The sequence below is a fragment of the Dama dama genome, chromosome 20 (assembly GCF_033118175.1).
Source record: "Dama dama isolate Ldn47 chromosome 20, ASM3311817v1, whole genome shotgun sequence".
Lineage (NCBI taxonomy): Eukaryota > Metazoa > Chordata > Mammalia > Artiodactyla > Cervidae > Dama > Dama dama.
The window spans coordinates 12531972-12676150 of NC_083700.1; the positions used below are offsets into that span (position 1 = coordinate 12531972).

The following is a 144179-nucleotide window of genomic DNA, read 5'->3' on the forward strand; positions in this document are numbered from 1 at the left end:
AGCTAGTTGAGCTATTCAAATCCTGAAAGATGATGCTCTGAAAATGCTGCACTCAATATGCCAGTAAATTTGGAAAACTCAGCAGTGGCCACAGGACTGGAAAAGGTCAGTTTTCATTCCAATCCCAAAGAAGGGCAATGCCAAAGAATGCTCAAACTATCGCAAAATTAAACTCATCTCATACGCTAGTAAAGCAATGCTCAAAATTCTCCAAGCCAGGCTTCAGCAATACATGAACCATGAACTTCCAGATGCTCAAGCTGGTTTTAGAAAAGGCAGAGGAACCAGAGATCAAATGGCCAACATCTGTTGGATCATCAAAAAACCAAGAGAGTTCCAGAAAAACATCTATTTCTGCTTTATTGACTATGCCAAAGCCTTTGACTGTGTGGATCACAATAAACTGTGGAAAATTCTGAAAGAGATGGGAATACCAGACCATCTGACCTGTCTCTTGAGAAACGTGTATGCAGGTCAGGAAGCAACAGTTAGAACTGGACATGGAACAACAGACTGGTTCCAAATAGGGAAAAGAGTATGTCAAGGCTGTATATTGTCACCCTGCTTTATTTAACTTATATGCAGAGTACATCATGAGAAATGCTGGCCTGGATGAAGCACAAGCTGGAATTAAGATTGCTGGGAGAAATATCAATAACCTCAAATATGCAATGACACCACCCATATGGCAGAAAGTGAAGAGGAACTAAAAAGCCTCTTAATGAAAGTGAAGGAGGAGAGTGAAAAAGTTGGCTTAAAGCTCAAGATTCAGAAAACTAAGATCATGGCATCTGGTCCCACCACTTCATGGGAAATAGATGGGGAAACAGTGGAAACAGTGTTAGACTTTATTTCTTGGGGCTCCAAAATCACTGCAGGTAGTGATTACAGCTATGAAATTAAAAGACGCTTATTCCTTGGGAGGAATGTTATGACCAGCCTAGATAGCATACTTAAAACCAGAGACATTACTTTGCCAACAAAGTTCCATCTAGTCAAGGCTATAGTTTTTCCAGTAGTCATGTATGGATGTGAGAGTTGGACTGTGAAGAAAGCTGAACACCAAAGAATTGATGCTTTTGAACTATGGTGTTGGAGAAGACTCTTGAGAGTCTCTTGGACTGCAAGGAGATCCCACCAGTCCATCCTAAAGGAAATCAGTCCTGGGTGTTCATTGGAAGGGCAGATGTTGAAGCTGAAACTCCAATACTTTGGCCACCTCATATGAATAGTTGACTCACTGGAAAAGACCCTAATGCTGAGAAGGATTGGGGGAAGGCAGAGAAGAGGACTACAGAACATGAGATCTTTGGATGACATCACCAACTCGATGGACATGGGTTTGGGTAGACGGACAGGGAGGCCTGGCGTGCTGCGATCATGGGGTCACAAAGAGTCAGACATGACTGAGCGATTGAACTGAACTGAACTGAATGGTCTAGTGGCTTCCCCACTATCTTTAAGTCTAAATTTGGCAATAAGGAGTTCATATATCTGAGTCAGGTCCAGGTATTGTTTTTGCTGACTGTATAGAGCTTCTCCATCTTTGGCTGTAAAGAATGTAATCAATCTGATCAATACAATCAATCTGGTGATGTCCATGTGTAGAGTCTTCTCTTGTGCTTTTGGAAAAGGGTGTTTGCTATGACCAGTGTGTTCTCTTGACAAAACTCTATTAGCCTTTGCCCTGCTTCATTCTGTTTTCCAAGGCCAAACTTGCCTCTTACTCTAGGTGTTTATTGACTTCCTACTTTTTCCATTCCAGTTCCTTATAATGAAAAGGACATCTTTTTTGAGTGTTAGTTCTAAAAGGTCTTGTAGGTCTTCATAGAACCGTTCAGCTTCAGCTTCTTCAGCATTACTGGTTGGGGCATAGACTTGGATTACTGTGACACTGAATGGTTTGCCTTGGAAACAAACAGAGATCATTCTGTCATTTTTGAGATTGCATCTGAGTACTGCATTTTGGACTCTTTTGTTGACTATGATGGCTACTCCATTTCTTCTAAGGGATTCTTGTCCACAGTAGTAGATATAATGGTCATCTGAGTTAAATTCACCCATTCCAGTCCTTCTTAGTTCACTGATTCCTAGCATGTCAATGTTCAGTCTTGCCATCTATTGTTTGACCACTTCCAATTTGTCCTGATTCATGGGCCTAACATTCCAGGTTCCTTTGCAATATTGCTCTTTGAAGCATTAGACCTTGCTTCTATCACCAGTCACATCCACAACTGGGTATTGTTTTTGCTTTGGCTCCATCTCTTCATTCTTTCTGGAGTTATCTCTCCACTGAGCTCCAGTAGCATATTAGGTGCCTTAGTTCATCTTTCAGTGTCCTATCTTTTTGCCTTTTTATACTGTTCATGGGGTTCTCAAGGTTTGCCATTCCCTTCTCCAGTGGACTATATTTTATCAGACCTCTCCACCATGACTCATCTGTTTTGGGCAGCCCCACATGGCATGTCTTAGTTTCACTGAGTTAGACAGGCTGTGGTCTATGGGATCAGATTGGCTAGTTTTCTGTGATTGTGGTTTCAGTCTGTCTGCCCTTTAATGTCCTGTCTCAGCACTTACTGTCTTACTTGGGTTTCTCTTACCTTGGACGTGTGGTATCTCCTCATGGCCATCGCTCCTGACCTTGGACGTGGGGTAGCTCCTGCGCCGCACAGCTGCCGTTCCTGTCTTCTTATACCAAAATATATTTACAAAATTTCATATTAGGTGATCTTTTAAGAAGATTACATGATAAAATCAACTACATTTGGAAAAAAATAACTTTGAGTTTTCAGCAGAGCAGTAGATTAAGTACATAATAATCTCATGAAGAGGATGAGATATTGATTGTCTATAGAGAGGTCGACAGGACTAAAGAGAATTGTTTAAGGTAGGAGAGATTCACATACATTTGTAGCATAGGGAAAAAAATAACATTGTTCCTTCATTTCAATATTGGTATAAAATCCTAATTGCCTGATTATTATAAAATCACCTTATTTTCTATTATATATATCTTTCAACATGTTTTTACTGGTGTCAGTATATTCATTCAAGACTTTCTTTATCTCTTTGTTCATGTAAGACAGGACCATGACAAAATTGTTCTTTACAAGGTGCCCTGAGGCACAGCTAAGGGCAATGATCATAGGGCTGGAGAAAGTAGCTTCCAACGGTCAGGATGATGAATGCAATCAGGAAATAAATATTTATTGACAACTTTTACCTGTAAATCTAATGAGAGTAAAGTACAGTGGGGAGCTTTCTGATAATTAACTCCATGAGGGAAAGTGATGCTCTCTACTGCAGTGCAGGGGAGAAGTCCCCTATGGAGCCCATTTCCCTTTCTGTTATGCCCTGAGGTACCTGTAAATATAATTGCAAGTCTGCCTTTTGAGGGATTTAAAGGATATCAGGATGAAGAGATCCAGAAGAACAGAAGAGTTTCTGTGGTCTTTGGTAGAGGTAAGTACAGAAGTCTCAGGCTTGGAAAGAAGGTATCACTCACTCTGCATGAGAAGAATAATCTTATTACATGAAGATTGCATTATTATATTATTATATAATATAGATTATTATAGATTGCATTATTATTATATTGCATATAAAAAATTAGAGGCTTTGAATTTTGGTGATAGGCAATGATAAGTTTGGAAGAAACTCTGCCTGCTGAGGTACTAGGCAGAGGTATACATGAAACAGAAGACTACATTTATAGTGCCATCTTTTGAAAGATTATTTTGTCTAGACTTGATTATGACTCTTATCAAAATTGAGTTTTCATACTTTTTTTTTCCAAACAGTCCTTAGTTTTCTTTGCTAGGTTATTCATGACTGTCTTGTGGGTTTAATCATAACTGCACCTGGTGGCCTTGCTCCAAGTTGATCTATTTGACACCAGCTCATATTTTGCTTGTCAGCCCTTTTCAGGAGAAACTCATTCTTGAGAAGGTAAAACAACTAAGTTGTAATACAATAAATGATCCTTATGTAATGCAATAAATATATGTAACACAATAAATATAATGCAGACACTCTAGTGTAATGGTGCCCAGTATTTTGGAATGTTTAGTACATTTCTAACATACTTTAAGTATTTAAATATATTTACTTTGTCTATGCCTAGGTTTTCTCATTTGTAATGTGGGGTTAATAATCCTATCTTTTTAGAGCATTTTGAGCATTAAATGAAAAATATATACTTGTGCTTGTTGCAGTTAGTGACTCAGTACTATGTAATATACATAGTATACTGGCTAAGGCAATGACAACCCACTCCAGTACTCTTGCCTAGACGAGTAAGTCCCATGGAATCCCATGGAAAATCCCATGGACTGAGGAGTCTGGTAGGCTGCAGTCCCTGGGGTCTCGAAGAGTCGGACACGACTGAGCGACTTCACTTTCACTTTTCACTTTCATGCATTGGAGGAGGAAATGGCAACCCACTCCAGTGTTCTTGCCTGGAGAATCCCAGGGAGCCTGGTGGGCTGCCGTCTATGGGGTCGCACAGAGTCGGGCACGACTGAAGTGACTTAGCAGCAGCAGCAGCATGCATACAATATTCATAATGCTATGTAACACAGTACTGCCTTCCCAGGTGGCACTAGTAGTAAAGAATCGGCCTGCCAATGCAGGAGACTCCAGAGACGCGAGTTTGATCCCAGAGTTGGGAAGAACCCCTGGAGGAGGAAATGGCAAACCCTCCAGTATTCTTGCCTAGGAAATCCCATGTAGTCTGGGGGGCTACAGTCCACGGGTTCACAAGGAGTTGGACATGTCTGAGCGATTGAACAATCAATGCAATACTATAGAATTCACAATAATATGAATCATATTATGCTATACTATTATTTTTATTATGTTTAACCATTCTCGGAAAACTTACGAGCTAGTTTCTATTAGTAATTAGCAGACAGGGTGTTACTTAACATAGTCAGATGAGCTTCATGGATTAGTAGGAGAGGAAGCACAAAGCAGAATGTTAAAGGAAAATGAGGGGTGTGGTGAATTGGACTTTATTACCCTTTCACTAAGCTGCCTGTTAAGCACTGTTTTAAGTCTTTTGTAGACATTAACTTAATCCTACACTATACCTATGAGTGGATACTATTATTAATCTCATTTTACAGATGAGTATTTGAGACAGACAGATTAAGTAATTTACCAAAAGACACATAGATAATAACAAACTTAACTGAGATTTCAATGTAGACTCCAGGCCTACATTCTAATGCCCTAGAACAGAGATCTCCAAAGAGGAATGTGCAAGATGGCCCAAGGGTGGAAAAAGAAAAGAACAGTACTTCTGTTATGTTTATTTTCACTCACGCTTCTTACTTTTAAAATGTATTGTTAGATAATGTGCGCATGTGTGTGTGTTAGTTGCTCAGTCATGTATGAATCTTTGACACCCAGTGGGCTCGCCAGGCTTCTCTGTCTGTGAGATTCCCCAGGCAAGAATGCTGGAGTTGGTTGCCATGCCCTGTCCATCATAGTATAGTACATGCACATAGCTTTTGTTTTATTTTTTAAAGTCCTTATTGAATTCATTACAGCATTGTTTCTGTTTTATGTTTTGGCTGTGAAGCATGTGGGATCCTACTGCCTCGACCAGGGATCAAACCCACGGCCCCTGCATTGGAAGGTGAAGTCTTTTCCACCTGACCAACAGGGAAGTCCCCGTGCATAACTTTCAAATACAAATACTTATATTAGAAATTAAGCTAAAAATACTCCTAATTTTTTTTTTTTTTTTTTTTACCACTAAAAGCATTTGGGAAAAATCTATTTCTGCAGTGGTGACTCCGGAGGAGTAAGTGAGAAAAAATATATATAATGTTGATCACTTTTTATAAAATATGAAATTAGGGAAAAAACTTTCAAGTTATTTCTTCTTATTCATTCAAGTTTTTTAGCAACACACTAAATATTCTTCCTTGTGAGATGGCATGTTGTTCACTGTTCAGTCACTAAGTTGTGTCCAAGTCTTTGCGATCCCATGGACTACAGCACACCAGGCTTCCTGTTCTTCACCATCTCCCAGAGTTTGTTCAAACTCATGTCCATTGAGTTGGTGATGCCAACTAACCATCTTATCCTCTGTAGTCAGTCCCCTTCTCCTCTGACCTTCAGTCTTTCCAACATCAGGGTCTTTTCCAGTGAGTCAACTCTTTGCATCAGGTGGCCAAAGTATTGGAGCTTCAGCTTCAGCATCAGTCCTTCAGGGTTGGTTTCCTTTAGGACTGATTGTTTTGATCTCCTTGAGCTGGTGTGTACCCTTTCTTTTATTCACAGGTAGTTCTGGGGATATGGAGATATACAAACCTATCAGCAGTGACTGAATTTGTCATCACTTACTTTCCTCAGATCCAGGAAGGTAGTCTTCTGTACTTCTTTCCTTTACTTTTCATCTATGTTTTTATTGTCATGGGAAATCTATTGATCTTTTTGAAGTAAGGCTGGATACCCAGCTCCACAATCCCATGTATAATTTCATCAGCATCTTTTCCTTTCTGGAATCTGGTATACCACAGCCATCATTCCCGAGGCGCTCTCCAATCTCATTAGTGAAATAAAAGACGATCTCTATTACTGGCTGCCTCTTGCAGATGCATTTCTTCCATTCACTTGGAAATTCAGAGGGAATCTTGCTAATCACCATGGCCATTGACAGATATGTTGCAATCTGCAACCCTCTTCACTACCAAATGATCCGTCTTTGTGCTCAGCTTTCTGCAGGCTCCTGCATCTTTGGCTTCCTCATCCTGCTTCCTGAGAGTGTAATGATTTCAACATAGCCTTTCTGTGGTCTCAGTCAAATCCATCAAATCTTCTGTGACTTGGCCCCAGTTCTGAGCCTGGCCTTAACAGACACATCCATGATTCTGATTAAGGATGTGATCCTTGCTGTGGCCATCATCATTACTGTCTTAATCATTGCCCTGTCCTATATAAGAATTGTTACCATTATCCTGAAGATTACTTCTGCTGAAGGTCAATAAAAGGTTTTTTTGTATCTATGCAGGTCATCTCACAGTTTTCCTGATATTTTTTAGCAGTGTGTCCCTCATGTACTTGCATTTCAGTGGCACTTATTCACCCGTTTTGGACACAGCCATTGCACTGATATTTACTCTTCTTCCCCCAATCTTTAATCCTATCATCTATAGTCTGAGAAAAAGGACATGAAGAATGCAATTAGAAAACTCTTCTGTATTCAAAGAGTGTTGAACACATCTGGAGGTTAATTCTGAGCCACAGATTGCCTTTCACTCTTTTAATATTTCTCTAACAGATTAAAATATGAAATTATTCTCTCTCTAATTTTTTTGTCAAATTGAGCCATCTGTCTGCTATCCTGATTATTTTATTTTATTGGGAAAACACATTTATGTTCTGCCATTGCTAGGAAACTTGATGGGTATTTCATCAAGAATTTTATTATGGAGCTGAAAGATTTTCTTCTTTCTTCTGAAAAGTTACAATTAAAGGAAAAATTTCTCACCATTATAGAGGGTTAGAATTACATTTCAGAAGCTGGCCAAGTGCTTCAAGACATATGTCTTCATGCAGGAAATAGATCTTGGGAATATTTTCTATATAATTATGAATTATGGATTACCTGATTCAGTTGAGTTCAGTTCAGTCACTCAGTTGTGTCTGACTCTTTGTGACCTCATAGACTGTGGCACTCTAGCTATCTTAGTCCATCACCAACTCCCAGAGCCTACTCAAACTCAAGTCCATCACATCAGTGATGCCATCCAACCATCTCATCCTCTGCCGTCCCCTTCTCCTCTCACCTTCAGTGTTTCCCAGCATCAGAGTCTTTTCCAATCGGTCAGTTCTTCACATCAGATGGCCAAAGTATTTAAGTTTCAACTTCAGCATCAGTCCTTCCAATGAATATTCAGGACTGATTTCCTTTAGGATGGACTGGTTGGATCTCCTTGCAGTCCAAGCAACTCTCAAGAGTCTTCTCCAACACCACAGTTCAAAAGCATCAATTCTTTTACACTCAGCTTTCTTTACAGTCCAACTCTCACATCCATATGTGACTACTGGAAAAACCATAGCTTTGACTAGATGGACCTTTGTTGGTAAAGTAATGTCTCTGCTTTTTAATATGCTGTCTATGTTGGTCATAGCTTTTCTTCCAAGGAGCAAGCGTCTTTTAATTTCAAGGCTGCAGTCACCATCTGCAGTGATTTTGGAGTCCAAAATAATAAAGTCAGCCACTGTTTCCACTGTTTCCCCATCTATTTGCCATGAGGCAATGGGACCATATGCCATGATCTTAGTTTTCTGAATGTTGAGTTTTAAGCCAACTTTTTCACTCCCCTCTTTCACTTTCATCAAGAGGCACTTTAGTTCTTCTTCACATTCTGCCATAAAGTTGGTGTCATCTGCATATCTGAGGTTATTGATATTTCTCCCGGCAGTCTTGATTCCAGCTTGTGCTTCATCCAGCCCAGCATTTCTCATGATGTACTCTGCATATAAGTTAAATAATCAGGATGGCAATATACAGCCTTGACATACTCCTTTCCCAATTTGGAACCAGTCTGTTGTTTCATGTCCAGTTCTAACTTGATACTTGACCTGCATACAGATTTCTCAGGAGGCAGGTTAGGTGGTCTGGTATTCCCATTACCTGATTAGGTTTGTCCAGAAGCAGATAGCTAAAAAAAAGTAAAAATAGCACTTGCAGAATTAAATTACACTTTAATTTTTACTTATATAATTAACTTCTTTATTACAATAAACATATATGTTTAGTAAGATTAAATTCTCAGTATTGTTAGACATATCCATAAAAAAACTAGAGTGTAGAATCACAGAATTGTAGAGTTGCAACTACTGAGCCCATACACTACAACTATTGAAGCCCGCTTGCTCTAGATCCCATGCTCTGAAGCAAGAGAAGCAATGAGAAGCCCACACACTGCAACTAGAGAGTAGCCCCAGCTCACTGAAACTAAAGTCCACTCAGCAATGAATTCCCAGCACAGCACATAAACAAAATTATTTTTTAAAACAGTAATTAACTTTCTCAGATTTTCCAAGAATGCTATATAATCTGTGAATAGAGGAATTTAAGAAAAGACACATTTTTTTTTTTTTTTTTTAGAAAAGACACATTTTATAAGAGAGCAGGGAGAAGAAATTTTTCTTCCTCTGAAAGCAACGAACTCATTGACATTACAGAACAAATAGACTGAATGTATGTCCTTCCACACTGTTGCCATTGATGCCCATTTGCTACCATTTACTTGAGTTACCATGACAACTCTCTTCAGGATTCAAACCCACAGTTAAAGCTAATCTGCTAGGTTAACCAAAGAAGGCACTGTTGTCATTCAATCCTTTATATCTAGATTTCCTAACATCTGGATAAGGACAAATATAGGCTAATTACTGAAGCATTTCTTTTTTAAAAGCAAATTGTCACTCTCCTTTTTCGTAAATTTATGCTTTTCTTATAGAAATAATTTTATTCCTAAAAACAGTGAACAGATGAAACATAGATTATGTCTGAAAAATAAATTTGCCAAATGCTGCTGATTCTAAAAACAGTTTTCATGGAAGAAAATTAGATAATTTCACATTCAAAGGGGCATATAAAATATTTCTTAACTTTAACTTTCTATTTTAGTAGAAATTTAGTAGAAATATCAAGGAAAAATATTTCCCAATTATTTTCAATGGTTAAAAACAAACATTAACAATGGTAGTTAATACAAATTTGGCTTCACAATGTATTCTAATCTACTAAATACCATTATTTGATGGAGGTGAGGAGAGACACTCTCTTGCCCTTCATCCTAGCATAGCAAGTCCTTGAACTGTGCTTACTAAACCACTATTTGTGAATGTGCCAAGGATGTGACACCATTGTTACGCTACTCTATCAAGAAATTTCTAAGTTATCTTTCACAAGAAATATAAATATTCATAAGAAAAAAGTTAATATACATATTATATTTTACAGTGTTTACAGTAAACTGCAAACTAATTAGCTTGAACCAGTAGCACCCTCAGTTAAACAAAGCAATTTTTCAACATTAAGGATGTACAATTAAAAAATACTAAAATTAAGGCATCAACTTAACTTCATCAATTTAATTTTGCCTTTTCTTGTCAAAATATATTTTCAAAACTCAGAATTCAAAAGTCTGGTACTTTCAAAAATTCTTTGCTGAGTTTCTCATATTTTTGCTTGGAAATTGGCTACCATTCATTATACAGTTTAACAAATTATTCATCTTGGTGCAAATAGCTAGAGTCAGAGAAAATGTGATGTAGATAACAGATTGGAAACCTAACATATTGGACTACTGTCTGTTAAAGGTCCTTGGGGAAAAATTCCAATGTAGCCTGGTTCTCCAACCAACCAACCAATGGACACAAAAGGGCCAGGCTGCATGAGAAACATGGGAACCATGAAGAAGTGGGATCTGGGGCCCAGAGAAGGTTATTTTTTCTGAACTCCCATAACCACAGATGCTGCATACATAAGTTGGAGGGCCAGGATCCACACAAAATCTAGCTTCAAATCCAAGCCACAGAAGGATGTAGGAACCAACAGACTTACACATGGGACATTTATGATGTTTTCCCTCATGTTTTTCTGTTTCCCCCACTATGGTAACAACACATATGGCTACAGTTTAGGAACACCCGTGGCTATTTTCATCGACATCTTTCCTCTTTATACTAGGAAATGCTAGTGCTTTGAATTCTATAGGGTTCTGAGGTAACACTGCATTGATTTTCTGTCTTAAAACTGAATTTTTCACTACAGGAGGCAGAAAAGGCCTTCTGGAGTATGCCACAACAACATTATACTGCAGAGTTGAATTAACAAGACATCTTATAGCTTATTGATTTCAATTTCCACCATTTTCCCTCTCTGCTGAGCTAATTTGGTTTTATACAAAGCTGAATGCATTTCAACACATTGATACTTCTCTCCATATTTCAGTGCTAGAATCCTACGTGAACCCATTATGTGGATGCATAACAAAACGGCCATTAGTGTTTAAGCCATTCCTCTGCCCATCTGACACCTTCAATATGCCACTCTTCTTCCCCAGAAAGGTGTTTTTTGATGAGTCAAATCCTGCAGCATATATCTGTGATGTAAAGGGGAAATTATATTCACATATAATTCTAAAAGCAAATCTTGATATATTGTTTTGCACTGACTGTGTATCAGAATTATCAATACTTTTACTCCTGGAACTATATCAGTTATTACAAAATTAATGAGACTTTCAGTCAACTGACCAATCTGAAACATCAATGTTGCTTTCATGAGCATATTCAGTTACTGTTGTCTGGACCCCATGCTATGCTATACTGGTCTTTCTTGCTTATTTCCTTTGTAACCTAAGGAGAACAAGCCATAACTACAGTGCTGGGCTTCATTCTATTTGCTTTATATCTTAAAAACAAGGCAAACAGACTTTTCCTTCTTCCTTTATCACCATCTGAGAGACAGTCTTTGTACCCTAAGGCAATGAGTTCACCATAGTTGGTTGGTGCTTTGGATGGATGATTTTTTTGATCAGGGCATAACATGATATTGGCTGTGTTTTTCAAATCTTTGTTCACTGATCATGAGCCCTAGGATACTTATAGTTTTTCATCTACTAGCTTGTTGTTAAGATACAACTGTAAAGAAAACAAATAGAAAAGCTGTATAGAGCAAGGTAGTGCAAGGAGGCAGAGTGGGTCGTGGACCTTCCAAGCCCTGTCTGAATACACCACTCTCTTAGCCCCTCTGTGTGCCCCAATCTAGAAAATTTATATTTTCCAAAAGGTTCTTAAACAAACCAAATGGAGAAAACCAAGGAAAGTTTATTTGCAAAATACAGTACATTTCTAGCCAGAAAAATCCATAAAGCCTTAAAATTCAGAAAATGTGATTCATTCTATATCACACAAAACTTTTGCACACTTGACCACAGGAGATTAACATTTGAAGCTCTGCTTCTTGATTAGTTGAGAAAAATAATTTTGGAAACATAAACAATCAGTTTTTAATATCTCTGTATTTTGTTTGTTTATTTTAAAGGCATGTATGTCCCCATTTCACTCCCCAGCACCACACTGTGTATACACTTCTGTGTATGTAATAGTGTGTGGCATTTAGGGATATCTGTGTGTTTATGAGAACACTACATTGGAATCTGCATTTTCAGGTATGGAGTGATGGTTGGAGAAAGGTTAATGTACATTAAAAATGGGCATATTCTGTTAATAATAGCAAATATTTTACCATAAGCTGCCCTAAGAAAGAATTACAGAAATAATTTAAAATATTCCAAATTTAAATCTATAAAGAAATTATGAAGGTCTTTTAATGTATGACATGTGCTAGTTTGTTATGGCACTGTTAGTGATAAAAACTAACTAGATTGATGTTCAGTAATAATATTCAATGGAAGAAATTAAAAAACTGAACACTAGAAAACTAATCTGGAGCTTTGACTTGAGAAAATATCATAAAATTTAAAGAAGAAAAGTACAATGTCCTGCAAAATAGTTTACATGGAAACTAAACCCTAGAAATGAAATGTTAGTGAAACTGAAATTCCAGAAATAAAAAGACTTATATCCTGAGGAATACCTTGGGGCTTCCTTGGTGGCTCAGCAGTTAAAGAATCCACGTGCAATGTGGGAGACCTGGGTTCAATTCCTGGGTCAGGAAGATCCCCTGGAGAAGGAAAAGGCTACCCCCTCCAGTATTCTGACTTGGAGAATTCCATGGACTGTGTAGTTCATGGGGTTGCAAAGAGTCGGACATGACTGAGCAACTTTCACTAATACCCTGAAGAAACAGTAAAATTTCTACAGTAGTTATGATAGAAGAAGTTATCTTAAAACAAAAGCAGACAAAAATAAATGTTTCTAACTAAAATGGAATACATTGTATTATCTATGTTTCAAAAAAAATAGGCTTACAATTTATAAGACAAAAATTGATAGAATCAAAATTAGCAATGGAGAAATTCACAATCATGTGGAAGCTTAAAAAACAGATTAACAAACTGGATGAAAGTGATAACATGGAATTAATACTTGATTTGTGTAGAGTTAGACAAGTATTTTCACAAAGTAAAAATTTATTGAAATATGTATTTATAATTTGTGCACTTTTTTACATGAATTATTTATCATTAAAATATTTTTTCTGAATTAGAGCTCTTGTGAATATCCACATAATTAAAATTTGGTTGTCCAAAAAACCAAAACATTTCAATAAGTTGTATTATCACATGATATCCTGTTCTTGTCTGCCTGCACACACATATGAGTTGTACACTAACCTAAATTTATCAAAAGTATTTACAGATATGCTGCTAGTTAATATTAAATATCTAAACTTTTACCTCATTTGAGTCATGAAAACAATTTTGTGAGCATTCACAGTATGATAAATATGGACTAACTACTCTGGAGCTATTTCTTTATAGCCATGAAGTGAGATGAAATTATGAGAATTTAAGAAACAATGAGTGGAAGGAAGTAGTATACAAGAAGTACATACAAATCTTTAATATATATTTTGCTGAAAAAGGGGAAATGTAAGGAGTTCAGCAGAATTAATAGAAACAATTTGAAGGAAAACCCTGTGTATAGTGTTGGATAAAACTTGGCACTCTTCCATCTTTTTCAGTATGGTGTACTTCTAACTTACATATTTTCATGAAAATTGATCTATTTTCTATTCATTAATTTGTTCACAATAATTAACATGTCAGTAAGGCTCTTTTGACATCATCCTGTTTCTTGTGTTTTTGAAAGGATGAGGTCCAATCAAAGGTGAGTGCACCTTTATATGGTACACTTCTAATTCCACACCTAAAGGGAAGTTGACTGGTTAAATCACAATGATGACAAGAAAAGATGTAACAATGGTCACCAGAACTTGAAGTCTTCCTTGGAGCACTGATTCTCCTTTGATCTGAAAATATGATGAGAAAAAAGTGCAATCACATTCTGATACTGATCCCATGGGAAAAAGAAAGAGGGCTTTCTATTTATTACCAAGGGAAGCAGTCTCAGTGGAACTCATTTCCCCTTTAGTATTTTTCCTAGGATCGTTATAACAATCCCTTCCAGAGAAGGTGAGAGAACATTTAAGAATGCAGAGATCCAGGAAAAATGAAGACCACTACTCCATCTGGCAGAGGTGAATTGAGGGTCACTGAGGTTTGGGTAGAAACTATTCATTTTTTATGTTCGGCATGAGACACACTCTAATAATCCAAATAATGAAGATTTGGGCAGGCTTAAATTTGGGCATTGGAATAGAATTTATGTGAAAGTGTCATCTTTGGGGTTCGGGGCTTTTCACACTTAAAATCAGAAATAATATCTAGACTTTACATAATATCTAGACTTTTTTTATAAAAATTTTACATAAAATTTTTATTATAAAAATTTTTATTATAAAAAAATAAAATTTTATTAAAATTTTACATAATATCTAGACTTTAAATAATATCAGACTTTACAACTGTCCAAGACATAAATGTTTATAAGTTTCCTTCCTACTAGTCTTATTTCTAGATTTTTCTAGCTTTAATATGATGCTGGGAAAGATTGAGGGCAGGAGGAGAAAGGGGCAACAGAGGATAAGATGCTTGGTTGACATAACCGAGTCAATGGGCATGAATTTGAGTAAACTCTGGGAGATAGTGGACATGGAAGCCTGGTGTGCAGCAGTGCATGGGGTTGCAATGATTTGGATAAGACGTAGCAACTGAAAAACAGCGACAATATTTTTCTAAGCCTAATCCAAACATATTCATTAAAAAGTGGCCATTTTCAAGCATCAATGCATGCTAGGGTTATGAAACACAAAATGTTGATCCTGCTCTAATAGAAGATCACAATCTCGTCAAGTTAAACAAATAACAAGTTATAATAAAAACATAGTAAGGATGATGGTAGAAACCCTCTGTAGGATATATATGAGAATAAATGTGTGTGTGTTTGTCTGTGTGTGTGTGTGTGTAAATGTAGGGAGGGAGATGAAATCACAGTAACTGTTGTAGGGCTTCTGATAGGGATCAATTCCTATGCTGAAACTTGAGGAAAGTCTAGGAGTTAGTCAAGTGAAGAGGAGTAAGCAGGTCTTCTAAGAAGAGGGTTAACATTCACAAAAGCAACGATCCAGGAGAAATCAGGGTGGACTCTGAAAACTGTCGCAGTGCAGCATGAGAGAGTGGCAGATGGGGAAGACTGAATATGCAGATCTAAAGTTCAGGAAACATACCTCTGCTGGCGACACAGACTTGAAAGAACTGAAAAACTGTGGAGGGCATGTGTTCATCAACAACAAGGCAGGACACGATTTTAGGGACCACAGCAGGAAACTGGGACACACAGTCATTTAGAGAATGGGTCAAGACGGTGAGTTTATAACACATGAAATAAGAAAGTTTTATAACAAACCACCTGAGAGGAAGCTTCTATTCAGGAAGAAGGTAAACTTGGAGAGGGTGATTTCATGAGAGCCAAGGGAGACAGCCTTCAAGTAGTAGTAATCAGCAGTTTCTAATGCCAAAGTGAAGTTATAAAGACTGAAACTTTTCCATTATTTTGCAGCTACCATGTCACTGATACATGGGACAGAATGCCTTCCGTATAGGAGAGAGAAAGCAGTCACATAGCAAATGATTGAGGAGTGAAGAGATCTAAATGAGATATTGTTATTATTCTTTCAGAAAACTATTCAAGGTAGGAAATAACTAACAAATATTGAGCAATATTAATACTCTGATACATTAATTCTTTCAATACTCATAATTCTGCACTAATATTTTTCCACTACAGAAGATTCTGAGGTTCAGAGAGAGATTATGTAACTTGCTTATTTGCTCAACTAATAAGTGGCAGAATGAGAATTTAGGCTCAGAATGTCTGATTTGAACCCGTTACTAATCATCATTCTGTATTATCTCTCAAATAAAAAGATTAGTGATATAGACAAGTTGTCCATTATTTTGAATCTGGAAAAAGTCAAAACACAAAAATACCAGGTAACGAAAATACCATTTACATTTACACTGTGTTGATCTCCTTCTCTATTAGTTGGGTGTACCATCTTCCTCATTCACAGATGGCTCTTCTGGGGACATGGAAGATGCAAATCTATCAGCAGTGACTGAATTTATCTTCACCGGGTTCCTCTGCTTCCAAGATGGTGGCCTCCTATACTTTGTTCCTTTACTCTTCATCTACACCTTTATTATATTCGGGAACCTATTGATCTTTGCTGGAAGACTGGATACCTGTCTCCACAATCCCATGTATAGTCCCATCAGTATCTTCACATTTCTTGAGATGTGGTACGCCACAGCTGCTATTCCTAAGATGCTCTCCAATCAGATCAGCAGTCGAAAGGCCATCTCTTTCATTGGCTGCCTCTTGCAGACGTACTTCTTCCCTCCACTTGGAAACACTGAAGGAGCCTTGCTGACCGTCATGGCCATTGACGGGTATGTGGCCACCTCAACCCACTCCACTACCTAACCATCATGACTCCCCACCTCCGTGCTCGGCTCTCTGCAGGCTCTTGTATATTTGGTTTCCTCATCCTTCTACCTGAGATTGTGTGGGTTTCTACCCTACCTTTCTGTGGTCCCAACTAAATCCATCAGACCTTCTGCTCTGTGATCTCACACCTTTATTAAATTTAGCCTGCACAAATGCCTCTGTGATCTTGGTGCAAGATGATTCATGCCCTCGCTATTCTAATAACAGATCTGATTATTTCTCTTTCTTACATCAGAATTATCATTGTTATCCTGGGTATCCCTTCAGCTGAGGGTTGTAAAAAGGCCTTTTCTACCTGTGCAGCACACATGTCCATCTTCCTGCTGTTTTTTGGCAGTGTGGCTCTCATATATCTTAGATTCTTTGCTACTTATACATCTTCTGGGACACCATCATTGCACTAACATTCTCTGTGCTTACTCCCTTTTTCAATCCCATTATATATATCTTGAGAAATAAGGATATGAAAGATGCTATTAAGAAGCTCCTTTGCTCCCCAAAAAGGTGTTTAATATATCTGGTAAGCAATTTAGACTGCAATCCTGTATACAAATGGAACTTCTTCACAAAATATTAAGCCCAAAGAGACTAGAATTTCAAAGAATAATACAATTAGTCTAGTTTTCTTCCCCATGACTTGGTGAACAGACTGGTAAAGAAAGTCTTCTAAGGATTTACAGAGATGCCAGCAATATAAATTCTACTTCTGATTTTCTAGAGTCAGTGTATTTTTTTTTAAATTTATAGCCTTGTTATTTGATTTTAATTTACTCTGTTACTTCAAACTGATTAACTGTATATATGTTAATAATACTAATAGTTACTACCTTTACTATTCAATATATTTCTTTTATATCCAATCTGTCTTTAAAATACTCTTAATTTCCTTACAAAACCCTTGTTAATCTGTGAGAGTACATGCTAACTCTCTATGTTACTAAGGAGATTTCTCTAAGCCCTTTCAGTTACTGGAAATTAAGAAGAAGCAAGAATTCCTGGCACCCAGGCAATAGACTTTATCCCCCTATCTTTGTTTCTTTTCCAGTCAGCCTTGCTGACATTTAAAAACATGTGAATTGGCTGGCTTACTTCATTTAGTACGATAATCTCTAGGTTCATTCATGTTCATGCAAATCACATTATTTTTTATGACTGAATAATATTCCATTGTATAAACATATCTCCATTCATTCATCTCAGATGGACATTTACGTTGTTTCCATGTCTTGGCTATCATAAATAGAAATTACTTTTCTGTATATCTGAGACTAATGCAGCATTTTAAATCAACTATGCTTCAATAGATAAAAAGAAAAAATATACATGTACTGATCTGATTTGCAGGTGACGCTGTCATGAACAGGGCCATTATAGTATTGAGATGTAATTTGGTATTATATTACCTACTACAGAAAGCTATTAAGAATATCAGATTCCTACCTATGGAAACTTACTATATTATGTATAATCAATGCAGGAGAGTATCAAAACATAATAAATGCATATATTTACATTTATAGTCAATAAAATTTATTAATGATCTAATCTATGTCTCTAGAAATCATCCATTTCCTCTTCCATATTGTGCTAAAAATATACTTAGTATAATATTTTTAGTATAATACATGTGATTGATAATAAATATATTAGAATTATGTACTAAATTTTATTATTTCCACTATGTATTTATAATCATGGGTTTAATTATGGTAAACTGCTTCATTGATTGAACATGCAAATTATTTTTCCATTTTGTTTCTCTATTGTTTGCTTCTCTATATTGTTTTTTAACTATTACCACTGGTGGCTCAGATAATAAAGAATCCCACTGCAATGCAGGAGACTCAGGTTCCATCCCTGGGTGGGGAAGATCCCCTGGTGGAAGGAGTATAAACCCACTCCAGTATTCTTGCCTAAAAACTCCCATGTACAGAAGAGCCTAGTGAGCTACAGTCCAAAGAGCTGTGAAGAGTCAGACATGACTGAACATGCATACACACATTTTTATAAATATGGCAATTATCATTTTCTTGCATAAAGCCCTTTTCAATTTCAAAAATTTCTGTTTCAAGATAAATTTCAAGAAGTTGAATTATTAAAAGCAGATGTGAAAGTATGTTCATAGCTTTTGGTAAAAATATTGATTTTATAAATGGTTGCATAAATAATGCCTTAGTGTAGCACTTTTGTTACAACTTCAGTAGTATGGCAACTGAGGTATAGATAAAATAAAAGTCTAGTTATTTTGTGAAAAATATCAATCCTATCGCTGGCAAGCTGAACTTGCAGTACAACTATAAAAAGGAAATGTGATAAATTGAGTCATTTGTCCCAATTCTTCACATCCCTGTAACAGATTTATAAGTCCATAATTTTGCAATGAATGGATTCATGGTAAGTACCATTTACTTTCCTGCCCCACAGATTTGGCTTGGGCTTTTCCTTTAATTGGCTCTTGGGAAAGTAATGAATATTATAGATACTTAATATGTGCATTTACAGTCAGGTTTACTTCAGATAACTGTTCCCCTTTCATCACTGGGCTCACGTGAAACCATGTCTCTGAGAGTCAGTGGCTCAGACAATGAGAGACGCATGGAGCTGACCTAAACTGTAAGTTGCCTGAAGCCTGGTGCTTGAAGTCCACAACCCAGAGCTCAGAGCCTGAAGTTGAGTGTAGCCCTCGCTATTGCAACTGACTAACAGACTTCTAAGTGTGAGGATAAATGACTATTATTTTACTATCCATGTCTGAAACTCTTAATAAGTTACTGTACACTGCCGTGTGTGGGCTTTGTCTGACATTGTGCCATCCCGAGATTGCAGAAATTAATAACTAATGCTTCTTATCTGAATCTTAAGACATTCTTTCAGGTTATAAGTATTTTAAAACTGTATTGGTAATAATATTTTAAAATAATTCTATAATTTCCAGAAAGATTACCTACATCAAATGTGCAATTATTTAACCATACTGCTTATTATTTTGTATGTCAAAGAACTTTCACACATCAAAGGGATTTGAGATCATTTAGAAATAAAGCAGGGGCTGAGTAGTGGAATGTAAAAGATGCAAGGCAGTCATTCTTTGGAAGCTACATTCTCCTTCTTACCATTTTTCTTCATTGTATGTGCTGCTTCTAGGCATCTTGCACCTGATGTGTGCTTGAAAAACAAGCTATGGAATTAAATCTTTATGAAATTTTATCTTTCAGTGTAAGATAAAAGCTAAAAACCTGTTTAAACTATGTGAAAAAAACAAAGATGTATTGGTAACAATGAAGAATTTTAACAAGTAGAAAAGACAAGTCAACTTTTTTTCTTGTTACTTATCATATGTACATGAGCAAAATGTTTTGGGTTAGTCCAAACATGGTACAAAATTCATACTAATTCTATGTGATATTCTTTAACTAGAAATTGCTGTATTAGGAAAATTGATGAATGTGTCTTTGCCTAAAATTATAGTACCACTTCTTACAGCATATTTATTTAGCTTATTTTGAGTAAGAAAAGTCATTACATTTAAAGAAACGAAGGAAATGGATTGCATTTTGTTAATCTTTTTTATTCTCAGAAATTTTAGTGAATAAATGGACAAAAGTGAAAACAATCTTAATGGTAACATTAAAGAATTAGATCAACATAATTAGCCAAAGCACTGGCTATACATTTCAATATGGAACTAATAGGTGGAGCATATGGAAGGCCAAGAGATTTTCCTAAATTTGGCTGACTGACTTAGAAACAGGTAAGAAATAGGTTTTAAGACTATATCCCTCATTTTATTGTTTTACCAATCTCCTCTCCTCTACTGCATTCAGTTCAGTTGCTCAGTCGTGTCCAACTCTTGGTGAGCCCATGGACTACAGCATGCCAGGCCTCCCTGTCCATCACCAACACCCAGAGTTTACTCAAACTCATGTCCATCGAATCAGTGATGCCATCCAAACATCAAATCTTCCATCGTTCCCTCTCCTCCCGCCTTAAATCTTTCCCAGCGTCAGGGTCTTTTCAAATGAGTCTGTTCTTCACATCAGATGGCCAAAGTATTGGAGTTTCAGCTTCAGCATCAGTCCTCCCAAGAATATTCAGGACTGATTTCTTTAGGATTGACTGGTTGGATCTCCTTGCAGTTCAAAACACTCTCAAGAGTCTTCTCCAATACCACAGTTCAAAAGCATAAATTCTTTGGCGCTCAGCTTCCTTTATAGTCCAACTCTCACATCCATACATGACTACTGGAAAAACCATAGCTTTGACTACATCGACCTTTGTTGATAATGTCTCTGCTTTTTAATGTACTGTTTACAATGGCCATAGCTTTTCTTCCAAGAAGTAAGCATCTTTTAATTTCAGTACTGCAGTCACCATTTGCAGTGATTTTGGACCCCCCAAAATAAAATCTGTCACGGTTTCCATTGATTCTTCATCTATTTACCATGAAGTGATGGGACTGGATGCCTTGATCTTAGTTTTCAGAATGTTGAGTTTTAAGCCAACTTTCTCACACTCCCCTTTCACTTTCATCAAGAGGCTCTTTAGTTCTTCTTCACTTTCTGCCAGAGGGTGATGTCATCTGCATATCTGTGGTTATTGATATTTCTCCCAGCAATCTTGATTCCAGTTTATGCTTCATTCAGACTGGCATTTTGCATGATGTACCTGCATATAAGTTGAATAAGCAAAGTGACAGTATACAGGCTTGACATACTCCTTTTTCTATTTGGAACCAGCCTGTTGTTCCATGTCCAGTTCTAACTGCTGCTTCTTGAACTGCATACAGATATCTCAGGAGGCAGTAAGATGGTCTGGTATTCCAATCACTTTATGAATTTTCTACATTTTGCTGTGATTCACACAGTCAAAGGCTTTGGCACAGTCAATAAAGAAGAAGTAGATATTTTTCTGGAACTCTCTTGCTTTTCTGATGATCCAACGGATGTTGGCAGTTTGATCTCTGGTTCCTCTGCCTTTTCTAAAACCAGCTTGAACATCTGGAATTTCATGATTCACATATCACCCCTGAAGCCTGGCTTGGGGTATTTTGAGCATTACTTTGTTAGTGTGCAAGATGAATGCAATTGTGCAGTAGTTTGAACATTCTTTGGCATTGCTTTTATTTGGGATTTCAAAAAGACTGATCTTTTCCTGTCCGGTGGCCACTGCTGAGCTTTCCAAATTTGCTGGCATATTGAGAGCAGCACTTTCACAGCACCATCTTTTAGGATTCAAAATAACCCAACTGGAATCCCATCACCTCCACTAGCTTTGTTCATAGTGATGCTTCCTAAGGTCCACTTGACTTTGCATTCCAGGATGTCTGACTGTAGATGCGTGATCACACTGTCATGGTTATCTGGGTCATGAAGATCTTCTTTGTATAGATCTTCTGTGTATTTTTGCCACCTCTTCTTAATGTCTTCTGCTTCTGTTAGGTCCATACCATTTCTCTCCTTTATTGAGCCCATCTTTGCATGAAGTGTTCCCTTGGTGTCTCTAATTTTTTTGAAGAGATCACTAGTCTTTCCCATTCTATTGTTTTCCTCTATTTCTTTGCATTGATCACTGAGGAAGCCTTTCTTCTCTCTCTTTGCTATTCTTTGGAACTCTGCATTCAAATGGGTATATCTTTCCTTCTCTCCTTTGCCTTTAGCTTCTCTTCTTTTCTCAGCTATTTGTAAGGTCTCTTCAGATAGCTATTTTGCCTTTTTGCATTTATTTTTCTTGTGGATGGTCTTGATCCCTGCCTCTTGTACAATGTCATGAACCTCTGCCCATAGTTCTTCAGGCACTCTGTCTATTAGTTCTAATCCCTTGAATCTATTTGTCACTTCTATTGTATAATCTTAAGGGATTTGATTTAGGTCATACCTGAATGGTGTAGTGGTTTTCCCTACTTTCTTCAATTTAAATCTGAATTTGGCAATAAGGACTTCATGATCTGAGCTACAGTTAGCTCCTGGTCTTGTTTTTGCTGCCTGTATAGAGATTCTCCATCTTTGGTTGCAAAGAATATAATCAATCTGATTCTGGTATTGACCATCTGGTCATGTCCATGTGTAGTCTTCTCTTGTGTTGTTGGAAGAGGGTATTGCTATGACTAGTGCATTCTCTTGGCACAACTCTGTTAGCCTTTGACGTGCTTCATTTTATACTCCACGGCCAAATTTGCCTCTTATTCCAGGTATTTCTTGATTTCCTACTTTTGCATTCCAGTCCCATATAATGAAAATAACATCTTTTGGGGGGTGTTAGTCCTAGAAAGTGTTGTAGGTCTTCATAGAACCATTCAACTTCAGCTTCTTCAGCATTACTGGTCAGGGCGTAGACTTGGATCACTGTGATACTGAATGGCTTGCCTTGGAAACGAACAGAGATCATTCTGTCATTTTTGAGACTGCATTCAAGTACTGTATTTCAGACTCTCTTGTTGACTATGATGGCTACTCCATTTTTTTCTAAGGGATTCCAGTGCACAATAGTAGATATAATGGTCATCTGAATTAAAGTCATCCATCCCAATCCATTTTAGTTCACTGATTCCTAAAACGTCAATGTTCACCCTTGACATCACTGGTTTGACCACTTCCAATTTACCTTTATTCATGGACCTAATATTCCAGATTCCTATGCAATATTCAGAGAAGGCAATGGCCACCCAGTCCAGTACTCTCACCTGGAAACTCCCATGGATGGAGGAGCCTGATAGGCTGCAGTCCATGGGGTCGCTAAGAGTTGGACACAACTGAACGAATTCACTTACACTTTTCACTTTCATGCATTGGAGAAGGAAATGGCAACCCACTCCAGTGTTCTTGTCTGGAGAATCCCAGGGATGGGGAAGCCTGGTGACTTGCCATCTATGGGTTCACACAGTGTCAGACATGACTTAAGTGACTTAGCAGCAGCAGCAGCTGTGCGATATTGCTCTTTACAGCATCGGACTTTACTTCCATTACCAGTTACAGCCACAACTGGGTGTTGTCTTTGCTTTGACTCTGTCTCTTCATTCTTTTCGAAGTTATTTCTCCACTCATCTTCCATAGTGTATTGAGCACCTACCGACCTGGGGAATTCATCTTTCAGTGTCCTATCTTTTTGCCTTTTCATACTGTTCATGGGGTTCTCAAGGCAAAAATACTGAAGTGGTTTGCCATTCCTTTCTCCAGTGGACCATGTTTTGTCAGAACTCTCCACAATGACTGGTCCATCTTGGGTGGCCCTACATGACCCGCCTCATAATTTCATTGAGTTAGACAAAGCTGTGGTCCATGTGATCAGTTTGGTTAGTTTTCTGTTATTGCGATTTTCATTCTGTCTGCCCTCTGATGCAGAAGGATAAGAGGCTTATGGAAGACTTCTGATGGGAGAGACTGTTTGAGGGGGAAACTCTTCTGGTCTTGTTCTAATGGGTGGGGCCATGCGCTTTAATCCAACTTTCTGTTGATGGGCGAGGTTGTGTTCCCTCCTTGTTGTTTGATCTGAGACCAAGTTATGGTGGACGCAATGACGATAATGGCGACCTCCTTCAAAAGGTCCCGTGCACGCACTGCTGCACTGTGTCCCCGACCCTGCAACAGGCCACCACAGACCCATGCCTCCACTGGGGACTCCTGGACACTCACAGGCAAGTCTGAGTCAGTCTCTTGTGGGGTCACTGCTCCTTTCTCCTGGGTCCTGATGCACACAAGGTTCTGTTTGTGCCCTCCAAGAGTCTATTTCCCCAGTCCTGCGTAAGTTCTGGCAGCTTTCTGGTGGGTTAATGGTGAACTCCTCCAAGAAGGTTTATCCTATACCCAGGTCTGCTGCACCTAGAGCCCTTGTCCCTGCAGCAGGCCCCCTGCTGACCTGTACCTTTGCAGGAGACACTCAAACACAGTTCTGGCTCAGTATCTGGGGGGTCTCTGGGTCCTGGTGCACACAAGATTTGTTTGAGCCCTCTTAGCATCTCTTAGCATCTAAACTTGATTTCGCCCCTCCTACCATCTTGCTGGGACTCCTCCTTTGCCCTTGGACGTGGGGTAACTTTTATTGGTTAGATCCAACATTCCCCAGTTGATGGTTGTTCAGCAGAGAGCTGCAGTTTTGGAGTTCTTGCAGGAGAAGATGAGTGCACATCCTTCTACTCTGCCATCTGCACTAACATTCTTCAAATGTGACTCTTGGAATTTCAGCTTTTGATTTATTTAAAACTTAATCCAATCAGAATTATCATAAAAAGAAAGTAAACAAGCAAACAAAAACACACTTGTTGCAATGTCTCAGACTCCTGGATTATCTCATTTGTCCTGGATTTGAGTTACCTCAGATTGGGGTTCTCCTAATTACCAGCTTTAACTTTTTTCCTAATTGGAACTATAATAAGAAGGATTGTTTTCCTACTTATTTTAAATCACTTGTGTAGTATTCTCAGGAGAGTCCATCTTCCTATTCTAGCTAGGCTTAGGAAGATACACCAGTGCACCCAAAGGGGCAGGGTAGAAGGAAGAGCTCCGTAGGGAGAGTCAATCGCTTTATCACTGACTGATGAAGGAAATATAGTTTAGGTGGAAGACTCAGGGTAGAAACATAGCAGAAGAGCAAAGGAAGCTAGGCTCAGTAGCTCTATGTGGTTGACCACATTAGGGTAGGGAAAGATAGAGTCTTCACCCATGTTTATTCCAAGTTTGGAACCCAACAGCAGCAAGGTCAGTAAATTAACTAATTTAGGGGAGTTGGGAGATATCTAGGGAAAGAAAAACACTTACACAGGACAATAGGCAGCTCTAGTGTGCATGTAGAAACTGTGAGTAACTATTGGTAAGGCTGGGCAAGGAGGAATCAGGAACTTCTCCTGCATTGCAGGCAGATTCTCTACCGTTTGAACTACCAGGGAAGATGTGTTATAAGCAAGTTAGTACAAAGCATACATGTTTCAGTTGCTAAATTTCCCAAGAAATAAGAGGGATACAAGTGGGGCCAAAGCTTATCAGATGGCTTTAAAACAACAAATGAGCATTGTGATTGATTTCTGAAATGTTTCAGGAATCAAGTGAGATTTCCAGTTTGTTGTGAGGCATTAATATTGACAATTGTACTAGACTTTACTGAGATTTGGATAAAGATAGAGAAGTGTTCATTGGGAGAACTCTTAAGTTTTCTTTTTGATTTCCATGTGTCTTATCTTTCTTCTACTTAGCCACGTCTTTTCAGTAGAATGAGGAATTAGTTCTGCTCAGAGGCTCTTTCTGGAATGAGTAGACTGGTTCAGTTTGTAGGACCCTGTCTTAAAGGCCATAGTAACAATATGTAGGGATGACTACTGAGGACATCAAGTCTTATGGGAAAGATCAGATATATATACGAAAAATCAGGAACACTTGAAAAAATTTAAAAGGAAAAGATACAGAAACATATAAATATTACAGGAAGTAGAGTGATTTCTATTACACGTGGAATTATCTTGTTAAATTTAGAAAAGACACATATATTGGGCTGGCCAAAAAGTTCATTTGGGTTTTTCTCATAACATCTTCTGGAAAAATCTGAATGAATTTTTTGGTCAACCCGATAGAATTTGGCTAGTTTAAAGAGAAGGTAGAGCTTGTACAGAACAAGAGGACATTTCACGCAGGGGAGATTTCTTTCAGGAATTCTCAGAGACCAGAAACTGACATGTTTGGATTAACAGCAGGTTTAATAAATTGGATTGGAAATGAACAATTTTTCATAGCAACAGTAGACAAGATGGCTTTGTTTTCTGCTAAAATAACAAAAATGCCATTTCAGTGCAATACTAGAGAAAGATGATGCAGTTGGGAGTTTTATGGGGCTTAATCACATAATTGGGCATCCTGATGCCTCAGACAGTAAAGAATCTGCCTGTAACACAGACACCTGGGTTCAATCCTTGGTAGGGAAGATCTCCTGGAGAAGGAAATGACTCCAGTATTCTTGCCTGGAGAATTCCATGGAGAGAGGAACCTGGCAGGCTACAGTCCAAGAGATCACAAAGAGTCAGACATGTCTGAGCAGTTAACATGTTCACTTTCAGTCACATAATCGATGAACAAATACATCCATAGATAATATAAATAAGAGAATATTAATAAAGTACCCTTTCCTAATGTACCATGAGATTATTAATCAATGACAGACAAAAGTGAAGCTTATTTTTTTTCTTTTGCAGTGATTATAAAAATGTTATCCTAGGTGATCTGAGATTTTTTTCTTTTTAAAGAAAAAACAATTTAGAGGAAGAAAATGGTGAGAATGTATAGGTATGGAAGGGGAGTCACATGAATAAACTGATGCTATAGCAAGGTCAGTCTTGAGGGAATAGAAGCTTGTATGAAAACAGTAAGACTGGAAGTAGAAACCTTTGGTAACCTATTACAATAGTGTAGGCATTATTACTAAGCATCAAATTAGGGGTAAGATAAAAGAAATAAAATGTATTGGTAATACAACAGAAAAAAGTTAAGCAAACTTCATTGATTAATTAAGTTTGAGACATAAGAAGGCAATAGATGCAAAAAATGTGTGAAGTCGCTATCTAGAAGAACCAAGAAATAAGAAAGTCAGCAAGGGAAACTGGTTGAGTGCTGGGTATAAGTATGGTATATTAATTTACTAAAGTTTTTATAACAAAGTATCAGACTAAGTGACTTGAACAACAAGAATTTATTTTCTCACAGTCCTGAAATCTAGAATTCTGACATCAAGATTTTGGCAGAGTTGATTCTTTTCAAGTCCTTTCATCTTGGCTTGTAGGTGACTGCCTCTTCCTTGACTTTTCTCAGGTTGAAGACCAGTAAGATAAGTTTTAACAAGCCCTCCAAGTGATCCTGATGCCTGATAAATTTTGAGAATCATTAACCCAATCTATTGGCTGTGCTTTCTGATTGAATTTTTTCCACATTCCAATTTTAGTTGTAAGCATCTATGGAATATGGAATATTCCTTCTTCTTCTACACTCCCAAGACAGGGATTTATCCAGATGCTGGCATTTTGTAAGTGTACTTACTCTATGATGAGTAGTAGACATTGCCTAGAAAGTGTGAGTGCAGTAGGATTTGAAAACCTCATTTCTCACCTGGAGATGGAGAAAGCCAATCAAACCACTGCTCACGAGTTTATCTTCTCTGCTTTCCCTTATTCCTGGAGAGATTCTGTCATCTGTTTTGTTCTACTGCTCTTCATTTATGCATTCATTGTTGTTGGAAATGTGGTCATCATCACAGTGGTCCAGCTGAATATTCATCTCCACACTCCCATGTACTTCTTTATCAGTGCCCTTTCTTTCCTGGAGATCTGGTATACCACAGCTACAATACCAAAGATGCTCTCTTGCCTGCTTTGTGAGAAGAGCATTTCCTTAAACGGCTGTCTTCTGCAGATGTATTTCTTCCATTCCACAGGTATCAGTGAGGTTTGTCTCTTGACAGCTATGGCCTTTGACCGCTACCTGGCCATCTGCAGCCCTCTTCATTACACTACTATCATGACCCCAAAGCTATGTGCCTGGCTGACTTTAGGTTGCTGTGTTTGTGGTTTTGTCACACCCCTTCCTGAGATTGCCTGGATCTCCACACTGCCCTTTTGTGGCTCTAATCACCTGGAGCATATCTTCTGTGACTTCCTCCCAGTACTGCGCCTGGCCTGCACAGACACACAAGCCATCCTCATGATTCAGGTAGTGGATGTTGTCCATGCAGTGGAGATCATTACAGCTGTGATGCTCATCTTCATGTCCTACGTTGGTATCGTGGCTGTAATTCTACGTATTCGTTCCACTGAGGGCCGTCGCAAGGCCTTTTCCACATGCGTCTCCCACCTCACTGTATTTCTGCTCTTCTTTGGCAGTGTGGCTCTCATGTACCTACGCTTCTCTGCCACCTACTCCTTATTCTGGGATACAGCCATTGCTCTGGCCTTTGCAGTTGTATCCCCATTTTTCAACCCCATTATCTATAGCTTGAGGAATAAAGAGATAAAGGAAGCCATAAAAAAGCACATCAGTCAAGTGAGCATCTTTTTTTCATAAGACCAGGGACCTCAAATAAGATCTAATGTTTGGGAGTCTATATAATTGTTAGAGTCTTTTTATCCTCAACTCTCTTTCATCTGTCTTTTTCTGTCAGTCTTTGGTTGAAATTGGTCTCCCAAAGTTCACCAATAAACAAAATTCACTAATAACTGAATTCAATAGGTTTTTTTTCAACCTTTATTCAATTTGACACATTTTGAATCAGACTTTGTTGATTAGGTTTTCCGCCACTCAATTTCTCCAAGATAAATTTAACTTGTGGAAATAATTGGGGTAAAAATTTAATTTTAATAGAGTCAAGACATATCATTATAAGATATGGTTACTGAGCAACCATCTTCATAAGACTAAGTTCTCTCTACGGTATTTACAATGAATATACTTGAAGAATAATCCTAATTTCTAATCGAGTGTTCATGTGTTGATAAATAGCATACTAGATGTTTTTCAGTAGGTTCAATTATGAATGCCTTGTATGATTTTTATCTTGGCAGTACTACACAATATTAATTCCATGTCTGGGTCAATAACAGGGACTAAGGCCTGCATCCAATTATAATGAGCCTATGTGCCCAGTTAGTGGAAGTTGATTTATTGAACACCAAATTAACTTCATTAATATTGATGACCACTAGAAATGAAGAGAATGGACAGGCCTCTTTTAAATTGACATAGAGAGAAGCCTCGCAAAGGAGTTGGTTGCAGTTCTGTGGTAGTTAAGGACCATGGCAAAGAGTCTCAGGACAAGAAGTTCACTGAAGAAAATTTTAAATGCAATAAATGAACAAACAAAAACCTTGACTCTAAGAAAAGTAAAGTAATATAAGTAACCTATTAATTAGCTAATCAATATTTTTTCATGATACATTGAAAAATGTAATCCTTGGTTTCACTGTAATAACATGTAAAGTACTTATCAATGAAGCAGGAATATCAATAAATATCTATTTAGTGAATAAACCAGTATCAGCATGCTGCATTCAGATTGTTCCAGCCAATTGATCTACCACATTGGACAACAGGGCTTCCTTTTTGACCTCTTCTCCCTTGGGTTTCAGGATGTTAGACTCCATTTTTTTAAAATCTTACTTTATTTGAGGGCTCTTTCTCTTGTGAATCCTTGTCTTTATACATGCTTCATAAAGGGTGATTTTCTCCAGGGCCCACACCTCAGTGGTGATGCAATAACAAAGCTGATGACTATGCAAATGTCAGTAAATTTTCACTTTTCCGTAGCCCACCTACAGGAATCCTAAGGTGGTCAACCTTACTTCCCCGCTAATATGCCACAGCCATGCCCTCATCCTCACCCCTAAATCTTATGATACTCAAGAATCAGACACAAAGACAAAAGTTAAGGGAAAGGTCTGATGAGAAGAGGCTAATGCTATCTAAAAGAGCTCAGATAGAAAGAACATGAGAGAAAAGTCACAGTTTGTGGCTGGAGAGGTCTTGGTAAAGGGAAGTCAATCAGAAAATACACTTGTCATAAGAAAACAAGGGAAAAGAGAAGAAAGGGGAATCAAGAAGTGTTCCTGGGTTTAAAGTGTGTCTTTAATGTTCTATTTTTGTTTTTCATAAAACATGAGGAATGAAATTACAGATTGACTAATTATTTAACTATAATTTTCTAAGTGTAATTATTGTTCCAGAATTGATATACAAAAATTCCAGAATATGAAAGGGTTATGCAGTTTTCTTACCTGTTTTCCCCTTTTTTAAGATTTTGTATTATATAATCTATTTCTCAATTAAAGTTCAATTAACAATCCAGTTTAGAAGAATACAGAGAATTTTATTTGAGCCAAACTGAGCAATATAACCAGGGAGACAGACTCTCAGAAAGCTCTGAGAACTGTTCCACCTGTTAGAGGTCAGAAGCACAGTCAGATACATCTTTAAGACAAAGGATCATGCATCAAATGACATACTGATGTATTACATAAAATTCAACAAAGATACATAGTCCAGGTAAGCATTTACAAACCAAGCATCAAGTCATTATGACTCTTCACAGAGTTGGGAAATAACAGTATTTATTTTAAAAGGAGTTACATTGCTAGGGGCAGAAGAAAGGAAAAGAAGTGATCTTTACCGCCCAGCAGACACTCCCATCCTTGCGAAGTTCTTTTTGATGTGTAATGCAGGTGCACACTGCACATTAGGGAGACACAAACGGACACACAGAGAGAATTTTATGCTGAAATTTTCTTGTCATGCCTTAAAATATAAACTTTATGTCTTGCCTTAAAATATAAACTTTGCTTATCACTTTCCTGAAAAAGAAAATGAAAATGTTTGTCACGAAGTTGTGTCTGACGACTCTTTGCCACCCCGTGGACTGTAGCCTGTCAGGCTCCTCTGTCCACAGAATTCTCCAGGCAATCATACTGGAGTGTTTCCATTTTATACTCTAGGGGATCTTTCCGACCCAGGGATTGAACCCGAGTCTCCCGTACTTCGGGCAGATCTACCATCTACTACTTTCCTAGTCCCTCAAAATTTATGCTTGTCATTTATCTTTATCAATATCACATATTTATCATTATAATTTATAAATTATCTATAAATTATATTATGACTATTATTGTATCATTATCATTTATCACTTATAATGCCATTTATAAATGACATTTATATATGTTATATAAATGACACTTATGCCCTTGTCATTTATCATTGTCTCTAAAAAATTTATATAGCTAAAACTTCCACACTTTCTCACCTTCAGTCTGCTCGTACAACTGAGACTATATTATTTCTTAAAACTTAGATATCATTGCTTTACCACTCTACTTAAAAACCTTCTAAGATTAAACACACCCTCACTCCAAATTGCAAATGTAATTTTACCAGCTAAACTGTGTATGTGTGCACGCTATTCCAGTGTGTTGAATAAAAACAATTTCAAATTGAGAGAAAAGCTAAAGGAAAAGAAACAGCATACAGCAGGGTCTGATGGTCAAAATAAGGATATCATTCAGAGGGGAGATCACTGTGCTGACCTGCTGGTGGAATTTCTTACATGATTTTTTTTTTTTTTAATTCACATTACTGAAGATTGAGCAGTGAGTTCTCTTACACTGTGTTCCACCTCACCAACCTATCTATTGTCTGATATTTGGGGAAGATTATATTAAATAAGGGCTTTCCAGGTGGTGCTAGTGATAAAGAATCTGCCTGCCAATGTAGGAGACCCCAGTTTGAGTCCTAGGATGGGAGGATCCCCTGGAAAAGGGATAGGCTACCCACTCCTGTTTTCATGGGCTTCCCTGGTGGCTCAGATGGTAAAGAATCCACCTGCAATGCAGGAGACCTGGGTTTGATCCCTGGGTTGGGAAGATCCCCTGGAGGAGGACATGGCAACCCACTCCAGTATTCTTGCTTAGAGCATCCGCATGGCTTAGGAGCCTGGCAGGCTATAGTCCATGGGGTCACACAGAGTCAGACTTGACTGAGCAAATAAGAACAGCACAGCACAACTTTGGAGAATCTGAGGTAACAAAAGTTAAAGTGAATATTGTTCACTGCAAAGAGGTCTTTCTTTCTTTTTTTCTTTTCTTTTTTTTTTGAATGACAATATTTAATATTTTAAATTTGGGAGACAAACATTGGAGGCTTCTTAAAATGAGAACTCACTCTGGAGAAACAAAAATAAAGTCTTAAAAATAAAATAATGATGACCTCTACTCCATAGGAAAACATTTTTTACATAAAAATTAGTGTATTTTTCCTTGCTGTTAAATGGGTTGAGAAAATTGAACTCTAAAATTCCACAGTAAGCATGTGAATTTTAGTGTTGCAAATTGGGGACACTTTAGAATTTGGGGATATTTGTTGGAGTTTCTTAGTCCAGGAAATGAAGATCTGATAACTGCAAAGAGACTCAGGAAAGCTGGACAGTGCTGATTAAATGAGTGTGAGAAGTACAGTTCTGCCCAGAGCTGATAACCAAGATCAAATACAACAGTTCTCAAAAGTACTCCCACCCTGTAAAACTGAGTATAAGACTTCTCTTTAATGAAGCTGTCTGTAATGAACTTAGTTTTCCCTGTAATCTCTCAGCACTCATTTATATAAAGGGCTACATGCATTTTAAAGATTGAACATGATTCTTAACCTGTACAATGTCTCTCATACATTCTTTACCTGAGTGTCCTGTACTCAGGACCTCTATGTCATCAGTGCCAATAACCATTCTTGGGAACATGTAATGGTGGCAAGAAGGTCAGAGGCCCAAGTATTAAGCTACCAGGGTTCAAGATTTTCTCATCATGCCCTTCCATCAATCCAAAGGAAACATCCTGACACTTGGACTAATACATTCCCTAAGATTTGTGTTCATGCCGTTAGCACCCAAATTTGATTTTTATATAATGAAACTATATGAAAAAGTAAAGTTAATAGTATACTTTCAAGAAGAGAATTTAAAGCTCTCTCAGTTTCTTTGGGTGAGATGATCCAGGGTGAAGGGAAACTAGAAATGTAGAACCTTGGTCTACCTTAGTAGACCATGAATACTATATTATTCAAGTTGGATCTACAGGGAAATGATGTTTGACATGGATAGACCCACTGTTTTTTAGGAGGATCTGAAGCCATCCTGATCTTTTTTTTTTGATATGTTTACTTCACTTCTTAAAAGTTGTATAAAAGAACTATGTGTTTGGAGGATTTCTGCTTTCTTTTCTCTTCATTAAAAATAATACATACAATAAATAGTATGACTTTATCCCAAAGTTTATAATTTTGTTCCATTTTTAGATATTTTATGACTTCATTAATTTGTCAAATGTTGTTCAGTTGCTCAGTCGTTTCTGACTCTTTGAGATCCCATGTACTGCAACACACCAGGCCTCCCTGTCCTTCACTATATCCCAGAGTTTGCTCAAACTCATGTCCATTGAATCAATGATGCCATCCAACCATCTCATCCTCTGTTGACCCCTTCTCCTCTTACCCTCAATCTTTCCCAGCACCAAGATCTCTTCCAATGAGTCGGCTCTTCGCATCAGGTGACCAGAGTATTGGAGCTTTAGCTTCAGAATCAGTCCTTCCAATGAATATTCAGGGTTGATTTCCTCTGCATTGACTGGTTTGATCTCCTTGCAGCCCAAGGGACTCTCAGGAGTCTTCTCCAGGACCATATTTTGAAAACATCAATTTTTCAACACTCAGCCTTCATTATGGTCCAACTCTCACATCCATACACGGCTATTGGAAAATCAAGCAAACAAACAAGCATAGCTTTGACTATACAGACCTTTGTCGACAAAGTGATGGGGTATCCTAATTTCTGTTTCACAAAATGCAAATAAGCAAGCATATATCTTACTTCCTTTGGGTTTTTAAAAATCCAATTTAGCCTTATCCATAATCATTTAAATAAAAGGAACAATCTGTGAGACCAGGAATAAAATTTTCTCCCTATTTTAACAAAGTCTCTACAGCAAGAATTAGGATGTCTTGTTGCTTAAAGACTGTTTAACTTGTTGTCAAAAATCTGCAGCTGAGTTTTAATGGAGTTGGTGATTTGTATTTCTGAGAGACAGGTTGGAACAAGAACCTCTGTATGCCTTGAGTTCTTGTAATTCTGTACAGAGTATGAAGAATGGGCAACCCAGAATTCCTTCCTGATTTATAATTCTCAGAAGCAAAATTTAAAGCTAATTGAAGAAACAAAACATAATCTTAACATGGCCCTATATTACATCTATAAGTTTTTTTTCTAAGTTTTCATCTAAGAAATTTGCTTCCATTTTTTTTTTTTTTTTAATAAAGTCCTGTTGAAGAACTTTGAGAGCCATAGTCCCCTCAAAGCGCTGAATCACCCAGCATCTGTGCAAGTTAGCAGCTGCCTCAGCTCAATCTGTCTCCTGAAGATAGGGTAGATTGTAGTTGGCGGGATTCTGGCCCAAGCAACAGGCTATTTTTTTTTCTTTGTCTTGCCACATGTGTAACGTTTCTCTCATCTCTATCTAAATTAGACTAAACGATTACATGTGAATTGTTTCTCTTTCTTTCTCTCTCGCTCTTTTGGATAAATTTTATTTTGGCGGGTTCTTGACCTTTAGGAAAAGCATAACACTTTCCAAAGGAAACCGTGAGTACATCTTTATTGGACAATTTGTCACCAATATAATTAGGAAAGCTGTCTCCTTTGAACTTTCTGTGCTATCTTTGACAGGATCAGCAAGAATTATTTCTTGATTCTTAAGAAGTAAAGAAGCTTAGTTTTAATTCTCTTTTTTATGAATGTATCACTTTAAACTGGCCTTGAGCTTGTGACTATACAGCACAAAATCCAGCAATGACCTGTTTATACAGGTTTACACAGAGAACAACCTGATAACTTGGAGCAAAATAACACACAATAAATGTTTGAGTCTCCATAGAAGGATTTATTTCTGTAACCAAACTAGTAAAGGCCATCCACAGAATAACAATTATGTATAGAAGGAGACTAAAGTCTAAAGCTTATATTGAATGTTTTCACAGAGGTAAACTAAGAAAAACTGTGCTTATATCCAGATAAATAAAGATGTATCCTATGGAGATTTTGCTGGATGTTGTCACAAATAAATTGGATCCCACTATTATTGGAAAATAATGCATGATTTTATTTGATAATACAATGTTTTATATTGCAAAAGTCAATTACCAAGATGCTAATATTTTTAAATTTGTGGTAATTAGATTGTAAATGTGATAAATTTTTGATTAGTAATGTTTATGAATAAAGAAAATAAAAAAGTAAATAGTATATTAGTTATATTTTTACATACTTTTTTTGGACTCTGGAGTATATAATTTGTCAAAATTAATTGCAAGCCATTTTTGTTTATTCACTAAATTAGGTTTGTCATGATCAGTATATGTTAACACCTTTTAAGCTTTTGAAAGCAGTAAAATCATATTCCTTTTTATGCATCTGAAAATGTGATTTTGCTAATTTAAAGTTGTTTTCTTTAACAACTAACAATTAGTCTAACAATGCATGTTATAGAAATTTATTGTTAATTAAATTTATTAATATGGGCAGATGTTTATGTGAAAAGTTGGAAAAGTATTCTGAATGACCAAGAATTATTAGCCTAAGTTGTAGCTGTACATGGTTAAAATTATATAAATATATTACAGCCTTTCTAAAAAGAGAATTTTATGGGTATAAAGATATCTGAACATAAATCCAACATGAGTAAATGCCTTGAGACATTTAAAAAGATAGAATATTAGAGAGAGAGAGAAAAAAACCCAGTATACTAGAGACTTGAAAAGCAGCAGTAAGAGAAGCTTTTTAACTTGCAGGCTATGGAGAGTGATGGGTCAAAGGAGCTGGAGACAGCAGAAGAGATCCAGGAGAGGCGCCAGAAGGTGCTGGCTCGCTACCAGAGGTTCAAGGAACGGGTTGCTGAGAGGGGTCAGAAGCTTGAAGATTCCTATCACTACCAGGTTTTCATACGAGATGCAGATGACCATGAGAAATGGATCACGGAGAAAATGAAGATTGCAAGTGATAAAAGCTATGAAGACCCAACGAACATACAGGTTCTTCAGTTTCACTGACTTCACTGGAGTAGACTCTAAAATCTCTAGGGAGGGAAACATTTTTATAATGTAGGTGTGCATCTGGTAAACTCTAGAGGGATGCTGTAATAGAAAGATTAGACTTTGGGAACTGTAATTCTGTCTCTAAATAGTCCATGTCTTCAACTCCTTAAGCCTCAATGTCTTATTTACACAGGGAACTCATTCTAGATAATACTTTATAAATGCAATATTGCTTTGAACCTAAAGCATGGGCAAAACACTGAGAATGCAAAGAATTTATGATGCAGTATGGAATTTCAATATTTGTGACATTAAGGATGGAATTGAAGTAAAGAGACATCAGTACTTCTGAACCAGCTTCTCTTTGCTCTCCTCAGAAAGATATGATTTAACCAGAGTTTTTCCCAGTTGGTTGTTCATGCCTCTTGTTAAGTCCAAACGAGAGGTCTCAGATAGAGAGGTTTGGTGGAAGCTCCCCCTACTACTTGTATTACAGAATAAGGCATAGTCAGGATCAGAAGAAAGGCTTGTATGCCTAAGATGCACAGAGGAAATCAGAAAGGAAGCACCTAGAACAAGAACAAAATGTAACCTACTAAATGGATGAACCTATATATGACAACAAGAGCATAATCTGGCATGCAAAAACTTCCCAATTAAAATAAAAGCCACTGTTGTCATGATCATTTTCCTCATTGTTCACTACTTTCAGTAGAATTTAGTTCCTTTTTTCTTAAAAGGAAAAATTCTGTGTTACATTATTTAATTTCCACAGAAGGCAATTAAGACTTTAATGTAATATTTATTGGAAATTTCCCAAAGGCAGTAAGGACTGAAAAAACCTTCTTCTGTGGTCCTGGACATTGGGTCTGGGATCTTTGAAAACCTATATGCGATGATTCTGCCACAACCACTTCTTTTAGGATAGGACTCCTCTAGCTATGATCATAGGCTATCATTTAATCTATGCTGGGAAACAGGTAGTTCTGCCTGCAAGAAAGAAGAGGAATAAAAGAACTCTTTTATGGTCCAGGAGACCAGGCTCCAATAAGTCATAAACTCTGATTTCTAATCTTCAGGGGAAATATCAGAAGCATGAATCCTTTGAAGCAGAGGTGCAAGCAAAATTATGGGTCCTTCCTGATCTGGAAAAAACCAGGGAACTCCGATTTCCTGAAGGGCATTTTGCCCATGAGGACACCAAGGTAAATATATGGTTGGGCTCTGTGAGAGATGCTTCTAATTGTTGATTATGTTATCAGAGTTTTCATTGATTACAACATGTGTAAACCTTGATATAACTGACTTGGAACCATGGTTCTGCCTCTTATATTTTACTTGGATTGTGGAAGGAAAAAATGATGGGATGTGCTAGTGTTCCTAGGAGTGGGGAGAAGAGCTATGGCACAAAGCTCTCATTGAATAGAGTCACCTTCCTCCTTGTGCCATCACAGGATGGGCTGGCTCAAGATCACACCCACTTCAACCCAGATGAATTGGCTTTCCCAAATGTCCTTTTGGACTAACTCTTCTAAGCTTGGAGTCCTTGGTGTTTAAACTCTTTAAACAAGGGATGCTCTGTCTTTGAATCTTCTCTGAAATCTTTCTCCCTTTGTCTATGATGCCTCTTTCTCTTCAGAGCTCACATGCTGTAACTACTATTGTAGTTCTCCAAATGCTTGAACCCTTAAGATTGAAGAGCACCACCACCATGGAATCCATTATTAATTTATCAGATTTTTTCTGAGTTAACTCATATATCCTCCTAAAATGTTTATGTTGATAGAGTCAGTTCAGGTTCTTTCTGTATTAAGTGAAATTCTTTTACTGTTTAACTGTTTCTAAAATTGTCAGAAGAAATGTGTGTTACATATTTATAAGCTGGGGCTGTTTTTCCATATTTAGCATATAAATTCTAGTTCCTTTTACTGTCAACAAAACATGATTAGACGATACAGACTTTAGCAAGAATAAACCTTATTAGAAAGAAGATTCTGTAACAAGAATAACTCAAAATTTGCCTGTTATTAAATAAAAATGATTTGGTCAAATTGCACAAAATCCAGTCCCTGGCATTAATTAAAGTAGTTGAGAAATGTCTGAAACATCTTCACATCTATCAGAATTACTGAGATTATAGTGACCCTGTAGCACGGCAGGATCCATAGATAAATGTGATCTATATGCTACATGTTACCTTAGAGCTATGAAGTAGTTGAAAAATACAAGATTCTTGAAGACATAACATAAATGATACCTTCAATTTTACAATATATGTAAAACCCGGTCTTCTAAGCTAATCTAGCATTAGAGCCCTCAACTATATAGTCTCAAGTTCTGTTATTGCTTTGGTGACCCTATTTCCTTTGTAAGTCAGAAAAACTTGTAGCTCTTAATCCATTCTGACAAACAGTCCTTGCCAAGTTTTTTCCATGCCTTTGGCAATACTTTGAACACCCTCTCCGTATCTTCTGCCTATCAAAAGTCTATCTAGCCCTCAAGGTCCAATTCAAATGAACGCCTTTTTTAAATGGATTTTTATTCCATTCTGTCTTATCGTTTGTAATCATTTCATCTTCTAAAATTCCCAAATGTTATTATTTCTTTTTCTTCATGGAAGATCATATGATTTAATGGCTATTCCCATACATGCCCTATCCTCTTTTAAATATTTTCAAGCAATTAATGCAAAAGTTAATGGGATGAGGGATTTTTATCCAGATCCCTCTCTGCACAGGTCTCTGAGTCTATACCTGCTGCTCCATAGCAGGTAACGTGCCTGAGTGGTTTTACTTCTCCCAAAGGGCCTTCTGGAGGAACTGAACCGCCTGTGGGACCTGCTGCTGGAGGCGACCCGGGAGAAGGGTGCCCTGCTGCTGGGGGCCCTGAAACTCCAACAGTACTTCCAGAAGTGTGATGACATCTTGGAGTGGATTGGAGACAAGGTATGGGAGCAAACAGCCTGTATATAGGACTTTCCATCCCTCTGGCCCAGACATCCCAGAGGGATTTAATGCGGACTTCCCTGGTGGCTCAGATGGCAAAAATCCACCTGCAATGTGGGAGACCAGGGTTCTATCCCTGGGTTGGGAAGATCCTCTGGAGAAGGGGATGGCTACCCACTCCAGTATTCTTGTCTGGAGAATTCCATGGACAGAGGAGCCTGGCAGGCTACAGTCCATGGGGTCACGAGAAGCAACATGCTACGCAACTGAGTGACTTTCACTTTCACTTTTTTGTAAAGAAGTCAGGGTATCTGTTCCTGGTCTTAGTTCCTTGGAAGAGAGAGGAATGTTAGCAAAGATTTAGAGGTATTCTGGAAGTAAGCAACATTATAGGAGGATAAATCTAAATGTATGAATCTGAATATGAAGAAGACAAGACATACAAAAAAATGTGTACTGAAAGATCATCTAGGATTGCCCCTCTTCTACCTTCCATGAACCTTCACTCCTTTTAGGTTTTCAATCCTACTCTGGTTCCAACTGAGAGAATTGTCTCTTAGTACCTATAACTAGAGAGGTTATCTTCTATTACTTGAAGAATAACCCTATGGTTAGGATTGAAAATTTACACAGGCAAGCATTCAGCACAATAATTTTGTAAATACTCAGTATGTTGAATTGAGCAAAACCAGAATGAATCTACTTTTCATGTCCCAAACCACAAAAATGTTCTTCCAGGGGCATTTTCTGACAATGTCTCTGGTCTTCCCAAAGAGTTACCCCAAAGACCACTGTCTCCTGAGTCACGGTGCCACATCAGGAAATATACCCTTGCTCTGACTCTTTCTTGAAGGGGTTCTCCCAGGTTCTACCGGTATCTCCTTCTGAGTTATCCTGGGAATGTAAATGTAAGCAAGGATTTTGGACATTTGACCTGTGGGAATCTCTAAATATTTGCTGGTGACCTAATAGACCTTTCTGTGTCTACAGGAGGCTCTGGTGACATCAGAGGAGCTGGGTGAGGACTGGGAGCGCACAGAGGTTCTGCATAAGAAGTTTGAAGAGTTCCAAGCAGATCTGGCAGTTCGAAAGGAGAGAGTGAACGAAGTGAACCGATATGCCAATGAGTGTGCAGAGGTGAGGTGGGGAATAACAGAGACAATCCAGGGAAAGGGTTCTGATCTTCAAGAAGATTGCCTGGCCATTTGTAGAAGGAACAAGAAAGATATGTAGGACATTGTGAGAACACGGAGGTACTCCTGTCCCTGGAGTAACATGCCCAGAGCAGCTTTCTCTCATTTCTGAACTTATCCCTTGCCAATCTACAGAAATAGAGGTGTGAGTGAGTGAGTGTACATGAGTTTATGTAAAGAAATTCAGTCCACAATGAGGTTACTCTTGCACTGTGCAGTACATTGATTTCTCATGTTTATGAAGCACCAAAGTGGCAAAGAATATAAAATAATGGTGGCTTCTCATAATATATATGATATCATTAAATAAATTTTTCTGTGCTTTGAGGGGGAAGGAAAAAGAGGCAGATTTACCTTCATTTACTTAAGAAAGTACTTAAATAAGCTTTTAATTTCTGAGCATACAAATACTCAGCCTGTAACTAAATACCCTTAACACATGTAAGAACCGGGAAGTCAGTCTGATTTTATGTGAAGGAATTGAACAGAAATTGCAATAGTTGGCTATCATGCTTTTCCATTTAAAGTTTTATTATTACTTCAGCTATATAATGGGAATGACATTTATGTGTAAATAGGATCAAGATTTCAGGATTAATGGTTACTAGAGTAGGGAAAATAAACTATTTCTCAATTTTTTCCAGGCCTCATTTCCAACAGTCTCTAAACTTCTTCCTCTAACATGACTGTATTTTTCTTATTGTGAAGATTTTTTTTTAGTTATCTGTTACTATCTACCAAACCACTACAAAACTTAAAACAGAAAACATCTTATTTTTTCTTGGTTAGGTGAGTCAGATTCACTGATTCAGCTGTTCAGCTGGGCCATTCTCCTGATTTCACCTGATATTCTTAAGTAACTGCAGTTACGCAGTGACTCAGTTGGTATACGGGATCTAAAACAACCTTCCTCCCATGTCTAAGGATTTGGCAAGGATAGTGCAGGCTTTCTCCATAAGCTCCCTCATCTTTCAGTAGATCATACTTTTTAATGTGTTCCAAGAAGGTAAGAACAGAAGCTGAAAAACCTCTTGAGGCCCAAGTACTGGGGCTTATAAAATATTATTTCTACTTGTAAAGAAGGAAGGAGAAGAAAATTCTGTCTGAAGAGGTTGCAAAATAGAAATGGAAATAGGAATAAACAGGGATGGGGGGATAGGGAGACCTGGTATATGGGAACTACTCAAAATTGCCAAGTATCAAAATGGGCTGATGCCGCTAGCTTTATCTGATAAACATAAATCTCATTGCTTCAGATAGTGTGCAAAACTGTATGAACTTTTCTGCAAAATTAAATTTATCTGCATATCTGTCTAGTTCTGGGAAGAGGGAAATAGCTCCAACTATATTCTCAAAGGTGTCAGGGCCCCAAAAGAGCCAAAATTCACAGTATTAGAGTTTTGAAAAATTAAGTCAGATTTCGCAAAAGGAATTTTCTCTTCCTTGGTTTCCAGGATCCTGAGGGAAGCTAGCAGCCATCAACATGATGGAGTTCTGAAAATAATGAGGTTGGGCAACCTATGTTAGTAGACTAGTCTTGAGCTGTGGGCAGAAGATGCAATATCTGGTGGTTTGATTTTCGAGATTTGATGTGGATCAAGTAAAAGGGACCAGGGCTAAGGTGAAGTGCAGTATCTGGCTAAATGGTTATCCTCTGCTCTGACAAAGTATGGACCAGTGTAAAATAAGAAGTGTTTAAATATTTTTTCTGCATTAGTCTAACACTGACTTACTCCCACAGGGAAGGCATCCTGAGCTGCCCTCGATTGAGTCAAAGCAGAACGAGGTGAATGCAGCCTGGCAGCGTCTCCATGATCTGGCTCTCCAACGACAGAAAATACTGTCCAGTGCTGCAGACCTCCAGAGATTCAGAAGGTAGGAATCTGGCCACTGAGTTGTAGGAAACTGCAATAGCACCAGGTTGGGTATTTGGGTTAGTCTCTGTTACTGTTAGAAATTAGTGGCCAATACCCTGAATCAAAGAAAAGCATGTGCTTGCCTTTAAGACAACAAGGGACAGAGTAGCTAAAATTGTGATCCAGTCAATAGCCAAGTATGTGTTAAATGGAGCTTAAAGTAATAAAATTAGCACTAGTGAATTACTGATGGAAGTTCTGCAGGGGCAAAAGCAGAAAGAGAATGCAGCGTGAGGTTGGGAAGGAGGACGTTTATGAAGAGCTAACACAGAAGTATATCTGGAGGCTCAGCTGACAGGATGCCCAGGTCCCTACATCTCAGTGGAAACCATTAAAGTAGGAACTCTTTTTAAAAATCTTGTGCATTTATTCTATTTTTGGCTGTACTGGGTCTTGGTTGCTGTGGGCGGGCTTTCTCTGAGGTGAGCCGGGGTTTACTCTTCAGTGTGGTGGGCAGGATTCTCATTGTGGCAGCTTCTCTTGTGAAGCACGGACTCTAGATGCATGGGTTTCATTAGTTGCGGTGCATGGGCCTAATTGTCTCTTTGCAAGTGGGATCTTCCCGGACCAGGGATTGAACCCATGTCCCCTGCATTGGCAGGTGAATTCTTAACCAATGGATCACCAGGGAAGCCCCCAAACAGGAATTCTTTACGCTATTTTTTGCTAGTGTGTGGGAAGATAGGATAGTTTCTGACAGGGTGAGTGAGGCTGGTCCTGCTGGGTGCTGTTTGCCCTGGAATGCCTGCCTTCTTCCTTTGCTGGAGTTCATGGGGATGTCTGGCAGGGATGTGACTGAAGCCATCCAGTGGATTAAGGAGAAAGAGGATCAAGTCACGTCTGAGGACTATGGCAAAGACCTTGTGAGCTCTGAGGCACTGTTTCACAGCCACAAGACACTTGAGAGGAACCTTGCAGTCATGAATGACAAGGTAAGCTGGTGGGAGGAAGAGCTAACATCCTTGAGTCAGAAGAGCCATCTGATGTTCATCTTGTCTCCATAAGTTAAGTGAAGTCGCTCAGTCATGTCCAGCTCTTTGCGATCCTATGGACTGTTGACTACCAGGCTCCTCTGTCCATGGGATTTTCCAGGCAAGAGTACTGGAGTGGGTTGCCATTGCCTTCTCCACTTGTCTCCATAGAACACAGTAAATTTGTTATTTCAATGAAGGAGAAATTTTGTGCCACCTGAATATACCTCTATATTCTAGTTTATAACTTGTATATGATTCTTGGATATCTAGTTATTTTATTTAAATTATTTTTATTTAAATGCACATATATATTATATATATATATGCTTATGCTTTTTGTAATATATTTCATAATTCAAAACCAAAATAGATAGCTTGATGAATGGTTTCCTACCTAACCATACCTTCTCCTGTTGGAGATGAACCTTGTTTCTTTTTGTCCTTTACTCAGTAGAAAAGGGGGAAAATTTCTTCTTCTCCTTTTATAACAAACATAGACGCTAAAACACTCTACTCAACCCGCCTTTGGGTTTTCTTCTGGAAGCTGAAAGACCTCGATTCCTGTACCTACGGTAGGCATAGTCACACAAGAACTTGGAGTAGGCCTATATTCTTGAATGCTTTCCATTCTTACTTCTTCCCCTCACAACTTTGACCATAACTTAAACTGATTACTCCTCAGCTTTTACAGTGGAGTCAACCCACAAGAAGATCCCTAGTTGCTATGCTTTAATCATAGTTCTATCCCTCTGTCCAGTTTCTGAAAAATATTTCACCAGTCTACTTCTTTTATTCTTCCTCATTTTTCTCCTTTGGTCTTTTTTTTTTTCTCTCTCCCTAATTATGAGTGATAAAATACCATGACTTAATGAGTAATGATAATGAAATCTCATCTTAGACAACACCTGATTATAATTCAGTATAGTGGAAGGACTAATGGTAACATGGAATTTTCCCTAGTAACCCTGCTCTTCAGGAATTGTGCTCACACTGGCCTGGCATTACTGAAATTTTCTTGGCCAAAATTTTCCTTAGCAGAAATATCTTTCTGATTCCTATGGTAATGTTTATGAAAACAGTATAGAGGGTAATGAAGGACAGATATACATCTAAATATTGCTTCTGATACTGATTCATTGAATGACCTTGGGTGGATAAAATACTTAGCCTCTAGTTTTCACATACAAGGGGAACAAGAATAGTTTCTGCCTCATAGTCTTTTAAAAGGAGACAGGTCTGTCTAGTCAAGGCTATGGTTTTTCCCGTTGTCATGTATGGATGTGAGAGTTGGACTGTGAAGAAAGCTGAGCGCCAAAAAATTGATGCTTTTGAACTGTGGTGTTGGAGAAGACTCTTGAGAGTCCCTTGGACTGCAAGGAGATCCAACCAGTCCATCCTAAAGGAGATCAGTCCTGGGTGTTCATTGGAAGGACTGATGCTGAAGCTGAAACTCCAGTCCTCTGACCACCTCATGTGAAGAGTTGACTCATTGGAAAATACCCTGATGCTGGGAGGGATTGAAGGCAGGAGGAGAAGGGGACGACAGAGGATAAAATGGCTGGATGGCATCACTGACTCGATGGACAAGTTTGGGTAAACTCGGAATTGGTGATGGACAGGGAGGCCTGGCGTGCTGCAGTTCATGGGGTTACAAAGAGTCGGATACGACTGAGCGACTGAACTGAACTGAACTGATAAAACAAGAAAATGAATGTGACATGCTTAGCACAATAAGAGACAAAAAGCAGTCAGTAAATTATTATTGTTAATATAGTTACATGAATATATTAATAAAGATATATCCATATAAATGCACTAATATGTCATTCTTACTCATATAATTATTATGTTACATCCATCCCATAAAACTTTGTCAGAAGGATCAGAATACTTGGATTTCCCACTAAGTTTCATTTTTCCTCTTTTTAAAATTATATAGTAAGTTTCGGATGTACAGCATTATCACTAGACATATGTATATACTATAAAGTCACTATCTAGCACCATACTTTTGACCCACCTTCACACACTAGGTTTCTTTTTCATCCCAAAGGTGAAGGAGTTATGTGCCAAAGCAGACAAGTTGAAGCTTTCCCATCCTTCAGATGCAGCTGAAATCCAGCAGATGAAAGAGGATCTGCTCTCCTGTTGGGAACATATTCGCAACTTGGCTACAAGCAGATATGAAAAGCTACAGGCTTCTTATGGGTGAGAAAGCCTTCTTTTCTATTATGTTAACTACCTCTACAGGGTCAAAGTGCAATGTTAAAACAGAAATAAAAGAGTAAAAGGAATAAAATAATGAATGACCCGGCCCTGCTCAGTAGAGGCAAAAGAAATTTTAAGTTTCCAGAAGTCCTTTGCAGGATGATATAATCCTCAGAATGACATCTCCTTTCACCTATATACCCTTTCTATCTTCCTCTGTTTGTATAGTTGTAAGAAGCTATGAAGTGGCCCATGAAGCTGAAAAAGTAATTGAAGAAACATATCAAAATCCTGGCCCTAGCTAAGGAATTGGAGTTAATTTCCAAGCTGAAGAATAGAAAATAAATCTAGAATTGTTTCCTGAACGTAGGTCAGCTTACATATAAAAAAAAAAAAAAAAAAAGACTTGAACATCACATCATTTCTGTACTTAATTTTTATGGTTAGTTGTTAAATCACCAGAAAATAGTATTTATCTTATTGATATGATTGAAAATGAAATGGTGAGGCTTTGGTTTTTTGAATAGGTAATTTTTTTGGTGGCTTTTGTTTTCACTGATATGGTGAAGAGTGAATTAAGATACATGAGGGCTCCTAATCCTAACTCTAGCTGCCCCTTGTCATAAGGTGCTTCCTGTTGTTTACGTTATGTGATTATTTATTGGCCTCATAGTACTTTAGTACTTTACTTCAAGTGTTTCTGGAGTGTTACCGTGTGATGTTGGAGATGTCATGCCCAAGTGCTTCATCACGCAGACACATTCACCCTAGGAATATACAATCTAGAGTGAAGGATTTATATATAGCCAGCATTGCTAAAGGAATAGGGAAGTATATCAGAGGAATGAAGGGCTAGGTTTAATGCCAAAAGCATGTTGTACATCTTAGCCCAACCCAACTCTGACTCTTTGTTCAATGTCCATTTACAATCTAGTTCCTCCTTTCTGTCCTTTCCTTTACCTTTTCCCCAGGTACCAGCGGTTCTTATCTGACTATGATGAGCTCTCAGGTTGGATGGAGGAAAAGACTGCTCTGATCAATGCTGATAAGCTGTCCACAGATGTGACTGGTGGGGAAGCCCTACTGGACAGGCATCAGCAGCATAAGGTAGAGAGGAAGGGCCTCCCCAGGAGGAGGAAGAGGGAGGTGACAGTGATGCCAGAACTTTTCTTGCTTCGTTTTAACACAGTTTTGTCTTGTGGTCACAGCATGAGATTGACTCTTATGATGACCGATTTCAATCTGCTAATGAGACTGGTCAAGCCCTGCTGGATGCCAATCATGAAGCATCTGGTGAAGTTCAGGAAAAGGTAATCCAGTTTAACAGAATTTGTGAAATTTTGATACATAGCCTTCACTTAATCTCTTACTAATTGACAATCTCTGAATGGAAAGAGAACAGAAGACATATAAATATCTTAACATAGATCCAGATTTCACATTGCTTCCTTCATATGTTGCTTTAGCTAGAGTGAGGCTTTTGAAATTCTCAGAACTTGACGTGTGCTTCCTCATCTCTGAGACGTTAGTCGGTCTAACTAATTTCATCACTTGAAAGTGAAAGCATTAGTTGCTCAGTCATGTCTAACTCTTTGTGACCCCATGGACAGTAGCCTGCCCTCTGTAGAGGGCAGAGGAGTAGGCTCCTCTGTCCATGTAATTCTTCAGGCAAGAATACTGTAGTAGGTAGCCATTCCCTTCTTCAGGAGAACTTCCTGACCCAGAGATTGAAACCAGGTCTCCTACAGTGCAGGCAGATTCTTTACCATTTGAGTCAAGAAAATTCCATGCCATCTTGCCTTGTCATACATGCACTGTTGTGTCCCTTTCTCATGCTAGTCTCTAGACTGAATTCTTTGAGGATTGCTCCTTATTCATCTTGGGGTTCCCTAAGGTATCTAGCGTGGTTCCTGGTACACGGTTCCTTTTCTTCTCTCCTCTATACAACCTCAAATCAAACTGATTTTCCTATATCTGTGTTTCTGAAATCTTCATTAAACAACAAGAAAGCTTTACACACTGCCATCATCATAATCTTCTAGATCCCAAGGGCTCACCTAAACCTGATCCCTGAGACATTTTGCTGTAGGCAAGAGTCATAGGAACTCCTGGGATGATAACTGAAATAAGATTTGCAGGTTCTCTGCATCTCATTAGCTTTCAAGCACAGCCACCAGCACTACATGATGAAGACTGAGATGACTGTATTTCAACTCATCAAGAACCTTATGGGAGAAATATAACATGAATTTTTATTTTTAACAATTTTCTGCCAAAGGAAGAGTGGAACTCTAAAACCTTGAAATGTACCTGTTATCCTGAATTCTGAGAATTTGTACCATCTTTTTGATGGAATTAACACAGCAGTTTTAGTAAGCTGGGGTTTCTAGGACAGATTCTTGGGCAGAAACAAGGCTTTCATGAGTTTGAGAATGTCCCCTTTTCCTTGATGGTTCTTATTTGCATTTGAAATAGAATGAAAACTTCTCAATCTGATCTTTGAAGTGCCCTGTGAACTTGAATTTCATGAAATGTCCACCTTTTTTAGACACTGCAGTTTTCTCTGGAGCACTTCGTGTAATCTAATGATTACCTGGAATACTTACTTACTTGTGGTATTATGTCCTCCTACAATCTTGATCCCCGCCTCTCTGCCTTTTAAATCTTGGTTTGATACAATAGTTTCTATACTTCTACTCCCTGTTTCTTTGAATCAATTAATCTTTTCTTCTTTATTTATACATAGTAAGTGTGTACCTCTATTATGGTATTTCTTCCATTTTTTTCCCTATACTATAGGGATTTACTTAGTTGTAGGAGTCTTAAGAGAAAAGCCCAATTTCTATTCATTTTTTTTTTTTTTTTTCTTCAAAGGGCCTTGCATTTATTAGGTGCTCAGTGAAAGTAGGATAAAATAAATTCATTTAAAATCTTCCTGGTCTTTTACCTCTTCCTTTCCAAAGATGACGGCACTTTCGAACAACTGGGCAGCTCTGCGGAAGCTGTGGGCGGAGCGTCAGCAGCAGTATGAACAGTGCTTGAACCTGCATCTCTTCTACCGCGACAGTGAGCAAGTAGACAGCTGGATGAGCAGACAAGAGGTAACACAGGGGCTCGGCGAGTGTCCAGAAGCCACTTCTCCTGCTCCTTGTTCACTACTATCTGCATCCTCCCCACCACTTCAGCTCACCTGGGAATTAGAGGGTGAGCCACAAGAAGGAGAAAAGATCGACCCTCTCTGTAAGGCTCTTGAAATTCCCTCATGGACAAATGCACAGGAAACATATTTAAATACAAAGCACAGAGTTTTTAAACTTCTCTGAACGTGAGGCAAAATGAATATCTAATTGTTACGGGATCCGCGAAAGAAAAATGTGATGAGTCAGGTAGGGCTAACCAGAGATTTTCTGGTGGAGGTGAGTGGTCCTTTTGAGGATTTGAGAACACAGAATCATGCTTAGATTGGTTGGTTCAGACACTGAGATGAAGGTGATAAATTTGGATGAGAAGGTTGGGAAGGGAAGTCTGAAGCTGAGGTTCTGCTCTTTGAGGTTAGTCTCTATCTCCTCTCCTACCTTGTGTTAATTCCCTTCTTGCTTACCATCCCCCTCACTTCCTTTTTTATTCCTTTTCTCAGAGATATTCCAAAGGGAATGATTCTCACTGGTGAGGCACAGCTGGGATGTATCTTTCTGTCTTCTACAGGCCTTTCTGGAAAATGAGGACCTCGGAAATTCCTTGGGCAGTGTAGAAGCCCTTCGTCAGAAGCATGATGACTTTGAGGAAGCTTTTACTGCCCAGGAGGAGAAGATCACAGTAAGAAATGGGTCCTGGTTTGGGCATTGGCTTCATTTTTTTTTTTTTTTTAATCTTTAATTGAAGGATAATTGCTTTACAATGTTGTGCTGGTTTCTGCCTTACAGCAATGTGAATCAGCCATAAGTACACATATATTCCCTCCGTCTTGAACCTTCTTCCCATCCCCCACCCAATCCCACACCTCTAGACTATCACAGAGCACTGGGTTGAACTCCCTGTGTTATACACATCTCATAGATTACCAATCCTCAGACATGAGGGTCGTTTTTAAAAGAGAAAACATCCAGAAAAATAATCATACCCATTTTTTATCAACACATTTCTTATTCCACAAAGCATATTTAGAAAGTATTTATTTTTAAATTTTTTTCATAATTAGGTAAATTTATTTTTTAAAATTAATTTAATTGTAGGATAGTCCCTTTAAAATATTGTGACTTTTTTAGAAAGTTTTTAAAGATTTTGAGCAATTTATATTTTCTGAAACAGTGCCGGATTGTCTTATTTTTTTTCTGCAGTATAAATAGAAACTATGGGATCCATATCCAATATGAATCATAACTTAAAAGTTTGAACATATTATTTACATTTTTTAGTCTTTTCCTCTCCAGTAATATCTCCATTTAGCTTTCTTTAGTAATATCTACATACCTAGGTAGTATCTATTTTTTTCCTGTATATCTTCATCTATATGTCTTGCATTTAATGCTGCTATACTTTTCTTGTGAAACTTAAGTTACAGCGTCCCAGAAACTTGTCAATACATAAGCAAGTCTCAAAGAAGTATGAGGGAGACTTTATTTGTCCAATGCATGTATACTATATGTCTTTGGCAGTCTCCTAGGACAGTGCTGGGGTTAGCCAGAACTTGAACATGTGCATGTATACCACCAGCAATGACAACAATAACCACAAAACTCTAAATTACAGAGCTTGTTATGGCCCCTTCCCAGTTCATATGCTTATTAGGCCGATTTTCATTGGTAAAAGATAACAATGTAAAATAAATTATTGTTTATTAAATACATGTGTAATTTTACATCATTTTCCTATTCCCAATCAATTAATTCATCCTGAGCAGTTTTGAGAGTTTATGAATGAATATGAGCCAAAATTCACATGTATAATTTGACTCCATTCCCCATATAGCTAGAGATAGAGATGAAGATTATAAAGTACATATGGTATATGATGGATGGATGAGTGAATAGAAAGGTAGATAGACAAAGACTGGCCATTGAACAAGGCTGTATCAACAATGCTTCTTAAAAATTTAAAAATAGATCAAATATTCACCTCATAGTGAAAACAGGATTCATTCATTATAACCTAGATTAAGAAGAAACTACTGTGGCATAGAGAAAGTAATTGACCTGTCTGAGATTTACATTTTGAAATACAATTTATAACAGAAATCAGAAGTAGGACCCAGATCTTCTGACCCTGAATCTTGCCCTCTTCCCACACTGTCATGCTTCCTCTTTAAACAGTTAGCCAAACTATGGCCACTTACTGAGTGCCAATGAGAGAAAAACACTTTTACTTTTTTTTTCCAGACCGTAGACAAGACTGCAACCAAACTGATTGATGATAAGCATTATGATTCAGAGAACATCGCCACTATCCGGGACGGGGTATGTGCATCTGCCTGCCTGCGCACCTGGGTCAGGGAAAATGTTGGGGCATTGGTAACCGTGGTTGGCAGTAGATCTCAGGCATTCATATTTTATGTTTCTGACAGTGAGTTTGTTTATGGGTTTTGCAGCTGTTGGCCCGACGGGACGCTCTACGAGAAAAGGCTGCCACCAGACGCAGATTGCTGGAGGATTCATTCCTTCTGCAGCAACTGTATCAGGACTCAGATGACCTAAAGAACTGGATCAACAAAAAGAAAAAGTTGGCAGATGATGAAGATTACAAGGTAGGCAGGCTTGCAGAGCCTGGACGTACTCATTGGTACTTAATTTCATGGAATTAGAGTCTTGGAACTGAAAAGACAATAGCGTTCAGCTGGTGAGCCTCATTTTATAGGTGGAGAGACAGAATCTCAGAGAAGGGCAATGATTCCTCCAAGACTGTACTTCTGATTTCCAATTTTCCAATACCCTGTTGCCCATCACTCCTTTTCCCTGGTTCAATTCCCAGTGGTCCTTAACAGAGAGGGAAACCAGGAACTCTCCTCATTTAGCTGCATATCCCCCTCTCTGCTGCCCTATGCACCCTTATAGTAGGAAAATGTTGGGTCTAATCATGATGTACATTCAGGCTACCAGAAACTCAGAATTAACATAATGGTTTGATACAATATAGACTTACTGCTTTGTAGCTGGAAAGAAACAATTCCTTATTTTACAGATGAAGAAACCAGGATCTGGATTGTGTAGTGAGTTGCCCAAGGTTAACCAATTATTTAGATCTGTTTAACATAGAGTTAGACACATGGATTCTCTTGGGGGAAGGTAAACACTAGGCTTGAATTCACTCCCTGTCCTGTTTTAGTCTGTGTGACTTTGAAAAATTCCTTTGAGCCACATATAAGTTCCTTCACTTTGGTATTGTATAAAACACATATTTTTCACTCACAATATAAATTATTAATAGGCTTCCCTTATGGCACTGTGGTAAAGAATCTGCCTGCCAATGTGGGAGATGGAAAGAGAAGTGGGTTAGATCCCTGTGTTGGGAAGATCCCCTGGAGTAGGAAGTGGCAACCTGCTCCAGTATTCTTGCCTGGAAAATCCCACGGACAGAGGCGCCTAGTTGGCTACAATCCGTGGGGTTGGAGAGAGTCGAACATGACTGAGTGACTGAGCATGATAAACTGTTAAACTATTTTGCACACACACACACACACACATTCTTGGATTTACAGTCAGGACTGGAATCAGTCTCTTGATTTCTAGGTCAGTATGTATTCACTGTATTTACTTTCTAGATATCATTTAGTCTTCAATGTATACCTCTGATGCTCTTGTTCTAATATTCTTTTGATAGAACTTTGAGCATCTAATTTGTAACTTTCATTCTGTAAAAGTCAGCACTGTGTGATTGTGTTCCCTAAAGGAGTTATGGTCCCAGTGTATGTAGGGTAAACGGGTCTTCTCTGCTAAAGGCAGGAATGGAAAATAATCTCCATCTTTCATGGCAGCTGTAATTGATTGATAATCCTTACATATGGTGTCATATTTAAAATGATCTTCAGACCATATCCAGACTCAGTAGAAATAAATTCAGGGGGTGATTAGCCATGTCTGTCATTTGTATGAAAGGAGTGATTGGTCATAGTTTCCTGAGCATCCTCTGGCGCTATACTTGAACTAGGACAGTTCTGCCTTATATCTTCATCTTAGTTCACTTAGATTTATAGTGAAAAGAAATTCCTGTTCTCAAAATATCTGCCCCTCATTTTTCAAAGAATTTTTTTCTTTCATTGTTTTCATTTTCTCTCAGGATACACTGAACTTGAAGAGCCAGGTTCAAAAGCAGAAAGTCTTTAAAGAAGAATTGGCAGCTAATGAGATCCGGCTCAATAATGTACAGAAAACTGGCCAGGAGATGATTGAGAGCAATCATTATGCCTCCGAAAGTGTGGCTGCTCGTTTGAATGAAGTTACCAGCCTCTGGACTGAACTGCTGGGGGCTACAGAGCAGAAAGGTTAGAAGCAGAGTTTTTAAGAAATGAATTCCTAAATTCGGAAATCCACCTTCATCTTTGCCACCTTGAATTTACCTGGTGGCCTCTGTGAGAAGGGAGGGATGCTGCTCATTTGCTTCCTTGTGTTTTCCTCTATTGATGAAGAAATTTAAAAAATCTAACCTAAACTCATCATACTATATATTAACACAGTTCTTTTCTTCAGATATGTAGGTCTTTTCAACTGAAATTATATTTGTTTTCTTTTCACTTTTCTCCCTCTTTTTTCTTCCTGTTGGATAATATTCAGATACCATGAATTCAATATTAACTATACATCTAAAATGAGTGTCCGTAAATTCAATAATACATCTTTTTGTCCTATAAATGAAGCAATGTATTCTGACTCGGGTTATTAAATTAGGCATTAAAATATGGTTGGGGCCACATGTGATGTTCCCATAATATTTTATTCTTATGAAAAGGCTTGATGACTTGCTTTTTTCACCTATCTGGGCATATTCAGGTTCTGTTGTAAGCTCTTAAAAAATTCCCATGTCTGCTTGAGTAGCCTCTACTTAAATTTAATTTCACCTCTTACTTTGGAAAACAAATCAATTATCATAATTAATACAAATAATGATGCTTTTTCTGTCAATAATCCCTTTGTTATAAACATTATCTATAGACATGTCTCTGTCCTGGTTATAGAAAATATACATCATACTGATTTTGTCAGATATCCTGATTTTTGGTTTAGGAAAAAAAATCAACTTGACTGCAACAAGAAGTTGCTGTTAGTTCATGTCACAGAAATAATACAAATGATTGCTATAAGATCATATGATAAAGAATTTAGCTGAGAACAGTGGATAATCAAGATATTTTCTGAAAGAGAAAATTGTAGGGTGTGGTTTGTGATAAAGAACAGGCACTAAGGCAGAGGTGGCTGATGGCTAGCAAAGTTCTGAGAAAGATATTTAGGAAAAGATACTTCAAAATTTCAAACTGAGCTAACTCCAAGTTTTATTCTTTTCTTGGAAAATGACATATTTATGCTTGAATCCCTTTGAAAGGGAGGTCTCAATAGAGAATAATGAGTGACAAGATAGTTAAAAATCTAACATAGGCCCATACCTCAACAAGAAATGAACATATTGTTTATATCTGTTTTGAGAACACTACTATCTTCAAAAGCAAATCCTATCTGGATTCTACAAATTAATGGTAATTTCTTATATAATCACATGTTAGACAGTTATATTTTCCCCATTGGACTAGCCAAACATTATATTATCCCTTAAGTTGGTATAACTTGTGATAGCATATAATGAGGATAAGTTATGATACCTGTCTTATACCTGATGTCTTTTCCTAGGGATCCAGTTGGATGAAGCTAATAAGCAGTTGCAATTTGAAAATACTGCAGAAGAACTGATGCAATGGCTAGAGGATGTGGAATGGCAGGCTAGGTCTCAGGATTATGGGAAAGGCCTAGCAGATGTACAGAATCTGCTCAGGAAACATAACCTCCTGGAGTCTGCTGTGGCTACTCGTCAGGTTTGTTGCTAGCTCTTTGACCAATCATGGGCCAAGTTTCTTATATACATTCTGAACACATTCATCATAATTATTATTTAAAAAAAAGAGTGAGACAGAGCAGGAAGCTGTTAGGTATTTAGAATAGGAAAAAGAAGTTCAAAATGATGGTGAAGAAAGACAAAGAAAGGAAAAAGCCCATGAAAATGGAACAGAAGAAAATTTGAGGACAAGAGTGAGAACCTCAGGTGAAACAAACACACCCCTTTCTTGGCTAGCCCAATTTGCATAAGGCAGGCTCATTGGGGAGGAGACAAAACATATAAAAAGAGGAAGCCAAGATGGATTGAGGCCTCTCCTTTGGAGTTAGCCCACCCTCACGCCTCAGGGGTGTACTGTCCTCTACTTGCTAAATAAAACTGAGCTGTAACCAAGCTGTAACACTGGTCCACCATTTCAAATATTTGCTCCCATGAGACAGAACTGAAGAAATTACACACTCCCCCAACATATCTGGTGCCATGACTTGGATGATATGCCAGGAGAGTGTGTAATTTCCTTGATTCTGTCTGTAGCAGCAAAGATTTGAAATGGTGCACCAGTGTTACAGCTTGGTTACAGTTCAGTTTTATTCAGCAAGCAGAGGGTAGTATACACTTGAGGCATGAGGGTGGGCTGACCCCAAAGGAGAGGCCTCAATCCATCTTGGTTTCCTCTTTTTATATGTTTTTTCTCCTCCCCCCTGAGTCTGCCCTGTGCAAATTGGGCTAGCCAAGAAGGGCACGTGTTTGTTTCACCTGAAGTTCTCACTCTGGTCCACAGATTTTCTTTTGTTTCATTTCCATGGACTTTGTCTTTTTTTTTGGTTTTCTTCACTGCCATTTTGGACTCCTTTTTTCTATTCTAACTACCTAACAAAGCCAAATTCAAAACGTTTAGTTGGTCAACTACCTCTTTCCAGTATCTCCTTTATCCAGCTATTCTTCTTGGTGCCTGGTGTCTTTTGTCAGAACCCCACGGCTGATATAAGACTTTATTGACTCTTCTAAATATGACACTGTACTCTCAATCCAGAAAACTGGATTTTATATAGCCTTATCACTTACTAGTTCTGTGGTGTATCTTTTCACCTTTTTGCACCTCAGTTTACTTACCTGTAAAATAAAAGTTTGGATAAAATTGTCTCTTTCTATTCTGGCATCCTACAATTCAAAACTTGAAATATTTTTAATTGTACCTTTTTTTTTTTTTTTTTCCATAAGAAAATTGAAACCCAGAGAAATGAAGTGACTTCTCCGATGTCACAAAGAAAATTAACAGCAGGGCCAGGACTATGAAACAGATGTCTAGGCTGTTGGTTTCAAAGCTACCCACTGAAATTGTACCAGACTACTTGTTTAAGTAAATTTATCCAATAACTTTTTACAGTATGGATGTTACTGAGTCCGATCTCACCCTGCTTGTCATACAACAGGCCAGTGAATCCGAGAGATGAAATACTGAGGCAAGGAAGAGACTTTAATCGGGGAGCCAGCAGACCAAGAAAAAGGCAGGCCGATGCCTCAAAATAGCCATCTTATTGGGGTCTGGGTGCCAGGTTCTTTTATCGATCAGAGAGAAAGAAGCGATCAGGAACTAAAGTCAAAAGGCAGAAGAGAGAGGGAGCAACAGTGGGGAAGTAAAGTAAAAGGTCTTCGGTCTTGCAAAACATCTCCAAGAGAATGTCCAGCCTGAAGAAGTGGTGTGTTAATCTCTTCTATTCACAGGTGGGCAGGGACAAGCTATCTGTCAGTAAGCTGAACAAAGGGTTCAGGGTCCTCCAGGAAAGCCATTGAGTATGATTATAATAACAAAAGCAATGAAAAAAAAGTCGGAATAGTTTCCAAAATGTAGTCAGAATTGGCTTCCTCCCTGCAGCAGAGATACTCTATGTGAGTTTCTAGAGAATTCAGTGGAAATCAACTTTCAGTTGACTCAATTTCTCATCCCAGGAATCCAAGCTTGTATTGAATTGTATTGTAACTGCTTGTATTGACAGCAGTTAATATTATCAAGCCTTAGGTTCCAGAAGGTCTGCAGGCTACTGCTCATGATCTTCAAGCAGTTAATTTCTTCTATTTGGTGGTGGTTTTAGCATATGAAAAACTCAGGAAATATGTATCAGATACTATTATCTGGCTACTTCAGAAAGGAGCTAACACAGAAGGTATGGGGGAGGGATTTGTCCCAGGAAGGCCTGTAGGGTCCCGCTTGGTTATACTCCTAGTTGGAGTAGAGGCTAAGATACCATGCTTGCAAAAGAAATTTTAGATATGAACTACCAAAGCTGAAAAAGGTCATAAATATTCTCTAGTCTTTATTATATGTTATATATATTAAATATTATCTAAAGTTTTAATTATATAGATGGGGAAACTAATTTTAAAACAGGTGGACACTGGATAAAATAGCAACTGACTCTCAGCCAAGTCTATCTCTTTAGTCTGATTCATCATGCATTACATTAGCTTTCAGATAGTACAGTGGTACCATAATCATGATGACAATTATGATGTTTTAAAATCACTCCATTATACAATGATGTTTTTCAAAGTTAAACTGTCCTAAGAGATGAGAACAGTTGGCTAGTAGAAGATTATAATTTTAACTCTTTATGGAGTCTTTAATTCTTTATTGAGAAGTGAATATACACTTTAAGAAGCTATTGATGATCAGTAGTTTGTTCCAAATAGAGAAGAGATAGGTCAAACCCTGTATAGGTTGAGCACAGAACAGCAAACTAGGATAAGTAAAACCAATACCTGCTGTACATACATCTTTTAGAAGAACTCCTTTTATCATCAACTGCCCTTCCCAACAACAGAATGAAACAAGCAGAAAAACAAAACTCCCATGTACTGTGCTACTGCTAGACAGTCATAGTTGACCTTGTTAATAAAGATGAAATGAATCTCTTGTATCTATTTTACTATGCAGTAATATGATTAAACTTTTATTTCTAGGAAGATTCCTCAAACTTCTGCTTCTGGTTTTCCCTTTTCTCATGTATAAGTCAAATGGGAACAGTTATTCCCTTAGATTCGTACAACTAGTAGTCAAAGAAAGGCCTTTGAATTTCTCTTTTTGGGGTTCTGATACTTGTTTCACAGAGCCACATTTCATCTCACAGGCATTGTTCCTGCTCCGCAACAAACAATAATAGCTCATTATAAAGAACAAGAAAGGAGTTGGAAGGGGGACTGAGAAAGAAAAAGCTTCCCGCTATCTTCTTCGGGGCCTCAATTTAGCAACACTCCCAATCAAGGAAGGCTTTGTAGTTCTGGTTTCCCTGATTTCTTTGGTGCCCTCTATAAACATTTTGTCCTTTCTAGCACATGACTTTGGGGCTTCCCAGTGGCTCAGTGATAAAGAATCCACCTGCCAATGCAGGAGATGTGGGTTTGATCCCTGAGTGGGGAGGATCCCCTGGAGAAGGAAATGACATCCATTCCAATATTCCTGCCTGAGAAATTCCAAGGATAGAGGAGCCTGGTGGGCTATAGATCATAGTATTGCAAAAGAGCCAGACATGATTTAAACAACAACATGTTATTTCAGAACTATTTTCCTATAAATAGCTTTTGGCATGATGAATTGGTTCTTAGTGTAGCAACCTCTCCCACTCTATTTCACTGATTTGATTTAGAACTTTAAACACAAGCGCATATAGGAGCTGATTCTCCTTATCACCCCCTGCCCAACACCAACCCCCACCCCCAACCCCAGATACCAGCTACCAAACTCTCATCCTTTTCTTACTAAATCATGGGACTTTCTGATCCCTGTCCTATTTCTCCTTTAGGATCAGGTGGACACCCTCACAGAACTGGTGGCATATTTTGAAGAAATAATCCATCCCGATGCTGGGAATATGCGGGAAAGGCAGGAGTACCTGGTATCCCAGTTTGAAGCCCTGAAAGAGCGACTGGCCTACCGGAAGAATAAGCTCATTGACCTTTTCCACCTGTACCAGATCCAGAGAGATACAGAGGATGAGGAGGCCTGGATCCAAGAGACAGAACCCTCAGTGGCTTCCACCTACCTCGGTTAGTAAGTCATAGAGCATCAACAGGCAGAGCCAGAAGGAGACCAAGGTCTGCAGATGGTTTGAAAGCTCAGGGACACAGTAACTAAGTTTATGCTCAGGTCTTTCCCCTTAGACACTTGAAAATTTTTCAGGCTTTCAAAGAAAAAAAAAAAAAAAGATTTTTAGAAAAATTTATATGAGAGGTTTATCTCCTAATATCAAACATGAAAAATGTCACAGATTTAAGGCCTCTGGGAAGAGCTAAAGTATGACCAGCTTTTTGCTACTTGCTCTAACTTAACTTATTGTCAAGGTCCTTGGCTGAGTGGTCATAGTTAATGTTTGAGGTACCAAGTGTTTCTGTCTACATTGTCAGTAGTTCCCTTTTATAAGGGGAATTTTCACAAGGATGTATTAATATATGAGCTATTACAAAGATAAAAGGAATGAAACAGCAGATAGAGTACTTTTTTTTTTTTCCCTTTGGAAGCTATTGGTTTACCATTGTTAAAGCCAGGACACTTGCATTGAAATAGAGAAAAAAGTGCACACAGATATAATGTAAACTTAACTTACATATATTGGGTACATCTGTGAGAGACTGGATCGTGATGAGAGGAGGAACTAGTCTGGGAAAACTTCCTAGAAGAGGAAAGATATCTTTGAAGGAGAGATGAGCGTAGAGATTTGCAGACTTTTAGTGTGAAGGAAACGGAGGAAAATTTTAGAGGAAAGAGAGGTGAAGACTGGATGGGAGACAGGGAGGATGAAGTAGCTGGAGCCGGAGACTTTAGAAGGAGGAGGAAATGAATACTATGTAGTTTTTATTATGGCTTGTTAATGTTAACCAATGGTGAGGCACCTTTTGTAAATTATTTCTAATCTTTACAAAGAAAATTACAGAACAGTTATTATTAGTTTTGAGGATTTAATAACTTTCTGGAACCCATAGAAATAATAAGTAGAAGAGCCTGCTTTTTATACTACAATGTGTTAAAAGAAATTGGTTGCATGATATATTGAAAGTTTGAGTTGAAGAGTTACTTGCCTTTCTACCTGTCATCCAAAGAGAAGAGCGATGTATTCCTCATTTTTCGTAGAATAATAAATTGAAATTTCTTAGTACAAAATGGCAAGGGGAAGAACAAAGCCAAGCAGAGATAATTAATTCAGACAATGTAAATTTTAGGAAGCCTGCTTAATGAATTCAATGGGAAGAACTTGTAGGTCCAAGAGTTAAAAAGAAGTAGAATAAGATCTTCTTATTCTGTGCACTACAACAATGACCTTGAAATTATTTTTATCTCTAGGCAAAGACCTGATTACCTCCAATAATCTTCTGAACAGACACCGTGTCATCCAGGCTAACATTGCCAGCCATGAGCCACGCATCCAAATGATCACAGAGAAGGGAAACAAAATGGTAGAGGAAGGTATGCATGATTCAAATTGAAATGACCTGTCACCACTTTACCAAATTTATGGGAAGAAGTTTTTCCAATTTTAGGGCTTCATTCCTTTGTCTACATTGATACTTTTACCTGTATAATTTTCCTTTTAGGTGAAGTTTCTCTAACATTTCCTCTAGTGAGGTCCTACTAATAATAGATTCTCTGGGCTTTTTCTTTGATCTAAAAGACTTACTTTTGCCTCCATTTTTGAAACACATTTTCACTGGTTATAAAATTATTGTCGGACAGTGTCTTTAAGTATTTTTAAGATGCTACTGCACATCTTCTGACTTGCATAGTTTCTGGTAAGAAGCGTGCTTCATTCCTGTCTTTGCTCTTTTGCATGTAATGCTTTTTTTCCTCTGACTCTTTAAAGCTTTTTATCACTGACTTTTACCAACTTGGTGTACTTTTCTTTGTTTCTGCAGCTTTGCAGAAACAAAGATCCAGAGCTTCTTGGATCTGCTTTCTTATTGTTCTTCCAGGGAAGATTTTATTCTGGAACTAATTTAGAGGATTAGTCCGCTACTAAGGTACAAGCCTTATGAGGACACTATATCATTCATTATAATATCTTTCCACTTTGCAAAATATTTCCCCGTTGTCTCATTTGGCTAACCGACTGTGTTCATGGTCTCCTTTCCACAGGCTGCAGGCCTGCAGTTCGTCTTGTTTCTGTTGTCTGCCCTCTGGTGGGTGAGATTGGTCTAGGGGTTTGTTACAGGCTTCCTGGTGGGAGGGATTGATACCTGCACTTTGGTTGGTAGAGCTGAGTCTTTTCCCTCTGTTGAGCAGGGCCACATGAGGTGTTGTGTTTTGGCGTGTCTGTGAGCTTAGCATGACTTCAGTCAACTTGCTTTTGCTGATGGGTGGTGCAGTATTTCTCTCTTGCTGGTTGTTTGGTGAGACATGTCAGGCGTTGGTGCCTGCAGGCAGTTGGGTGGAGCCGGAGCCATGTCCAGATAGATGCCACAGAGGGACCAGGAGGCACCAGACCACAGCTGAAACTGGAATATGATATCACAACTGTGGCTAGGGACATACCAGCATCACATATGCTCAAAAAGGGCAATTTTGACCACTTTATGTCTTTCTACTTTGCTTCTTCAAGTTGTTTCAGTCGTAACCAACTCTTTGTCACCCCATAGATCATAGCCTGCCAGGATCCCTCTGTCCGTGGGATTCTCCAAGCAAGAATATTTGAGTGGGTTGCCATTCCCTTCTCCAGGGAATTTTCTTGACCCAAAGATTGAATTTGTGTCTCCTGCACTGGCAGGCGGGTTCTTTACCACTAGCACCACCTGGGAAGCCCATATCTTTCCACTTTGCTGGGAGCTAATTTTAAATATTCACAACACTTTGTGGTCCTTAGGAGTTTTTTGGTCTACTTCTTTCCAGTCTTCTTTTTCTTCCCCTTTAAGAGTTTCCTGGTACATGTCTGCCAAGGAATAATCGGTCAAATACTTCAAGGGACCTTTGCAAATTTCCAAAACACCCTCGCTGGTCCATCAGTCTAGTCAGCATTCTGCTCCATACATTCTAGCTGTCTTGTCTTCCCTCAGCTCTGACGTCTGTCTCAGCGTGTTGTGATTGCTATTGATAGTTCTGTGGTCCTAGCGTGCTAACCCTCTTAGCACCACAGGGTATATACTGCCCCAGGCCTGAGCTGTGACATTCATAAAGGCATAGCTCATTTCTTTCCCTTCTCTCAGGAGTCACACTCTTTTGCCTATTGTCTGAAAATCATTATATCTTACAGTCTGTCCTGTTTTCTAGTTGTTTAGGATAGGAGAACAAATTTTGTAGTAATAAGTTCTTTATGGGCAGAAGTGAAAATCTGCTGGTTGACTTTTGCCAACACTACACTGTATTTTCTTGATTTATCTGTTGGGGTGTTCACCAAATTCTGAAAATGTACTTAACACGATCTAAGGAAAATTTTTGATTCATCAATATTAAAAAAAAAAAAAAAAAACAGAAATGAAAATTAGCTGATTTTTCTGTTTAGGCTAGAGAATGCATGTTTTTAGTGCTCTGAACAGTACCCACATATAGGTATTTTGTTTTCATTCCCTACATCAGAGATTGTATCTTCCAATTCACCACCACACATACACTCTATCCTTCATTAACATCTACCTATGCTTAATCTCACATATGACATTTCAGTTCCTAGGAATTTAGGTAAAATGTCATATTGACTTCATGCAGCATGATCCTCATGGCTCCCTTTCTCTCTCCCAGGTTTCCAAAAGGATTAAAATAGAGTGGACATTAATAAGGGTAAAATTCTCCTTTTCTATACCTACCTCATAGGACACTTTGCTGCAGAAGATGTGGCCTCTAGGGTCAAGAGTTTGAATGAGAATATGGAATCTCTCCAGGCTCGAGCTACTAGACGGCAGAATGATCTTGAAGCCAACGTCCAATTCCAGCAGTACCTAGTCGATCTGCACGAAGCAGAAGCATGGATTAGAGAGAAGGAACCTATAGTAGACAACACTAACTATGGGGCTGATGAAGAAGCAGCTGGGGTAAGGAGGGCATAGAGAAAGATATTGTCTGATACTTACCAAATTGGTACCAAATGTGTACCTCATTAGATTGTGTGATAGTGTTAGGTTTTCTTAGATCATTTGGGGTTTCCAGAGTGATAACTTTTGGGCTTCCTCTGCTGGGATAACCTGAATTAATAAAAATCCCAAAAGATATGCCACATTTTCCTAATCCCATAGAAATCCATATTTCTCAGAGATTATCTAACCCCCCAAAATCATGACCAGACATCTCTGCCTGACTCGGTTCCATCCTAAACTTCCCAGGCTAACTTTGGGATTTCACAAGCCAACTATGGTTTTAACATATGCTTAATCACTTTATTATAATAAAGTCAAGCAGACACATTAGGGTAAGAAGAATCTCAAAGGTTATAATTACTCTGCATATCCATTTCTTTATTTTGTTCATTATTCTATGGTGAGCTAGTATAGTATTTCACAAACCCTAGAAATACTTGACATGAGCATCTAAAGATATGCTAATATTTAATCCTACAAAGCAATGTTATCAATAGCATTTTATTTCAGCTGTGGTGTGCATTGATAAAATGCTTGTGCAATTTGACTTTGTTTTGATTAAAACAAATATATTGAAATTGTTGTTCGTTTAACTCCTATTTTTTGATACCTGCAAATTTAGTATCTTTTAGTAGGAATTAGGACAATAAGTATATCATAAAAGAAGTTTAGTGATCTTCCTGTATTTGCTTCTGATGATTTTCCCATCAACAAATTCAGGCTCTTCTAAAGAAGCATGAGGCCTTTCTAGTGGATCTGAAGGCTTTTGGAAACAGTATGCAAGCTCTTCGGGATCAGGCAGAAGCCTGCCAGGTAAGAAAGACTTAAGTAAAACAAGAATCCCATTCTCCACTGCAGAAGAAAAGGAATTGTCACCAATTTTTACTTTACATAGTCTAGGAAGCAATTGCAGTAGAAAATACTGTCCTGTGATCTTTAGGCAGGCACTGTAGCATCTTTGTAGCATCTACAGAGATTCAGTGCAAAAGAATTTCTCAATAAGGGTTATAATTTTTGTTCATTGGTATATTTGTTTCCTTTTTCCTTTTATATTTCCATTTTCCTTTCTTTTACTTCTTTTATTCACATCTCTCCTTTTTATGTTCCTTCCTTCCTTAGTTATCTTTTATACCAACACATATTAAATGTCTACCATGTGCAAGTATGAATAAAGGAATAATTCTGACTTGAAGGAAAGTTATAGTCTGTTAGGCCATGAATTTTAACAAATAACATATGATAGATACATGAATGAGAAAAACAATCTCAAAGAAAAAAGTGTTTCATTCTCTTGATATTAGAGTGCTGGAGGATAGGAAAATCATAGCTGAGGCAAGCCAGTTTATCTGAATTAGTTTTGTAAGGGTGGTTTACTATGCAGATAAGGAGAAGATGGGTTCTTCTAGTGAATAAGCTATGAGAGAAAATGCTCTGAAGCACAAAATAATCAAGTGTATTGTGAGAATGGCGAGACTGCAAGGTAGAAATAAGTGTCTGGAAGACTGACGGAAGCAGGAATCAACTAAATGATATGGATGTCTCCTGAGTAGAGCGGAAAGAAAAGAGACACACTTTTCACATTCAAGAAATTCTTTCTTATGAGGGGCTCTGAATCCATACACTGCAAGTAGAAAATATATAGGTTTACTATGTCAATAAGTATCAGAGTTTTAGTGCTATGCCTTCCTCAAGCTCTGCACAGTAGGTGCCTACATAAAAAGAGGTGGATTTATGAATTGCAAGCTGTGAGGAAATAGTACCTGAAGGATACAAAGTCAGAGGGATATATAAGGGGAGGGACATCTTCACATCCCATCTGAAAAAGATGTGAAGGGTGATTGTACTTGTTCATTCTCTCAGAGATAAGATATTTGGGGGAAATGAAAATCAGAAAAGACTGTATCTTGGAGGGCAGGTTTCTTGCTAAAGAGAGAAACAAGATATTTGGTGTAGGTTTATTTTCTCAAATATTAAAATTCTAGGGCCTCCCTGTGCTGTAGTTCATTCATCTCTAAAAAAAAGAAAAGAAAATACACATTTCGTCTACAAAATACTTTAAGGACCTAGGGAATGAAGAAAGTGATGAGAGATGGTGGATCTTTCACTTTCTCAATTTTCTGAAACACGGATGCGTGCAATCCTTTAATATCTGCTTAAGACTGGTGATTTAGAGCATGCATTTAATATGTTTTTGACAAATTAAATTCTTCCTTGCTCACTCTATATACTTATTTCCCAATCTGCCTGTCCCCGAGAAGTGCTAAGATGAAATGACATTTCTAAAGATACCATATTGCATAGCTCTGTCACTGGCATCCAGATAAGAGGTTGTTACCAGGAGCTCCTCTCTCCTTCAGGTGCAGGGACAGCCCACCATGGGTACAGAAAGATCTTTCCTATGGGAGACTCGAATGTTCTTCTTCCTATTTTTGTTCAGAAACAGCAGGCTGCACCTGTGGAGGTGGCTGCTCCAGAAGAGAGGGTTGTGGCTTTATATGACTTCCAGGCCCGCTGCTCCCGAGAAGTCACCATGAAGAAAGATGACGTCTTAACACTGCTCAGTTCCATCAGCAAGGTGACTTTCCTTTCTACTTTTCTCCCCATCAACAAGATGGCTCTTGCAGTTGACTCTCCCAACCCTATCAGATATGGGTATATTTTAACCAGTCAGTATTTTTCTTTTGCTCTCTGTCTTAAATAACCATAATTTACTGAGTAGTATCATCCCTCCAGATATTGCATAAGATCCTGTAAATATCTTTTGAGATTACAAAATACCAATTTCACACTTAACAAAGTGAGGACTCAAGGAGCTTAAGTAACTAGCCCAAAGACTTATAAGCCATGAATGACAATTCTATAATATGTTTACAGGATTAAAACTTGTCTCTTCGTCTCATCTTTGCTTGTTCCTATTCTGTGCCAGTGTTCCTAGTAATGGTAAAAAATGGCTGAGCTTAAGAGGAGCCTGGTTAAGGAGAGGTCTTTTGTCAACTTGGTTTTCCTTTAGCCTTCATGACTGTGAGAACAGTAACAAAATATTGTCTAATATTTAAAATATATTTATCATAGGATCTCATGTAAACAGCAAGGTTCTAATGTACAGCACAGGGAACTATATTCAATATCCTATGGTAAAACATAATGGAAAAAATATTTTTAAAAAGGAGGTATAGACATGTATAACTGAATCACTTCACTGTACTGCAGAAATTGGCAGTGTTGTAAACCAACTACATTTCAATAAAAAAGTAAGAGTCCAAGTAACTTTTTGTTATATTTTAATATTTCATTAATCTCCATAAATTGAGAAGAAAAAAAAAAGAGAGCTCAGGATTTTCTACTCTGAGGATAAGTAATTTGGGGGGAAAGCAAGATTGTCATTATCAGATAAGCTGTGTTCCAGTCCTCTTTTCCTTTTGCTCAGTCTTCCCCATTTCACTACATTATTCTCTGAGGATATTAACTCCAGAGTGGTTAGCATAGCAACATTCCTAAAAAGACTGTGGTCAGGGTGATACTTAAGCAAGAAGCATTCTTATAGGTGAATTTCAGGCAATGCACAATTTTTAGGGGCTCTAGGAGAAGGATGGGGAGAAGTTCTTATACAATACTCTCATACATAGATGCTCCACCCAGAAGAAACCTAGTTTAATTCTGGCCCTATAGGTTTTTTTTTTAATGAATTTTTAGTAGACAAAATACCCTATCATGAAGAGAATGACCATTGCATTTTGAAAACTTCATCAAAGTTAAGGATCTAACATCAAATATCAGATTCCTTGATTTCAGAGGCTTATCTCTGCAATTCCTACAACTCCTGATTTATCTTCTTTGTAATTTATAAAATTTATAAGCAGTTGTTTGTTTCTTCTGGTCATCAGCTTGTCCCTTTGCCTAGAGACGCAGTTATGAGGGTTAAAACTTCTAAATGTGTCTTTTAAGGAAGGAGTGGGGATTTGCTCTTCTTTTAGGACTGGTGGAAAGTAGAAACTGATGATCACCAGGGCTTTGTGCCAGCTGTCTACGTGAGGAAACTAGCCCGTGATGAGTTTCCTATGCTCCCACAACGGAAGCGAGAAGAACCAGGCGACATCATCCAGCGCCAGGAACAGATTGAGAACCAGTAAGTTCTGGAGGCTGGAGAGCTGGACAGTCTTTGGCCAAACATCTCCTCCGATTGGCCAAAGATACATCTCTTGATTCTATTATTTGTTAGATTAAAGATGCTTTTCAAACCCACAGATTTTAAGAGCCAAAAGTAAACAGAGTAATTCAAACCCTTCATTTTTTAAATGAGGAAAGGGAACTCTAGAAACATTATGTAAATTGCCCAAGGTCACGTATTCTGACTCTCTGCCTGGCACTCTGTCACTCTTTCAAGCTTATCAAAAGGTCTTCTGACTCCCACGTGCACTTTGTGTGTGTGTTACTATACGAGGCTATTTCCTATCCAGTTGCCAATAGGAATGTGAACTTTTCTATAAAACAGAAGGGGTATTATCAGTCACACTACTGGGACACTGACATTTTGATTGTTTTTAAATAGAAAGCTTTTGTCTCTCTGCTCTCAATGCTATTTTTCTTCCATCTTTATTTGCTCCTCTTCATTGTTTTTCTTTTGATTTTTCTTCCCTTTCCTTTTTGTCCCTTTTATTCTCTCCCTTTCTCACCCGTACTCTTCTGTGTTTTCTCTGTCTCTTTTCCCCACATTTTCCGTTCTCTTTATTTCTCCACTCAGGTACCAGTCCCTCCTACATCGGGCAGACCAGCGCAGACGTCGTCTGTTGCAACGTTACAATGAGTTTTTGCTGGCCTATGAGGCAGGAGACATGCTGGACTGGATCCGAGAGAAAAAGGCAGAAAACACTGGGGTGGAATTAGATGATGTTTGGGAGTTACAGAAAAAGTTTGATGAGTTCCAAATGGTAAGAAAGAGCTGTCTCCTCTAGACAGCTTTCTGAGGGTTTTCATCATTTCCTTTTACCTCATATCTCCTCCTAAGTAATCCCTTAATTTCATATTTGCTAAATATCCTCCCCAAAGCTAGAGAGTTCCATATGTTAAATATTTCTCTAGATATTACAAGTGGAAAGAAAATGCAGAGGAAGCTAGTTACCTTGATTTTGTAGCCTGCAGTCCCTGTTACTCCTGCATCCTATTGGAAGTACTAGTCTTCCTGAATCTTTACAGCTTGTCCTGTACTGTCCTGTGACCCTGATGCCCAGGTTGAGATAGGGTGTTGTAAGACTTGTAAGGTCTAATTATGGGGCAGAAGTTTGGATGGAAAGGTGGGAAGAACAATCTGACTTTACAGCTAGACAATTTCTAATTTTCTGCCTACCTAAAATCTATTCAATCTCCTTTATTCTCTCAGATCTGTTCTGTTAACTAGCAATTAGTATAAACTTCTCCAACCTTTCCTTTCTATTCCATATGATACTTTCCTTACACATGGAATTCAAAGCTGTACAAAGCTATATATATGTGTGTGTGTGTGTGTATATATATATATATATATATATATACACATACATGTATATATATATATATATGCAGAAGGTAATGGCAGTATGGAGCTAGTTATGGGAAAGGTCAAAGGAAATAGTCTCTCTATATACATAGAGAGAGAAGTAAGAGAAAGGGAAGGGTAAACAGGGTACAATTTATAAAAGAACACTAAGAATAAGACTTCTGTGAGAAAACTCATTGAAAGGCCATTGTATTGTTAAATGAACAATATTGTCACCATAGACATAGATCATTTCCCTAGAGCTGTTTCTTACCACATATCTTAATGTAAGCAAATCGTATCCCAGACAATGAAATTTTTCAGAAAGTGGAGAAATCTGTATTGGTAGCAAAAACTATTACATGGCTCAGGTAAGACCCCTCTGATAGTATAATTTAATCAGGGAGAGATTTTTAAGAAATTTAAGGAAAGATATATCTATATCTCATATAAATAACATTTTTAATAGCCACTGAGTATCAGGGAATTTAAAAGTCCTCTTCTTTGTGGCAGATTGGAGGAGGGCAGTTTGTTGTTTATTACAAGTATGGTTAGCAATATGTTTTAATCTGTAGTCAAGTCAGGGCAAAGGTGACTAGGCAAGAGTGAAAGACTTTTGAGGAGGGAATTTAAACTGCCTTGGTACATTTTTCCACCTAGGATTTGAAGACAAATGAGCCTCGAATGAGGGATATCAACAAGGTGGCTGATGATCTTCAATTTGAAGAGCTTCTGACACCAGAAGGAGCTCAAATACAGCAGGTAACTGTGACTCCTTCTTCTTTCTCACTACCAGGCTGAGTTTTGGGAGTGTTCATATCACTTTAAAATACTTAACTTCATATTCTGCAGATTAGCTAGAACATATGGAAGGTAATTGCAGTAGAGAGCTAGCTATAGGAAAGGTCAAAGGAAATAGTCTATATAGTCCACCTGTGTATCCATCTTGTTGTTGTTCAGCTGCTAAGTTATATGCATTTTAGTCGATTCAAAATCCTTAAATTGCCACACCTCCCCCACCCCATCACCATGAGAAATTCAGTGCTCAAATACTTGAATACAAAGACAATGCAGGTTAAGGAGCTATGATAATAGGAAGTGGTTAATCAAGAAAATGTACTGGATGAGATAGGCTCTGATAAAACCTAATGAAAGAAGAATATAGGTAGTAGAGATGGAGGAGAAGGCATTTGAGACCTTATTCAAGTTTGGACCTGTGGTTCCATAAAATATGTATGGAACTAATGGAATGTCTAGTCCAGTTATCTGAGTTATCATAAACCAGTAAGGATAAACCCTGCCTCCTTTTATGGTAACTAATGTGGGGTAAGAGTGAGAAAGAATGTGCAAAGGAACAATTTTCTTACTCTTCACAGAAAATAGGGCTCTAAACCTACCTGGTTTAGTCATTTCAGGACACACAAAAAAAACTAGCTATCATAGAAAAAGGCAGTGTCTTCTAGCTACCAAGGCAACAAGTCACACTTACTCTTCAGAGGTTGTAATGTAGTCTCTGGGGCAGCCAACATCAATTGATGCGCTAAGGTTGTTGGTTCCCACGTGGAACGTCAATTTGGGAAGGAATGTGATCCCTTTTTTAACTGCATTGGCATAGCTGAGGCCCAAGCTCAAACTATCCAAGAAAGAAAGAAACCTGTGCAATTTCTAAAGGAGATAACATGAAAATAATCAGGATTTAAGCCTCGTCTAATCTTCAGACACCACTAAGCTGAGTTAGATCCCTAGCTAAAGTCTGTGTCTGCCTTTTTCAGGAGTTGAATTCCCGTTGGCGGTCCTTGCAGAGGCTGGCAGAGGAACAGCGCCAACTGCTGGGCAGTGCCCATGCTGTCCAGATGTTTCACAGGTGAGAATTTTAACCTTGAAAAGCAGCACTGCTCTAAAACCAACTCGAGAACCACTGATTCTAGTTGCTATAGTACAACCATAGCTACTAGCTTAACCTTTCTTCGTGGAGAAAATAGGAAATCAGATGTTTCAGTAGTAGGTAGATATCTCATTGCGCACGTAGGCTACTTCAGACAACCAGCTTCTTTTCTCATACCTAGGCTTGGGCCCTGGTACATAATTAGCAGTTTATATATGTTTTCATGATAGTGAATGAAAACTGAAGTTGAAACAAGAGGTTTAAGTAATGACACATCTGAACTAGAAGTAGAGAGTAGAGGGCAATAAACATCACACTGACTCTAAGTGTTGATTCAACAATTTTTTTTTTTAATGTCTGATTGCCAAATCTCTGTCTATACTAAGAAACACACGCACCATTAAGTAAGCAAACTGACAACCAAACACCTTTACTGTGTAAAAATGTATTTTTGAATATTCAGAGAAGGGAAAACTGAAATGCAGACAAGTCTTGTTATTTAGGATGGCGTAAGATTTTCCATGTTTTTCCACAGTTAAACAAGTGGCTTTGCCATCAGGCCACCTGATTCAAATTTAAGGTCTGCCTAAATTTATGGCAGTGGTATAATCTTGAGAAAATACCTAGCCTCTTTTCTTTTTTTTGCTACTTAGCCTCTTAAGCTTTAGTTTTCTCATATATTAAATGGGACTGGTAATAGTAAGCAGGCCTCAAGTAGTTGTTGTAAAGATTAAATGAGCCTAAGTTCTAACACATCCTTAAAAAAAGAATGATGATGGTGGTAGTGATGACTTCTTTGTGAGCCCAGCTAGTCTGCTTTTAGCTTGTGTTATTATTCTTAAACGTTTTACCCTCATGCACCAGAGAAGCAGATGACACAAAGGAGCAGATTGAGAAGAAGCACCAGGCCCTCGATACGGCTGAGCCTGGTTCAGACTTGTTCAGTGTACAGGCCCTTCAGCGGCAGCATGAGAACTTTGAAAGAGATCTCGTACCTCTGGGGGAAAAGGTGAGATGTGCCGTCAAGCTTTTCTAATACGCTCCTCTTCACATCTACCCATATTAATGCCCTCTCCTTTGGTTTTATTATCCAATCTCTTATTCTAGTTCTCCTTATCCTACTCCATTCTTGTCTTTAACCCTGTCCCGAAAGCTAGTCTACCAAAAGGGCATGCCCAGGGCAATTCACATAGAGGGAAACATTTTTGAAGTTTTTTTCAAAAGTGAAGTACAGTTGATTTACAATGTTGTGTTAATTACTGCTGTACACCAAAGTGATTCAGTTTTATAAATACATATAAATATATATATATACATATATATCCTTTTTTATATTCTTTTCTATTATGGTTTATCATAAGGTATTGCATATAGTTCTCTGTGATATACAGTAGGACTTTGCTGTTTATCCATTCTATATATAAAAGCTTACATCTGTTAACCCCAACCTCCCTCTCCATTCCACCCCCAACCCCCTCTCCCTTGGCAACCACAGGTCTATTCTTTATATCTGTGATTCTGTTTCCCTTTTATAGATAGGTTCATTTGTGTCATATTTCAGATTCCACATGTAAGTTATATCATATGGTACTTGTCTTTCTCTTTCTGACATACTTCACTTAATATGATAATCTCTAGTTGCTCCAAATGGCATTATTTCATTCCTTTTTATGGCTGAGTAATAGTCCATTGTATGCATAGTATATCTTCTTTATCCATTTATCTGTCAATGAACATTTAGGTTATTTTGTGTCTTGGCTATTGTAAAGAGTGCTGCTATGAATATTGGGGTGTGTGTATCTTTTTGAATTCTAATTTTGTCTGAATATATTCCCAGGAGAGGGGTTGCTGGATCTTATGGCAATTCTATTTTTAGTTTTTTGAGGAATCTCCACACTGTTTTCTACAGTGGCAGTACCAAATAGCATTGAGGGAAAATATATTATAGTAAATGAGCCTCTTTGTGAGTTCCAAGTGAGTTTGTGAGTTCCAAGTGACCAGAATGTATAGAAGTTAGTTGGAGATCAGTAGCCTAAGATAAATAGAAGATGATCATACCTGGTATGACCAGGCCTATGCCTGAGTATGGTACAGAGTTTCCTTAGAAGGGATTGAAGAAGCTTAATCCTACTCTGGCCAAAAAATGAACTCTAAATCTTGCCAAATACACTCTGGAATAACTCAGGGGGAGCATAGAACTTGCATTACCATAAAAAACAAAAAGAAGCACAGAAAATGTCTACATTAAAAAGATCTTCATGTTAATTGACACTTGCCACCAACCAAGTCACTTAACCACCCTGTCCTATAGCCTTATTTATTTGTTTGTTTATGTATTTATACAAAGGTTTATTTTTAAATGTATGACAGATTCCAAGACAACATTTCCTTCTTCCTATAGGTGGCAATAGATATTATGTCAGAGAATACAAATGTATAAATAGGAATGGAATTAATTATTATCATTGCCTCAGGCACGAGGAACAGATTCCTTTTTGTAAGATTTCTTAATTCCACCTGTGGCCAGGGGGCCCTTTCCCTGAAGCCTTTCCTTTTAGCTTCTCGAATTTTTTCTGCTCCTCCTTCTTCTGTTTCTGCTTGAATGCCTTATCTTCCTCTTCTTTCTCCTTGATTTGCTTTTTGGGCTGCTTCAGAGGCGGCTTCTTGCCACCGTCACAGCCCAACATGATACCTGAGGCCTCTTCCCTGGACCTTACCACCAGAAGCAGCCTTCTAAGCATAAAAAGAAGCATGGTCATGTCAAGAGTGGCTACTCTGGAGAAGTATCACATACATCCAAAGGGTTTCCATCATCATATAAAAAATAGTGAGACCTCATTGATGTCTGTTTGAGGAAGGAGCACCCTGAGGCTTGGAACTCTTTTGCTAGGATTCAGGTGTGACATCAAGCTGATTGTCAGAACTCTTGACCCCCTAGGTGGAGGTATTGAGGGATACAGCAGATCGGCTCAGTGAATCCCACCCAGATGCCACTGATGACCTGCAGAGGCAGCGGTTGGAGCTGAAGGAGGCCTGGGATGAGCTGCAGGGGCTTACACGGGATCGTAAGGAGAACCTACAGGAGTCCTTAAAATTCTACCAGTTCCTCAGCCAGGCCAGGTAAAGTTCCAGAGGCAGACTCCCACCAAGTGAAATTGGCAGTTCCCACGTCTGGCCCGTAAATGGAGCTTCTAGGAGCTGCCTGGGTACAGGTGTCCTTCATTACCTGGTTTGGAGGGTAGCTCCTGGTCCAGACTGTACCTTCGGTAAGGAACAAAATTCTCAGGTTCAATATTTCAAGCCATGAAATATTGAATTTTGGAAGAATATGAGGTTATCTATGCCAGTTAAGTATGCTTTTAAGGAGTCTATACTATATAGAGAGTGCTATATCAGGAATTATAGGATATTGGGAATTCCCAGAGGCACTAGTGATAAAGAATCTGCCTGCCAATGCAGGAGACAAAAGAGACATGGATTTGATCCCTGGGTCAGGAAGATTCCCTGGAGGAGAAAATTGTAACCCATTCCTGTATTCTTGCTGGGAAAATCCCATAGACAGAGGAGCCTGGAGGGCTACAGTCCATGGGGTCACACAGAGTCAGACATGACTGAGCACACACATGCACAGGATATGGGGGGATATTCTACTGGAAAAGCAAAGAAAAATACAGATAACCAGGGTGGAACATGGAATAGCCCCAAACACTCATCCCAACAAATAGATGGAACTATATAAACAAAGGCATGAGAATAGGAAGGTATAGAATACCCATGACACGGGGACAGCTAGATCCTGAGTTTTGTACATCACAGGGGTGAGGAGAAGTAGCAAGAGATAAACTCAGAAATGTTAAGCTCAAATCCTTTTTTAAATTTTTTATTGGAGTTTAATTGTTTTTGACTGTTGGAGAAGTTTCACTGTTTTGCTAAACAATTTAGACATGATGATGTTTTAACAAATACACACTTTATCAGTGGAACAGTTTGCACATTCTGCCCCATCTTATCAGTCTGCATTTAGAATTGAGGGTTCAGGAAGTAACAGCTTGCAATGTAATATTTTTGAAGACAAAAGGGGGCGACTTTGGCAAAAGACTACAAGTGTTCTTGCCAATGCCCTCCCCAATTCAGCATCTCTGGAAAGTTATAGTGTTTCACATAGTATAAATAAATAGCATTCATACTCACTCCTCCAAAGTATATATATGCCCATATATCTCTGCTTATATAGGTTCTGTCTATACTTAAGATTGCATGTTAAATGCTGACTCTTTCCCTTTATGAAATATTATTCAACAGAATAATAATGCAGAAGTAATATTAGCACCCTCAGAGCAACTCTAACACCTTATTTTATCTCTTCAGGACAGTCTTTCTTTTCAGGGTTTTTGGAAAAAATACTAATCTCTATGTTTTGCTTGCTTTTTATTTTCTTCTCTCAGTGTTAAGTGTGAAACTCCTAGAAGGCACAAATACATCTCTTTCACAATAAAACTTAGCTGTTTAAATAAGTGAATAAGTGAGTTTACAAAAGAAGAGGACTTTCTGCCCTAGAGCTACTGATTCCTATTTAGTAAACAAGAGTATGGGTACTCTTCATGAGATGCTGAGTTAGACCATCATATATAATTTTTTAACTCAATGCATTATTCTTTGACATTTACCTTCTGGGACAGATGGACTTTATCCCTCCTTTTCTAATTTATTGAGTGGGAAATGGCCCTGGTTTAATCAGGAGCAGAGAGTAAGTATGATGTGTGTGTGTGCGTGTGTGTGTGTGTGTTGGGCAGAAGCATGTACTGGATTCAGTTTGGAATAAGAGTAAGAATAAATATATGCCTCATCTGAGATTCTATGCTAAGATAAATCTTTAAACCCAAAATCCACTTTAAAGGAGTAGGCTATATTAAAAGTAATGGAATATGTACCAGTCCAGGATTCCAGTCTGGGTTCTACTCCATATGTCTGTTTCCAGTTTTAGCATATAGGCAAATCACTTACATTCTCTAGGCCAACTTCCTCATCTCCAAAGTGGAAGGAAAAGAATTCCCAGAATTCTACTCAAAATTATTGCAAGAATCAAAAGAGATAGTGTGTGAAGAAAATTTCAAATGCAACAGAATGCTATTATTAAATTATACAGTGAAAACAACAAAGCTAGGATCTGTGAAGGCTATAAACTAGAAAGAAAATATAATATAGATCTGGAAATGTTTTCTAGGGGAGAAAAAGTCCAAGGACAGACAGTTTTGTAGCAAGTTGCAAGGTTTTCTTGATTCACTTTCAGTATGCCATTTCTCTAGGGACTTACAGAATTGGATTAGTGGCATTGGTGGCATGGTCTCATCCGAGGAGCTGGCTGAGGATTTAACTGGCACAGAGATCATGATAGAGCGACACCAGGTATGGTGACAAAAGCCTTAGCCTCTGATCACATAGCCTCACAACTTTCCTGCATTTAGCAGCTTTTGTGAGATGTCACCGGCCTCATCAGTCTCTGATCCCTTTTTCCCATAGGACCATCGTGCTGATATGGAGGCCCAGGCTCCCGCCTTCCAGGCCTTTGAAGACTTCGGTACAGAACTGACAATCAGTGGGCACCGGGACAGCCCCAAAATTGAAGAAAAGCTTCAAGCTGTTAGACTAGAGAGAGATGAGTTGGAGAGTGCTTGGGAACAACGCAAAAAGATGCTAGATCAGTGTCTGGAGTTGCAGGTACTGCAAATTCCCAATCATTAAGCAGACTTAGCTTAGTCTGTTCCTTCTATGCAGTTTCACAGAATTAATTCAGGTGCTTATTTCACTGGAATTCCATGCCAAAAGCATAAAAGTATCTCTTGATTATCTGACATTGCATTTTCTGATCATTGTGGTGTTCTTTGCTTCTTATTCTTATTAATGAAAAGCTAAACAAAAAGGGGGTCAGTCCTAGGGCATGGGGCCCTGAAATTAAGTGGTTATAATTTATCGATATTTAAATTTACTTATTGATTGAAAGTTTTATTGATTTTTATTGAGAACCTACTAAGAACAAAAATATTAGTAAGATAGTGTCTATTTTCTAAAAGTAGTGAAATTAGACTTGTAGGCAGATCATTCTAATATATAAAATAATTACTGATAAAATGTGTGAATGTTTTGAGATTATAGCAGAGGGAGTGATTAATGCTCTTGAGGGAAGGGAGTGGAAGTGTCACATGCTGTCCTGAAAAACAGTCCTTACTAGAGTCTTAAAGAAATAACCAGCCAGTTTTTACCAAGTGTGTGTGTGTGTGTGTGCGTGCACGCTCAGTAGCTCAGAGTGTCCAACTCTTTTGTGACCCCATGGACTGTAGCCCATTGGGCTCCTCTGCCCATGGAATTGTCCAGGTAAGCATACTGGAGCAGGTTGCCGTTTCCTACTCCAGGGGATCTTCTTGATCCAGGGATCAAACCCACATCTCTTGCACTCCTGCATTGGCAAGTGGATTCTTTACTACTGTGTCACATGGGAAGCCCATTTACCATGTCTAGGATATGGAAAATAGTACTGCAAGAATGGAGGAAAGCTTATATGAAAACATAAACCATGTTTTCAGGGAAGAGTAAAAGGTCCAGTATAGCTAAGATTTATTGTATGAATGTTTCTTGGAAGAATATTGGCATCCTTTACAGGGTCCCTATTATCAATATCATGGGAGAGGTGGGAGATCATTTCCTCTGTCTGCCTGGAATGAACATACCATATACATTTAATTTTAACCCGCATAGTTGTTCCGAGGGAACTGTGATCAGGCTGAGAGCTGGATGGTGGCACGTGAGAATTATCTAAGGTCGGATGATAAGGGGTCCTTAGACAGTCTGGAGGCCTTGATGAAGAAACGTGATGATTTGGACAAAGCAATTACTGACCAGGTAAAAACAGCTAATACAAGAATTCCAATAATAACTGTTAGTAATAATGACAGAAAACCTGCACATGTATGTGGTTTTATGATTTGCATGTATTTTAATTCCCATTTGCTTTTCACATAAACTTTGAGGTAGGCAGGGAACATAGTGGCTTAGTCTTAGCCAAGGTGCAGAAGCTGTTTTATATGCTATCTAACATCCCATTCAATGCAGGGATCACTTTCTACAAAGACCAAGGGAAGTGTCTGTTCTATAGGGAAATTGGCACCACACATGTAGTCCACCTCAGTATCACTATTGATGTTTCTCTTTTTGTTGAGTTAAAAGCCACCTCCCTATGGCATTTACCTTTCGGCTTTGGTTTTGTTCCCCTTTGTGAAACCACAAAAGATATATCTCTCCTTTTCTAGGAGGAAGTCTGAGATTGCACTAAGAGCCTACTTTCTGGGTATCTGGGCTTTTTTTCTTTCCTTTATCTAGGAAAAGAGAATCACTGAACTAGATCTTTTTGCTGAACGACTCATAGCTGAAGACCACTATGCCAAGGAAGAGATTGCTGCTCGGAACCAACGCATACTAGAGAGGTCAGTATCGAGCAGTTGTTTTGTGAGCTATAGGAAGATATAGGGGCTTTCCTTGTGGCTCAGCTGGTAAAAAATCTGCCTACAATATGGGATATCTGGGTTAGATTCCTGGGTTGGAAGATACCCTGGAGAAGAGAAAGCCTACCCTCTCCAGTATTCTGGCCTGGAGAATTCCATGGACTGTATAGTCCATGGGGTTGCAAAGAGTCAGACACAACTGAGCAACATTCACTCACTCACTCACTCAGGAAGATATAGAAAAGTGACTCCTTTGCTAGCATTGAGGATGGGGATAATACTTTGAGTTCTCATTTCTGTGCTGTGGTCTTCTAAGCTGCTTCAGTCATCTCTGACTCTTGGCAACCCTGTGGCCTATAACCTACCAGGCTCCTCTGTTCATGGGATTCTCCAGGCAAGAATACTAGAGTGGGTTGCCATGCCCTCCTTTAGGGAATCTTCCTGACCCAGGGATCGAACTCACATCTCTTACATCTCCTGCATTGGTAGGCAGGTTCTTGACCACTAGTGCCACTTGGGAAGCCCATATATAACATATAAGTGTACAAATAATGAGAATGAGAAGATAAAGTGCAGATAAGCAAATAGGGATATTCATGGATTTGGCATCAAGGCTTGGTAGAAAGATAGAGGGCAGAGAATAATCTAGTCCCTACTTTCAGATGGAAGATTCTCAAAGAACAGCTGATTGATGAGCGGATGAAACTTGGAGACCATGCTGACCTAAAACAATTCTACCATGACCTTAAGGACCAAGAAGAATGGATCAGTGAGATGTTGCCCATAGCCTGTGATGAATCCTACAAAGATCCCACCAATATTCAGGTAAGTTCAAAATAAGAATCTTGGAAAACTTCAACTACTTAGACTGCTGAATGAATCGTCACCTCCTAATGTGGAAAACTTCCTTACTGTTCACACTGCCATCCCTGCCTTCAGGGATTTCTGAAGAAATGGAGGGAGTTCTTCCCAAGAATTAGTTAAGAATTAATTAAGAATCCTTAATTTTTCCTTTTAAACAGAATTTATCTCATCTTACTTTCTAAATTAGATGGTAATTTAGGTTCTGCTTTCCCTTCAGAGAAAATATCTGAAGCACAAGACCTTTGAAGATGAGGTCAATAGCCGAGCTGAGCAGGTGGAAGGAGTCGTCAACTTGGGGAACACTCTGGTTGAGCGGAGGGCATGCGATGGTAATGAAGAGTCTGTGAAGGTGGGTTCTGCTTATGATGGGCTTTGGGCTATCAAGGCATAAGAAGAGAAATCTTTTATACCCTTTCAGTGTTTCCATGTATAGGAATATAGAATATATTCTATTAATGATCTTCCCTTTGTTTTTTTCACAAAAGAGGAGGAAAATATGTTGTTTTGGGATTCCCCTGGAGAGGGGATAGGCTACCCACTCCAGTATTCTGGCTTGGTGAATTCCATGGACTGTATAGTCCATGGGGTCACAAAGAGTCGGACAAGACTGAGAGACTTGAACTTTCAGACCTTATCCCTCCCATCATACTCAGCATCTTGACCTCCAAGACAGCTTTAGACTTAATTCCTATGTGTTATCATGCTTGCTTATATTTTCTGTCCTTACCACCAAGAGTTTTGACATTTAGGCAATCAGCTTCTGTAATCAGTCCAGAATTCTTTCTTCAAAATTTCTGCAAACACCTACTATTGCTTCCCCAAATTTAAACCAGCATAAACAATTATGATTTAAAATATATGACCTTCAAGCACTGGAAGATTTTGGCTGGACCTGAACTCCAGAGCCTCCCTACATTATTCTTTCAAATTGTCACAGAACCCTAAATACCACAATGACCCCTCAATTCAGGAGAGGGCTATGATCAAGTAGGGCTTCCCTGGTGGATCAGATGATAAAGAATCTGCCAGCAATGCGGGATACCTGGGTTCAATCCCTGGGGTTGGGAAGATCCCCTGGAGGAGGGCATGGCAATCCATTTCCAGTATTGTTGCCTGGGAAATCCCATGGACAGAGGAGCCTGGTGGGCTACAGTTCATGGGGTCTGCAAAGCGTCAGATGTGACTGAGTGACTAACACGCACAGGATCAAGTAGAAGAGTTGGAGAAAAACTGGGACTACTTGCTTGAGAGAACAATTGACAAAGGACAGAAGCTCGATGAAGCTAGTCGCCAGCAGAGGTTCAACACGAGCATCCGGGACTTTGAGTTCTGGCTCTCAGAGGTATTTATACCTGGAAATGGTGTGGGCATGGGAGCTTAATAAATTCTTGTCAAATAAATAGACTTTTACGTGAACAATTTCCTTGACTTTTCTTGGAAAAAGTTTGGGGACATAGTTGCAAATCTTGTTCTCCTTAAAGACAGTTTTCATCTGGCATCTGTATTGTCTACCTTTCCATTTCCAGGCAGAGACACTGCTGACCATGAAGGATCAGGCCAGGGATCTAGCTTCAGCAGGAAACTTGCTCAAGAAGCATCAGCTACTGGAAACAGAGATGTTGGCCAGACAGGTAAGTAGTATTCGAATTGCACTCTTCTGGCCAGAATGGAAATGTTGGTGACTTTTCACTTTCCTGTCCCAGGAGGCTGTTTGAGAACAGCTTTGCAAAGCTGGGCTTAGTGTCCTCAACCAGCAGTCATTATGATCAGGTCAAGTGCGTGGACTCCAGAGCTCCTAACCTTATTATCATTAAATCATAGATTCTAAGATTCTGATAAAATGTGAAAATTAAAGTGTTAGTCACTCAGCCATGTCTGGCTCTTTATGACCCCGTGGACTGTAGCCTACCAGGCTCCTCTCTCCATGGAATTCTCCAAGCAAGAATACTGGAATCAGATTCCAAGAAGTAGATCCTAAAAAATGGTCTTGTTTACCTTTTAATGATCCATGAATATAAACTCACTCTCTTCCAAAGCTGTAATATTTGATCTGGTGTTTTAAAGAAAATAAAAGTTTATTTTTCAGAACTACTAAAAAAAAATCAGATGGGAACACGTGCAAGGCAGTTGAACTATATGTACGTTGTGAAAGTTCTATGGAGCATTTCAGCTGTATCCTAATGTCAAACAGAGATGTGTCCTGTGAGCTATGATAAACATTCAGAGAGGTGTTAGTTTCACATTGATGGATTTTATATTATCAGTTTTATTTGGTAACACAGACACGCAAAGAACATGATGTCCAAGTTTTCTTAATTTCAGGACTTGATGATATTCTCCTGGACATCACTAGGGGGCAGACTTGGAATGCAAATAGACATAGATGAGGCTGGCTGGGTTCTGAATGTGACTAGCCTGAGAATGTTGCCAAAAAAGAATCTTGAATATTTCAGTCACTCAGTCTGTGTCATATTCAGCACTATAAAAAGATAGCCTGTTTGGAGACACAGTGCTTGTTCACCAAGGTCTTATTTTCCATATGGGGAGAAGAAGAAAACCCAAGGGAAAACATCAGAAGGCCAAATACATAGTTCCAACAAAGCAGCCATGCTATGTATAATATCTGTATTCTTGCCCTTATCCAAACTGAGTTAAAACAACATAAGGTCAAATTCACTATCTGCAAAGATGAATCTATTTTCCCCAGTCTTTGAACTTGAACTAGCAGTGTTTAAAGGTCTACTTAATACCTATACTGCACTAATCATTGAGGACACTTGGGCTTTCTAGGATGCACTCCAGGACCTGAACACATTGGCTGCAGAGCTGATCGCCAGTGGGACTTTCAATACTGACCAGATCATGGAGAAAAGGGATAAAGTCAACGAGCGCTTCCTGAATGTCAAGGATTTGGCGGCTGAGCACCATGAGAATCTGAAAGAGGCGTATGCCTTATTCCAGTTCTTCCAGGACCTAGATGATGAAGAGTTCTGGATAGAGTATGTACTGACAGCTTACATTGCGTGGATAGTCCAAGAAAATAGATAATCCACCAAACATGTTCTTATTTGATGCTGAAATGAAATAAGTAAAATGAACATTGGTTTCATTTTTATCAATTTTTTTCACTGTGTGTACACAGAAGGAGACAGGCACGGAGGGAGTGAGGAGAAGTTCACATACATTCTGGGAAGAAAATTAAGAAGCTGTATATGTGTATTTTTTGGACTTCCCATAGCTCAAACGGTAAAGAATCTGCCTGCAATGCAGGAAACCAGGGCTTGATCCCTGCGTTGGGAAGATCTTCTGGAGAAGGAAATGGCAACCCACTCCAGTATTCTTGCCTGGAGAATTCCATGGACAGAGGAGGCTGGCGGGCTACAGTCCAGTGGGACTGCAAAGAGTAGGACACGACTGAGTGACTAACACGCATATGTTTGTTTTCAGATAGTTCATATGTGTTAAGTCCTCTGTCCATGAGATTCTCCAGACAAGAATGCTGGAGTTTGCTATTTCCTTTTGCAGGGGATCTTCCTGACCTAGGGATTGAACCATGTCTCTTATGTCTCCTGCACGGGCAGGTGGGTTCTTTACCACTATGGCCCCCTGGGAAACCAGATAGTTCGTGGAATGTGTAATGCCCACTCTGAATTAGATAGCTGAGCGCTGACAGCTTACGGGACTGGTCACTATCGTCATTCTTTCTGTGTCTTGTGTATCTAATATGTGACTGAACTTGACACTGGCAGAGAATTTACAGTACCTGCGCTTTGTGCTCAGTCGTGACACATGCTTTACGGCCCCGTGGACTGCAGCCCGCCGGGCTCCTCTGCCCTTGGGGATTCTCCAGGCATGAATACTGGACCGGGGTGCTATGTCCTCCTCCAGGGGATCTTTCCAACCCAGGGATTGAATCCAGGTCTCCCACATTGCAGGCGGATTCTTTACCATCTGAGACACCAGGGAAGCCCAAGAATACTGGAGTGGATAGCCTATCCCTTCTCCAGGGGAACTTCCCAACCTAGGGATTGAACTGGGGTCTTGGCATTGAAGGCAGATTTTTCACTGGCTGAGCCACCAGAGAAGCCTACATAGCACTTGCTATGGTATTATTCTTCAGTTCAGTTCAGTTCAGTTCAGTCACTCAGTTGTGTCTGACTCTTTGCAACCACACGGACCACAACAAGAAAGGCCTCCCTATCCATCACCAACTCCCAGAATTTATTCAAACTCATGTTCACTGAGTTGGCGATGCCATCCAACCATCTCATCCTCTGTTGTCCCCTTCTCCTCCTGCCTTCAATCTTTCCCAGCATCAGGGTCTTTTCCCAAATGAGTCAGCTCTTCATATCAGGTGGCCAAACTATTGGAGTTTCAGCTTCAACATCAGTCCTTCCAATGAATACCCAGGACTGATCTCCTTTAGGATGGGCTGGTTGGATCTCCTTGCAGTCCAAGGGACTCTCAAGAGTCTTCTCCAACACCACAGTTCAAAAGCATCAATTCTTTGGCACTCAGCTTTCTTTTTCTTTTCTTTTCTTCGCATCCATACATGACTACTGGAAAAACCATAGCCTTGACAAGATGGACCTTTGTTGGCAAAGTAATGTCTCTGCTTTTTAATATGCTGTCTAGGTTGGTCATAACTTTCCTTCCAAGAAGTAAGCATCTTTTAATTTAACGGCTGCAATCACCATCTCCAGTGATTTTGGAGCCCAAAAATAAAGTCTGCCACTGATTCCCCATCTAATTGCCATGAAGTGATGGGACCAGATGCCATGATCTTAGTTTTCTGAATGTTGAGCTTTAAGCCAACTTTTTCCACTCTCCTCTTTCACTTTCATCAAGAGGATCTATAGTTCTTCTTCACTTTCTGCCATAAGGGTGGTGTCTTCTGCATATCTGAGGTTATTGATACTCCTCCTGGCAATCTTGACTCCAGCTTGTGCTTCTTCCAGCCCAGTGTTTCTCATGATGTACTCTGCATAGAAGTTAAATAAGCAGGGTGACAATATACAGCCTTGACGTACTCCTTTTCTTATCTGGAACCATTCTGTTGTTCCATGTCCAGTTCTAACTGTCGCTTCCTGACCTGCATACAGATTTCTCAAGAGGCAGGTCAGGTGGTCTGGTATTCCCATCTCTTTCATATTTTTCCACAGTTCATTGCGATCCACATATTCAAAGGCTTTGACATAGTAAAGCAGAAATAGATGTTTTTTCTGGAAATCTCTTGCTTTTTTGATGATCCAACAGATGGTGCCCATTTGATCTCTGGTTCCTCTGTCTTTTCTAAAACCAGCTTGAATATCTGGAAGTTCACAGTTCATGTATTGCTGAAGCCTGGCTTGGAGAATTTTGAGCATTACCTTACTAGTGTGTGAGATGAGTGCAATTGTGGGCTAGTTTGAGCATTCTTTGGCATTGCCTTCTTTGGGATTGGAATGAAAACTGACCTTTTCCAGTCCTGTGCTCACTGCTGAGTTTTCCAAATTTGCCGGCATATTGAGTGCAGCACTTTCACAGCATCATCTTTCAGGATTTGAAATAGCTCAACTGGAATTCCATCACCTCCACTAGCTTTGTTCATAGTGGTGCTTTGTAAGGCCCACTTGACTTCACATTCTAGAATGTTTGGCTCTAGGTGAGTGAGCACACCATCATGATTATCTGGGTTGTGAAGATCATTTTTGTACAGTTCTTCCATGTATTCTTGCCACATCTTCTTAATCTCTTCTGCTTCTGTTAGGTCCATACCATTTCTGTCGTTTATTGAGCCCATCTTTGCATGAAATGTTCCCTTGGTATCTCTAATTTTCTTGAAGAGATCTCTGGTCTTTCCCATTCTATTTTTTCCCTCTATTTCTTTGCACTGATCTCGCTGATTCTACTTTTTGTAAAAATAGAGGTGGAAAAATCTTACCAAATCAAATGATTTGTCTTATTTCTACCCTGCCTCATCATGTTTCTTTTCTATAAAACTGTTGATTCTTGTTCATTATCAGTGAATCAGAGGAAAGGAATGTGCATAGGGCACCAAGCAGGACATTTTTGAACCTTTTTGGAAATAGTAAGATATTGTAAAACAACTATATCCCAGTAAAAGAAATGGTGGGATATTTTCTACCTAGTCTTTCACCACACTTCAAGGTGATGTTCAAACATGTTATACTCAGAACCAATCCAACTGCCACGACTCCTGTGATGTCAGCTTTTATGTCTGTTTTACCTGAATTAGCTATTGATATGGGCTTCCCCTGAGGCTCAGTGATAGGAGAATCCAGCTGCCAGTGCAGGGAGTTGCAGGAGACCCCTGTTCAATTCCTGGGTCAGGAACATCCCCTAGAGAAGGAAACGGCAACCCACTCTAGTATTGTTGCCTGGAGAATCCCATGCACAGAGGAGCCTAGCAGGCTACAGTCCATAGGGTCGCAAAGAGTTGGATGTGACTGAGCGGGCATGCATACCATGTACATAATTATTGACATTAATAGAAGGTCATATAAGCAGATATGTTTGTATATATGTAGTGAGTATGTGTGTGTGTGTAATTTTCACATTTTCTGAAGGAGAAACAACAGTGAGTTCTTGAGAAAAGAGAAGATACACATGTAGACAGGCAAAGAAATGGATGAGAAGGCTGTTCCAGTATGTTATTTTAATTTGTGTTGGTCTAAGTCCAATATTTTGCTGAAAGGCTCTGCCACTTATTAACTTTGTGATTACTGACACCAGAGTGTTCCAGAATTTACCCCCACCATACTCCCAGCCAAACACATATGCTTAGAAAACCATCCTTTTAGGATGTCCTCAGTCTAAAGTTTTAGGATGTCTAAAGTCTAAAAGTTTTCTTCCTTGATCTCAGGGAGAAGTTGGTACGAGTGAGATCCCAGGACTATGGAAGGGATCTGCAGGGGGTTCAGAATTTGCTGAAGAAGCACAGACGCCTAGAAGGAGAGCTGGTGGCACACGAACCTGCCGTCCAGGTAGGAATATGAAACCTGAAAAGACAGAGATAATGTAATCGTAGCACTTCATGTTATGGATAAATATTAGGTTGGTGCAAAAGATTTATGGTTTCAGACCCTGAATTTTAAATCATTATGACTAGCCTTAAACACATCTTTATTAATCAAAATAGGAAACATTACAATCAACACATTTTTGCCAATGAGAAATAAGTTTGTATATTCCTGTTGCATAAAAATCCATGCTTCAGAATTCAGTGAACTCCTGGAAAGCATTTTCTGCCTCCTGCTGGTTGTGAAGCATTTCCCCTGCAAAAAGTTGTTAAGGTGCTTGAAGGAGTGGTAAGTAGTCAGTTGGTAAGAGGTCAGGTAGATATAGCAGATATAATTGGGCTACAAAGGCAAAATTTTGTAGCCCATTTCATCCAACTTCTGAAGTGTTGGTTGTGTGACATGTGGTTGGGCATTGTTGAGGAGAAGAATTGGACCCATTCTGTTGACCAGTGCAAGCTGCAGGCATTGCTGTTTTCATTGCATTTCATTGATTTGTTGAGCATACTTCTCAGATGTAATGGTATCACTGAGATTCAGAAAACTGTAGTGGATCAGAGCAGTAGCAGACTACCAAACAATGACCATGACTCTTTTTTTGGTACAAATATGGCTCTGGGAAGTGCTTTGGAGCTTCTTCTCAGTTCAACCAGCTGGTCATTGTTGGTTGTCATATAAAATCCACTTTTCATCACACATCACAATCCATTTGAGAAATAGTTCATTGTTGCTGCATAGAATAAGAGAAGATGACACTTCAAAATGATATATATATATATATTTTTTGATTTGCAGTCAGCTCATGAGGCACTTGCTTACCGAGCTTTTTCACTTTTCCAATTTACTTCAAATGCCAAATGACCATAGAATGGTTGAATTTGAATTCTTGGGCAACTTCTTGTGTAGTAAGAGGATCAACTTCCATGATCTTCTCAGTTGGTCATTGTCAGCTTCTGATGGCCAGCCACTGTGCTCCTCATCTTCAAGGCTCTAGTCTCCTTTGTAAAACTACTTTAACTGCCATTGCACTGTATGCTCATTAGCAGTTCCTGGGCCAAATGTGTTGTTCATGTTGCAAGCTGTCTGCTGATTTTTTTACCCATTTCGAACTCGAATAAGAAAATTGCTCAAATTTGCTTTTTGTCTAACTTAATTTCCATAGTCTAAAATCCATGTAAAATAAATAGCAAGTAATAATTTATTAGCAAAAAACATAAAGCAAAAATTTTGCATTAAAATGATGCATAACTTAACTACATTTATTTAAGAATGTATTACAATATCAAATGGCAAAGTTCAACAATGCAAAACAGAAATTACTTTCGCACCAACCTAATAGGTTGAGGCTACAAAATGTGAAGGTAGAGTGCCAAGGTCACATAGACAGTTGGCTGTAGAGTTCACAAGCATTCTCCTCCATACTGTGCCTTCTATGAATAGAAGAATCTGTGTAGAAACCCATGTCTTCCCTGGAAGGAGCATCTTTGACAGTCCAGGGCACAGTTGCTGACAATTAGGATGCAGATTGGGATATCTGGAAAAGCTGTACCTGAGATGAGCCATGTGGAAAGATGGCAACCCTGAGTGTTGGCTTGGCAGCAGGGTCACCCTGTGACCGTCAGTCAGATCCTAGAAAGTAGTCTAGTGGAAATGCCAAGGTATTTGTCTGAATCCTTGATGAAGTTTAGCATGTTAGATCTTACTGCAGCTTTCTTCATTCTCCCAGGATTGTCAGGACTGCCTTGAGTACATCCAGTTTATAAATGAGCCGGAGGGTAGGAAGGGCTAGATACTTTGCTAGAAAATTGGATAAATAGGGAAATGCTGTGGGGAAATATGACATGGAGGATGTGTGTTGTTCAGAATGTGCTGGATATGGCAAAAAAGCTGGGAGACAAGGCGGCCGTGGGGCGAGAGGAGATCCAGAACAGGCTTGATCAGTTTGTTCAACACTGGGACCAGCTCAAAGAGTTGACCAAGGCTCGGTGAGTCGGGGATAGCAGGCCAAATTCTCTCGTTGGATTACAGGTATTGGGTAGGTATTGAGAAGATACTTAAGCGCCTGCTCAGCATCTCTCCCTAGCTACCAATCTCTTCTAGCTTCTAAGTCCCTGCTCAAGTGCCAAGTCTTCCATGAAGCTTCCTCTATGTACCCCAGGAAGAAATGACACTGTTTCTATGTCTCTATGACACTGTCTCTCTAGAGGTGTGCTTACAATTACTTGCAGCTGTCTTTTATCATCGTTGCCTTACATATGTTATCCTTTATACCACATTATCTCCCACATGTCTGTTTTATTTTCTGCATCTCCCCAGTTTTAACATTATGTGCAGTGCTTAGTAATAAAAGTATGGAGTATTTTTCCCCCTTACACCCATAAAGCCAAAATCTTAAAATCTTATAAGATTGTGCCACTTTGCTACACTTCCACTGCTCATTAGTTTTTGTGTTTTTTGTTTTTTTTTTAATTTGGGGTGGGGGTTACTTTCCTGTTACAGAGGGATTCAGTTGGGAGAATCCCTAGAATACTTGGAATTCATGGAGAATGCTGAGGAGGAGGAAGCTTGGATCAGTGAAAAGGAAGCTATGGTTGCCCAAGGGGATTCTGGAGACACTTTGGCCGCTACTCAGGTGAGGAACTGGAAGAATGGATCAATTTTCTTCTGTTTAATTTGAATCTTTTCTTAAGTAGTCAACATTTTTGCCTGTAAAATTAGAATCTTTCTTCTGGTGGAAGAAGAAACTTTCAGGTTAGTTCTTAGCATGATGTTCTTGATACTAGATATTTTTCTGCTAGATGGAATGTTTTTAAGAATTATTATACATACATTTCAACATGGAGAAATCCTTCTGTACTAGCTTGATCAATAATCACCCCCAAATCCAGAAGTCTCAAGTCGCATGGTTAGTTATAAACAATGTCACATGTATTCCTTTGGCTCTTTGGTAAGACTGCCTTTCTGGGAAGTGAGGAATTTGGGAAGAGAAATTTACTGGAGCTATGCAGGAATAAGTGAACACTCATGTAGTCTATCAACTTAGTTGAATCATTGCTGGTGAATGGCATCAAAAGGAATCAGAATGTGAGTGGGATATATTGTTAATTTTGGAAGTTTTGATTCTCACCAACTCATTCACACAGAGCTTACAAAAGAAGCTCGAAACTTTGGAGAATGACTTTGCTGTCCATGAGATCCGAGTGCAAAATGTGTGTGCTCAAGGAGAAGATATCCTGAGTAAGGTGAGATATACTCCAGGGATTTCAGGTCAAAATAAGGATTTGAAAAAGGGATTGGCCCAAATATAGAATCATGAACATTGTTAAAATCATGCACAACCTTGGTAATCTCTTCTCAGCTGCCTTTTTGTTATTGTTTCAGCAAACAAATACCAATTTAATTATTGCTATTTTCTGGAAGCTTTTTTTCAAAGTCTTCTTATAGGTATACTTTTTAGATATTTAAAAATCATTCATTAGCTCATACTCTATGCAGAATATGACATTTAAAAATATTTTACACATGACTTGCTTTGGTCATAGAGTACTGTAAGAATGTGAAGAAATCTCTTTGACCTCTAGAGATGAGGACCCCACTGAAATCTCTTTGTAATTTGAGAACCATTCTTTTGTTTAAATGCTAGTTTCAACAGAACCTCAATAATCTAAAGGCAGTACAAAGAATCCTAAACAGATGATTCTGTACCTTTGAGATGCTTATGCCAACTAAGAAGATCACACTTACATGGACAAACGCTGTCCAAATGCTGGACAATATCGTCTGGATAATAGATATTCTATTATAGATGAATAATAGAATAATTTCACTGGACCTAGAAGAGAGTAGCTATATATTTGGAAGGAGAGAGATGAAAGGTTTTTAATAGTGCAAAGGATTTTACTTTTCTGGCTCTGGACATTCATCAATATATCTATCTCTCCTTTCAACCACGGTGATACAGGGGGATAGTCAACATAAAGAGAAGATTTCTAACAAGATACAGGCTCTAAATGAAAAGATTCCTTGTCTGGCCGAGTCATTGGCTGTTTGGAAGTCACAACTGGAAGATGATCATGACTTTCAGCAGTTCAACTGGAAGGCTGATGTGGTTGAGGCCTGGATAGGTATGATGTGTGAGGACCAGAGGCTTCCCAGGTGGTGCTAGTGGTAAAGAGCATACCTGCCAATGTAGGAGACATAAGAGATGTGAGTTTGATCACTGGGTCAGGAAGATCCCCTGGAGGAGAGCATGGCTACCCACTTCAGTGTTCTTGCCTGAAGGGTCCCATGGACAGAGGAGCCTGGCAGTCTACATTCCACAGGGTCACAAAGAGTCAGATACAACTGAAATAACTTAGCATGCACTCATTTGAGGACGATGGCCTGTGGGTTTGAGGATATGCTGATAATTCAATTTATTGAATGGATCCCAGGGCTCTGTTGCTCACCATGGGAAGAAAGATGCCCCCTTCATCACCCAGTCCTATCCTGTCTGAACACAATTACAATTAAAGTCACATGTGTGCAAAAATACCCACACATACACACACACAAACTTATAGAGACGTATGCTGAGAGAATAACTAAGTACTATATTCCCAGAGAACATCTTTTTTTGGAAATTGGTGATGTCCATGTGATATTCAGAAAGATAGAGTCATGGCAAACATTCTAGCAAATAAATTATGTGTTTGATTTACTTCTAATTTATGTCTAAGCTGAAGATTTCCTTTGTTCAATGAAACATCCAGAAGTTCTCTTGGTTCTAGCTCTGTTTCAGTCAGTTTATCCTGTATACATCTAAAAAAATAGTTTACAGGCTCCCACTCCCATATTCTAATGAATCATCTACTTGGAGAGTCAAGAGGCTCTCTTGTGGCCAATAGTAGATATGCCTTTCTCTTTGCCAACCCAGATATAAAACCAACTCTTTTTCTCTTCTTATGAATTACCTTTGTTCTTCAGCTGAGAAAGAAACAAGCTTGAAGACCAATAGCAATGATGCAGACCTTGCTGCCCTCTCCACTCTCCTGGCAAAACAGGTGAGAGCAGGTTTGCCTTGTTCATAAATGCCCATGAAGCCCAAGACCCACATCACACAGAAGCTTCACACATAGGGTTATTTCATTCCCAAATGTTGTGGTTTTATTATCTGTAGGACCTGTAAAATTGTTCCCTTTGTTATAGAGATAATTTGCTAGTTCTTTTTCCCTCATCAATATTGCCAGTAAGTGCTAATTTTTATTAGAGAACCAACTTTTGGCCATTTAATTTTTCTCTGTTTTATCTTTTTACTGTATTCCATTAATATCTTTATAATTATTCCATTATCTTTATAATTTTTTAACTTTCTTTGAGATTACTTGATTTAAAAAAATTAAGATAGATATTGATGTTGTTAAATACTTAGCCATTCTTCTTTTCTAGTACATTGATTTGAGAATACACATTTTCCTCTAAGTAAATCCTTAACTGCATCTCACAGATTTTGTGTTATTTTTGTTATCATCTAATTAAAAATATTCTGTTATTTCTTGCATAATTTCTTAATTGACTCACTATTCTGTAGTGCATTGTTCAAGTTCTAAACACTTGTGAATTTTCTAATTATCTTTTTTTGACATTTATATATAGTTTATTCAACTTTATTTTAAAAACACACTCTATGTTATTTTAGGAGGTTGCTTTATATCCAACAAATGACCTGTTTTGGTGAATAGCCTTTGTCCAATTGAAAAGAATGTGATTTTGCAATGATTTGTATTACCTATCAGAGTCTGTTACTCATGATGTTTTTTTTTTTTTATATTTTAGTTTTATATATTTTAAAGCTAGGTTAAAAGTTGTGTTGACATTTAGAATTATGAAATCATTTTGATGAATAAATTCTTTTAATTATGAACAGTTTCTCTCTAATAACACATCTTTTTAAACACTTCTTAATTTAAAGGTTTTTTTTTAACATATTAATGTACTACACCAATTTTCTTTTGTTTGCTGTTTGCAATGTACATATATTTCCATTTCTTTTAAAAACATTTCTATGTCTTTATAGTTTTTGTTGTTTATTTTGTATATTCATAAATTGCAACATGATTGTCACTATAGCATTAATTATCACTTTCATTCTGTGATATAACTATCATTTTTTTTAAGGTGAGAACAGGTAAGGCTTGTAAGACTTATGTACTTTAAAGTACATAGTATAGGAATATTAACTATAATTACCATGCTGTACATTAGATCTCCAGAACTTGTTAATCTTATAAATAGAAGTTTTTGCCCTTTCACCAATTTCTCCCCATTTCTCTCACCTCCAATATATTCCATTTGGCTTTTTTAGACTCAACATATAAATAACATTATACAGTATTTGTCTTTCTATGTCTGACATTTCACTTAGCAGAATAGTCTCAGGTTTCATCCAAGTTGTTGCAAATAGCAGGGTTTCCTTCTTACTCGTGACTGAATAGTATTCCGTGTATGTATATCACCTATCTTCTTTATCCATTGTTCTTTTGACAGGCAGTTTGTTTCCATATCTTGACTATTGTAAACAAGGCTGCAACGAACATAAAAGTGCAGAGTGTCAATATGTCTTAGATGTGTCTTTTATAAATATCATATAGTTGAGTGTTGACTTATTATCTACTTTGATGATTTTCATGGAGTAGTGAATCCATTTGCATTTAAAGTAATTGATTCATGAGTTTTTATTTAAAGCTATAATTTAGTACCTCTCTCCCATCTCATGCCCTATCCAACCCCAACTTTTCTTGGTAATGACTCAAGACATGATTTCAATTTTCCTGAAGACTAGCCATTTTCAGTTTGTTCTTAAACGTAGACCCTTTAGAGACTTCAACTAAACCTCTTTCACTAAGTTTGCTCCTACTTGATGTGTCCTGGTCTCTACACTGTGTGACTGCAGAAAACTCTTAGATTTTAGATTCTTTAGATTGTTTAGACTGTAGATTCTAAGCTGCTGTTTTCTGCTTGACTTCTACAACTTGTATTCAGGAAATGTGTAAATGCCCTAAGGGGGTCATACAAGGGGATTATTGAGCCTCCTTTTCTGCAGCTCCCTTTTCATGGTTTCCTCAAACAGTGGATGCTTCAGTTTCCTAGAATTCTGGTTTCTGTCCTTTCAGTTCTAATGTGATGATCAAAAGCTCTGAGCAGCTGCTTTCTCTGCAACTTCAGCCTGTACAGTTTATACTTCAAAGGAAAAAGTGGCAGAGAGTATTACTCTTCTTTTGCTACTGTTCCCTTCTCCCTGTAATTTTGATCCCTCAAGTTATAGCTATTTGAGTTGCATCCTGATCCCTTTCAAACAGCTGATTTTTTGTGCTTTTATCCAGTGGTTAAAATTGTTTTCAAAGAGAGGATTGGTCAAATACACACCACCCTGTTAAAACTAGAAGTGGAGCATCCTGAATTTTGTGATTTTGATATCATTTACACATACACACATACACTGTCACCTGTAAAAGGTTTTTTGTTAGTTTGCATATTTTCACAATTTCTAGTAGTGCACTTCTACTAATACTAATTAGAATGCAAAATCTAATAAGTGATGTAAGAGTCTTAGGAAGTGAGCCTTAAGAAGGATTTAATTTTGATTTGGAAGATTTGAAATATCACATCATGCTCCAAATCTCCCTTAATATTAATTTTGCGCCTAATCTAAAAATCCGGTTTTAAAACATTGGAATTTAACCATAATTCCAACTCCAAGTGTTTATGAACGTCTCTAAGCAAAATTTCCTTTTTGGAAAATTTGTCCACTACTCTACACTCTTGCATAGGTTCAATCTGGTGGAACCCAGGTATGAGTGACCCTTGGAATCTGTATTACTTTTCTCTTCACACCTTCTCTATGGGTCTTTCTCAGGACACACTGCATGCCAGTCTGCAGAGCTTCCAGCAAGAGAGACTGTCTGAGATAACTGACCTGAAGGATCAACTTGTGGCTGCTGGGCACAGCCAGACCAAAGCCATCGAGGAGCGCCATGCTGCCCTGCTGAGGCGCTGGGAACAGTTGCTGGAAGCCTCCGAAGTCCATGGACAGGAATTGCTAGAGAAACAACGGCCCCTCCTGGAGGTAAAAAAAAAAAAAAAAAAATGATGAGCCATCATCTGACCTTGACTATCTATATCCAGAAATAGATACTGGAAACCATGTTTGAATACTATAGACAATTGAGTGAGTATATTGCAAAGAATCAGGAAGACATTCTTATAAACATGAAGTAATTCATATTTAGATTGATACTTTTTTTTTTCTGACTGATTGACCAGCTATTCAGCTGACTTATGATGGAAGTCACACACATATATTGGAAACAAGTAGGTGACTCACGACGAGGACTAGAAGATCTTAATTTATGGCAGAACTAATACTGGCATGTAGGAGTCAAGATTGCTCTTGTGTTTTGTCTAACTCAAATAAAAGGAATATTAGACAAGTAAAATTTGTGTTATCATCTTTCCTAGCTGGGGCACCTTCTATATGTTGCTTAACATCTCTGAAACTTGATTTCTCTATTTAGAAAATAGAGTAATATCACCATCATATCTTGTTCTATGCTATTACTATCAAAAGAGATAATGGACCTGAAAACGCAATATAAACCACTATGTTCTATATGGATATAGTTATTAAAATGTTCTTTCTTTTGGTGACTGCTAAGATATTGGATGCTGATGATAAAATTATTACTAGTAAAAGGAAGTCAAGATGGTCAGTGAAAATACTGAGTACTTCTCGACCATAAGATATTGTACCTGACAACAAGTTCAAGTAGAGAATTAGATGAATCAGGAAACACACAAATAAAAGTCAGACTCTTAATTTTAACTGTACTGAGGGACATAGAACCTACAGAAACTAATCTTAAGTGCAAAATTAAAGCAATTAATGGATAACCACATATTATCTTATTTTATGATTATAAAATCTCTGTAAAATATTCAGTTGATACATCATATTATGAAAATAGATGATATTACTTATAGGTTTCCATGTCCTTCCAAGGTAGGGGCAGTAATAGATTTTCTGTGTTGGTCTATTTTGGTGTATAGATTGCTGAAATAAATACAGTGACAACGTAATGGTATACAATACCTTTGCAATCTCTATTCCATTTGGATCAATTTTTTTCCTCTTAACCCATTTTGAGATGAAAACTGATTCTCATATCTGTATAACAAAATCTTTTTGAAAGTACGATCAGCTGACACAAAATATATGATGTGTTTTAAATCTAAAACTTTTTATTACCTTCTGGTTGAAAAAATCCATACTATTTCTCTTATTTAGAAATTCACATTCAGAATACTCCAGAGAGTATTGCATGGCTAAAAATGTAGGTTAGAGGGTAAGAAATGGATTTAAGCAGGGAATTTAGGCATGAGATGAGCTCTGAACAAGGTTTAGAGGAAGGTAGGAAGACAACTCCGTATACACAAATAAACATCAAAGCAGCGAGGGCTGCAGATCACAGAAGAGAAAGAAGAAATGCCTATCCCACAAATGATTTTTTAATCTAATCATCCATCCATTCATTCACTTAAACTTAATTCATGCATGCTATACTATGTGCCGATTAGTCATGGAACACAGACATCAGAACAAGAAATCATGAAATCTTATCATTGAAAACTACCCTTGTCACTTTGGGAATCTTATGGCTGAAATAATCCTAGAAGTTATCCAACTTCATTTTTAAGTGTTGGAAGAAAAGAGAAAATGCTTGGATCAGGGCTTGTACCTTGAACTCACATGTCCACCCATCTGATTGCATGGTCTCCATTGGTTTTAGTTCTGTTCTCTTAGAGTGTTGGTCCTGAAAATATTTGAAGACAGTCATTTTTTATCCTGTTTTATTTTCTGCTGTTGAACTTTATTGGAAAAGATGGAACTGTCTTTTTTCTTTATAGGCTGAGGTTCTATTCATGGAATTCGCACACAAGGCCTCAGCTTTCAACAACTGGTGTGAGAAGGCCGAGGAGGACCTGTCAGAGCCTGTGCGCTGTGTCTCCCTGGATGCAATCCGGCAGCTGCAGAAGGACCACGAGGCCTTCTTGGCCTCCGTGACAAAGGCCCAAAGAGACTTCAATGATTTGCAAGAGCTAGACCAGCAGATTAAGGCCTTAAATGTGCCCTCCAGCCCCTATACCTGGTTGACAGTGGAGGTGCTAGAGAGAGTCTGGAAACACCTATTTGATACCATCAAGGTAGTTTGGGGCAGAGAAGATACTTCCTTTAGTTATAGTGAACATGATCATTTGATTTAATTTCTGGATTTGGGGACTTTGAGAGAGAAAGGAACACTTAATAATTATATTGGGACAGCAGTCATGAACTGAGTCAATCTAAGAAAAAAAATGGAAATACGTTCATGATAGGCAGAGCCCTATGCCCTATAGTTTAGACAGTCTCAAGTGTTTGAGTGATGATCGGTGATTCAGAGAAGCAAACATAAGCTCCAGAAGATGGCTCTAAAAACGTGTTATGAAAAGTTCATGAGGCATGTATGTATCTTTGCAGTCTATATGCTCAAAAGCATTTTCTATTTTATACAGACTTCCAGAAGTGTCTTTTTAATGTGCTTGTGTGTAATTTTTGTCTGTCTATAGTAATGCTCATTACTGAAGCCATGGAAAATACAAGTTTGCAAAGAAAACGTTCACTATAATCTCACCAATTTTAGATGGAAACTCTTATTATCTTTTCATTTAAATGAAATCTCAACTGGAAAAATACTGAGATGAGGAAAGACTTCCTTTATTACTAGCTCGCTTTTTACTGGGCTTGGTAACACCTGCAAGTACTTATGAAAAGTTGGATAAGCTTCTTTCATTTCTGAGATGAGAAGAGGTGGACTGGAAGAAATTTGAGCACACAGGCAATGCCATTGGAAGGCAGGTGAAATTGGGAAGAGGGGAGATGTGCAGATGAGCCTAGGAACCAGTTATTTTATTGCAAGAAAAAGTCTTCAATGTGCACACTACTATCTGTGATTTGGGGTTTTAGGAAAGAGAGCAGGAGTTGGAAAAGGAAGAGGCAAGACAGATCAAGAACTTTGAGATGTGCCAGGAATTTGAACAGAATGCCAGTGCCTTCCTTAATTGGATCTTGGAGACCAGGTGTGCTGTGATACCCCCAAACTCACGATCCTTATGCCACACATTCCACTCACTATGGGGATGGAATACATAGCTAAGGGAAGGGGGTAATTCTTACAGTACTTATGCAGTCCTAAAATCACCATATCCTGTCAGTGCTTTGTATCTGGAATTGACTGTATTCTAAATCAGTCATTGAAAAATTGAGAAATGAGAATTTCACCTCATTGCCCATTCTTTATTCCCTATTTGAAAGTCTCACTTTTTTTCCTCTTGCCTATAGTTACAGCCCCAAAATAATAACATTCACTTACATTTGCCTTCCCCTTTGCACTTTACACTGTAATTTTATAATCCATTATCTCACTTAATTTTCAGAATAACCTTGAAGAGTGTACAGCACTGATGTTATTACCTCTGTTTCTAAATGTGGAAAGAAGTTCCATAGATAAATTGACTTGCTCAAGGTCACATATGTATTTATTGGTACAACCAGAGCAGAGTATACTGTGAATACTTCATAGGAAACTATTATATTGCTTGACTACTAAAACTGTCATGAGAATCAAGTGAGATAATATATGCTAATTGTTTTTATTAAATGCAAAATGCTCTATACATGAAAATAACATTTGTTACATCTTCTGAGGCAAATGACCTGGAAAAGAGGAGACTTGGAAGGTATAGTGAATGAATAAGTGGTCAAAGTTGGTAGACTATTCAGCAGGTGTATCAGAATTGTGGAGTTTTGAGAGTTTAAAGTGTCAGTTTATACAATTCATGCTTCTGTTCCTATGAGCTCACTGACAAGGATAAATCAAAGAAGGAACAGAAAGAAATTCTGTATCATGGCTTAAAAAAAAAATCTGACTGAAGACAAAGGACACACAGCTCACCCTCCTCTGCCTCTGGCTTTGGTCTCATCTCTGGCAGCAGGGGCCCAATACTGAGCATGTCACCTGACACCTGAGCTCTGCATCCCAAAGCAATGAGCTGCACAGGAGGCTCTGGGGTTCTCAGTATGGGGGACACTTTGAGGACAGTGGGTTGAACAGATTCATACTTTAGGTACAAAAAATTTAGAATGTATCACACATGTGAAGAAAGAAGATTATTGAAATAGTCCTTGTTAACGTGATTTTCCTTTTCTCTCTTCTGACTCCTGTTCTGGACCTCCATATCCAGGGACTATTTTCTGGATGGGTGAGTATTTTATGTTATCCTGTTTGTTTTGTTATATCATTCTGAAAGAATTAATTAAGGAGGCCTTGGTAGTAAAGTATCTTCATCCCACTGCAAATCTGATAAATTAAATATATGTGGGGTAAGAAGGCCCTAAAATAAAATGTGGGATAAGAAGGAGAAGCATGTAAATCATTCTGACCCTATTTCCCACTAGGTGGAGTCAATGGACATGGGTTTGGGTGGACTCTGGGAGTTGGTAATGGACAGGAAGGCCTGGTGTGATGCGGTTCAAGGGGTCTCAAAGAGTCAGACACAACTGAGCGATTGAACTGAACTGAACTGAACTGAACTGAACTGCTTACATTAGGTTAAGGGTGTATTTGAGAATAAAAATTAGGAGAGTATGGAAGCTCTCTTGTAGGCACAGAGGAACCTCACTTTCCTTTTCATCTATCCAGCAAGGTTACCAAATCAACAGAGAGGGTCTGATTTCATAAAAAATTAGCATTGTGAAAATTCATTTCAGAAAGGCCATATAACTTGGAAGAACTTATAGAAGTGTAGGAGATTTGGGTTGGTCTATTTGTGTAACATACTGACTTCTGGTATTATAAGTAATGTTTTCCTCTGGTTCTTAACTAGATCTTTGCTGAAAGAAACAGGAACACTAGAATCCCAGCTGGAAGCAAATAAAGTATGTAATGTTTATTCATTAGTTCTAAATATTGCTGGAATTTACAGGAGTTCAAGAACTACTCAAAGGAAACTGGTGATTCCTTTAGGTAAATCCTCTGGTGCAAAAATCAAAAGCCTAAGGCTCTGTTGTCAATCTTGCCAACAATATGCATTCTAACCATTGGCTACCACTTCATGGACGTGGATGTCAGTTTGCTTAAATCTCAACTTTAATTTCTTTGTCTATACAATGGAGTCAATAATATCTACATTACAGATTTACTATAGTTATTAAGTTAGGGAACAAATACGAAAGCTCATAACCTACAACTTGTAACATTGACAAATTTATGTTATTTGATGTGGTAAGAAAATAAAATTGAATATAAATTGTCTCTTAACAATTGGGTGAATAAGTGGCTAGAACAGTATTTTTAGCTTTCACCTTGTCTTTGTTATTGCTTCCCCACCAGAAAAAAAATAATTAATTAATTAAATCTAATTTATCCCCAAGGAGAGAACTTAATGCTAAAAAGATATTGTCAGGTAGGATTGATTTTTGGAGAGCCACAATCCCCTGTAATATCTAATATATTTTCACAACCTTCACACCTACCCCCATCATCACAACCAATTCACTTCTCCCTTCTTTAGGATTACCCTGGTGGCTCAGACGGTAAAGTGTCTGCCTACAATGCGGGAGACCCGGGTTCAATCCCTGGGTCAGAAAGATCTCCTAGAGAAGGAAATGGCAACCCACTCCAGTATTCTTGCCTGGAAAATCCCATGGACAGAGGAGCCTGGTAGGCTACTGTCCATGGGGTCGCAAAGAGTCGGACACAACTGAGCAACTTCACTTTTCACTTTCTTTAGGGAAAAATATTTCCCTGTTGACAAAGCATGACCTAAATGCAGATATTTGGCATTTAATGTGACTGACAGAAGCATCTTGTAGAAGTCTGTCCAAGCCAATGAAGGAGACTGATGTGTGAATACTGGGAAGTTTAAGTGGGCCTCAGAAATCAACTACAATCAATAATGCAAATCACTCATGATGCAGATCACTGGGAGCTGATGATGCATGGATCCTAGAAGTCCTACCCTTCTCTATCTACAGTTTATGACTGCTAACACTTAGATTTATATATTACAGACTACCAGAACAACAGAGGTCATATCACTTAAACTTCTCACCATTTTATAAATGAGGAATAGAGAATTCAGATAGTTTTCCTGAGTAGTTCAATTTTTACAAAGGACAGGAAAATTCCTGAAGATAATTGAAAAGGAGCAATGAAGGAAATCTAAACTTATCAGCTTCTTGCCTTCCATTTTATTCCTAGATTTGGACCTGGTACCCCAGATAACTGCTTCTCTTCTTTGTCTTTTTCCAGAGGAAGCAAAAGGAAATCCAGGCAATGAAGCATCAACTGACCAAGATTGAGGACCTGGGAGAAAGCTTAGAAGAGGCTATGGTCCTGGACATTAAATACAGCACCATTGGGCTGGCTCAGCAGTGGGAACAGCTCTACCAGCTTGGGATACGAAGGCAACACAGTCTGGAACAACAAATCCAAGCCAGGTATTGAGAAATTGGGGTCAAGGCTGGGCAAGGATGTATGGTGTTAGGTATTAGAAACTTAGTTCCAAGGGCTAACTCTGGGGGTACTGGATACAATGGCTGCTTCGCGGATAGTGCACTTATTAGCTCCAGAACCAGTTTTCTCTCTTTGCTGACCCAGAGAATGACTGTTTTAAAAAATATGAGTCCACTGTAAACTGGGAGACAGTACTATCATCCTCCTGTGTCTACTTACCATCCATTTCTCAGAGCCTATGCATCATCTTATATGGCCTCTTCAAAGAGCATTCCCTTTGGTAAAATTCCCATTAAAATGTCTGGAGTGAAAGAAATATTCAAAGTATAGAGCAGAAGATAATTTTTTTTTCTAAATAAAGTATTTTGGCAGCATTAGTTATTTAGACAAAGTTTTTCTGTAAGGATCCTGAGAATATTGTAGAATTTGTGAGCCATGTAGCCTTTTTTTAAACTGCTGTGCTGTTACTCATTTCTGCTGTTGCAAAAACAGCTACTGATAATTCATAAATGAATAAGCATGAACATATTCCAGGGAAATTTTATTTATGGATGCTAAGATTTGAATTTCTCACAATTTTTAATGTTTAAGGAAATAGTTTCTTATTATTTTAAATCATGTAAAAACTATTCTCAGTTCATTGACTATACAAAAGTGAGCGATCTCCTGGACCTGGCCCACAGACCATAGTTTGCCAGCCCCTGAACTAGGTGACTTGACTAGCCTAATAGTCACTAAAATTCCTCTCCTACTATTATGGCATGTCTATTTTTATTTCATGGGTTAATTTTTGTTTTTCTTTCAGAGACATCACCGGTCTCAGTGAAGAGACACAACAAGAGTTTGAAACAACCTTTAGGTGTGTATAGCTTCATAGTTGATTGTTTTGCAGGAAATTCAGAATGAAACTCCAAATAACTATTTTTTTTTTCCCTTGGTGTGGTTTGATCTGATTCTTACTGAACCTGATTAAATATTTTTTGTTCTTTAGGCACTTTGATGAGAATCTGACAGGTCGCTTGAATCACAAAGATTTCCGGTCCTGCCTGAGAGGGCTCAATTACTACTTGCCCATGGTGGAGGAGGGTGAACCTGAGCCCAAGTTTGAGAAATTCCTGGATGCTGTTGATCCAGGGAGGTAGGAGGAAGAACAAAGCCCAGACCACAGCAGGGAATAGGTCTTGGGGGAGGGGGGCAAGTGCAGAAAGTAAAATGATCCATAAAATATAAAATTAATTCATCTTGAGAGTAGGAAGATCAAGACTACCATAAATGAATTGGGCAGCTTTTGGTACCCTTTTAGAATACTAAAGACCAAACAAGACCAGAAAGTAGAGGTCTTCAGATCAGTTTGAAGAGCTTGAGATACCTAGAGATGGTGCTAGTGGAAAATTCCCAAATTCTACTTAGGGAGTCAGGCTGAATTACTCATGTGGAAACAGCGACTGGAACTTAAGAAACTGTTTATTTGGCTTAAGGGTATGAGGATGGGGGTCAAATAAAGATCATCTCCTGTAGTCTCAGAGAGCTGAGATGGAACAGGAACTTAGAGGGTTCATCTTATCTCTGTCTCTAAGACACTCAGTAGAATGAGAAAGGGACCTGTCTTCCTCTCTGTCTTGAGAGGGGACAGTTTCTGATCTATTTCTCCAACAGAAAGGGCTATATCTCAAAAGATGAGTACATCAACTTCTTGACCGACAAGGAGTCAGAGAACATCAGATCCAGTGATGAACTAGAAGATTCTTTCCAAGCGCTGGCAGAGGGCAAAGCTTATATTACGAAAGAGGACATGAAGCAGGTCAGATTCCCGTTTGTATCCACTCTCACTGCACTCGCATCATCATCTAGATTTTGTTCATCTCAGGTCTGGCTCCCTAGTTACTATAGGCAACTGCTTTCCTCTCCCCCATGTTTTCTCAGATATTTTCATGCACTGGTTATCATTTGCTTTGGCCACTACCTCATGTTGTTTTGACCCAACTCAGAAACCTATAGTCAATGTCTGAATATTTCATCATTAATCTCAAACATGCTACTTGGTTTTAAGACTATTTCTTTATTCTGTTTATTTAATAAGCCAAATTTAAAGAAGGGGGTAAACAGTACAATCAGAACGAAATGGGAGTCTTTGGATAAGAATTGAGTTGAAAAGATGAGTTTGTCTTATTAGTTAGAAATTACAGTTTTCTTTCTATAAGGAAAACACACGATAGGCCCAGGACTGGCTGCTTTTGCCCAAACCTCTCTATTTCCTGAGTTTAGAGCATATTAGAAGCCCAAAGAAGTCAGCTATTCTGAATTTCTACCACGGTAATTTTTTTTTTTTAATGTTTCAGGCCCTAACCCCAGAACAAGTATCATACTGTGCCTCACGTATGCAACAATATGTGGATCCACGGGGTCGAAGCCAACCTGCTGGCTATGATTACGTTGGCTTCATCAATTCTTACTTTGGCAACTGAGAGGCAGCTTTTTCTGGGTCAGAGAATCTTGATGTTCTGGGAAGTATTGGGGGATGAAGGAGATAGGCAGATATGGAAGATGGGAAGATAGTTTGTGTGTGTGTGTGTGTGTGTGTGTGTGTGTGTTTTACATTTGTTGTAAGACCTGAAAAAAAAAATCTCGAGCTTGGGGGACAAAGGCATTAGTGACACTGGAGGAGAGGAGGCCATGGGTTTATTTTATATGCAACTTTCACTGCTGAAGGGTGGTAAATAAAGTTTCTATTTTTCATTTGTTGGGTTCTATGCAATATTACTTAATTTTGTTATGATTATAGAATAAAGTATTTCCTTTTTTTAAAAGCATTTTATGCAGTTCTTACTTTTGGGAGGACAATGTGAAATAAAATGGTTTTGATTCAGTTAGGTCTCTACATTTCTGAGAATTGTACTGTCATCTAAATATAGGCAGCAAATTATACTGTAAATTAGGGCCTTGGTAAAGTAGATACATAAGATTCAAGATAATTTACAAAGTGTTTCTTGAGCTTGAAATGTGATTAAACTCTTACATTTGAAAATGGAGATATTTGACATCCTGGGAAACCCTGACACTTTAATCTATAAAATGGAACCATATGGAGAAAACCAGCATAGACCCATTTTCTTCTTAATCTGTCCATTTTTCATACTTCCCCATTAAAGTGAATGTTATTACTCTTGGAACAGCCAAATAGGAGCATAGAAACTCTTCCTTTTGTCCTCTATGTCCCTGAATTTTCTCCAAAATTTTAATGTGATAAAAAAGAATCTTTGGGATTTCCCTGGTAGTTCAGTGGTTAAGAATCCTCCTCACAATGTAGGAGATGTGGGTTCCTCTCTGGTGGGGGAACTAGGATCCCACATGCCTTGGAGTAACTAAGCCTGTACAATAGCTAGACAGCTGGAATGCCACAATGAAGCATACTGCATGATGCAACAAAAATCCCACATGCCACCACTAAGACCCAATGCAGCCAAATATTTTTAAAAAGGAATCTTTGTTTTCATTTACTTTTATCTATTATTAGTGTAAAAATTAGTAGAATTTTTCTTTTTAATAGAATTAAGAAAAAATAAACAAGAGGTGGTGCTATTTCCAAATAATTTTCAGGCCAGGTTTGATCTAAACTGTTTCATCCTGATTTGTAAAAATGTACTGTGCCATTCGCTTGTGAGTAGACTTATTTCTTTGCTCAGTATGAAATGAAGCAGCCTAGCTGTTTGTGTATCTTGCACCAACAGTTTCTGCCTCCCAGTCCATATATGGTCACTTGATTACCATTTCAAGTCTCAGTCTCATTCTTTGCATAGATATTAGTCCTTGCTAAGGGATAAATCCTGTCACAGGAGCCATTTAAAAAAATTTTAGTTAAAACTGAAAAGCTATCTTTGCTGCTAATAATGTATAGGTTTTGTTTTGTTTTAGCTGTTTTTTACTTAAATAATTACATATTATGAAAAATAAAACATATTTCAAAAAATGTTCATAAATGTCTAAATTGTGTTACCAAATTATGAGCTGCAAAATATCATTATAGTTGAAAAAAATTAATAGCCTGTTAGGCTATCAAAAATCAGTATCATTTAATATCACACTTATTGAGCCTTGAAAATCTAAAAAAAAATCCTTGTTTGTAAAACAAAGGTGAATATGGTTCCATTCTCCCCTTGATCCCTGCCAAAAATCTGGAAGTCCTAAATCACATTGTTAGGCATGTGATGAGTCTTTAAAGGCAAAGGACCATTAGTAACATCTCAGAAAAGGAGATTAATAATATAGAGGCTAAAGAAGATATTTATCTAAAGAATCAACAAAAGTTAGTTCAGTCCCTCAACTTTTTGTGACCAAACTTTTTTCGTGTGTCCAACTTTTTGTGACCACATGGACTGCAGCATGCCAGGTTTCCCTGTACATTACCAGCACCTGGAGTTTGTTCAAATCCGTGTCCATCAAGACAGTGATGCCATCCAAACATCTCATCCTCTGTTGTCCCCTTCTCCTCCTGCCTTCAATCTTTCCCAGCATCAGGGTCTTTTCCAATGAGTCAGTTCTTCTTATCAGATGGCCAAAGTATTGAAGTTTCAGCTTCAGCATTAGTCCTTCCAATGAATATTCATAACTGATTTCCTTTAGGACTGACTGGTTTGATCTCCTTGTAGCCCAAGGGACTCTCGAGTGTCTTCTCCAACATCACAGTTTAAAAGCTTCAATTATTTAGCCCTCAGCTTTCTTTATGGTCCAACTTTCACATCCATACATGACTACTGGAAAAAACCATAGCTTTGACTAAATGGACCTTAGTTACCAAAGTAATGTCTCTGCTTTTTAATATGCTGTCTAGGTGATCATAGCATTTCTTACAAGGAGCAAACATCTTTTAGTTTCATGGCATCAGTCACCATCTGCAGTGATTTGAGAGCCCAAGAAAATAAAGTCTGCCATGGTTTCCATTGTTTCCCCATCTATTCGCCATGAAATGATGGAACCAGATGCCATGACCTTGGTTTTTTGAATGCTGAGTTTTAAGCCAGCTATTTCACTCTCATCTATCACTTTTATCAAGAGACTCTTTAGTTCCTCTTCACTTTCTGCCATAAGGGTGGTGTCATCTGCATCTGAGGTTATTGATATTTCTCCCAGCAATCTTGTTTCCAGCTTGTGTTTCATCCAGCTGGCATTTTGCAATAATATAGAGGCTAAAGAAGATAGTATTTATGTAAAGAATCAATAAAAAATGCCTTAAAAAGATGGTACTGTCAGAGTTACACACAACACCTTCTGAAATCAGATTCTGGCCACATGTGCACTCAAGCCAAAAAAGAAAGACAATATAGGAATTGTCATGCATAACTTAATTATGAATATAAATATTCAACTTATAATATTACAGCAATTAGAACTTGTATCAAATTTCCCTCTTGATCTCAGGGTTAAGCTCCACATATAGTCTTCATTTCTAGATCTTCTGTTTACTTATCTTAAACCAGAATCCCTGCTCTACTTTCAGTAATTCTCTTCTTTATAATTTAGAGAGTGGAGCCTGCCTCTGAGACACAGCCTACACTCTTGATTTTTCTTTCATGATTACTACCACTTGGTTGGGTCCCCAAAATTCACTCCTAACTGAATTTTCTCTTTAACATTTTATGGGTCTCCCTGATGCCAAATATTTGCCTGGAAGTCATCTGATTCTTTTTCCCTAGAGCCTGACCCATTTCCCAGTACCTCCTACTCTCAGATGGATCTGAGTCCATCTTCCTACCTTCCCCAGTCAGGCACGGTGCCAGGTAACAGCACTTTACTCTTGTCTGGTTATATCATGATACATAAGATGCTTGGCACTGGCTCCTGCCGGCATAAACTAGGTAACAGATGTGTCAGCCTAAAGCGATACTGCCTAGAAACTTCACGTAATAATAGATGGTCATGTTGGGTGTTTCATGTATGGCAGACTCTGTTCTAAATATTTTATCTTAATCATCACAAAAAGCCCTACAAAATAGATACTGCTAAAATTCCATTTTAGCATTGATAATGGAGGCCCAAAAATGTTAATAAACTTCCTCCAGATCACACATCTAAAAAGTAGCAAAACTATGCTTTAAACTCAAGCAAAATGATTCCAGAAACTTGTGGAATTAATTGGCTCTTTAAAAAGACATGATCTATTTTTAGAGGGCATATGTGGACATGTTCATATCTGGGGACCTCTGCTTTGCTATGTGTATATGTGTGTATGTACCTGGCAGGAGGACTTGTTTAAGTATATGGCTGTAATTGTAATCAAGGGAGGAAATTTGAATCTTGAGGGGGTTTTGTAGATTATTTCTGCCTGCCACCCCAGAGCAATCATGTCAGGATCTATGGAGATGGTTCCCAGGAATGTATACTGGATGATCCCTCATGTGATTTTTATATCCTTTCATACTTAAGACTAATATATTTAGAAGGTAGATGGACCCTTGAGTGAAAGTGAACGTGTTTGTGGCTCAGTCTTTCCTGACTCTTTGCAACCCAAAGGACTATAGTCCACCAGGCTCCTCAGTCCATGGAATTCTCCAGGCAAGAATGCTGAAGTGGGTAGCCATTCCCCTCTCCAAGGATCAAACCTGTGTCTCCTGTATTGCAGGCAGATTTTTTACCATCTGAGTCACCAGGAAAGCCTGGACCTCTGAGTAATACTTAGCAATTTTTAGAACATCTCTACACATTGTTGCTGAGTGTGCATTTAGGGAATGTTATTCTAGATGAACCCCATGAACAGTATGAAAAGGCAAAATGATAGCATACTGAAAGAGGAACTCCCCAGGTCAGTATGCTACTGGAGGTCAGTGGAGAAATAATTCCAGAATGAAGAGATGGAGCAAAAGCAAAAACAATACCCAGTTGTGGATGTGACTGGTGATAAAAGCAAGGTCTGATGCTGTACCGAAAAATTGATGCTTTTGAACTGTGGTGTTGGAGAAGACTCTTGAGAGTCCCTTGGACTGCAAGGAGATCCAGCCAGTTCATCCTAAAGGAGATCAGTCCTGGGTGTTCATTGGAAGGGCTGATGCTGAAGCTGAAACTCCAATAATTTGGCCACCTCATGCGAAGAGTGGACTCATTGGAAGAGACCCTGATGCTGGGAGGGATTGGGGGCAGGAGGTGAAGGGGATGACAGAAGATGAGCTGGCTGGATGGCATCACTGACTCGATGGACATGGGTTTGAGTAAACTCCGGGAGTTAGTGATGGACAGGGAGGCCTGGCGTGCTGCGATTCACGGGGTTGCAAAGAGTCGGACACGACTGAGAGACTGAACTGAACTGATTCTAGATGAACTGCATACACTTTGGAAATGAATTTGCTCAAAGAGCCTCAGTGCAGTGAGGAGGTTACTTCCAGACTCACTGAAAAGGAGTTTAGAGTACATACATGGCTTTTCTTCCCTGACTCAGGTTCTTTCCACTCAAGTCCTTTCACTCTACTTCTCTACAACTTCTCTTCTCTTGGACTAGCTTTCTTCCACATTTGCTTTCCACTGAATTCTTACTAGAGGATATGTTTCTTCACTGAGAGCATAGATAAATATGGATTCCTATCTGCAAAACATTCCCTTAATATACATTCTTCTCTCTCTCTTAAGTCTTGTCCCACTTTTAACTTATTGGTGAATCACATGAATCCTACATTTTCAAAATCTCTTATGTCTACAATTTCTGTCAGTTCCCAATACTTCTCTCTTTATTCAAGTCCTTTTGCCTTTCTTTAGAATGATGTCAATGGATTTCTTATGGATTTCCTTGCCTCCTTTTCTGCCTGCTGAGATTTATCATCTTCTCTGTTACTAGACTGGAGCTTCCCTAATGGCTCAGTCAGTAAAGCATCTGCATGAAATGCAGGAGACCCAGGTTCGATCCGTGGGTGGGGAAGATCCCCTGGAGAAGGAAAAGGGCAACCTACTCCAGTACTCTTGCCTGGAAAATCCCATGGACAGAGGAACCTGGTAGGCTACAGTCCAGGGGGTCACACTTCACTTTTTGTTACTGGATTAATCTTAAATCGCTTCCCAGATTTGACTCCACTCTCTGCTCAAAGGTTTACTGCCCAAAGCAACAAGTCTGAAGCAAGGTATTCACAATGCTGTGCACAAAGAAGTCTTAACCCTAGCTAACTTCACCAATCATTTGTGAGATATTTTTGTCCCTTGGGACAACTCACTGTACTCTGTAACAGGCGTGTATTGTCTTGCCACTGAGACAGTTATTCTGTTCTGTCTTCTTAGAATATATGTACTTTATTTCCACTTACTGCATTCAAAATTTACTCACTCTTTGGGAATAAGTTCAAGTACTACTTTTGACATGAAGCCTCCTCTGTTCTTCCATCGAGAATAATCTCTCCCTAAATTAAAAGCCAGTATCAATTTGCTTAGCACATTATTAAGTACAGCAGCTAACATTTGTTGGAAGATGATTATTAATATGATCCAGGTATTGCACTAAATAATTTATCTTCATGACTCTGTTTAGTCAGCAATGCAAAACTATGAAGTTATTAATAAAACCACTTGACAGGTGAGGATTTTGAAGCTGAGAAAGTAACTTACCCAGGGTCACACTGTAAGTGGCAGAGCCTGTATTTGAACTCCTACCTGACAACTGTGTGGATTCATTCCACCTTTACAGAATCATCTTGTGATGCAGGAGACCTGGTCTTAATCCCTGGATTGGGAAGATCCCCTGGAGAAGGGAACAGCCACCCACTGTATTCTTGACTGAAGAATTCCATGGACAGAGGAGCCTGGCTGGCTACAATCCATGGGGTTGCAAAGAGTCAGACATGACTGAATGACTTTCACTTACTTATCCCTAGAAATATCTGGTACCATGCATATTGAGGGTGGAAAGTAAAACAAACAGAATAGAGAATTCCACAACAGATTCTAAAGGATGGTATCCATGCTAAGTAGTGACCCAAGTGAGGAGGTCCATATACCCAAGATAAGGGGGTAATTTAGAGAGGAATAGAAATTATCAAGGAAGATAAGAAGTAAATAGAATCTATCCAACTAGGAGAGCTAGTTAAAAAGAGGAAGGCAAAGAAATAATGAGCCAGAGATTAAAAAAAAAAAAAAAAAAGACTACATAAAAAGATTAAAGACCTTTAGTTGAAGACAAAAAAAATAACTGACCTTTTCATTTAGCAAAGCATTCAAACTGATTTGCTAACCTGATAGTCACTGAGTTTCAGATCTTGGAAGAACATTATTGGTGGGGTAGTCTAATTATATAATGATTTTAGAAATCTCTACAGTATCCCTGGAAGGACCCCAGCTGCTTTGAACTTGGGTGCTTGAAACTCCCTTCATCTTTTTCAGCTCAGTTAGAAAATTCTTAATGAGCTGAGTTTCAGGAACTACTGCTGACATATGGGAGGCTGGAAATGAAAATTCAGACTCTCAGCTCAGTGTGAGTTAAGCACAGTAACCAGAGCAGGAAGTCCTGCTTCGGCATTTCCCCAGCAGCTCTGGGGAACCTGTAAGAGACAGGATGGGGCTCTCTCAGGGAACTAGGATAGGTAGGTTTGGTCTAAGACTCTGACCATCTGGCCCACTGGCCTCGGTTTCTGGTGTATGTCCAGCCCACACAAAGGGGACTGTCCCATCGGGTAGCCTTCATCCTTTACCCAGTAATCCCCCTTGGAAAGCATTTCTCAGGGCTGTCTGCACAGCCCTATTTCTCAGGCTGTAAATGATGGGATTGAGGAGAGGAGTCACCACAGTATAGGTGACAGCAATGAGCTGATCCCGCTGGAGAGAGTAACTGGCTTTGGGTCTCAAGTACATGAAGGAGGCACAGCCGTAGTGAACAACGACCACTGTGAGGTGTGAGGCACAGGTGGAGAAGGCTTTCTTCCGCCCCTCAGTGGAGGAGAGCCTCAGGATCGCTGCCAGGATGTAGGTGTAGGAGACAGCGATGAGGGAGAAGGAGGCCAGCAGAACCAGCAGGCTGAGGATCAGGATTCCCAGCTCACTCAGGCCTGTATCTCCACAGGCCAGGCTCAGCACTGGCGGCGTGTCACAAAAAAAGTGCTGGATCTCATGGGAGCTGCAGAATGGGAGGTGGAAAATGACCAGTGTCATTCCCAGACCGAAGAGGGACCCACTCAGAAATGAGGTGCCAACAAGCTGGGCACAGAGAGTAAGATTCATGCGGCTGGCATAGTGTAGTGGGGTGCAGATGGCCACATATCTGTCAAAGCCCATGACTGCCAGAAGAAAGCAGTTGGCGCAGGCCCATGAAGCGGAGAAGAACATTTGGACAGCACAGCCCACAAAGGAGATGCCCTGCTCACCCCTGACAAGGCCAGAAAGCATTCTAGGGATGATGCCCAAGGTATAGCAGGTCTCAGAGAAAGCTAAGAAGGAAAGGAAGAGGTACATGGGGGTGTGTAGATGACTGTCCAGCCTGATGACTACAATAATGAAGACATTGCTGGTCAGGGTGACAAGATACAGGGAGAGGAACAATGCAAAGAGCAATAGTTGCAGTTCCCCAAAGCTGGAGAAGCCTAGGAAGACAAAGCCCTTCCAGAAGGTTGCATTGGTCTGCTCCATTCTGAGTGACATCCTGATAGACTTGATTCCTTCCACTTTGCCAGGAGATGTCTAGTTTCTTCAAAAGCCAAGATGAGGTGGATTCTGATTTCTTTGTACCTGTTGTAACTAAAAAGATTTAGACAGTAATAAACTTCAGAAAGATACTTATTAGACACACAGATTATGAATCCATTCTCACATACATAGATGTGCATATGTGAATACAAAGATACCCAATATACACACACATATGTGACAACATATATGCATGCATTTATATACATGCTTATCACATGCAAAGCACTCACACATAATTGTGCACATTTTACATGTTCAAAACCATGCACTGCACATTTACCATTAATATCAAACATGGATACACATTGTAAATTAACATATATTCAGGCAGCACATATATATGTAGATATGCACACCACACATATACTTATACCAACATTATACACACAACACTGCATAATACACATGTGGACACATCTTGCTGCCTGTTAGAACTTGAAGTTTGGTAGCTTGACGGACATTATTTTAGTTAGTAAGTGACACAGCCAAGAGGGTGGAGTGACTTCCTTGAAGTCGTAATAAGCCAAGATTAGAGAAAAAGTGCCTTGTGTTCTAATCAAACATTATTTCCCCCAAACAATGATGACTCTTCTCAGTCACTGTGGGACACTCGGTCACATGATGCAAAATAAGAAACAGTTTGCTCAACAATAATCTCTTATATCTACAACACCCCTTCTGCAAGCCCTTGTTCATGAGATTCTATGCAAAGCACTGAAGGAAAAATCAGGGCAAGCTGCACATCCTTCAGCCCAATGCTCAGCTGTCAGTCTTCACTGTCTCTACGAGACTAGACAAGGGAGGATTCCCTACTCACCTGAAGTGGCTCACAGTGAGGACAAATCCTGCCTTTAAGCAGCCATGTACTAATCTGACCCCCAGTAGACCTGTCTGTAGGAGAAAGGACTTGAGGTCCAGATTAGAAACTCCTATTCTGAGCCAGAGTGATGTTCCCAAATGATACCAGGGAACCTTCCAAACCCCTGTTCCCAGGGGTGAATCTGTTCCATAAAAACAGCTTCTCTCTCTGAAGATTCCACAGTCCCAGTGGGTGCTGTTTCAGCAAGCAATTTGTGCTTGTTATTAACTAGAAATATTCTTCTGGGAAAAGCAGAAAAAGGAAATGTGAACAAAGGGGTACTAGGATTGTGATTCAAACAATAATTTATACATCTGTTTTGTGTTAAACATTATATAACTTTCATAGGTTAATCTATTTTAAAACTTAGAAGGACTTAGAAAGAAATGGTAACAGTTGCATTTAATTGAAAAAGAAAGTGAGCCTGATAAGTTTAAGTGACCAGCCCAAAATCACAGAACTTAAAATTGATGCTTTTAAATTCACACTATAAGAACAGAAAGAAAACAGGTATTCACCTTCCATTACTGTTGTCTTAAAAGTTTTAGATGACCATGTCTAATGTTCTTTCTATTTTGAGGTCACATATACCTTCACACTCAAATATTGAGAATATTCCAATCTCCCTTAGGTTCAGTCTCTTCTTGCATATTAATATCTTCAAATGTCTGTCCCACTATCTTCAGTCACATTTTTTAAAGGTAATTTTTACCTTATTTTCATATTTTTTCTTTTTTGAAAAATACTGCAGTATCTGCACCCAGATTTCCAATCTACCACACTCAGATTATCTTTAAATGTAAAAATGTCCAGAAAGTCTACCCAGGCTAATCATCTTATCTAACTCTTCACTCTCAGCATGCATTTTCCTCTACTAATACTAGTGATGTGAATATTTGCATCTCTAATATGTATCATCACCCATTCATTGATTCAGTAAAACCAACAAGATGTGTTATCTTGTAATTCAATGACAGACTTTTTACTCACTGCTCTTTATTAATTTAACAATCACAGTTAAAGTCACAGTATTTAAAGGTTATTTAATATTCTCATTTTTAAGACTAAAAAACTGAGGCATGGGAAAATTGAGTAATTTGTTAATATAAGACTGCCTGTTTGTAGCACAGGGGCAAGAGGACCTAAGAACACATTCTCCTAACTACAGTATAATTCCTGGTACTCTGCATTGGTTAGGAGGATCCAAAAGATGAAATGTGGAAAGTAGGATGGCGTTAGTGTAACTATTGGCTTTATGGCAGTTTTCCTTACTATTTTTATTTGTTAGTCTAGAGGTTATAGCCTGCATTTTTTAACTTAATCTATTTAAGCTTAATAATGAATGACTTCGAGAAAAATACAGTAAATTTGCAATTGCATAATTCCATTTGGGCTTCCCTGGTGGCTCAGAAGTTAAAGAATCTGCCTGCAATTCAGGAGGCCTGGGTTCAATCGCTGGGTCAGGAAGATCCCCTGGAGAAAGGAATGTCCATCCACTCCAGTGTTCTTGCCTGCGGAGGAGATAGACAGGATATTGTCTATAGGGTCGTAAGAGTTAGACATGACTGAATGACTAACACACACAGGCCTGCACACAGAGTTCCATTTACTTAATTCCATTAATCTGTTGCTATAATTTTCAAACATGCCTATGCCTTGTTAAGGAAATTAAGAGGAAAATTATATTAGTGTATATAATCCTTTATATTTAACAATACATTTACCATTTTCAGTACTCCATTCTTAGCTGTATATCCAAGTTATGATGAGTTTCATTTTTCTTCAGCCTGAAGTACTCTCATACTGCATGTTTGCCAGCAATAAATTATCTATGCTTTTACCTGAAAGCATCTTTATTTTGTCTTTATTTGTCAAAAATTGCTTTACTGGATAAAAAAATTCTTGCTCAATAGATTTTTTTTCCCATTTCCCATGGCATTTAATGTATCGGTCTTCCCTAGTTTCTGATGAAAATGTTGCAAATAGTGCATCATATTTTGCTCTATGTAATATGTCAAACTTCTCCTGTTTCAATATTTTCTCTTTACCTTCAGCTATCAACAATTATAATATGCTTCTGTGTGCTTTTTGTGCTTTTCTTACTTATGGTTTGTTGAACATCTGGAGATTGTAAGTCATTGTCTTTTACCAAATTTGAGAAGCTTCTAGATATCATTTATTCAAATATACTCTTTCTTTTTATCTTTTTATTTCCTTCTGTTATTCCAATTACACATATGTTGGGTCAATTGATAGTGTCTCAAAAACTTCAAAGAGATTGTTCATTTCATCTCTATTTTTTCCTCTTCAGATTGAGTTATTTCTGTTGATTTACCTTCCAATTAACTAATTTTTTCTTCATCAATTCCAATGCTCTTTGAGCCTATTTCATGAATTTTTTCATTGTAGCTATTATGACTTTAAAGTCACAGAAAAAAATACTCTATGATCTCATTTATAGGTGGAATCAAAAATAGTCAAATTCATAGAAGCAGAGTAGCATGGTGGTTACCAGGCACTGTGGGGAGGGAGAAATGGGGAGATGTTTGTCAAAGGTGTTTCAATTATACAAGATGAATAACTTCTGGCAATCTAATGTGTAGAATGGTGACTATAGGTGAAAATACTGAACTGTATATATGTGAAATTTGTTAGCAGGGTATATCATAAGTTTTCTCACCACATGCACCAAAAAAATATTTAATTTCATGAGATGTTGGATATGTTAATAAGTTTGATTTTAATGATTATTTCACAATGTATACATACAGTGAATCATCAAGTTGTACATCTTAAATTGTTATTGTTCAATCACTAAGTTGTGTCCAGCTCTTTCCAATCCAATGGACTGGAAAGCATGCCAGGTTCCTTTGTCCCTCACTATCTCCCAGAGTTTGCACAAATTCATGTCCACTGAGTCAGTGATGCTATCTAACTATCTCATCATCTGTCCTCACCTTCTCCTCCTACCTTCAATTTTTCCCAGCATCAGGGTCTTTCCTAATGAGTCAGTTATTCACATCAAGTGGCCAAAGTATTGGAGCTTCAGCTTCAGCATCAGTCCTTCCAATGAATATTCAGGACTGATTTCCTTCAGGATTGACTGGTTTGATCTTCTTGCTATCCAAGGGACTCTCAAGAGTCTTCTTCAATACCACAGTTCAAAAACATCAATGATTTGGCCCTCAGCTTTCTTTATGGTCCAGCTCTCACATCCATGCATGATTACTGGAAAAAACCATAGCTTTGACTAGATGGACCTTTTTGGCAAAGTAATGTCTCTGCTTTTTAATATGCTGTCTAGGTTTGTCATAACTTTTCTTCCAAGTAGCAAATGTCTTTTAATTTCATGGTTGCAGTCACCATCTGCAGTGATTTGGAAGCCCAAGAAAATAAAGTCTGTTACTCTTTCCATTGTTTCTCCATTGATCAGTCATGAAGTGATGGGACCAAATGCCATGATCATGGTTTTTTTGAATGTTGAGTTGTAAGTCAGCTTTTTCACTCTCCTCTTTCACTTTTATCAAGAGGCTCTTTAGTTCTTCTTCACTTTCTGCAATAATGATGGTGTCATCTGCATATCTGTGGTTATTGATATATTTTTTTTTCCTTCTCTATACAAATTTATTTATTTATTTATTTTTTTCTGGATTTATTTTTTCATTTATTTTTATTAGTTGGAGGCTAATTACTTCACAACATTGCAGTGGGTTTTGTCATACATTGACATGAATCAGCCATGGAGTTACACGTATTCCCCATCCCGATCTCCCCTCCCACCTCCCTCTCCACCCGATTCCTCTGGGTCTTCCCAGTGCACCAGGCCCCAGCACTTGTCTCATGCATCCCACCTGGGCTGGTGATCTGTTTCACCATAGATAGTATACATGCTGTTCTTTCGAAACATCCCACCCTCACCTTCTCCCACAGAGTTCAAAAGTCTGTTCTGTATTTCTGTGTCTCTTTTCCCTGCAATCTTGATTCAGCTTGAGCTTCATCTAGTCTGGCATTTCACATGATGTACTCTGACATACTCCTTCCTGTTTTGAACCAGTTTGTTGTTCCATGTCCAGTCCTAACTGTTGCTTCTTGACCTACATACAGATTTCTCAGGAGGCAGTTGAGATGGTCTGGTACTTCCATCTCTTCAAGAATCTTCCACAGTTTGCTGTGATGCACACAGTCAAAGGCTTTATCGTAGTCAGTGAAGTAGAAGTAGATGCTTTTTTTCTGTAATTCTCTTGCTTTTTTGATGATCCAATGGATGTTGGCAATTTGATCTCTGGTTCCTCTGCCTTTTCTAAATCCAACTTGAACGTCTGGAAGTTCTTGGTCAGCATCAGTCCCACTAATGAATATTCAGGGTTGATTTCCTTTAGGATTGATTGCTTTGATCTCTTTGTAGTCCAAGGGACTCTCAAGAGTCTTCTCTAGCACCACAGTTTGAAAATATAAGTCCTTCAGCACTCAGCCCTCTTCATTATCCAACTCTTACATATGTATATGACTACTGAAAAAAAACATAATTTTGGCTATATGGATCTCTGTCAGCAAAATGATGTCTCTGTTTTTTAATACATTGTCTAGGTTTGTCATAGTTTTTCTTCCAAGGAACAAGTGTCTTTTAATTTTGTGGCTATAGTCACTGTCTGCAGTGATTTTGGAGCCCAAGAAAATAAACCTGTCCCTATTTCTACTTTTCCCTGTCTATTTGCCATGAAGTGATGGTACCAGATGCCACAATTTTAGTTTTTTGAATGCTGAGTTTAAGCCAGCTTTTTCACTCTCCCTTTCACCCTCATCAAGAGACCCTTTAGTTTCTCTTCACTTTCTGCCAGTACAGTGGTATCATTTGCATATCTGTGGTTGTTGTTATTTCCCATTATATTATATCCTCAGTTGTGTCTTATCGTGAATTGGTGTTCTTTCTCATTTTAAAAGTTGGCAATGTGGAATATAAAGCAAACAAGCAAACAAAATCTGTGAACAAAGCCAACCCAAACAAAAATAAACACATAGATATGCAGAACAGGGAAGTGGTTATTAGAAGGGATGCAACCGGGAGGAGGGAGAAATAGGTAAATGGGTTCAATTATGTAACAATAAAAACTAAAGTTTTTATGGCTACCATGCTATAGTGTATACAGAAGTGAGCATATAATGCTGTGCATATGAAATTTACATGTTATAAATCAATGTTTCCTCATTATTTCAGTAAAAGGTAAAGCAAAAACTTAGAAAGTAAAAACTTGAAACAAAATAATTATTAGTGTTAGATCATTTGCAGCTGATTTTTGACCAGTTATGTAATATTAAGCTGAAGATGATTACTCTGGGAAGTTTTTTTGTTTTGTTTTTTCATTAAGAACCCACGTCTATGGAATTTTTAAAATGCATAGTACCCATTAGCTAGCAAAGATATTCATTTCTCTGCAACGTTCTTCTGTTTCTGATGAAAAGTCTTTGTTCTTCAAATTATATTTCTCTCTAAGTAAGCTGTCATTTCTTTTGCTCAGTGATTTCAAGTTGTCCGCAGCGCCCCCCCCCCCCCCCACACCTTGGTTTTAGTTTTCAGAAATTTGACTATTGCGTGTTGGTGTGGACTGTCAGATATTATTCCATTTCTATGGAGTTAGGAGCAAAGGTCTGGGTTTGTAACTGCTTTGTGCTAACATAGGGTTCTGTATTCAGAAACAACTTTGCAATAACCTTTTAACAATTCAATTAAACTTTGCAATTGTGTAGCATGAAAACAAGGGGCTGTCTGGGACTTTAGTTAATGCACACCTCAATTAACAGAATCAGAATTAGATATACATTGAAACATTATCTTTTCTGTCTAAAACCATCCTTGTTTTTACCAAATATAGCCAAATTAAGATTAATTTGTTTGCAAATTAAGTCTGACTTCAATAAGGTTGGCCTGGTTGCTTATATTGATTATATAGGCTCTTTTAAATTGGCTGTGTTAGAATTTTTCACAAAGAATCTCAGATTGAACTTTTAAAAGGCCTCTCAGGGCCAAGAAATCCAAACCAAGGGCTTGTCACAGATTTTGCTTTACAGATTTAGATAGATTCCTCCTTTTGAAGTCCCAAAAATATCACCAGTCAAGAAGTGACCTTCTTTATTTATTTGATAAGACTGTTGAGAACCTGTGAATTTCCAATTTCTGAAGAGATCAGAAACAGAGAGAAGATAAATATTTCAATTTTACTTACAAAAGTATTATCTACCAAGTTGCTATACATCATAATTAGCTTAAGGGGAAAAGTCACCCTATATCTGGAAAACATAGATTAAAAACCAGTAATAGTTCAGACAAAACCAAAAAAAATTAGAATCACATTCATCAATGTACCCAGTTCCATATAACTAATCCTTTTTGCTAACAGTTTTATGAAATCAGAGTTTCCATTAGACTTTTAAATTTCTTACCCAGTTCAGCAGTGTGATCTGAAATTTATCATAGATCTGAATGTTTTAAAAGTCTCTCCTATGAATTTTCTTAAGGATGAAGCACTTTTGACAATGTATCAGAGTACAATAACTGCCTATAATTGACAAAAGACTTAAAGGTCAAGGTAAAAGATGTGATTAAGATGTTTGACAAAGAAGCTTAACCAAGTTGCTGTAACATACAACATTTTAAGATAACAACTAGAATTATGACTTATAACATTACACTAGGACATATCTAAATTTCAGAAGCTATATAATTTCAAGAATGTCTATGCTAACATTTATCCATAGTATAACTGAGGGAGCTTATTATGCCCTGACAATGCTTCCTGTGTAATTCAACATACAAAACAATCCTTAGCTTACTATTTTTCTCTGAGATGCCTTAAAGGCCCTCTGAAACATTACAAAGTTGGTTGTGTAACAGCAGGATGAGCACAGATGAGCATAGCCCTTAGCAAGTAGCCATTGCTGCGCCTCATTATTCTGCACCCTGTTGCTAGGCAGCAGGTCTTTTTCAGCCATTGTGCCTCAGTGAGCCCTACCCACAACCATCTGACTGTCAATGAGCATTGAGTTAGTCATCCTGCTCAGCAATTTGTCAGCACCGCAGTGGGCTCTGCCCACTGGTAACTGTCAATGAGTGACCATTGGGGAAGGGATTCAATCAAGGATCAGTGGTGTGGTGGTCATCAGGTGGAGAGTGAGGTAAGAGGCAGATTCAGGCCTCCCCCTGGAGGTCCTCCAGGTTACCCAGCCTTGGGCCAGTAGGTGAGCTGTAGGGCCCAGGGAAGAGACTGGGGACTATGTCCTGCTGGGCTGCAAAGCCCTCGCTAAAGGCCTCCACTAGCTATGGCCCAGACCTTGAAGAACCAGTATTGCTGAAGAAGCTGAAGTCGAACAGTTCTATGATGACCTACAAGACCTTCTAGAAAAAAACACCAAAAAAAGATGTCCTTTTTATAATAGGGGACTGGAATGCAAAGGTAGGAAGTCAAGAGATACCTGGAGTAACAAGCAAGCTTGGCCTTGGAGTACAAAATGAAGCAGGTCAAAGGCTAACAGAGCTTTGTGAAGAGACTGTACTGGTCATAGTAAACAACTCATCCAACAACACAAAAGATAATTCTACACATGGACATCACCAGATAGTCAATACTGAAATCAGATTGATTATATTCTTTGCAGCTGAAAATGGAGAATCTCTATACAGTTAGCAAAAACAAGACCAGGAGCTGACTATGGCTCAGATCATGCTCTGCTTATTGCAAAATTCAGATTTAAATTGAAGAAAGTAGGAAAACCACTAGACCATTTGGGTATGACCTAAATCAAATCCCTTATGCTTTTACAGTGGAAGTGACAAGTAGATTCCAGGCTTTAGATCTGGTGGACAGAGTGCCTGAAAAATTATGGAGGGAGGTTCATGACATTGTACAGGAAGCAGTGATCAAGACCATCCCCAAGAAAAAGACATGCAAAAAGGCAAAATGATTATCTGAGGAGGCCTTACAAGTAGCTGAGAAAAGAAGAGAAGGGAAAGGCAAAAGAAGAAAAGAAAAAATATACCCATCTGAATGCAGAGTTCCAAAGAATAGCAAGGAGAGATAAGAAAGCTTTCCTAAATGATCAATGCAAAGAAACAGAAGAAAACAATAGAAAGGGAAAGACTAGAGATATCTTCAAGAAAATTAGAGATGCCAAGGGAACATTTCATGCAAAGATGGGCACAATAAAGGACAGAAACAATATGGACCTAACAGAAGCAGAAGATATTAAGAAGAGTTGGAAAAAATACACAAAACTATATAAAAAAGATTTTAATGACCTAGATAATCACAATGGTGTGATCACTCACCTAGAGCCAGACATCCTGTAATGCAAAGTCAAGTGGACCTTAAGAAGCATCATTATGAACAAAGCTAAGGGAGATGATGGAATTCCAGTTGAGCTATTTCAAATCCTCAAAGATGATGCTGTGAAAGTGCTGCACTCAATATGCTGGCAAATTTGGAAAATGCAGCAGTGGCCACAAGACTGGAAAGGTCAGATTTCATTTCAATCCCAAAGAAAGGCAATACAAAAGAATGTTCAAATGACTGCACAATTGCATTCGTCTCACACACTAGCAAAATAATGCTCAAAATTCTCCAAATGGGGCTTCAATAGTACATGAACTGAGAACTCCCAGATGTTCAAGCTGGACTTAGAAATGGCAGATGAACCAGAGATCAAATTGCCAGCATCCACTGGATCATAGAAAAAAATAGAAAGTTCCAAAAAATCTTCCGCTTTTGCTTTATTGACTATCCCAAAGACTTTGACTGTGTGGGTTATAATAAACTGTGGAAAATTCTTAAAGAGAAGGGAATATCGGACCACCCTACTGCCTCCTGAGAAATCTGTGTGCAGGTCAAGAAGCAATATTTAGAACCAGACATGGAACAATGGACTGGTTCCAAATTAGGAAAGGAATATGTCAAGGCTGTATATTGTCACCCTGTTTATTTAACTTATATTCAGAGTACATCATGTGAAATTCTGGGCTGGAGGAAGCACAAGTTGGAATCAGGGAGCTTGCAGGGAGAAATATCAATAACCTCACATACACAGATGACACCACAATTATGGCAGAAAACAAAGAGGAACTAAAGAGCCTCTTGATGAAAGTGAAAGAGGAGACTGAAAAAGCTGCCTTAATATTCAACATTCTAAAAATGAAGATCATGGCATATGGTCCTATCACTTCATGGCAAATAGATGGGGAAACAATGGAAACAGTGATAGACGTTATTTTCTTGGGCTCTAGAATAACTATAGATGATGACTGCGGCTATTAAATTAAAAGATACTTGCTCCTTGGAAGAAAAGCTATGACCAAACTAGACAGCACATTAAAAAGCAAAGGCATTATTTTGCCAACAAATCTCCCTCTTGTCAAAACTATGGTTTTTCTAGTAGTCATGTATGGAGTTGGACTATAAAGAAACCTGAGTGCTGAAGAATTGATGCTGTTGAGCTATGGTGTTGGAGAAGACTCTTGAGAGCCCCTTAGACTGCAGGGAGATCAAATCAGGTAGTCCTAAAGAAATCAGTCCTGAATATTCATTGGAAGGACTGATTCTGAAGCTGACGCTCCAATACTTTGGTCAAGAACTGACGTGGAGAACTGACTCATTGGAAAAGACCCTGATGTTAGGAAACACTGAAGGCAGGAGGAGAAGTGGATGGCAGAGGATGAGATGGTTGGATGGCATCACTGACTTGATGGACATGAGTTTGAGCAAGCTCCATGAGTAGGTGATGGATAGGGAATCCTGGTGTGCTGCAGTCCATGGGGTAGCAAAGAGTTGGACAGGACAGAGTGACTGAACAACTTTCTTTAAGCCCAGAGCTAATGATTACACAACAAAACAACAGATCTTGCTCAAGGTTATGTTTTTCCTTATGCTCTGTTATAATGATTCTATAACAACAATGGATCTTGCTTGAGGACATGTTTCTCCTTCTTAACAGGAACCTGTTCCTTCTGGCTAATCCTGTTATCTCAAGATGTTGTGGGAGTGGATCTGGTAAGACATTTACAAAGTTGAGACATTCTTTTGATCTGTTGTCAGTAACCATTTGAAAAAGTTTAGAAATCCCCTGCCAAAACTAGCAAGGGACACTCTTATGCCCTCTTCTGACTGAGCCACTTTTACTTCAACTTTCCCATGAGGGTCTCAATTGGTTCATCTGGTCCTATGTATGATTTAAGACTTTTGTTTCCTTATTAATTTTCTGTGTGGATGATCTGTCCATTGGTGTAAGTGGGGTGTTAAAGTCCCCTATTATTAAAGTCTTAGTGTTTATTTCTCCTTTTGTGGTTGTTAGCATTTACCTTATGTATTGAGGAGCTCTTATCTTGGGTAAATAAATATTTATAATTGTTATTTCTTATTCTTTGATTGATCCCTGATCATTATGTAGCATCCTTTCTTACATCTTGTAACAGTTTTATTTTAAAGTCTATATTGTCTGATATTATTATTACTCCTGTATTTTTTGATTCCCATTTTCATGAGATATTTTTTTCAATTCCTGACTTTCAGTCTGTAGGTGTACTTAGGTCTGAAGTGGATCTCTAGTGGGCAGCATATACACCCATAAGAGATTTTATTTCTGTATCCATTCAGCCAATCTGTGTCTTCGGGTTGGGACATTTAATCTATTAACATTTAAGGTAGTTAGTGATATGTATGTTCCTATGACCTTGAGAACCTCATGAACAGTATGAGAGGGCAAAATGATAGGATACTGAAAGAGGAACTCCCCAGGTTGGTAGGTGCCTAGTATGCTACTGGAGATCAGTGGAGAAATAACCAGAAAGAATGAAGGGATGGAGCCAAAGCAAAAACAATACCCAGTTGTGGATGGGACTGCTGATGGAAACAAGGTCCAATGCTGTAAAGAGCACTATTACATAGGACCTGGAATGTTAGGTCCATGAATCAAGGCAAATTGGAAGTGGTCAAACAGGAGATGGCAAGAGTGAATGTTGACTTTCTAGGAATCAGTTAACTAAAATGGACTGGAATGGGTGAATTTAACTCAGATGACCATTATATCTACACTGTGGGCAGGAATCCCTTAGAAGAAATGGAGTAGCCATCATAGTCAACAAAAGAGTCTGAAATGCAGTACTTGGATGCAATCTCAAAAACTACAGAATGATCTCTGTTCATTTCCAAGGCAAACCATTCAATATCATGGTAATCCAAGCCTATGCCCCAACCAGTAAAGCAAAAGAAGCCGAAGTTGAACGGTTCTATTAAGACCAACAAGACCTTTTAGAACTAACACCCAAAAAAGATGTCCTTTTCATTATAGGGGACTGGAATGCCAAAGTAGGAAGTCAAGAAACACCTGGAGTAACAGGCAAATTTGGCCTTGGAGTACAGAATGAAGCAGGAAAAAGGCTAATAGAGTTTTGCCAAGAGAATGCACTGGTCATAGCAAACACCCTCTTCCAACAACACAAGAGAAGACTCTACACATGGACATCACCAGATGGTCAACACCGAAATCAGATTGATTATATTCTTTACAGCCAAAGATGGAGAAGCTCTATACAGTCAGCAAAAACAAGACCGGGAGCTGACTGTGGCTCAGACCATGAACTCCTTATTGCCAAATTCAGACTTAAACTGAAGAAAGTAGGGATAAGCACTAGACCATTCAGGTATGACCTAAATCAAATCCCTTATGATTATACAGTGGAAGTGAGAAATAGATCTAAGGGACTAGATCTGATAGATAGAGTGCCTGATGAACTATGGACGGAGGTTCATGACATTGTATAGGAGACAGGGATCAAGACCATCCCCATGGAAAAGAAATGCAAAAAAGCAAAATGGCTGTCTGAGGAGGTCTTACAAATAGCTGTGAAAAGAAGAGAAGTGAAAAGCAAAGAAAAAAAGGAAAGATATTCCCATTTGAATGCAGAGCTCCAACTAATAGCCAGGAGAGATAAGAAAGCCTTCCTCATCGATCAATGCAAAGAAATAGAGGAAAACAACAGGATGGGAAAGACTAGAGATCTCTTCAAGAAAATTAGAGATACCAAGGGAACATTTCATGCAAAGATGGGCTCAATAAAGGACAGAAATGGTATGGACCTAACAGAAGCAGAAGATATTAAGAAGAAGTGGCAAGAATACACAGAAGAACTGTACAAAAAAGATCTTCACGACCCAGATAATCACAATGGTGTGATCACTCACCTAGAGCCAGACATCCTAGAATGTGAAGTCAAGTGGGCCTTAGAAAACATCACTATGAACAAAGCTAGTGGATGTGATGGAATTCCAGTTGAACTATTTCAAATCCTGAAAGATAATGCTGTGAAAGTGCTGCACTTAATATGTTAGCAAATTTGGAAAACTCAGCAGTGGCCACAGGACTGGAAAGGTCAGTTTTCATTCTCATCACTAAGAAAGGCAATCCCAAAGAATGCTCAAACTACCACACAATTGCACTCATCTCACACGCTAGTAAGGTAATGCTCAAAATTCTCCAAGCCAGACTTCAGCAATACACGAACCAAAAACTTCCAGATGTTCAAGCTGGTTTTAGAAAAGGCAGAGGAACCAGAGATCAAATGGCCAATATCCGGTGGATCATCGAAAAAGCAAGATAGTTCCAGAAAAACATCTGTTTCTGCTTTATTCACTACGCCAAAGCCTTCAACTGTGTGGATCACAATAAACTGTGGAAAATTCTGAAAGAGATGGGAATACCAGACCATCTGACCTGCCTCTTGAGAAACCTGTATGCCGGTCAGGAAGCAACAGTTAGAACTGGACATGGAACAACAACTGGTTCCCAATAGGAAAAGGAGTACGTCAAGGTTGTATACTGTCACCTTGCTTATTTAATTTATATGCAGAGTACATCATGAGAAACACTGGGCTGGAAGAAGCACAAGCTGGAATCAAGATTGACGGGAGAAACATCAATAACCTCAGATATGCAGATGACACCACCCTCATGGCAGAAAGTGAAGAGGAACAAAAAAGCCTCTTGATGAAAGTGAAAGAGGAGAGTGAAAAAGTTGACTTAAAGCTTAACATTCAGAAAACTAACATCATGGCATCTGGTCCCATCACTTCATGGGAAATAGGTGGGGAGACAGTGGAAACAGTGTCAGACTTAATTTTTTTGGGCTCCAAAATCACAGACGATGGTGATTACATCCATGAAATTAAAAGATGCTTACTCCTTGGAAGGCATGTTATGACCAACCTAGATAGCATATTAAAAAGCAGAGACATTACTTTGCCAACAAAGGTCCATCTGGTCAAGGCTATGGTTTTTCCAGTGGTCATGTATGGATGTGAGAATTGGACTGTGAAGAAAGCTGAGTACCGAAAAATTGATGCTTTTGAACTGTGGTGTTGGAGAAGACTCTTGAGAGCCCCTTGGACTGCAAGGAGATCCAACCAGCCCATCCTAAAGGAGATCAGTCCTGGGTGTTCACTGGAAGGAATGATGCTGATGCTGAAACTCCAGTACTTTGGCCACCTCATGCCAAGTGTTGACTCATTGGAAAAGACCCTGATGCTGGGAGGGATTGGAGGCAGGAGAAAAAGGGGATGACAGAGGATGAGATGGCTGGATGGCATCACTGACTCAATGGCCATGAGTTTGAATAAACTCCAGGAGTTGGTGATGGACAGGGAGGCCTGGCATGCTGCGATTCATGGGGTCACAAAGAGTTGGACACGACTGAGCGACTGAACTGAACTGAACTGATGACCATTTCTTAATTATTTTGGATTTGTTTTTATGGGTTTTTTCTTCTCTTATGTTTCCTGACTAGAGAAGTTCCTTTAGCATTCATTGTAAGTCTGGGTTGGTAATGCTATATTCTCTTAGCTTTTGTTTTTCAGTAGAGCTTTTGATTTCACAATCAAATCTGAATGACATCTGATGGGTACAGTAATCTTAATTGTAGGGTTTTCCTAGTCATCACTTTAACTACATAATGATCAGAGGATCAATCCAAGAAGAAGATGTAACAATCATATATATATATATATATATATATATATATATATATATATATATATATATATATATACACCCTATATAGGAGCACAACAATATGTAAGACAAATGCTAACAAGTATGAAAGGGAAAATTAACAATAACACAATAATAGTGGGAGACTTTAATACCCCACTCACCACTATGGATAGATCAACTAAACAGAAAATTAATAAGGAAACACAAACTTTAAATGACACAATAAATCAGTTAGACCTAATTTATATCTATAGGACATTTCACCCCAAAACAATGAATTTCACCTTTTTCTCAAGCACACACAGAACCTTCTCCAGGATAGATCACATCCTGGGCCATAAATCTAGCCTCAGTAAATTCAAAAAAATTGAAATGATTCCCAGCATCTTTTCTGACCACAATGCAGTAAGATTAGATATCAATTACAGGAGAAAAACTATTAAAAATTCCAACATACGGAGGCTGCAAAACACGCTGCTGAATAACCAACAAATCACAGACAAAATCAAGAAAGAAATTAAAACATGCATAGAAATGAATGAAAATGAAAACACAACAACCCCAAACCTATGGGACACTGTAATAACAGTGCTAAGGGGAAGATTCATAGCAATACAGGCTTACCTCAAGTAACAAGAAAAAAGTCAAATAAATAACATAACTCTACACCAAAAGCAACTTGAAAAGGAAGAAATTATGAACCCCAGGGTTAATAGAAGGAAAGAAATCTTAAAAATTAGGGCAGGAATAAATGCAAAAGAAGCAAAAGAGACCATAGCAAAAATCAACAAAACCAAAAGCTGGTTCTTTGAGAAAGTAAGTAAAATTGCCAAAGCATTAGCCAGACTCATCAAGAAACAAAGGGAGAAAAATCAAATCAACAAAATTAGAAATGAAAATAGAGAGATCACAGCAAACTAAAAATACAAAGGATCATAAGAGACTATTATCAACAACTATATGCAAGTAAAATGGGCAACTTGGAAGAAAAGACAAATTCTTAGAAAAGTACAATTTCCCAAAATTGAACCAGGAAAAAATGGAAAATCTCAACAGACCCATCACAAGCATGGCAATTGAAACTGTAATCAGAAATCTTCCAACAAATAAAAGCCCAGGACCAGACGACTTCACAGCTGAATTCTACCAAAAATTTAGAGAAGAGCTAACACCTATCCTACTCAAAGTCTTCCAGAAAATTGAAGAGAAACTCATTCTATGAGGCCATCATCACCTTAATACCAAAACCTGACAAAGATGCCACAAAAAAAGAAAACTATAGGCCAATATCACTGATGAACATAGATGCAAAAATCCTTAACAAAATTCTAGCAAACAGAATCCAACAACATATTTAAAATATCATACATCATGACCGAGTGGGCTTTATCCCAGAGATGCAAGGATTCTTCAATATCCATAAATCAATCAATGTAATACACCACATTAACAAATTGAAAAATAAAAACCATATGATTATCTCAATAGATGCAGAGAAAGCCTTTGACAAAATTCAACATCCATTTATGATAGAAGCCCTCCAGAAAGCAGGAATAGAAGGAACATACCTCAACATAATAGAAGATATATATGACAAACCCTCAGAAAACATTATCCTCAATGGTGAAAAATTGAAAGCATTTCCCCTAAAGTCAGGAACAAGACAGGGTGTCTACTCTCACCACTACTATTCAACTTAGTTTTGGAAGTTTTGCCCACAGCAATCAGAGCAGAAAAAGAAATAAAAGGAATCCAGATTGGAAAAGAAGTAAAACTCTCACTGTTTGCAGATGACATGATCCTCTACATAGAAAACCCTAAAGACTTCACCAGAAAATTACTAGAGCTAATCAATGAATATAGTAAAGTTGCAGGATATAAAATTAACACACACAAATCCCTTGCATTCCTATATGCTAACAATGAGAAAACAGAAAGAGAAATTAAGGAAACAATTCCATTCACCATTGCAATGAAAAGAATAAAATACTTAGGAATAAATCTACCTAAAGAAACAAAAAACCTAATATATAAAACCATAAAACACTGATGAAAGAGATCAAAGAGGACAGAAATAGATGGAGAAATATAACATGTTCATGGATCAGAAGAATCAATATAATGAAAATGAGTATACTATCCAAAGCAATGTATAGATTCAATGCAATCCCTACCAAGCTACCAACAGTATTCTTCACAGAACTAGAACAAATAATTTCACAATTTGTATGGAAATACAAAAAACCTTGAATAGCCAAAGCAATCTTGAGAAAGAATAATGGAACTGGAAGAATCAACCTGCCTGACTTCAGTCTCTACTACAAAGCCACAGTCATCAAGACAATGTGGTACGGGCACAAAGACAGAAATACAGATCAATGGAACAAAATAGAAAGCCCAGAGATAAATCCATGCACCTGTGGACACCTTATCTTTGACAAATGAGGCAAGAATATACAATGGAGAAAAGACAATCTCTTTAACAAGTGGTTCTGGGAAAACTGGTCAACCACTTGTAAAAGAATGAAACTAGAACACTTTATAACACCATACACAAAAATAAACTCAAAATGGCTTAAAGATCTAAATGTAAGACCAGAAACTATAAAACTCTTAGAGGAAAACATAGGCAAAACACTCTCCGACATAAATCACAGCAAGATCCTCTATGACCCACATTCCAGAATACTGGAAAGAAAAGCAAAAATAAACAAATGGGACTTAATTCAAATTAAAAGCTTCTGAACAACAAAGGAAACTATAAGCAAGGTGAAAAGACAGCCTTCGGAATGGGAGAAAATAATAGCAAATGAAGCAATGGACAAAGAATTAATCTCAAAAATATACAAGCAACTCCTGCAGCTCAATTCCAGAAAAATAGAAGACCCAATCCAAAAATGGGCCAAAGAACTAAACAGACATTTCTCCAAAGAACATATACAGATGGCTAACAAACACATTAAAAGATGCTCAACTTCACTCATTATCAGAGAAATGCAAATCAAAACCACACACGCCAATCAGAATGACTGCGATCCAAAAGTCTACAAGCAATAAATGCTGGAGAGGGTGTGGAGAAAAGGGAACCCTCTTACACTGTTGGTGGGCATGCAAACTAGTACAGCCACTATGGAGAACAGTGTGGAGATTCCTTAAAAAACTGGAAATAAAACTGCCATATGACCCAGCAATCCTACTGCTAGACATACACACTGAGGAAACCAGAATTGAAAGAGACACGTGTACCCCAATGTTCATCGCAGCACTGTTTATAATAGCCAGGACATGGAAGCAACCTAAGTGTCCATCAGCAGATGAATGGATAAGGAAGCTGTGGTACATATACACAATGGAATATTACTCAGCCATTAAAAAGAATACATTTGAATCAGTTCTAAGGAGGTGGATGAAACTGGAACCTATTATACAGACTGAAGTAAGCCAGAAAGATAAACACCAATACAGTATACTAACGCATATATATGGAATTTAGAAAATGGCAATGATAACCTTGTATGCGAGATAGCAAGAGAAACACAGATGTATTGAACAGTCTTTTGAACTCTGTGGGAGAGGGCGAGGGTGGAATGATATGGGAAAATAGCATTGAAACCTGTAAATTATCATATGTGAAATGAATCGCCAGTCCAGGTTTGATGCATGATACAGGATGCTCGGGGCTGGTGCACTGGGATGACCCAGAGGAATGGGATGGGGAGGGAGGTGGGAGGGGGGTTTAGGATGGGGAACACATGTATACCCATGGCGGATTCAAGTCAATGTATGGCAAAACCAATACAATGTTGTAAGTAAAATAAATAAATAAATAAATTTTAAAAATAAATAAATAAATAGGTTCTGCCACTTGCTTCTTGCCTGTATAGTTTCTGCTGAAAAGTCAGCAGATCGTCTTATAAGGATTCCTTTGCATGTCATATTTTTTGTTTTCCCATTCTGCTTCTGTGCTTCACTGGTGACTCAGACGGTAAGGAATCCACCAGTAATGAAATCCACCAACAGTGTGTGAGACCTGGGTTTGATCCCTGGGTTGGGAAGATCCCCTGGAAGAGGGCATGGCAACCCACTCCAGTATTCTTGCCTGGAGAATCCCATGGACAGATGATTCTGGTGGGCAACAGTCATGGGATCATAAAGAGTCAGACATGATTTAGTGACTAAGCACACATGCTGCTTCTATGTTTTAAATATGTGTCTTGTCATACTTCTCTTTGGTTTACCCTGTGTGAGACTTCCTGTGTTTCCTTGACTTGGGTGACTATTTCCTTTCTTGTTAGGGAAATTTTTCACTATGATCTCCTCAAATATTTTCTCATACAATTTTTTTTACTCTTCTTCTTCAGAGGCCCCTATAGTCCAAACGTTGGTGCATTTAATATTGTCCCAGAAGTCTCAAAGACTGCCCTCACTTTGTTTGTTTGTTTGTTTCTTATTCTGCTCCTCAGCGGTTGTTTCTATCTTCCAGTTCACTTATCTGTTCTTCTGTCTCAATTATTATGTTAGGCATTTCTTCTAGCGTGTCTTTAATTTCTGTAATTATGCTGTTCAATGTTGTTTGTTTCTATTTTATTTCTTCTAGCTCTTTGCTAAATGTGGTAATGTTTCTTGTATGTTCTCCATTCTATTTTTGATATTTTGAAATTTCTTTACTATTATTACTCTAAATTATTTTTCATAAAGATTATCTATTTCCTCTTCATTTGTGTGGCCTTGTAGATTTTTATCTTGCTCCTTCATCTGTAACATGTATTTTTGCCATTTCATTTTTTTTTTTTTTTGATGGACTGTGTTCTTGCTTTATTAATTATTTGTCCTGAGGCTTCCAGCAGTAGAGTGTGCAGTCAGGTGAGTAGATGAGTCTTGGTATTGAGAAGTGAATATTTGGGATACCTCACTCCGAATACTATTTTCTGGGGCCTGACATTCTCTATTACTCTAGCAGCTCAAATTCAGTGTTCTTGCCACAGAATCTCACACCTGATCTCAGGGCCATGAACTGGGATCCCATAATTTATAGGGCATATTAAAAAAAAGAAAAGAAAAGAAAAATGAAACAGCAGAACAATATCAAAGGAGCAGAAGTGACTATCATGAGCAACTATATGCCAATAAAATGGGCATACTGAGAGAAATGGACAAATCCTTAGAAAAGTACAGTCTTACAAGACTGAACCAGGAAAAAAATAGAAATCATGAATAGACCAATCACAAGTACTGAAATTGATACTACACTCAAAAATCTTTCAACAGACAAAAGCCCAGAGTCAGAAGACTTCACAGGCAAATTCTATCAAATGTTTAGAGAAGAGCTAACACCCATTATTCTCAAACTTATCCAAAAAGTTGCAGAGGGAGAAACACTCTCAAACCCTTTCTATGAGGCCACCATCTCCCTGATACTAAAGCCAGACAAAGATATGACAAAAAAGAAAATTACAGGACAATATCACTGATGAATGTAGATACAAAAATCCTCAACAGAATTCTAACAAACAGAATAAAAAAACACACTAAAAGGATTATACGCTATGATCAAGTGGAACTTATCCCAGGGATGCAAGAATTCTTCAACACACAGAAATCAATCAATGTCATACAACATATTAAAAATTGAAAGATAAAAACTATTTGATCATCTCAATAGATGCAGAAAAATCTTTTGACAAAATTCAACACCCATTTATGAATAAAAAAAAATGTCTCTAGAAAATGGATATAGAAGGAACCTACCTCAACATAAAAAAGACAATATATGACAAACTCACAGAAAACATTTTCAGTGATGAAAAACTGAAAGCATTTTCTCTAAGATCAGGAACAAAAGGTGCCCACTCTTACCACTGTTGATTCATCATAGTTTCAGAAGTCCTAGTCACAGCAATCAGAGAAGAAAAAGAAAGAAAAGTAACCCAGATTAGAAAAGAAGGAAAATTTCACTGTCTGCAGATGACATGATATTATATAAAGAAAACTGTAAATATGTCATCAGAAATTTATTAGAGCTAATCAATGAATTTAGTAAAGTTTCAGGATATAAAATTAATAGATATAAATCCCTTGCATTCCTAAACACTGAAAATGAAAAAAAAAAAAAAAAAAGAGAGAGAGAAATTAAGGAAGCAATCCCATTCACTATTGCAACAAAAAGGATAAAATACCTAGAAATAAACTTCTCTAAGGAGATAAGACCTTTATACAGAAAACTATAAGATATTGATGAAAGAAATCAAAGATGATACAAACATATGGAGAGATAATATCATGCACTTGGATCGAAAGAATCAATAATGTGAAAATGACTATACCACCCAAAGCAATCTATAGATCCAGTGTAATCCCTATCAAATTGACAACATCGTTTTTCATAGAACTTGAATAATGAAATATTGCAACATCTTATGCAAACACAAATGACCTGAATAGCCAAAACAATCTTGGAACGAAAAAAATTGTAACCGGAGGAATCAACCTTTCTGACTTCAGACTATATACTACAAAGCTACAGTCATCAAGACAGTATGTACTGGCACAGAAACAGAAATCTAGGTCATGGAACAAGATAGAAAGCCCAAAGACAAACCCATGCACTTAGGGGATTTTATCTTTGATAAATGAGGCAAGAATATACAATAAAGAAAAGACAGCCTCTTCAATAAGTGGTGTCAGGAAAAGTGGACAGCTATATGTAAAGGAATGAAATTAGAAAAGTTCCTAACACCATCTTGTGCTTAGTCACTCAGTTGTGTTCAACTTTTTGTGACCCCATGGACCTTATTCCACCAGGATCTTCTGTCCCTGGGATTTTTCAGGCAAGGATACTGTAGTAGGTTGTCATTTTCTTCTCCAGAGGATCTTTCAGACCCAAGGATAGCACCAATTGCTCCAGCATTGCAGGCAGACACTTTACCACTGAGCCTCCAGTGAAGCCTCTCCTAACACCATACAGAAAAATAAATTCAAAATTGATTAAAAATATAAATGCAAAGCCAGAAACTATAAAACTCTTAGGTCAAAACATAAGCAGAACACTCTTTGACATAAATCACCACAAGATTCTCTTTGACTCACCTCTTAGAGTAATAGAAATAAAAATAAACAGGTAAAACTTAATTAAACTTAAAAGCTTCTGCACAGCAAAGGAAACTCTAAATAAGATGAAAAGACAACTCTCAGAATAATAATAGCAAATGAAACAATTGAGAAAGGATTAATCTGCAAAATACAGAAGTAGCTCATGCAGCTCAATGCCAAAGAAACAGACAACCCAATCAAAAAATGGGTGGAAGACCTAACAAACATTTTTCCAAAAAAGACATGCAAATGGACAATAAACACTTGAAAAGATATTCAATATTGCTCTTTATTAAAGAATTGTAAATCAAAAGTACAATGAGGTACCACATCACACCAGTCAGAATGACCATCATCAAAAAATTTACAAATGCTGGAGAGGGTGTGGAGAAGAGGGAGCTCTCTTGCACTGTTGATGGGAATGTAAATTGGTATAGCCACTATGGAAAAACAGTATGGAGATTCCCTAACAAACTAGGAATAAAAATATAATTTGATTTAGCAACCCCACTACTGGGCATATACCCTGATAAAAATCATGGTTTAAAAACACACACGTACCCCAGTGTTCATTGTTGCACTGTTTACAATAGCCAGATCTGAAAGCAACCTAGATGTCCACTGACAGATGAATGGATAAAGAAGACATGGTATGTGCGTGTATACACACACACACACACACACACAAATATGTATGTGTATATATATATATTTAAAATGGAATATTACTTAGCCATAAAAAAGAACAAATTTGAATCAGTTTTAGTGAGATGGGTGAACATACAAACAATTACACACAGTGAAGTAAATCAAGAGAGAAGCAAATATCATACATTAATGCATATATATGGAATCTAGAAAAATGGCACTGTTGAACCTATTTGCAGGACATTCATAGAGATGTAGACATAGAGAATAGACTTGTGGACACAGCAGTGGAAGGAGATGGTGGGATGAATTGAAAGAGTACACTGAAACATACCTTGTAGTGTAGAAGTGAGTGTTAGTCATTCAGTTGTGTCTGACTCTTTGTGAACCATGGTCTGTCCATGGAATTCTCTGGGAGTGGGTTGCCATTCCCTTCTCCAGGGGATCATCCTGACCCAGGGATTGAACTGGGGTCTCCTGTATTGCAGGCAAATTCTTTAGCATCTGAGAAACCAAGGAAGTCCAAAACATACCTTACCATATGCAAAATAGATAGCTATGGGAAGTTGCTGTATAACAAAGGGGCTCAGTATGGTCCTCTGTGACAGCCCACCTAGAATGGTGGGATGAGTTGGGAAGTGGGATGGAAGTTCATATGTTTACTTACGCCCAATTCATGCTATTTTATGGCAGAAATCAATATAACATTGTAAAGCAATTATTGTCCAACTAAAAATAAACTTAAATAAATAAATAGACAATCTAAACAATATGAAAAAATGTTCAAGAGATATGACTAGATCCTTCATTAAAGAAAATATCCAAGTGTCCCATAAACCTATGAAAAGATGTTTCTTCTGTTAGTCAGCATGATAATGAACATTAAAGCTCCAGTTAGATATCACGACATAACCACTTCAATGGGTAAAATTTAAAAGATGGATTAACAAATGCTGATGAAGAACTCTTGTATGCTCCTAGTTAGAGTATATGTTTAGAATGTAGTTCAGTCACTTTAGGAAATACTTTGTTATTGTATACTTATTTTGAAGATACACATTCCCTATGGTCCAGCTTTTCTACTCTTGGACTTACACCCTAGATAATTGTATGCATGCATGTACCATGAGGCATAAAAATAGTATTCATAGAAGTGATATTTGCAATAGACCAAATTTAAAATTACTCAAATTTTCACCAGTGTTAGAATAGATAGATGACTTGTAGTAAACCCATATAGTATTGCATGTATACCAAGTTGCTTCAATCATATTCAACTCTTTCTGACCCTATGGACTGTAGTCCCTCAGGTTACTCTGTCCATGGGGATTCTCCAGGCAAGAATACTGGAGTGGGTTGTCATGCTCTCCTGCAGCAGATCTTCCCAACCCAGGGATCAAAGCTACATCTCTTATGTCTCCTGCTTTGGCAGGTGGGTTCTTTACCACTAGCACCACATGGGAAGCTCATACAGTATATTAATACATAATAATAAAAGTGAATAACTATAGCTACATAATTCACTGTATATATTAACCTTTCTTTCCCTCTTGGGCCATATGTTTCTTTGACTATCTAAGATACAGTTTACAATTAAAGGACTTTGGAAAAATGTTTCACTAGATTTTCTGAATTTTTATGCCAAGGAAGTCCCTTAATGGGAAACTGTTAAGATAGTCTCTCCTGTCAAAAAAGAATATAACATCAATGAAAGAATAAAAATAGGAGATCAATGGCTTCTGATGTTTACCTAATTGTAAATAGTGTTAATTTCTCCCTTCTACATGTATTGATGTTTACTATATTCAAGAAACTGTCCTAGCCACAGTGAAAACAAAAACATACAATACATAGTTTTTCCTTCTAGGCTACTCACATTCTTCTTATGAAAGGCACACATTCACGATATGACATAGCTTAAGGCTTTCACAGATATATGAGAGTACTTGTCAAATAAAAAAAAAAATGCATGACCTAAAAGTTGAGAAGTATGTTTTATTTGGCAGACATAGGGAGGATTTAATCCTTAGAGATAGGCTCTCAGGTAGCTGTTCTACCTGTTCTGAAGAGATAAGGGAGTACTCAGGATATGTAGAAGTTTATGCAAAAAAAGGAAGTTGGAATATCAAAAGACTTCCGTTAATTAGAGAAAAATGGCTCCTCAAGTAAATGAATTTATAATGTTTCTATGTATGAGAAGATGAAAGAGTTTAGTCTCATGGAGATTATTCCTTTGATATACACCTTAAGTATCTAGGGCCAGTTTTTCTCTTTCCTGAATTCCATTAGGGTGCACCATTAGGGTTAGCTGCCATGGCTGACTTCCTGATACTAGACGGCCTGTTTATTTCCATCCTGAGTTCCCTTCAGAGTGTACTAATAGGGTGGCTACAGAGGTAAATGGCTTGGTGACCACAACATCCTCTGTTTAATGAATTGACAAGAGATATTCTTTGTCTACATACTCAAGTGACTCCCTTCCCATAAAGGATTTCTAGAGGCTTCAGTCATATTGTTGCTGAATGTCCCCAGACAAGATGTCTCTACTTCAATATCTCAGCCTCATTTAAAAAGCTCTTTAAACAGGGGGAAAAGGATAACTAAGAGTCCTCCTTGAAAAATCATTCCTTCATGCTCCTCTGTCCATGAAATTCTACAGGCAAGAATACTGGTAGCTATTTCCTTCTCCAGGGAATCTTCCCACAGGGATCGAAGCCAGGTGTTCGCCATTGCAGGCAGATTCTTTACCATCAGACCCACCAAGGAAACTCATTCCTTCATAGGAGACTGAATTTTGTTTTATTCTTCCATGGAACAATTTATGTTCTAGGGCAGAGTTGTAAATGATAGAGCATTCAGTAGGCTAACAGGTGCATAAGGCCAAAAAAAGGACATCCAAAGTGAGTGTTAACAAAACCATTCATCCCAGAGTGAATGTGGGCATAACTAAGACTCTGCCCCTGATAAGCAACATCAGAGAACTAACACTGTAAAAGGCTGGGAAGGAGAAATTTCACTAAAATAATCAAGGTAGTCACCAAACAAATATAAAAAAAAATAACAAATATAAGGCCCAGGTGTGTGTAAGGGGGTGGGGCAATAAACAAAGTTTCTTCAATATATTATCTAAAATATCCAGTTTCCAACAACAACAAAAAATAAGATACACGGGAAAAAGAAGAAATGTATCACATATTACCAGAAAAGAAATCAGGCAACAGGAACTTCCTGTGAGTGTGACTGGATGGTATACTGAAAAGTCAAAAACTTCAAAGTCATCATGTTATTGAATAAATATAGTTAAAAACTAAAACAAATAAAGAAGTAAATAAAAGTATCATAATAATATTGATCAAATATATTACCAATAAATAAAATAGAAATTTAAGATAGCCCAAATGGAAATACTTGATTTTAAAAGTACAGTAACAGATGTTTTTAAAGAATTTCTTATGGTGGCCACTATGAAGAACAGTACAGAGTTTCCTTAAAAAAAAAAAAAACACACACACACACACAAAAAAAAAAACCAAAAATAGAGCTACAATATTATTAGCAATCCCACTCCTGAGCATGCACCTGGAGAAAACCATACTTTAAGAATGTGTAAACCTCACAATGTTCATTGTAGCACTGTTTACAATATCCAGGATATGGAAGCAACCTGAATGTACAACATCAAAGAAATAGATAAAGAAGATGTGATACATATGTACAATGGAATATTGCTCAGCCACAAAAAAATAATGTCATTTCCAGTAACATGTATGTATGTAGAGATTGTCATACTGAGTAAAGGAAGTTAGATACAAAAAGACAAATATATATTGCTTATATGTGGAATCTAAAAAAAATGGTGTAAATAAATACCTTTATTTACTAAACAGAAGTAGAGTCACAGATGTATAATAGAAAATAAATTTATGGTTATAAGTGTATGGGAGAGGGATATATTGGGAGATTGAGACTGACATATATAAGCTACTATATTTGAAATAGATAACTAATAAGAACCTTCTGTATAGCACAAGAAAATTTACTCAATACCCTGTAATGCCCTATATGGGAAAATAATCTAAGAAAAGAGTGGATATATGTATATGTATTACTGATTCACATTGTTATACACCTGAAGCTAACACAACAATGTAAACCAACTACACTTCAGTAAAAGTTGTTTTAAAAAATTGTTTGAGATATGCTCAACCCATGGCTGATTCATATCAATGTATGGCAAAAACCATTACAATATTGTAAAGTAGTTAGTCTCCAATTAAAATAAATAAATTTTTTAAAAAGAAAAAAAATATGTATATATTTAAACTAGCTGAAGAAAAAAATGGTGAACCTGAAGTTAGATTAATAATGATTATATAATTCAAAGATTAGAGAGAAAAAAGAATGAAGAAAAGTATACTCAGAGAAATGTGTGACACCATTAAATATACCAAAATTTAAATGAGTACCAGAAACAGAAAAGAGAAAGGAAGAGAAAAAAATTAAAGAAATAGTGGCTGAAAACTACCCACATTTATTGAAAAATACATCTACACATCCAAGAAGCTCAACAAACTCAAGTAGGGTAAATGTGAAGTGTGTTAACTAACACACTAACACTCATTTGTGTCTGACTTTTTGCAACCCTATGGACTATAGCCCACCAGACTTCTCAATCCATTGAATTCTCCAGGCAAGAATACTGGAGTGGGTGGCTATTTCCTTCTCAAGGGGATTTTCCTGGCCCAGGGGTTGAACCCAAGTATGCTGCACTGCAGGCAGAGTCTTTCACCATCTGAGCCACCAGGGAAGCCCAGTGTAAATGTAAAGAGATCTACCAACAGATACAACCAACAACAGCAGAGAAGACATTCTTGTTGAGTCTATGAGCGACATAGATAGACCATAGTCATAGGGCATAGAACAAGTCTATAAAGTTAAAAGGATACAAATCTATAAAGTGTGTAGGATTTTGGAGTGAAAATTAGAAATGGAGTGGATGGAGAGAAATTAAAATCACAATGGAGTGAAATTAGAAATCAATAACACAAGGAAATAGGGAAATTCACAAGTATGTGAAAAGTAAGCAGCACAATCTTAAATAGCCAACAGTTCTGAAAAGAAATCATAGGAGAAATTAGAAAACACTTCGAGATGAGCAAAAATAAGGACACAACATAATAAAACTTATGGGATTCAGCTAAAGCAGTGCTTAGAAGGAAATTTACAATGATATATACCTGTATTTAAAATGAAGAAAGATGGCAAATAAGCAACATAATCTTATACCGTAAGACAGTGTGAAAATAGCAAAGTAAACCTAAAGCAAATAGAAGCGGGGGGTGGGGGGGGAGTAAAATTTAGAGGAAAACATTTTAAATAGTAGGATAAGAGAAAAACTTTTAAGTCGATGGAACCAAAAGCTGCTTCTTTTTATTTTTAACAAGAGATCAAAAAGAGATCAACAAAATTGATAAACATTTGCTCAACTGACCGAGACCAAAAAAAAAAAAAAAAAAAAAACTCAGATAATTTAAATTCTGGGACTCAGAAATGATATTGTTACTGAACTTCCAGAAATGAAAAGAATTATAAGTAAATATTATGAACATTTGCAGAGTAATAAATTAGATAAGTTAGATAATATAGACAGATTCCTAAAAAGACAAAAAATTCCAAAACTACCACAGAAAGGAACTGTCAACTGAGTAGACCTATAGCAAGTGATTGAAATTATTCTCTCAATATTTTAAATAACAGAATCCTCTGAAATTATAGCAGGGTACACAGACGGTCAAATACAGTAGTTTCTATATTCTTAGCCTCCTTTGTTGCCAAGCTTGGCAAAGTAAGTTCTGACCAATAAAATATAAGCTTAAATGATAGGTGTAACTTCTAGGTTTATCCCTTAAGAATGATGTCTCTCTCTTTCTGATTTACTGATGGCTATGAACAGAAAACCAGATACTATGGATTCAGCAGTGGAAGGCTTATCTTAAGGATGGAAGAACCAATTCACCAGTTCTCAAGGGCTTGTATAACCTCGTGAAGCTATTACCATATCAACCTTGCAAATTGTGGATTGCTTGTCATAAGACTGTTGTCTGAGAGAAATAAATTCTGATTTAAGTACATTAATTTTTTATTCAATGGCCTTTCTAAAGATGATAGGCCAGGATACAATTTTTCAGATAACTCTGAGTAACTTCCCAAAAGTAAGGAAGAAGCCAGGATATATAAGAGCTTTCTTGCTATAGAAAACATGTAGTTGAACACCAAAAAATTACTGCTAATCACAGAAATACAGGACATCTAAAATCAATTATTTTAGTGGCTTTCTATCTATGGTAAGGACCAGCATCCTGCCTTTCACCATTTTGCATTCCCCTTAGGGTGCAGTTCAGTGGTAATAGCTTGAAGGTATGATGACTAGCAACATTCCTTGTTTATCAGAAAGGCAGACAATATTCTTTGTTTACTGAAATGGCAGGCAATAGTTTTTGTCCACAGAGGAAAGGAGTTGATGAATAGAGGGAAAGCACCTTTTATGGTGAGTGGAAAAGTTAATGGAATGAGTACTAGGGATGCAGTTGACTTCCCTCTCTGATAAAACAAAACTAATGAAGTAGCAGGAAGCCTTGGTTATGGGTAGAATATGAACACTGATGAAAGTTTTAAATCCCCAGAGATTCCCAGAAGAGTTTTATTAGTCACATGTTACACAAAGTCCTGAAACTAATAAGAGCAAATTAAAAAGTTGAGTGAGAGAGTTCTTTTCCTCCTTCTGATGAAAGAAGAAAGAAATCCCTGAGAGTCTCTTAAGCAGAACCAAACAAACCTCTAGAGCTCAGGAATCTCAAGCCCTGGCAATTATCAGGTAATATCTCTAAAGCGTTAGAAGTAAAGGCTCTAAGCCACTGCAATTTAGTGAGTGTTGGGAACTGATCATTGCAAATGTGGCCTAACCTCACATGTCTTGTCAAAAACTCTGGACCATAGAAAACTGATGCACACAAAGTCAGGATTTCTTCTTTCACTTCCCAGGTGGGGAAACTCAGAAGATGCAAGGGCTTTCCCAGGTTCACTTAACTAACAGTGACACAGTTAAGAGTCCAGAGCCTTTGACCAGTAATTTTCATACTAAATTGATCTTTTCCTCTTTTGAGTGAAGAACAATGCATACTTCCAACTATGTGAAGGCTTTCTTGGAAGAATATAACTATAATAGTGAATTGGCATTGGAGCCATGATAAAATACACAAGGTAGGAAATTATTCTAGATGGTTTGACTCCCTTTTCTTCATGACTAATCGTCACTACCATTTTCTTCAAATTACCATTTCTCTTTGACTTTGAAAAGGGTGTATATTTCTTCTGTCAGTGTGGATCTATATGGCAAACTAAATTTGAGACAGGTTGATTTTGCAATAACTTCAGAGAGAACTGAGAATTGGATGGGATATGATAACTTCACCGCATTCGCACATATACACACACATTCAGAATATGCCAAAAGTAGAAGGAGAGTCTGACATTCATATTTTATTTCTGATGGTTAGCCAAGTAGATATTTACTACACAATTGGGTAAAAACTAGATAAGAAAGAACCTGGCCTGGAATTTGTATCAATTATTCTTTGCATTTTCAAAATGCTTCTGAACTTTAAACTCTGAAAACAACCTTTCTGGGCTGTCTTGGAGGAAATATGGCCTATTGTATGAAATCACACTGTTTTGCAGATAGTATGACAGAAAAAACTTTTGGGCTTTGCACCAAGGAGATCACCTACTAAAACAACTTCTTATTTTGCTAATATACTTTTTCTGTTTGGGGGAACTTAGTGAATTTTAATTCCACAATCCATATAATTGCCTTTCTTATAGAGTTATTGTGAAGAGTCATGTGAATTTAAGAACCTTAGTGTGTAAATAGCTCTGTTGGTGGAAAGAATTTTTCATAATATGTTAGGGATCAACAGAAAGACCAAGTATTTTCTGACTGGGGGAGATTTTGTTCTTAACCAGTTAGAATCCTTCAGAAAGATGCTTATAGAGAGAAATGAAACAATGATCTTCAAATGTGGAATTGGATGTGAAGGACACTCACATGGAGTTTGGATACTGAAGAGGGTTACTTAAAGGTCTCATGAAAAAAACCAAAGGAACCTATAGACACTGCCCCAGATAATAAGTTCTTAGGCAAGAAGACAGAAAAATAGTTTACCTTTTGGGAGATAATTGCTCACAGATAAAGTGTAGATACAGCGAGAGAGGGAAATGGGAAAGATGAAAGGGTTCATAGACAAGATTAGGTCAGGGGACTCATGTGTGACTATGAAAGAATAAAGGTCTTGTCAGGTCCAAGAGGACAAAGGAATCCAAGGGACCTATAAGGTAGAGTCCATATGTTGTGAATTATTTATGGAAACATTTGTAATTTAGGCCATTTTCCTACTGCCTTTTCTGACTTTCAGTGACCAGCAAGATTCTACCCTGAAAATGCTTAATCTCTGCCTGAACCAAATCTAAGGAACAATGGAAAGTCTGTTCATCTCTGTGCCCAAGATCACATGCTATACAGTGCTGAATAATAAAGTAAAACAAACATTGTTTTGAGATTCAACACTTTTAAAATAATCTGCTCATTGAAGATTTATTGGAAATCAATATCTCTTTCTTCAAGGTGAAAGCATTGATAAATGAAAATAATATACCACTAAGGTTAAAACAGCTTGACTCCAGTTACAATTGTGACACTTCATAGAAACAATAATCTTATTTTTAAAGTATGTATTTTTTAAAAAATAATTTTTAAATTATAAAATTTACATTTATAAATTTGAAATGTAAATTAAGAAAAAAATTACAGCTGTCCTACACATTTTATATTTCTCCTAGGCACTTAACCTATACAGATTGAAGAGTAAACTGAATAAATATACAAACCAATTTGGCAAAATGTAGGCTCTATAAATGAGTTTTTAAATATGTTAGCATGTGGTTAAGAAAAAACATAGTTCAAGGTCATATAAACATAAGGGAATATTTAACTATAAGGACAAACATGGAATTTTAAAGAGGATGAGATTAAATCTGATGTAGAATTATCAAGAAATATACAAAATCACTAGAATTTGTCTTTTTTTGCATATGCTGAACTTTACATTGAAGAAATGAACAAAATGTCTCTTTCCACTTGAACTATAGTTGCATAAAATGTCTGCTTAGTAACATCATCCACAAACTAAGCAAAATTCATCCTAAGGGTCCTTCAGAGGGGAGGAAAGAGAGCTTGCTATTTCTTTTCCTTTAGTATTTCAGGACCTAAATGTCTTCTTCAAGAAGACTTTGACCTTCTGTTATAACTGTAAGCCATTGTTCAAATACTGTCCCCAAATTCCAAATAACTATCAGACTTCACTTACTAGCTGTTTACAGACAATATTATAAGTACAAGTTGCTATGTCAGATCCTGATTATGTCAATTAACTACTTGGTAATTTTTTCATGGTTTAGAATCAGATCCAAATGCAACTCACCTCATGCACATGAATTTCCTTCATTTGGACAGCATTTAGAGTATTTTTTGTTCTTTTTTTACTATTAGTCAATAAACTTTAAAAAATAGGGCAGAAAAAGTCATAGTAAGTAATTAGTAGTGGTGGCTTAATAAAGAAGAAACACATGAACAGACAGGAGAAAATATGACCTACATACACATCTTGTTTTGTCAAACAAAATATAAAATCAATTGGTAACTGCAAATTTGATCATCTGTTTTATTCACATCAAAACTGCAGAGAATAATGGAAAATTGAATTTTTTGATTCCTTGGATTTCAGAACTTCACATGATGAAGATCAACCAGACAATCCTGAAAGAGTTCATTCTTGTTGGTTTTTCAGTTTATCCACATGCACAGACATTCCTCTTTGTGGTTTTCTTTTGCCTCTACGTTCCCACCCTCACAGGTAATCTGGCCATTATGGGTCTAACTTGGGTGGACAGATGTCTCCACACACCCATGTACCTCTTCCTTAGTGTACTCTCTTTCTCTGAGACCTGCTACACACTGACTATTTTCCCCAAGATGCTGGCAGATCTCCTGGCCAAGGACAGAAGCATTTCTTACATAGGTTGTGGTTTGCAAATGTGTTTCTTCTTGGGACTTGGTGGCACTAATTGTATGATTCTTACTGTGATGGGATATGATCGCTTCCTGGCCATCTGCAACCCTCTCAGATATCCTTTGCTTATGACCAACATAATGTGTGGAAAACTTGTGGCCTCTGCTTGGATTGTTGGCTTCTTTATCTCTGTGATACAGACTGCATTGATATTCAGGGGCTCTTTCTGCAACCCCAACCTTGTCAAACACTTCTTTTGTCATATGCGAGCTGTTGTGAGGCTGTCCTGTCTAGATAGTGACCTCAAGGAATACATTGTAACAGTGATGTCAGTGTCAGGTTTGATGGGCACCTTCCTGGTCATCATCCTCACTTATGTGTTCATTCTTTCCACTGTCCTCAAAATCCCTTCGGCTGAGGGCAAGCAGAAGGCCTTTTCTACCTGTGCCTCCCACCTCACGGTGGTCATTATCCACTTTGGTTTTGCATCTATTGCTTATCTGAAACCAGAAGCATCAGGGGGAGATGACACACTCATAGCAGTTCCTTACACTGTCATCACTCCTTTCCTCAGCCCTCTCATTTTCAGCCTCAGGAATAAGGACATGAAGAACGCTTTCAGAAAGGTACTTGGAAAGGAAAGAAATTTCTTGAATAATCTTGTATTATCGCTGCATAACTGAGTGTTCACAGATGTCAGTGAAGCATTTACCCTGAAATATCTGGAGAAGCCTTTTCCCAGAGGTTGACACATGGGGAGCAGGTGTCTGAGTCTTGGACTTAAGCCATGACAGGTAGTTAGTTAGCATGTTAATGGAGTTTTCCAACTACTTTTACTATTTGTCTCTGCATTTTCTATGCTACTGCCAATCATGCACTAGGTGTTTTGTACCTTTGGTGACATAAGAAAAGCAAGATGGAAGAAGAAACAACAACACCTATGACTA

General features: G+C 38.1%; 4 protein-coding genes and 3 pseudogenes across 4 annotated transcripts; 5 read left to right on the top strand and 2 right to left on the bottom strand.

The window, feature by feature from the left end:
* Window positions 1-3414: 3414 nt before the first annotated feature.
* On the top strand, window positions 3415-7244 carry LOC133074450 (olfactory receptor 6K3-like; annotated as a pseudogene).
* A 3074-nt stretch (window positions 7245-10318) lies between these two features.
* LOC133074451 (E3 ubiquitin-protein ligase pellino homolog 1-like) lies at window positions 10319-11580 on the bottom strand (annotated as a pseudogene).
* Window positions 11581-16119: 4539 nt separating this feature from the next.
* LOC133074452 (olfactory receptor 6K3-like) lies at window positions 16120-17146 on the top strand (annotated as a pseudogene).
* Window positions 17147-27653: 10507 nt separating this feature from the next.
* Window positions 27654-28598, top strand: LOC133040077 (olfactory receptor 6K2). Its single transcript, XM_061119823.1, has one exon. The coding sequence runs from the start codon at window positions 27654-27656 to the stop codon at window positions 28596-28598; it is 945 nt and encodes a 314-aa protein (XP_060975806.1).
* A 6012-nt stretch (window positions 28599-34610) lies between these two features.
* On the top strand, window positions 34611-102302 carry SPTA1 (spectrin alpha, erythrocytic 1). The gene is made up of 52 exons (XM_061119824.1): window positions 34611-34704; window positions 35910-36149; window positions 37232-37357; window positions 38957-39097; window positions 40088-40234; window positions 42032-42165; window positions 42994-43138; window positions 45234-45388; window positions 46360-46495; window positions 46597-46698; window positions 48352-48489; window positions 49094-49204; window positions 50764-50841; window positions 50973-51128; window positions 52658-52862; window positions 54220-54401; window positions 58222-58465; window positions 59757-59879; window positions 62214-62431; window positions 63194-63286; window positions 64911-65048; window positions 66448-66599; window positions 67215-67401; window positions 68646-68747; window positions 69758-69849; window positions 70735-70879; window positions 72809-72990; window positions 75177-75276; window positions 75391-75588; window positions 76624-76767; window positions 77245-77348; window positions 78029-78191; window positions 78448-78579; window positions 79435-79572; window positions 79757-79861; window positions 81021-81229; window positions 85096-85216; window positions 87113-87234; window positions 87749-87881; window positions 88393-88490; window positions 89201-89373; window positions 90215-90291; window positions 93144-93353; window positions 95192-95488; window positions 96288-96400; window positions 97565-97582; window positions 98207-98258; window positions 99634-99821; window positions 100643-100696; window positions 100829-100975; window positions 101494-101638; window positions 102177-102302. The coding sequence occupies exons 2-52, from the start codon at window positions 35913-35915 to the stop codon at window positions 102300-102302; spliced, it is 7236 nt and encodes a 2411-aa protein (XP_060975807.1). The 5' UTR covers window positions 34611-34704; window positions 35910-35912.
* A 7180-nt stretch (window positions 102303-109482) lies between these two features.
* On the bottom strand, window positions 109483-110424 carry LOC133040079 (olfactory receptor 10Z1). The gene has a single exon (XM_061119825.1). The coding sequence runs from the start codon at window positions 110422-110424 to the stop codon at window positions 109483-109485; it is 942 nt and encodes a 313-aa protein (XP_060975808.1).
* Window positions 110425-142946: 32522 nt separating this feature from the next.
* Window positions 142947-143915, top strand: LOC133074453 (olfactory receptor 10X1-like). Its single transcript, XM_061168393.1, has one exon. It carries the CDS (start codon window positions 142956-142958, stop codon window positions 143913-143915), a length of 960 nt encoding a protein of 319 aa, XP_061024376.1. The 5' UTR covers window positions 142947-142955.
* The last annotated feature ends 264 nt before the right edge of the window (window positions 143916-144179 follow it).

Bases quoted from the DNA above. Each gene is read 5' to 3' on its own strand.
- LOC133040077 (XM_061119823.1), top strand. From the start codon at position 27,654: ATGGAGAAAGCCAATCAAACCACTGCTCACGAGTTTATCTTCTCTGCT.
- SPTA1 (XM_061119824.1), top strand. From the start codon at position 35,913: ATGGAGAGTGATGGGTCAAAGGAGCTGGAGACAGCAGAAGAGATCCAG. The intron at 100,697-100,828 runs GTGTGTATAGCT...TTTGTTCTTTAG, and splicing joins GAGTTTGAAACAACCTTTAG to GCACTTTGATGAGAATCTGA. The intron at 100,976-101,493 runs GTAGGAGGAAGA...TTTCTCCAACAG, and splicing joins GATGCTGTTGATCCAGGGAG to AAAGGGCTATATCTCAAAAG.
- LOC133040079 (XM_061119825.1), bottom strand. From the start codon at position 110,424: ATGGAGCAGACCAATGCAACCTTCTGGAAGGGCTTTGTCTTCCTAGGC.
- LOC133074453 (XM_061168393.1), top strand. From the start codon at position 142,956: ATGATGAAGATCAACCAGACAATCCTGAAAGAGTTCATTCTTGTTGGT.